This window comes from Cervus canadensis, chromosome 20, assembly GCF_019320065.1.
Source record: "Cervus canadensis isolate Bull #8, Minnesota chromosome 20, ASM1932006v1, whole genome shotgun sequence".
NCBI lineage: Eukaryota > Metazoa > Chordata > Mammalia > Artiodactyla > Cervidae > Cervus > Cervus canadensis.
The window spans coordinates 40846867-40991045 of NC_057405.1; the positions used below are offsets into that span (position 1 = coordinate 40846867).

At 39.2% G+C, this 144179-nt stretch overlaps 1 protein-coding gene and 1 pseudogene across 5 annotated transcripts; one reads left to right on the forward strand and one right to left on the reverse strand.

Annotated features, from left to right (window-relative positions):
* Positions 1 to 4710: 4710 nt before the first annotated feature.
* On the reverse strand, positions 4711 to 118744 carry PKIB (cAMP-dependent protein kinase inhibitor beta). Of its 5 annotated transcripts, XM_043439605.1 has the most exons (5): positions 118591 to 118744; positions 91834 to 91932; positions 49825 to 49894; positions 11129 to 11308; positions 4711 to 5955 (listed from the first exon to the last, which is right to left on the reverse strand). In XM_043439605.1, exons 4-5 carry the CDS (start codon positions 11298 to 11300, stop codon positions 5888 to 5890), a joined length of 240 nt encoding a protein of 79 aa, XP_043295540.1. In that variant the 5' UTR covers positions 11301 to 11308; positions 49825 to 49894; positions 91834 to 91932; positions 118591 to 118744; the 3' UTR covers positions 4711 to 5887. The 5 variants fall into 5 exon arrangements, with proteins under 5 accessions (XP_043295540.1, XP_043295544.1, XP_043295542.1 ...); XM_043439609.1 differs by lacking the exon at positions 91834 to 91932; XM_043439607.1 differs by lacking the exon at positions 49825 to 49894.
* An 8917-nt stretch (positions 118745 to 127661) lies between these two features.
* Positions 127662 to 127950, forward strand: LOC122422920 (annotated as a pseudogene).
* The last annotated feature ends 16229 nt before the right edge of the window (positions 127951 to 144179 follow it).

A 144179-nucleotide genomic window follows, 5' to 3' on the forward strand; every position in this document is an offset into this window, starting at 1 on the left:
AACTGGCCCTGCCCTGTCCTTCCCCAGCTGTGTCAAGTCCATTTTCCATGTTTGCATCTCCATTTCTTCTCTGTAAATAGGTTCATCAGTACTGTTTTTCTAGATTCCATTTATATGTGTTAATACACAGTATTTTTCTCTTTCTGACTTTACTTTGTATAACAGGCTATGTATAACAGGTTCATCCACTTCACTACCACTGACTCAAATTTATTCCTTTTATGGCTGAGTAATATTCCATTGTATATATGTACCAACATCTAGGTTGCTTCCATATCCTGGCTATTGTAAATAGTGTCTCAATGAATACTGGAGTAAAGATCATATATGACAAACCCAGAACAAACATTTTTCTCAATGGTGAAAAACTGAAAGCATTTTCCTCTAAGATCAGGAACAAGACAAGGGTGCCCACTCTTAACTACTATAATTCAATATAGTTTTGGAAGTCTTGGTCACAGCAATCAGAGAAGAAAAGGAAATAAAAGGAATCCAGATTCGAAAAGAAGTAAAACTCCCACTGTTTGCAGATGACATGATACTATACACAGATGACCCTAAAGATACCACCAGAATACTACTAGAGTTAATCAATGAAATTAGAAAAGTTGAAGGATATAAAATTAAAACACAGAAATCCCTTGCATTCCTATACACTAACAATGAACATTTATTTAACTTATATGCAGAGTAGATGATGTGAAATGCTGGGCTGGATGAAGCACAAGTTGGAATCAAGATTGCCAGGAAAAACATCAACAACCTCAGATATGCAGATGACACCACTCTATGGCAGAAAGCGAAGAGGAACTAAAGAGCCTCTTGATGAAGGTGAAAGAGCAGAGTAAAAAAGCTGGCTTAAACATTCAAAAAACTAAGATCATGGCATCTGATCCCAAACTCTGGGAGAGAGTGAAAGACAGGGAAGCCTGGCATGCTGCAGTCCATAAGGTCACAAAGAATCAGACACGACTGAGTGACTGAACAACAGTGAGAAATTAGAAAGAGAAATTAAGGAAATAATCCCATCCATCAGTGCAACAAAAAGAATAAGATACCTAGGAATAAGCCTACCTAAACCATGGGTCCACAAAGAGTTGGACACAACTTAGCAACTGAACAGAACAACAGGTACCAAGGACTTGTATGCAGAAAACTTTTAAGTCACTGATGAAAGAGATCAAAGATGACACAAACAGATGGAGAGATATCCCATGTTCTTGGATTAGAAGAATCAATACTGTGAAAATGACTCTACTACCTAAATCAACCAACAGATTCTTTGCAATCCCTATCAAACTACCAATGACATTTTTCACAAATTTAATAAAACTTGTGGATGAGATGGTTTGAGGCAAAGGGCCCTTGAGAGCAGTATAGGAAAAGCATATCCTGGTCCTGAGAGCCCTATCCAAGGCCACAGTTGTCATTTTCTTACTTGAGTGAATTCCTGAAGGACCTCTTGAATCCATTTTCTTCATCTGCAAAATGAGAAACATCATGAACCATTTTTGTATGACCATTATTATGAAGCTTCAAAAGGGTCAGCAAGGGTGCTTAGTAATCACCAGTCACTCAAAGGATGGCTATGATGATCATTTTTCCTATCACTGTGTGCTCAACTAGAAATCTGTTCTAGGCTTTTAACAGTAACAATACGTTCTCTAGCCCTTTGTTTGAGTCAATGCTTCCATTTTTAATAAGCTGCAGATTTTGATGTTCTGCGAGTTATCATTAATAAGTCTGAAAAAAAATGGAGTGCATTCTAGTTAATCAGTCTTAGGTTTAGCTAAGGAGGTACTGCTGGTGGAGAGAAAAGAGAGTGAAAGATTAGCAGAAAAATCTACTTTGGTAAACAACAAAGAAAGAACCAATAAGACCTAGGGCATTTACCTTGAAGTCTCCATCACCCTTTATGTTCATGCAATTAATAACAATTAAGAATAAGCTTTGGTATGTACCAGGCATTTTCCTTAGCAGCTTACCACTTACATCTCATAATAATTTGCCATTTTATACAGTTAAGAAGTTGAAAGACAGAGAGGAAACTAAAGTCATGAGCACACATGGCGGAGCTGTAATTTGAACTAGAGGTGTCAGATTCCACAGATGAGGCAACAACCCAGGGTGCTTCAGTAATTCTTCCTCTCCTCTCTCTCTCCATCATCTTCCCAAGCCACCAGAGCTAGTAACACTGAAAGTTAATGCTGCGTTTCCTTTCACAAACAGGATACCTCCCCCTGTAGGCACTCTCATTCTGAGAAGGTTCAAACCTTTCCAGTCCAGATGACGCACACACACGCACAAAATCTCTGGGCACGTGACACAGACTGGTTTTTGTTCTTTCTCCTCCTATGTACAGAGTCAAGTCTCCAGATAGCCTCTTTCTAGCTTTATTATCCCCTTTTGTCTTGGTTTCTCTGACAGTGTTAATTAAGACTTTATATAGTTATTGACTAGAGCAAGTGGCTTGTAAAAAGATAATAGCAAAAATGAGCATGGAGACTTTCTTGAAGGAGCCCCAACTAGGGGCTTTGTTTAAAGTGACTTTGCTATGACAAAATACTATAGGCTCCCAGAAATAGTTTGATTTCTTTTTTTTTTAGAAATTGGTTGGTAAATTCAATTTTGTCTTTAAATTACCACTGACCTCTCATTCTTCTTTTTCTGGATTTCTTCTCAGCCAAAAAATCCTTTCATTGGCAAATATTCAACAAGCTTGATACCTCATGTAAGATAAAATATTATATGCATAAAATGAGAGATATGTGTGTGTGTTGTAATGAAAAAGTGATTTAGGACATACATGATTAAGAATATGTGTCATTACTAGCAACAATGAGGAGGGACATGGCTTCATTTCCAGTCTTCTAAATGAGAAAAAAATATCTTCTAAATGAGAGATAAATATTCTCACTCAAGATCTGTTACTTTTTCTCTTCTATATTTTCGTGGAACACTTATTTAAATACTGACTGAAAACTCTGTTTTGTGTCAGTAACTGTCATAAAACACTAGGGAGGTGACTCATTGTTAAAGGGTAATACTCATCACTTGTCAATGGCTCATTAGCATGACTGAATAGGCACTAATGTGGTAATTATCATGAATTGTCAATTTCCATCAGAGTGTCTTCTCCCAGTTCTAAGATTGAGACTGCTTGGGAAATCACAGAGGAAAACAGAAGATAGCCAAGTTAACAAATCCATCTCCAATACCAGAAAATAATGGCAAAAACATTTAGAATAAAAATGATGATGGTGATAGCTAATATTTGCTGCTGCTGCTAAGTCACTTCAGTCGTGTCCAACTCTGTGTGACCCCATAGACTGCAGCCCACCAGGCTCCCCAGTCTCTTGGATTCTCCAGGCAAGATCACTGGAGTGGGTGGCCATTTCCTTCTCCAATGCATGAAAGTGAAAAGTGAAAGTGAATTTGCTCAGTCATGTCTGACTCGCGACCCCATGGACTGCAGCCTACCAGGCTTCTCCTGCTATGGGATTCTCCAGACAAGAGTACTGGAGTGGGTTGCCAGTGCCTTCTCCGAGCTAATATTTATTGAATAATTATTCTTTGCCAGGCATTAGCCAAGTGCCCCACATATTTTATTGTTTCCATTCACCCTATAAGGGGCTTCCCAGGTGGTGCTAGTGGTAAAGAACCTGGCTGCCAATGCAGGAGACATAGGAAACACGGACTCCATCCCTGGGTTGGGGTGATCCCCTGGAGAAGGAAATGGCAACCCACTCCAGTATTTTTGCCTGGAGAATCCCATGGACAGAGGAGCCTGGCAGGCTGCAGTCCACAGGGTCACAAACAGTTGAACATGACTGAAGCAACCTAGCATATATCATATATATATAGTTCACACTATAAATCATGTACCATTACTAATACCATTCCAAGAGGATAAAACTTAGAGACATGATGTAAATTGCCCAAGATCATACAGCTAGAACTCAAACCCGGATCATCTGAATCCAAAATCCAAGTACTTGACAGTTTGAACTTCAGTGCTACTGACCCACGTGGTCAGATAGTTCTTTGCTGTGAGGGTCTGCCCTATAGGGCTAAGGAGTTTAGCAGCATCCCTGGCTCTGCCCACTGGATGCCAGGAGCACATTCTCTCCCTGCCCCTTCCCCTACTAGTGGCAGCCAGAAACGGTCCAGATGTTACCAAACCTACTCAGGAGGCCGAACTGTCACTTCCCCCGACCTGAAAACTCCAGCCTAACCCGTTTGTGTGCAGGGCTTGGTCATACAGCCACGTCCGACTCTTCGAGACCCCGTGGATTCTAGTGCACCAGGCTCCTCTGTTCGTGGGCTTTCCCAGGCAAGAATATTAGGGCATTTCCTTCTCCAAATTCCTCTTTATATTGACTATATAATATCATGTCATTAAATAACTTCCAGAAACCTAATTTTTACGGCTCTAAGATATTTTATTGAATGTTAAATTAGCACTACACCTAAAATACCTCTTTTGATTATTTTTTAAAGAAAAATATATGTTTAAGAACTTAAAGCAACCAGATTCTTTGAAATCTACCCCTTTGTTGTATTCTCAGGTTTAAAGATGAACTTTGTCAATGAAATGAGAAGTGGGAGGTGTTTTATACTGCAAAGACTATTCACTTCCCTCATTAAAATGTCACCATATTCCATCTGTTACACTGTAGGAGATAAAATGAAGAAGACTTGGGTCGGTAGTAAGTTTCTTTAATAGTGAAAGAGTTTATTTGATTACTGTATACAGACGTGGCCTAAGTCAACAATCAAATAAAATACTGCATGCAGATAGATCTGAAAATAAAAATAAATCCATTAGTCAGATTTTCTTTAAAAATTCAGAATTCCATGATTCTCCTAAAATATCTAATAAATCAAAATTTACTAAAGCTTTGGTTTTGGTTTCATTCCTTTTAAAATATATAATTAAATATATATTAAAAGCAAGTATTTTGCTATTTCTGCCTGTACCATTCACTAAACACTTAAGTGCTTACTATTATGTCAGCTAGTTTAGGAAAGATATAAAAATTAAGGTCTGCATTCCTGAGGAAATTATTTAAGAAACAAATCATATACACAAAAGCCCTGAAAATAAGAAAAGACAGTACAAAGCGACTAGTCAAGTGTTCTGTGTAATTCACATTAAAGAAAAATGTACACACACACATATGCACACTGAAATTAAGGAAGATAGTGAGATTCATTTAATAGGCATATTTCATATAAACTATTCATCACAAATTTTCCATTTTAAGAGTTCACATGAAAAATCACAGTATGCATAGACTAGAAGCAAAATACATCAGACAAAAATTTTCTAGAGATGTTTGAGCTGTCAAACTTCTACTATTTTTTCCAAATCTGTTTAAAGTTTGGGGGGAAAAGCTTCATATTTGGATAAAAACATACTTTTATCTATCCTTCTTTGGCTAATCTATCACTTTTCTCACCAAAAAAACACAATTTCTTACAAATCCCATACAGTTTTAAATTACTAGTGTTTGGTTTATATTTACCAAGAAATGGTTTACCTGTTACCATAAAAATGGAATTTAAAATATATCTGGCTTAAGAAATCCAAGAGAACAGTGGATTTAGCTGGGTTTATAGACAAAAGATATGTATTTAAATGATCATGCACTCTTAACCTCTCTCCTGGGTGCAGTTTGGAAGTAATCTGCCTTTTAATAACCTACATTGGACATCATGGTTGTAATCCAAGTGAGTAGCATCACAACAAAATTATCTAATACATACATGTTGCTTAGGGCTGCAATGTTACCATAGTTACTACCAGATCAAACATCTCAGGAAAGCAGGGCCACCAAGTCTTTCACTGTGAAGAAATTCAGCACTTTTGACAGGTAATGAGCCCTCATTTTCCTTCATCTTTGGGCTTTTCCAATTGATCTTGTGCTGTTTCTTCATCTTTCTTTTTCACATCTGCAAAACAGATAAATTTTCATCACATAGAGAATATATTGAAATCTACTTTGTACTATACTGGGAAAAAAACAGTTTTTCCTTTATGCACTCTAGTCATTTTCTACTTGATTAGGACACACTTTTTTGCCATCCATGTAGACGTAGAAACTACACAAAGAAAAGATGTATGGGTCTGTCTCCTAGTTACCTTTCTCTCTTATTCTCCAGAATATTATGTGCCAGGCAACCTTCAAAGGTTTATTACAATCTCCACTTACAGACTATTGTCTTGAAGCATAAACAGGTTAAGTGACTTGCCCAAAGTCACCGAGCTAGTGAGTGACAAAGCCACAGTTTGGATGCAGACTGATGGACCTTGCCCTTCCCCATCTCCCGATGACAGATCACACTCTCAGCTTCCTCACACTTCCCACCTTCTTTGCTGCTAAGAGTTAATCTCATTTTCTACTTGATAGGAAAAAGAAACAAATCAAAACTATCAGATCAGACAAGCTCAACTTTCTGCCACCAAACCTGTAAAATTACCCCTGCAGTCTAGACATATTTCTTTTGCCCATATGACCATGGAAGACGTGGTCTTTGGAACTGGCTATGGCTGTTGGAGCCCCTGGCAAAGTGAAAACACAGCACCCGTTATTCAAAAAATATGGAAAAATTTCAAGATGACAACCATAGAACAAAACCAAGGGTAAGCCTCACCTGAGCCCAGAGAGGGCCCTGAGCAGCTGCCAGGCCAGCTCACCCTTGGAGCTGGTGCTGCTTCCACTGATCAGATCTAATTTCTTCATAATCCGGGATCCTATCCATTTCTGCCTCAACAGCACTCTCATGATCATCTCTAAGCTCCTCATTTCATCTGACTTTTGCTCTTTCTCCTGGCACCTTCATTTCCTCAAGTCACTACCATCTCCAAACTGACAACGGCCTCCACTGACTGGTTTTTCTTTTATCCTTCAAAATATATCTTTGACTGTCATCATTTTAAAATATGACTACTGCTTCTATTACTTCTCCAAAATGGGTCCTATCAAAATCATCAGGGGCATCTTTGAAAAGAAATCTGATAGACTATTCTGTTCTCCAACCTACATTCATCAAATATTTATTAAGCACGTGCTACTTCCCTGGTGGCTCAGACGGTAAAGAATCTGCCTGCAATGTAGGAGATCCAGGTTCAATCACTGGGTTGGGAATATCCCCTGGAGGAGGGAATGGTTACCCACTCCAGTACTCCAGCGTGGAGAATTCCATGGACAGAGGAGCCGAGCAGGCTACAGTCCATGGGATCCCAGTCAGACACGACTGAGCAATGAACACACGTACCAAGCAGTGAAGAAAAAACTATACATTCCAACTTTCAGGGAAATCTTCATGATAAATATGGACAATAACTAAAATGAGTAAAATGTCTGGCATGTGGAAAGTTTACAAGTGCTACAGAGGAAATTTAAAAAAGGAATTGTCAAGACGTGTTGGGGCCTGGAGATTGCAATTTTAAATTGGGTTGGCTAGGAATGTCTCACTGAGAAGGGGCCATGTGAGTCAAGACCTGAGGAGGTGAGGAAGTTAGCTTGGTAGGTAGCAGGGAGAAGAGCATTCCAAGCAGAGAAAACATCAAGGTCAAAGGCAGCAATGTGCAGGAAAGAACTGCCATGGGGACTGTGCAGAGAAAGGACAGAAAATGGGGTCACACGGATACCAAGAGACTAGATCTCTGAGGGAGAAACTGGCAGATTTCTGAACCAATTTTGAAAGTAGAGCTGACAGCACTTGGATGTCTCATAGGCATCTCAAATGGAAGAAGCAGAAATCACTCCTCTAACCCTTAAAACTGCCTTTCTTCCATGTTGGCCCTTCTCGGTATATGGCATCACCATCTACCCTGTTGCTCCAGGGATTATTCTCTATTTCTCTTCTTCATTGCTTGTAGTCATCTCTACCACATCAGTTCATCATCAAGTCCTATGAATTGTGCCTAGAAAACATATCCCAAACCCACCCAATTCCATCCATCTTCATAACCTATTCAAAGCCATCATCTCTCACTAGATTTCTGCAACTGTTCCATGGGTAAAAGCTTAACAAATCCTTTCTCCTGCTCTAATGGCAAATTTGACTTGAGATTAATTTTCTAGCTCTGTTACCCTGGAAACCAGATTATGTTGGTATGTCAGCACGGTTAGTAAGTGTATGGTAGAAATGACCCAAATGGTAAAATACACCTGCACTGAGAGAAACTATACTCTAACTGGTAGGGAACCATAGCACTGGGATTCCATAAAGGTCATGACTCTTGTAACTGAGCATGTCTCTTGTAGTGTCCATGGACTTAACTGCAAAGTATTAACTCCCTGGAAGATGAGGCTTCTAACCCACCATTGCTCCCATTGGTGCAAATCTTGTCGCCTTGCGCCTGAGTTTTCAGTGAGTGGTGGGGTGGGGATGCACAGAGACTAGCCCCCATGACTGCTTATATGGACTTCTGCGAGGATCCACACAGAAGGAGATGATGTCACGTGGCTCTTCTGGCCCGCTGTGTTTCTAAACCTGTATACTTTTGATCAGACTGGCACCAAATGTGGTCTTATGAATCTGAATGTTTAATTTGGCCCCCAAAGATTTCCTAATGGGGAGTGCACCTCCTAACTCCACTATACCTGTTATTTCTCCTACAATCCATTCCTCAAATAACAAAGTGGATATTCAAATATTCAAACATGAATATCATCTCCCTCACATTTAGAATAAAATCCTCTTTATTCACCCAGGTTTCTAAAGCCCTAAGAAAGCTATTCCTTGCTTACTCTCCAATGTCATCTCTATTCTCCCTTCTCACCTGTGGCCAAGATTTTATGCTTCTTGACATGTCCATCTCATTCCATTCTAAGAGGTTTATACAAGCTGTTCCTTCTACAAAGAATGTCCTTCCCTCTTACTTTCCTGCCTGGACCATTCAGTTGTTACTCAAAATATTCCACTGCCATCAGATTTCAGTTAGGACTTCCTGAATTTCTCAATCTAAAGGAGCCACCCAGTAACTCTCTACCACAGCATCCTATTTTAATTCTCTGATAGAATATATCTCCAGGCAAGAATACTGGAATGGGTTGCCATTTCCTCCTCCAGGGGAATCTTTCCGAGCCAGGGATCGAACCTGGGTATTCCACATTGCCTCACACTTGCCACTAAGATAAATGATGGATCAAATGTGTAGTTAAGAGATGGTGGAAGGTGAGAGAGGCCCTCTGTGACATTTAGCTTCCTAAGCTGCCACCCTCTGTCACCTCTTGCTGATATGTTATAAGGTATCCTTGTCCTCCCTACCATAGTTATCAATTTTTAAGGGATAGATTAAGACAGATTGTGAACTACGAAGATTTTAGGCAGGTTAATTTCATGTAAGATGCAGGATGTCTGACAGCCTAGATTTCTTCCCACTTAAGAATATCAAAAAGGAAAACTAAAACAGGACTGATCTGAGGGAAACTTGAAGATCTTTCCCAAAATTTCTATTTTTAAATGACTAAAAACACTGAAACCACAGTGTCTGAGACAGACCCCAGATTTTTGTTATTATTATCAATTGAAAACTGCAACTGCTTTAAAAACAATTTTAAATCCTGAATGTCTGTACTTAGCTAACAACAACAACAAAAAGCAGATCTTAAAGCTATTTATATACAACTTCGTTAGTGACACATTATCAAGGCCATCTACATATATAAATTTACTTCCTTTTGTGTTTTCTTTAACATCTGGTGTTATATGTTAATTCACTTTTAACATTTGGATTTTCTTAGTACCTTCAACTTTATTTGAAAATGATTTAAAGGAAAGTATAAAAATAGAAACAGTATTCTTTCAGATAACAGTCTCTCCCAGGGAAAAAGATAAAATGAAGACTCTACTAACTTTCGTACCATATATTTGTTCTCGTTTGTTTAACTAAATAATGTCAGTAAGCATTAAAGTTCTATGTATGTGTTTAGGGGCTATCCACTATAATTAGACCAGTTACATGAACAAATAACTTATATTCTCTACCTCACAAGTTAAGGATGGTCCTTCAAGCCCTGATAACCATAATCATATTACACTTTTGAACTTAAAAAGCCAAAAGCACTACACATATTTTATCTTCTTTCTTTAATTTCCTTCATCTTTTATCTTATGATAATTTATGGGTATGTATATATATATTTTCTGTTATTTATAGAGTCCTTAAGAGACATGAAATTACTTTTAGAAAAAAGTGAGGTAACTCAACCAAAAAGGTAAGTCCCACCAGACTCCAGGGTCTGGCCACAGTCCCTGGCCTAACAAGGATAAAAGTATTTCATAGAGATCATACCAGGAACATTTGGGAAGTCTGTAACTTTACCAGGGAGAAAGTCACCTCCTGAGGCAAAGAACTAAGAGCCCTCTTCTGGGGCTCATATGAATAGGGTAGAAGTACGGAGCTTCCAGCTCTCTCCTGCCTCACTGCCACTAGGAATAAACACAATAAACACACAAACTGGAGTCCACTTTGAAGTCTAAAATGGGGCACAGTATTATTATATTTATTTTCACAGAACTAAACACTAGAAGATTTAAGAACAGTGTATAAGCAGTGGGGTGAAAGACTCGAGATTTTCCTACAGGGGTTTGATAGCTCTTGCTTTTTCTGAATCCAACTTTTTCTACTGGTTAGAGAACGTCAACCTTTATACAAACACCCACCTTAAAGTTCTCATCTCTAATTGATAATAAATTTATTCTGAGATACGATAAATAGAAGAGCTTGTAGAATACCACGATGGAGTAGAAGCTTCCACAGTGATTTGCCAACGGATGGCAGAAGGAAAATTATTTCTGAGAGCAACTCAAAAAATTTTGTAAGCTGGTTGAAAGAAGGGATTATAACTGTCCACCTTTGTATTCCCAAACACTAGCACTGTGCATAACTATACATACCCAATGAATAAGTAAATGTTCAGTTTCCACATTTATACCAGGAGATTAAAGAGAGAAGGCCACTTTCTGAAACACTGAAGAGATCTACTTAGCTTTAAACAAAAGCTGAGAGATCTTAGTAAACAAGTTTAACTAGTTAAAGGGGAGATTGTTCCCGAGGAAAGGAGGAGGAAGAGAGAAATACCACTGATTCTAAGAGGATTTTGAGTGTTACCTTCCTTCACGGATAGGGCTTCCAGTTTGACGGGCAACTCCTCCGAGGTCCCGCCTGCAGCCGCTGAACCCTGGATGTCCGGGACGGCATTTCGGCGACCGGCCCGTGCCGACGACGCAAAATTGCTGACCACAGGCTCCACATCCGTCATTTTGGGTGAATCTGTCCTCATAGTAACATCTACAAACAGAATGTGCACATGAAGACGAAGATGAGCCTGTTCCAAGATCCACGTTCACACTAATGGTTAAAAGGCATGGCTACATCAACAACACAGAAGCCTTGAGAATCTAATCATTGGCTGCACCCTGCATCAAGGTCCTGGAGCTTTTATTTGCACATTTGTACAATCACTGGATGGAACAGGAAGGCCTCAGTGGGAGCCAGATGGCTATAAATAACTGCGGAGCCCAAAGGAGCCACTTGGATGCTTTAGGGTGCAGTAATCTATCGCCTTTTGTTCTGCTTTTCTATGGCTGGATCAGCCAAATGAGGGCTTGGAAGGAAATGCAAACGGATTTGTTTGGCCACTCCCATGGAGACTCTGCCTGCCAGTATTTGCTTATGGTGCTTGTTTTCAGGCTGAAACCAAATCACTATAATTTGTAAGGACCAAACAAAACACACTCTGTTCTTCCTCTTTAGAAATAAGAAATTCAACTCTATCTCAAAGCCTTTTTACCCCAGTGGCAGCTGTTTGTCTATCTGCTCTAGCTTCAGGCATAATTTTCAACAGTCTCATGTTTGTGTTTGGGAGGGTAGAACCTCTGTTACCTTTTCTTGCCTTCAAGTGGACAGGGCAATTACTAGTGCCTTCCTAAATATCCTTTATCTTCCTAGCAATTGCCTCTATGAAAGAATTCTCAAGAGACCATTCACTATACAGGGAGGGAGGTAGCAGACATTGCTTATTCTAAAACGAGCCCTCTCTTTCATATGATGTTTTCTAATGAAAACTCTCCTAAGAAGTCAATAATGAATGGTATCTCAAAAGCAGCAGCTGCAGCAGGAATTTTCTCTTTTTTTGAGAAACCATTAAATTCTAGGCTCTCAGCTGGGCCTTGAGAGTACAAAAAAAGGATTTAGTCTCCATTTTTAGGGGACTTGCACACTCCAATGGGAGAAGAAAGAATATACATACTAGGATAGATAACATCCTAACACAGAATGTGCTGAGTATCAACCAAAGGATGAAGAAACTCATCTGTGGCACCTAATGGCCGAAATAGATGAACCTTGACCTACACGAAGCAAATCAAACCTTTCACTGAAGTTAGAAGGGAGTCTTTCCCAATCAGTTAACTGCAATTCAGGAAATGGTAAACATGAAGTGAAAAGAGTCACAAATTATGGTGCATCTGATATCAGAAACACACTTTCTTTGGTTCACAGGACCCCAGAAATGCACACGGAGCTTCATGTGGGCCCAGATGCTCTCATCTCTAAAGGAATCATGGTAAAGCTGAGAACAATGCTAGATTTTCAGACATTATTTTGGACTTCTAACTTTTGGGTGATTGCCAATTGTCTGGCATTGACACCATCAAGTAACTGGACTGTTAGTCAGAAAGAACACTCCATGCTAGACCCGCAAGATGATATTGGTTAATTGAATTAATTTCTCTGAGTTGCAGTTCCTCACCTATATAATTAGTCTGACTGATTCACAGGATTCTAGTGAAGAACAAATGAGATAAATAACATGGAAATTCTAACTCTAAAACCATATGTCTGATTATTGGCATCATTATTCATCTTTCACTAAGTTTTATTTATACCACCACCTCTTATGTATCCCCTTTGGTACTAACAAGAAACATCATCTTATTGAAAGACCTCTTGAGTTTTAAAAAAGGGAAACCAGAATTTATTCAATATTGCACAAACATTTTCACATGTATTATCTCAGATAAATCTCCCAATAACCCAATGAGGTAATGAGGAATAACTCTCACTATATGAATGTGGAAACTGGGGCTCAGAAAGGTTAATTGACTTATTTCGAGTTGAACAACTCCTAACCTAGCACACAAGGTTGCAAATTCAGTTTCAGTTCATTCTGAAAGCAAGATGACATGGGTTACTACAAAATTATCCTTCTAAACTCTGGTGATATACATGACAGCCATACAACAGCTAATTTCGTTTCTGCCCTTCATTACTTTTTAAATAGAAAAAAATTATATACAGGTGATCCTTGAATGACACAGGTTTAAACTGCACAAGACCATTTATACGCGGATTTTTTTCCAATTAATATGTTCTACAGTGCTACACAATCCATGGTTGGTTGAATCCTGAGGTGGAGAACTGCTGATGCAGAGAGCCGACTCTAACATTATACACAGGTTTTCAGATGAATGGCGGTCGATGCCCTTAACCTCCATGTTGTTTAAAGGTCAACTCTATATACATTTGTGTTGAAAGAAAAAGAAATTCCCTGTTTTTGCATAGGTATTCCTTTCTGGCTTGAACCTCTGGTTATCCACGTGCCCCCCACCCCACACTTATGATAGACAAATTTCAATTAGAGATCACTTCTCTACAGCTTGTGAGGAACACTTGACATTAGTTAGGGAACAGACCCCATGTGCAGACCCCCATTCTGTCCTCAGCCAATTAACATCACACAAGAAGCCATGACCACAATCAACTATTTGTTTATAGGAAGCAACTTCATGCTAAGTTTGGAAGAGAAGCTCCATGAATACCTTGATTCTTACTGTCCTGACAGTCCAAAATCTTAACACTAAAGATAACAATAGATATAAGAATATTAAGACACACTCTTTAAAATACTGAAGTGTTATATATTTTATGTTTAGCAAGATGGGATATGTCAAAGGAGTCTTGAGTTAGAATTTGCATATTGAAAGAAAACTTCCAAAAGGTGGCCTGGAGGGTGGGTCATCAACATGAAAGAAAAAACTTCTGCACTCCAAGATTTTTCATTGCTGTTGACTCCTGTTTTGAAAGTTTTTGCTTTTGCCTTTATACTGTTATTTCTGCATAGGCTTTCTACATTAGTCCTTTTTTGTTGATTGGTATTAGAAAACAAGACCATCACAAAACTATCTAAAAGTCGGTCAATGTTATAATCATTAACTACCATTTTAAGATCAAAACAAAACTGGATATGCAGAAGGTCAAACAACAGGTTACTTTACTGCAGAACTTTCCTTGGTCCATTTCCAAACTCTCACTGGGCACCATCTTCCTTTCAGAGCCTGTGACTGATGCTGAGTGACCAGGATGTGAGGCTCCACCACAAGACAAGCCCAGCCCACAGGCTTTCTATAGTGAAGTCATCTGATTTCGGTGACTTAGAGAGCACTGGGAAGAGCGTCTGAATACACAAGGTGATTCTTAACTGGGCTCTTTTAATTCCCTGGTAAGTTTGTTGCAGCATTAGAAATAATCTGAAAGTACATCAAGAAAAGAAGGATTGAATAAATCATATCTATTATATTACTGGATATTATATGGCTCTTATAAAGAATGTGTAAGATCCAGTCAGATCTACTTATGGAGATATGTTCTTGATACAATGTGAAATAAAACAAGCTTAAAAGGCAGTAATGACAGCATGGAGGGAAAGGAAAAAAAGCAATGAATATAATGTCATTCAAACTTAAAAAAAGAATGAAAGTTCTAGTTAGGAATTTAAGAGAGAACAAGGAGAATATTAACCACTTTTGGTATCTCCTTACATATTTTAACCTGTAATAAAGTGTTAAAATTAAATAATATGTAAAGGAATTGAAACATTCACCTGGAAAAATTATGAAATACACAGATACTCTAACATACCAAGGCTCTAAAAGTAACACTTTGACAATTTTACCCAAAATAGTGTATCTTCAAGTGAAAGTCTCTCCCTACCCCAATTAGTCATCTTACTTATCTGTTGTTACTATCCTATGCAATATTGATTGTATATGCAATCAATATATATATACACACATGTTATATATATGTGTGTGTGTGTGTACAGGATGCAATCAATATATATACACACATATTATATACACATATATATCTATACAGGGCTTCCCAGGTGGCGCTGTGCTAAAGAATCCACCTACCAATGCAGGAGATGCAGGTTTGATCCCTGGGTCAGGAAGATCCCCTGGAGGAGGAAATGGCAACCCACTACAGTGTTCTTGCCTGGGAAATCCCATGAACAGAGAGAGGAGCCTGGCGAACTACAGTCCATAGAGTTGCAAAGAGTTGGACATGACTTAGCAGCTGAGCATACGTATATGTATATACATATATACAAAGTAGAGAAAATTGCTCTCTTCAATGCTTTGTGGTGTTTAAAAAATATAGAACCCACAGAAAGATGAGCAAACACTACTAGGAAAAACAAAAGAGATTAACTTGCAGGTTCTTTTAATTTGCTGGGCTTAAAGCTAATTGTGCTTACGGTTGCTAACCAAGGCAGCTGACTCACTAGCAGCTCTTCCGCTTTTTCTTCTACAGAATTAGCAGTGGGACCTGGATGAGTTCTGCTTTGTCAACGGTGGCCGCTCACCGGAGCTGGAACCATTTGGACGTTGGGAGGTTTCACAGAGGTCCTTGCACAGCCCACCGCAAGACAATGCTATTTATAAACTCCTGGGACACAATTTCTTCTCTATTGAAAATATACAATTTCCCAGATGCCTTAACAAAAGACCCAAGCACATATACACAGGTCAGGATCTTTGCAGTCTCCCAAACACGAAAACGCAACACCACACAGCTGAAGAAGACAAAGATAGTCAAGCTTATAAATGAAACACTGGAAAAAAATAAATTTATATATAAACCACTAGTCAGCTCCCAGTGAGCTCAAAATTGCCTGCTAAGAGTATGTATGTTAGTATGTTATAAACATAGTGTAAACAAGTAGAAATTTTTGAAATCTCTTTCCCTTTCAACTGATATGGTCCATCTTTTTAGCTCACATTCATTCTTTTCTCAAGCTTCATTATTTGAAGCCAAAGCCACAAGGAGGTGGATACCTTTTTTTCTTTTCTAATCTCTGCATCCATATCAGTCACCTCATCTCTTACAGAGAAACCTCATCCTGCATGTAGAACTTGAAATAAACTCCTCAACCACTAAATCAGTTCTCTGGAAGTATGAATCAGGCTATCTGAAAAAACATTTAAACAAACAGAGGAAGAGCATGTATTTTGGAAAGCCGGTGCTTTTCTGGCCGAAAGACAGAAAGAGGGACACACGCGCGCGAACACACACACACACACACACACACACACACAAACAAACACAGTGGTCTCAGCTAATAACCAAATTCCTCACGTCTCTTTCTCCTGCTTTCAATGTCTTAATACCTTATGCTAAATTTTTCTGGTTTGATTTTCTGTCTTGGAACATACTAACCTCTTCCAAACAAGGTAAAAGAACAATAACAATTGCCTCTTAATGCAATGAACACAGACAATTATTCATCCAGCCAACATTTATCAAGCTCTTACTATATCATAAGTGCCAGGCCCTGTGCTAGGTTCATAGGATACAAAGAGGAACCCATAGTCCAGTGATATCAAACACATTCTGATCTTTTCACAGTTTACTTCTCGACCTTAAATCTTATGCTTTGGAAATTAAGTAAAAGTATCTGCTTCTAAAAAGTCCTTTAATATGTGCTGCTGTGCTGTGCTTGGTCGTTCAGTCAGGTCCAACTCTTTGAGACCCCATGGACTGTAGCTCACCAGGCTCCTCTGTCCATGGGATTCTCCAGGCAAGAATACTGGAGTGGGTTGCCATGCCCTTCTCCAGGCGATCTTCCCAACCCAGGGTTCGAACCCAGGTCTCTCTCATTGCAGGTGGATTCTTTACCAGCTGAGCTACCAGGGAAGCCCATACTTTAACATATCTCCTATTAAGCTAAATATCAAGACCATTAAGCTAAATATCAATATCTGGGGCTGAACAGAGCTTACACGGAATGTATACATGTATAAAAATTATTGTTTTAACTTAGAGACCTTTCTTTCTTTGTAATTCCTCCACATATGGCATTTCCAATGCCTCCAGTACACGGGAAAGGGAATTCTATCTTTTGTCTACTGACACACACATTTTTCCCTTCGTGCTTAGGTTCTTCCTTGCTAATGATAAGAACAGGCTCTTCAATATATATTTGTAGGTGTGTGTTTAGCCACGCGGTTGTGTCCAACTCTTTGTGATCCTATGGACTGTAGCCCGCCAGGCTCCTCTGTCCATGCAGACTCTCCAGGCAAGAATACTGGAGTGGGTTGCCATGCCCTTCTCAACCCAGGGATCGAAGCCCAGTCTCCAGCATTGCAGGCAGATTCTGTACCATCTGAGCCATCAGGAAAGATCATATTTGTAGGTACATAGAAGCTATTCTTATCATCGAAAATTTTTGACAGCTTAAACCTATAGAATTCAAAATGCACAAGCTCATTTTCCCATAATCTTGAGAGTAAAGTAGTAAACAAAACTGAGTCTTTCCTGCACAATGACGCTTGCTATACTAAGCTAGGGATAATAATATAGACTGATGTGGATACAAGTAGAAAAGATTAACTGCAGCAAACCATGGAACTCCCTTGAGCGTGGGGGTCACAGTTAATATGGGATTTGCCACGATAAGTGAGGAGGAATTCCCCTGCCTCACCTGGAGACCTGGAAAAGTTACATGGCAGGCAGCTCCCCTATGTGAACAGAGCAGGCGTGGTTAACTCCAAAAGAGAAAAGAGGACAGACTTCCCAGGGAAAACAGTCTCTGAGAAGGGCCCCAGAGAATGAGCAAGCATGTTCCAGCAAGAGGCTGCTCTCAAACCATCCACTTCTCATCCTGAACCTTTCCAACCACACTTGGACACAAAATGTTCTTAGATTTCAAAAGGGGCACAAAGACTCTCCAAACTCACAGAAGCCCGATTTTGCACAAGTGAGAAAATCATACAATTTTGAAGATTCATATGGTTTGTCTACACCCTTCCTGTCTCAGAGTGAACACAGGGGCCTGAGAAGTCGGTTCCCCTTTTAATGAGACAGTGGTTTTTAAATGTCAAGTGACTTTTGATGACGTCAATAGGAAGGAGAGAAAGGGAAGCTGACTCTGACCAGTGTGGTCACAGGAGAGATGGCTTTCTATGCCTCTGCCTGGTACATGGACTGCAACACAGATGCCCAATGAATTTACTAAATGTTCAATTAATAGCTGACACCTATACATTATGAGCAGGCAAACACAGTCAGTGAAGGTGTTTTTAATGAATAATACTATTAATAAAAGCTGAAAGTTCAATTATGAAATATTACAATGAAATTTGTTGCATTAACATTAAAATAGCTTTGGAGGTAGGCTGTGGACTATGGCAAATACAATGCCTTGCAGGTGTAAGTAATGATGTTTGTCAAATGCAGAGTAGTAGCTAATGCATAAACTCTCACAGAAGCACCCACATCCAGGGCATCTGAGAGTTATACTCCCCAGATACCAACCTTCTAGAAAAGATCCATATACATTAAACTGTGAACAGCCTTGCAGGACCATTCAATCCTGTCTGAAACATCTGTAAGACATCTGTTCCATACCAAAAGGTCCTTGATATTTGTTCATATTTCGTCCTTTCCAAAACATCCATGGAGACAGTTACTTGGTCCATATGAAAGGACCACATTTGGTCATGTCCAAAACCAAACATGCTCACAGATGCTTCCCAGGTGGCAAAGTGGTAAAGAATCCTCCTGCTAATGCAGGAGACCTAGAGTCAATCCCTGGGTCAGGAAGATCCCCTGGAGAAGGAAATGGCAACTCACTCCAATATTCTTGCCTGGAGAATCCCATGGAGAGAGAAGCCTGGTGGGCTACAGTCTATGGAGTCACAAAGAGTTGGACATGACTGAGCATACACAGAAATTTCAAAGACCTTCAGAGGAGGACCAAATGTCTCATGGTGTTTTGGACAGGACCAAATGTCTGCTAACCATGAACAGACTTGTCAACAAAGTCAGTTACATCCAATCCATCAGCTTTTCCTTGCACAAACATGAAATCCTCTAATACCTTAAAAGATCAAATTCTATAGTTTTAACTTACCCAGCGAATTCTCCTTTATCGTTTTCATTCTTAACAAGAGGAAAAATAAAGCCCTTTTATCTTCTGCGTTTATTTTCTTTGCCTACGATTACTATCGAGAGTGAAACAGTGATGATGAAAAAGAGCCCTGTAATGACTCTTTCAATTTAAAGGTAATTTAAAGTAATAACTTAAGCACGGACACTTTCAACTGCATATTTTTATTTCAGAAAACTTCATAACATATATGTATGTGCTTATCTGTCTTCCGAAGGAAAAATGCATTGTGATACAGAAAAATAGAACTCTTTTTACAAAAATGTATACATACTAATGTGTATCTTAGCTATCAAAGTAATTACTTTCAGAAGCTACATATTTATTCCACCTCCCAAAATATTTTTGTGACTTCATACGGGCAACTCATTTTATATTCATAGAAAATGTAATGATAAAATAATATAGTATTTAAAATACATTATGTTTTATACTTTTAAATCATTAATATCAACTGCATGTCCCATTTGTTCATCCATTTCTTTCACTGCACTTCAGGTTCTTTTCAAGCCTCCTTAAGTAGTTTAGAACTGCATATATTCAGAAGAAAACTACTGCACATGAAGGTTTCAAAGCAGAGTTTGTGAGCAGTAACAGCATTACTGAAAGGCATTAGTACATCCTTGGAATGACTGCCCTTAAATTAGCTCTCATGATTGTTAAGAAGTCCATATGGTGCAATGAAATGTCTTTTCACCTGAAAATGAACAACCCTGATGCTGAATCCTGCTCTGCCTTCCAACAGACTTGCGACTTCCAGCAAGGCTTCCCAGTTAATTAAGTCTCCACATTTATCTGAAGTAGGATTAAAAGTATCTAGTCTACCACCTTGAACCAAACTAATGAATATAAATGACACATGTGCCTAGTTAACAACTACCCAAATGAAATTTGTTTAGAAATCAGTCATATTAATTTATAGGCACTATAATAGATTATCATTATAAACATCAATTACCCTGGTAAACCATGGTGTGGTTGCAGCTCTAGAGACAGTGTCTGATATTGTGAGTTATAAAGACAAAAAGGGATTGACTCTGAGACACTGCCAGAAACTTGGTGTTTAAAAAAAGAAAGAGCATTAAAAAAAAAATTTATTTACAATCTCCCTTCCTCCAACTTTATTGTCCATCTCAGCCACACACACACACACACACACACACCTCAAAGTTGGCTACCTTTCTGCCACATCTATACCACATTAAGCCACCTGTCAGGGAAAGTCATATTTCCCTTATTCTGTTCATTAAGACACTTTCTCCTAGAAGGTGAATTCTCCATACACTTGAAGCAACAAACCCTGTTTTAAGTGTTTCCTTAACAGGTAACACAGGATTGGAATTCTCAATTTCTTCATGATTTCTGAAAAATAATTCTTCACCTGAGTAATAACATAATGATATAACACGGTGAGGAAAGAAGGGTCGCAGAAGATCATATATGAGAGGGGTCTGCCTTTGCAGACAGACGTCCTGACCACACCATCCAGTGGCATCTCCTCCCTGGAGCCCCTAAGCTTCTCTGCCTTGCTCTCCATTCCCTATGTCCTTAGTGGCTTCCAGCATATATCACCATTCATTAGATTCGTGCTTGTTGTTAACCGTCTATCTCCCTCTACTCAGATGTATGCTCTACAAAGGCAGAGGTTTTTGTAGAATTTTTTCACTGATAAATACACTAAAACTATGCCTGGCAGTATCTACTACATAAAATGTGTTTATTGAGTGAAACAATTACCTTTCCACTTTTCTTTTTCAAAATGAATTATTTTCTTTTTGCATAAGAAAATAACGTATGCTCATTATTGGGGGGAAATGACAATTTTGAAAAGCATCAAAGAGAGGAAACACATTGTCTTACATCCCACTATGACAGCACTGTTAAAATTCTGGTGACTATCCTTCCAGAATTTTTTCATTGCCCACATACACAAGCATACCATATACATATCTTGTATGTATTTCAAAGTTAGATTACACTTATTTTGTATCATAGTGCCACTACAGCTTAGAACTACAATCTTTTCCAGGCCAAAATAATTCTAAATTTTTAACAAAAGTTTTGAAAAAGAAAAATTCCTAGAAAGCTAAAATTTCAGTGTATATACCAACTATATAAAATATGCATAGCCAAAAGTCAAATACAATAGCAAAAGTAAGAGTTAACAACTGAAATCATTCACAAACTTTTCCTAATTAAATTGAATAAACAATGTTAAGTTATAGGTAAGAGACTTTAAATGTATACAACTTTAAAAGTTCCAGTGTGATTTTTTTTTCTACTTCCTCAAGTCAAAGAAAAATTCTCTGGGATGTCTCTTAATGCCTATTTGAAAGAGTTTAATTTTCATCTTTCTTCTTCCTTCCAACTGAGAAAAGCAATGAAATGATTGAACCTTTTCAAGTTCTGATTTACTCTCTGAGTTCTCCTCAGTATTTTATTTTTCTTTGAAGAAGAAGAAATCACTGTAGAGTTTCATCAAGCCCAATATTCAGTCACGATCACAGTGAGAAAAATTTTTTAATTGTTTTGAGAATTTTTCTGGGTCATATAGGCAAAAGAAATTCCCAATAAAATAGCAAGTACTTCAGAAAGAAAAATCATACCATTGAAATATTTCTGTTCATCAAATTATGTATATTTGTATCAGTCGACAGTTAATAGAAGGAAAATTATTTATATGAATGCACTTAGGTTTTACAAAGAACTTTTAAAACTAAAAAATTTTGTTATTTTTATGTTATATAAGCTCAACAGAAAAAAAGTCCTCATGAAAAACTATCTAACTGACATAACAAAAATGTCCAAAACCTACATGTAAATGTGTGTGTGTGTATATATATACATACATACAAATTAATTTAAAAATATATGCACAGAAAAACATGGCAAGGGAAATACACCAAAATGTTATCAGTAGGTTCTTTCCTAGTAGTATTATTATAAATGTTTTATATTTTTTTCTTTGAACTTTATTGTGTTTTCCAAATTTTCTGTAATGAAGATTTTCATAATATGAAAAATGGCACAAGCATATCTTGAGTACACACTCTTTCCAAGCCCTTTAATGAGAATAAGCTCATGCAATTCTGTGCTGTGGGGAAGTCATTACTGCCTTCATTGTAAAAGAGAGGAAACTCAGTATCACTGAAGTAAAATGGTTTGGCTACAAGCAACCCAGCTAGCAAGTGACAGAGGCAAGACCAGAACTCATTTTATCTGACACCTCATCCCTTGCTCCTTCTGTTACCTCTCACCAAATATTTGTTGAACAAAGCCTCAGTCTTCATTCAACAAACTGTTAATATGCATCTAATATCTCCTAAACTCAGCGCAGAATTCTGGCTAAATAGTGCCAAATAAGACTACAGACTGTGATAATCACAGTGGGGATACACAAAAGAGGCATAATACAAGGTTCTCACTCTAGAAGAAAGAGTCTGTGACCTAATGTACAAATAAAATACATGCATATTAAAAGAACAGGCTTCCCTGGTAGCTCAGTGGTAAAGAAACCACATGCCAAGGCAGAAGACAGGATCGATTCCTGGGTCAGGAAGATCCCCTGGAAAAGGAAATGGCAACCCACTCCAGTACTCTTTCCTGGGAAATTCCATGGACAGAGGAACCTGGCAGGCTTCAGTCCATGAGTTCACAACAGAGTCAGGACGCAACTTAGAGCCTAAACAACAACAATATTAAAAGAAATGTAAAAATAGAAGTCAATGTGTGATATATTTAAATAAGTGGAAAATGGAAAATACTATAACAAATGTAGAAATGTTATTGGATTTGTGGGGCAATTAAGAAAGACTTCACAGAAGCCATAGAACACATATTGGGCCTTAATATTTGGGAGGACAGAAAGAAAATAAAAAGGTTTTACCAAGCCAAAGAAATATCTTTAGCTAAATCATGAAGTGGGAATGTAGAAGGCAAGTTACAAATAAAGGTAAAGGAAACACTGGCTATAATAGAGCATTATGCCACAAAGATTTGGGAAAACAAGTTGGACCATTGTCAAAACAAGAACCCAAGTTGCGATGAATTTCATTATAAAGGAGACTGCATTTACTCCTGTGAGCCCTAGGGAACCATGAAAACTCCCGAGTCACATAAAGATGTGTACAAGGTGCACTGTCTGAAAATTGAGACTGATGTGAAGGAGTTAGAAGGCTATTAAAAAGAAACATTTGTAAGAAAACCCACCATAATAGAAGGAATAAGTTTAAAAAAAAGTGTTGTAAATACAGCAAACCACAAATAGCTTCATTTCTTAAAAGGAAGGAAAAAAGATGGCATCATCGGTCCTGAAGATTCATTACAAGGTTTGAGAATTTGATACTTTCAGACATGAAAATTCATTAGAGTATGAGTTATTAAAATAGTGTAATATTCTTCAAGGACAGACAAATAGAAAAATATGCTAAAGTAGATTTCAGAAATAGACACATATACATATGGTCCCTTGATTTGTGACAAAGGATGTTACTACTAATGTGGTCTCTGTAACTATTTTAAGGATTTTAACTATCACTGATAATCTTGGAGGAGTCACAGAAAGAAACCATCAATATCTAGGTTTCTGTCAATCATGGAAAAAATGATTATTAAAATAATATTATATACAAATACAGTACAATTTTAGGATTGATAAATAAATGGCTTCAAGTTATACTGTCTTCCTGTGAATCTTGTTGAAGGAACATGGTATAACCCCCACTTGATTTCAATAATTATTAACAGTTTGCTATATTTAATCTCTCTCTCTAAGCATATACACATACACACACAAAGAATTTTCGTTCAACCACCTGAAAGTAAGCTGCTAATAACCCAACACTTTTATACCTAAACATTTTAGCACATCTCTCTTAAGAATTACATTCCTCTATATTGGTGGCTCAGACTGTAAAGAATCTGCCTGCAATGCAGGAGACCCAGGTTCTGTCCCCAGGTTGAGAAGATCCCCTGAAGAAGAGTATGGCAACCCACTCCAGTATCCTTGCCTGGAGAATTCCATGGACAGAGGAGCCTGGTGGGCTACAGTCCATGGGGTCGCAACGAGTTACTAACACTTTCACTTCACTTCACTTCATATATCCATCAGTTCAGTTCAGTCGTTCTAGTCGTATCCGACTCTTTGCAACCTCATGGACTGCAGCACGCCAGGCCTCCCTGTCCATCACCAACTCCTGGAGCTTGCTCAAACTCATGTCCATTGAGTCAGTGATGCCATCCAACCATCTCATCCTCTGTTGTCCCCTTCTCCTCCTGCTTTCAACCTTTCCCAGCCTCAGGGTCTTTACCAATCAGTCAGTTCTTCGCATTAGGTGACCGAAGTATTGGAGCTTCAGCTTCAGCATCAGTCCTTCCAATGAATATTCAGGACTGATTTCCTTTAGGATTGGCCAGCTTGATCTCCTTGCAGTCCAAGGGACTCTCAAGAGTCTTCCCCAACATCAGTTCAAAAGCATCAATTAAAACTATTGTATTTCCACAATGTTCTTTTTTGCACACTGCAATTATGACATGCGTGTGTACTAAGTCACTTCAGTTGTGTCCAACTGAATTATGACGTAGTCTCCCCTTCTTCCTGGATATAATCCAGCCTTTAGGAATTTCTGCATGGGGATCGTTACTGGTCTTTGCATGTCTGAAAAAATCTATTTTATTTTCATTCTTGCAAGGTATGCCACTCTAGGTTGAAGCTGCCTTCTATAAGCACTTCACCATCCTAGCCTACTTTATTTCATTTTTGCTGTTAAGAACTTTTCTGATTGTAATGATTAACTATGGTCAACTTGAAATAGGCTACAGGGTACTGAGATATTTGCTTAATCATTATTCTGGGTGGGTGTGCCTATGAGGTATTTCTGGATGAGATTAACATTTGAATCAGCAGAGTGAGCAAAGCAGACTGCCTGCCTAATGTAATCGCATCCACTGAAGCCCTTACTGAAACAAAAGGCTGAGTGAGTAAGACAGAATATGCCCTTTGTGCCTGTATTCTGTTAAGGTGTCCATCCATGTCCTCCTACCTTCAGATTCAGACTTGACTGGAACTTACACTATCCGCTCTCCTGCTTCTCAGGCCTCGTACTCAGAGCAGAACAACACTATCACCTCCTCAACAACATTATGCAGCCTCCCGACTGCAGGGGTTGGGATTTCTCAGTCTCCATAATAACATGAGTCTATTATAATAAATAGTCACAAATAACTTAAAGGGCTTCCCTCATAGCTCAGTCAGTAAAGAATCTGCCTGCAATGCAGGAGACCCAGATTCAATTCCTGGATTGGGAAGATCCCCTGGAGAAGGAAATGGCAACCCACTCCAGTATTTTTGCCTGGAGAATCCCATGGACAGAGGAGCCTGGCAGGCTACAGTTCATAGGGTTGCAAGAGTCAGACACGACTTTAGCAACTAAACCACCATCATTATAATAAATAGATATATATTTACTTCTAATACATACATATATTAGGTCTTCATCCGTGCCTAATCTGTTGTATAAGCTATATATCAAGTTTTAATTTCTAATTATTATATTTTTCATTTTAGACCATGTGTTTTTCAAGTCTGCTTATTGTATTATAGTATCTTATTCCTTAGTCACAAATAAATATATTCACTTCTCTTCAAATATACTAAACATTTTTTTATGCTATAAAAATAATTCCAATATCTGAATTCTTTATAGTCTGATTGTTGTTTATTGTTTATGCAGACTCTTTCTCATGGTGAATTTCCTTTCCTTGCATGTTTTACGATTTGGGACTGTGGTCTCATGTCTTTTTTTTTTTTTTTTTTTTTTTTAAAGCGTTTTCCTTGAAATTACGTGAGACCTGAGTTAAAGTATTTTTTTCTACATAGGCTGTGAATTTGCCTGCACTGGGTATCTGGGGCACTACCAAATTGGTTTGCTTTAAATTCTCAGCATTGAATTTTTCACACTATACAGACTACAGAGCTGCAAACCTGAGTGAGGTTCCACTTTCGGTCGTAAATGATGCAGATATCCCTTTTTACCTTTGCCACCCGAGGCAAGGCCAAGACTGGCAGGTAATCTTCCTGCCTTCCTTTGAAGGTTAGGGATTGCGATATTATCCTTTGAGCAGACTAAACCTTTATCTAAATCTGATTTCTCAACTTGAGTGGGTCCAAAGTTTCTTTTCTTTTCTCCAGATTACAGCTCTTTAAAACAGAAACTGTGAATCACTAGGAAACCCAGGGAAGTCTCTGGGTACAGAACTAACCTGCCTCTAGACCTGTGATTTCTCATTGTTCTGGGTTCATGAAGTATTCTCTTATTTGCCAATACAAACATTCACTTAAAAAGACTTTCGAAAATATTTTATCCTACATTTTAGGGTGCTGCGTCCTAAGATTTTTTTTTAAAGGACATTAAGCCTTCGATAGTGTCAGTAAAGCGAGTTCTAAGTTTCAATAATTTTTGATCCCAGCAATAGCAAGATATTCATTTCACTCAGCCATTAAAAAAATGTACAATAATACAAAGGCATTCTTCTTTAACAGAACTTATTTTAACTTGCAGATCCCTATTCTTCCTTCATAGCAGAAAATAGTCTTGTGTTTCAAAGCAAAATCGTTACTTCCACATTAAAATTTCTTCTCTCTGGTGTACATTTCCAACCAATTCACGATCAACCACAAGATTCATTTTCCCAGGAGATGTAAGGCCTAAAATTAAGCCTCAATATTACAAGCTGACCTGGTATCTACAAAAACTAGAAGGGCTTCAAATGGCTGAATCCTAAGTTTCCCTCCACACTCTGCTCCTGTGGATAATGTGTGCTAGCTAAATAACCCTCTTTATCAGAGGCACCACCCACAGCTCCTGCTTATCCCTGAGTGGTGGTTTGTGGTTTCCTACCAGCCTACAGAATTATTCAGACAAGTCAATCACAGCCTCTTGTGAGAACCAGAAGGCACCACACCCTCTCGTTACTATCAAGTCCGCCTCCCACAGTCCTTGGATTTTTACTCTGCTACTTAGTACAGCACCCATAAGACTCTGCATAGCACACAGCGTCCTCCCTGGGCTGTGAATATACGTGACTAATCGTGTGCTGTTACGTGTTGTGTGTTTAGCCATCCCCATACCCTCAAGACACTAATCTTTCCCTAATCAGTGACGTGAATAAGAGGCAATAAAAACCCTGCTGTCGACACAGAGAACAGACCTATGGACACAGAGGGTGGAGGAAGGAGAGGGTGGGATGTTTGGAGGAAGTAACATGGGAACATATACATTACCATATGTAAAATAGACAGCCAATGGGAATTTGCCATGTGGCTCAGAGAACTCAAATCAAGGCTGTGTAACAACCTAGAGGGGTGCGAGGGGAGGGAGGTGGGAAGGAGGTTTAAGAGGGAGGGGACGTAGGTATCCCTATGGCTGATTCATCTTGACGTTTGGCAGAAAACAACACTATTGTAAGGCAATTATCCTTCCATTAAAAAGAAATAAATTTAATTAAAAAAAAAAAAAAAAACCCTCTGCTGTCAGGAACCACACAACATACCCAATTGAGGACAGCTAGTCAGTTTTAATTAACCATTCTCGGTCAACTTATCTGCTTCCATGATACGATGCAGGTTGCCTGAGATGGAACCAGCGATTTCTGGCAGGTTTGAACTGCTCTCTCTTGGCCCCTATATGCGCCATCTCCTAGATGAGAACTCTGAATTGACTATACCCAGCACGGACAGTACTGAGCAACTGAACTGAACTGAACTGAGCACAATGGTCCTGGCAGGTTTAGTCCGTATCCGGCAGGTGGTCTCTGAGGCTCCCACCTGGAAAGGCGTGAAAACACAGCACCATAACCAGTTGGTACTTCAGGCTTGTCTACCAAGGTCAGGCTAGGTCACTGAGTCTAGCCTGGTGACTGTCCCTGGCTGCCTGGAGAACTAGACGGACACTGTAACTGTACACTTGGGGGACAGGCCCAGAGACCACCCTTTGTGAGGTTTGTGAGAAGGAAGGAGCCCGCCACCCCCCACAGAACGAAGCACGGTATCCCAGTGATGCCGTTCACCAAAGGGCAGTGGCCTTGCTGGCTTCCTGCGCTGTCACGTGCCTTGCTGGAGTTGCCTGTGCTCTCCTGACCCCCAGGGTTATCGAGGAGCACATGGTGGCCTGTGGCCCAGGGGCTGGTGAAATAAAAAAGGGTGGGAGAGGGAGGAAGGAGCCCTTGGTACTCAACGGCTGTACTGTGCTTCGTCGCCCAGTGGTGTCTGACTCTTTGCAACTCCACAGGCTGCAACCCGCCAGGCTCCTCTCTCCATGGGGATTCTCCAGGCAAGAACACTGGAGTGGGTTGCCATGCCCTCCTCCAGGGGGTCTTCCCAACCCAGAGATCAAACCCAAGTGTCCCACACTGCAGCTGGATTCTTTACAGTCTGAGCCACCAGGGAAGTCCAAGAATACTGGAGTGGGTAGCCTATCCCTTCTCCAAGGGACCTTCCCGACCCAGGATTCAAACTTGGGATTCGAGTTGCAGGCAGATTCTTTACCAGCTGAGCTACCAGGGAAGCCCCATCCACTGCTCTTCTGAAGCAAAACCCATCACCATTGCACCTAGGCTTTGCTCAGCACTGCTGCTTTCCAGAACACCAGGGGGCTGAGCTTGCAGTCGGGGGGGCCTTATGGCCTCCATGCGAGTCATGGATAAAATGACTCTACTTGATGTGGACCCTTACCCAAGGGATACGGACATTCCCTGGGGGAAGCGGTGCCCACTGATGAGGAAGGCCATTCGGCTCCTGAGCCTTTCCCCAGAACCACCCAGGTCTGCACCACCAGTGATTGTGCAGACACAAACTGAAAACTGCAACTTTACATGGCTAGAAAATCAAAATATTCCCAGGAAATTGGCACAGAGGAAAAGAGAAAAGAAGAACAAGACAGGAAGCTCATGAGCTAGGAAAGGGACCATAGCAGAGGATGGTTTTGATCCATCATGCTTGGGTTGTAGGCCCAGCACTCTTCCCCTGGACCACTCTGCTGCCTATGTCTATGGCAACAAAACTCCTGACTCTTGGGATTATAGGGGAACCCTTGTGGTATCAGGAAGAGGTTAATTCAAACCCAGTCTAAGCCCAGGGTCTTAAAACCATATAAATCAACCATTTCAACTCTGGTATTACTAATTTGAGGGTCTCTGGAGGATGTAACTTACAAATATAATCAAGGTAGAGAGGATCATCCCTCACCCCCAAGTATATCTAGTGACCAAAAACAATACAAGCAAAATAAGGAAAGAAAGAAACCTTGATACAAAAACAACCTAAAACAAAGGTCCACAATTTGACCCAACTGAAAGTTCAAAATTTACTTACTGAATTTGTGTAGCAAATGATGAGAGTTCACTCATCATTCAAAGGCTCCTGTGCCTTTCCAAATGGGCTTAAATTAACTATAATATCTGCTGAAATTTACCAAGTGACAAACCTTTATGTCTTTAACCAATATAAGGGCTAAAATTACAATTATACCTGAGAATCCCATTAATCTAAACATCATATCTCCCATAATGGGGTCTTTACTTAGGAGAGTCACTGAACATAAAAGAGAGGACAAATAGGTATGCCTCACCTTAAACTTCAGAACTTTTTGTCTTGCTTAAATTCCCCATGGTTATAGCACTCATTGCTCTAAAATATCTCATAGGCATGGACATGGACACTCTGACCCAATGAAAAATAAATGAAAATCAAATTAAGGCTTTGACACTTATAAATTGGCTTGACAAAATAAGAACCCATGACTTCCCCCACCCCTTCCCCCAGTTAAAATAGTTAACATGACTCAAGGTAATTTAAAACAAGGTCTACAGGGATTAAAATTTGCTATATAAAAGGAACTGAGTGAAGGGTTGTTATCCCCACTGCTTCTCCATTTAACAGTCCTTTTTGGCCTGTTCTTAAATGTGGAACAGAAGAATGGTACCCCAAAGTGGAGTGCTGCAGCAGTAAAACCATGGTCCCATCCCAATAAGGCATCTATACCTAACAACTTGATTATTTAAATTGCTGACTTCATCCAATCAGCAACTGGTAAACATTTTGCTCCTATATTGGCTAAGAGAATATATTCTGTACAATGCCTAGTTCAATAGCCTCTCAGCCATGGTTTGCCTTTACCACTGAAGGAACACAATCCACCATATATACCCATGCAATACTTCAGCATCCTTGCATTGCACCCAGTCTCTACAGGCAAGATCTTAGCTATTCACCTTTCTCCAGGTATGACATAGTATCAGTGACATCCTCCAAGAAGATTTGTTTGAGATACTCACTAAGGACATAGAAATGCTCACAAAAAGGGGATGAACCATTGTCCCATACACAGTGTAAGGCTCTGCCACTGCCATTAAACTCCTGAAAGTTATTAGGTACATGGAAGGTTCCCAGCCATAACCTCAAGTAGAGCCGCCTTCTCGTGGTTCCAACCTCAGGATATTTAGGGTCCGTGCCTATTTAAACCACACTGTGTCCTTCTTGAGGTTATTTCAGTCACTCCTACACCTCTCTGGGGGCCTAGGAACTCCATGAAGCAGCCCTCAGCCCCATCTGCTGAAGCTCACCATTGCTTCTCTGTCTCTCTAAGGTTATAGAAGCTAAGAAACTTCTTTAAGATGCTCAGTTTCCCTGGGAATCAAGACCTAGTTCTTTCTACACTTTGATTTCCTAACCCCATTCAAATTTCTACTGCTTAATCCTCCTCTGGCTCAACTCAGGGCGTCCTGGGCACCACCCCGAAGAATCAGACAATGCCAAGAGCCTCCTCACATCTTGAACTCTTCTCCTACCCTACAGTCAATGATTCAATTTCCTCCCAGAAACAGGAACTCTTATGTCATCAAATACCCTCTCCCATTCTAAGGTCTGTTCTCAGTTCTCTGGTCTCACACAACTCAAAAAAGATTTTTCTCCCCAAAAAGTCAAATTATTTGCAAATAACAATTTGTTTTCATTTTTAAAAGTTAATCAAAAAGTTAGTGAACTTTTAATCTAGATGATACCACTCCTCAGGGAACAGAATCTATAGAAGGCATTAAAAGAAGTATAAAGAAGTAAAAAAAATCCTAGTTGATAATTAACATAATTATCATCTATATGCATTTAAAAGAGCTACTCTTAATAGAGCCTTTACTTAGCAAGGTAGAAAACTGCCTCATATACATTATTTTATTTAATCCTTATAACAAATGTCAGAGATATAGAAGGGTGGGGATTATCTCAATGAAGTAACTGAAATTCTGTCTTCCAAATATTAGGAACATTCTTTAAATTAGGATTTAAAGCCCCGTTATGTGTGATTCCAAAACATGGGCTTTTAATTATTTCATTATATTACCTCCTTTTTAGAATCCTAGATCCTTATAAAGTGAGAAGAGATCACAACAGAACAGCAGGGCTTCCCAGGTGGTGCGAGTGGTCAAGAATTCGCCCGCCAATGCAGGAGATGCAGGAGACGTGGGTTCAATCCCTGGGTTGGCAAGATTCCCTGGAGAAGGAAATGGCAACCCACTCTAGTATTCGTGCCTGGGAAATCCCATGGACATTGACAATGACAATAGAATAAAAGTAATTAGAGTAGTGAAGCTAGGAATCTAGAAGTCACATAAAACTCACCTACCATGCCACTTACCATACACGTATTTTCTCTCCCAGAACAACATATTTTCCATGTTAAACCAAACTCAAAATACTATTCAAGCAATTCATCTGATATAAAAACTTTAATTCAATTTTGAATCTTAAAAATGAAGATCATATGATTGAAATAATATGGATAAGTGTGAATAAATATTGTTCTTCATACTTCTTTTTAACTATTATATAATATACCTATTCAGTATAATTATATAATTTGTGAACACACACATTCAGATGCCTTTAAATCTTTTTACAGATTAAAATGGAAGCAAATTCCTATGGCATGTGGTATGATTTTATCTTATTTAATTACTGTTATTTTTAGTTGTGTCGCAACAATTAGCAGAATTCACTGAAAATAGAGGTCAGTATAAATCTTTCTTTACATATTCCAAGATTTTTTGGTTTGATTTTAGACTTTATTAATTTTTTGCTGTACTTTTTCTTTGTCATTGTTTAGGTTAAAATACGAAAATAAGTTTGTACTACGCAAAGACATTTTCTGATTACTAAGTAGAGAAGATCCCAAAGGATGCAGCAAAGGAAACCCACTATTAGATTCCCTAGGAGCAACTGACAGTTGACTGCACTGTATTCACCAGATCTTTTAATCATTTTTATACAACAAGACAGATAAAAACTCATTTTACTATAGAATTCTGAACTCTCCCTTTGAAAGCTATAATTATGATTTGGTGACCTTCTCTAAGCTGTCCTAGCTATACACACGTTGGCCCAAATATCCTTTTATTCAGTAACTACTAAATGATCGAGCACTTGCCTTACCCCTCTGCTCTAACAGTGACCTCTTTTGAATTTTTTTTTTAATGAACTTTAGCTACTGCTTTTTATAGCTTTGCCAACATAATCATATTACATCCTGACACCAGGCAGTGTAAATTAATTCCTCTTCTTTGTTATAAGCCACTCCATAGAGAAAAACTAGATTTTTCACCTTAACACCTGATTAGATTGTGGGAAAAGAAGACCAAAAAAAAAAAAAAAAGAACCGAGGTCTCTGGGAAAACTGTATCTCACCTACACCAGCCTAGAGACTAACACAGTGAACTTAAAACAAATTAACTCTTAAGATTTTTTTTAAAAATCCTAATGAGGGAAAAGCAGGAGAAATATAGAGGAAAGATGGTGGGTAAAAAGTCTATTTACCTAGAATTAATCTTATGCCAGATGAACTAGAGCAGTGTTTCCCAAGTGCTCAGAAGGCTCACATGGGAAGTTTGTTAACAATACAGATCCCCCAGTGCCCTCCCTAGAGCCTCAGATCCTGGGTGTTTGACACCATATGTGTTGCAAATACCCTAGGAGATTCTTACTATTATACAAGCCTGAGAACAAACGAACTGGAGTAAAAGTTAGGTCAGAGTCTCCTCCATCTTTCTTTAATAATACACAGAAAAAAAAATCCATAAATGATGTTGCTTCAAGGTCTAACAGTATGTTTCACCCAAAAGAACAGACTGTTTACTGCTGGTTTTAGCAAAGTATACCAACACATACATACAGCCTTGGAGATCTACTTATCCAATTGCAGACCCTGTTAAAATTACCTTGTAGTAAATTAAAAATTAAATTAAAAAACTAACTTCATCCAGACCTGCTCTATCAGGTGATGGCCCTGGCTATACAGGTCATCCTCTGGACTGGTTCTTTTACCTTTTACTCTGATAACCAACCCTAAAGTTAACCACTAAATCAGTTTAATATGGTTTTCAGTAAATGTTCTATGTTGGTGAACTGTTTAACCTCCGGAAGATCATACCTCCTGGTAGGCAGGAACAATAGGGTCTAAGTATGGACAGTGGATAGTAAGTCTTCAATGAGTGCTTTTTGGGTGAACTTCTCATGGATCTGACCATGCAGTCCCCATCATATGCAGATCCTATCTGTGCAGATAGGAAGCTCATGTTATAGAATTTGGTTAATAAAAAAAACAACAACTCTGTATCGGCATTTTAAGCATTGCTGCTTTAAACCCTATGCTGGCAGTGTTCCTGAGCCAAGCAAGACCTTTCAAGTCATCCTATCACTCTGACCCATTTCACATCAGACTTTTACTGTTATCCTTTGAGATTTGATTAAAGATAATGATTAATTTTAGTATGGAAAACATTCCCCCAATTCCATTGTAATTAAAATAACTGAAGAAAGTACTAAAGAGCTGACTTTTTCATATATCTCAGTTTGCAATAAACTCAAGAGAACTGTCATTAGAGAAAATTCTCAAAGAGCCACATTAGCAGGGAAAGGAAGCATGGATAGATATACAGATACAATAAAAATAGCAGAAACAATTATTCATTAAAGCTTGTTGACCCTGGAGAGTCATTTTGAGAGGCCAGAAGATCCTAGATGTTATTGACTAAGATACCTCTAAGTCACTCAAAGAGATTGTAAAAAAAAAAAAAAAAACGGACTAAGAGAAAGGCAAGATTGAAGATCTCATTTGATTCAACTCTGTATTTGGGGAAGCATCACTTACAGACATGCATCTCTTGAATAAAAAAAATCAGAAGTAATCTTTTGAAATGTGGTCAATATAAAACAGCTGTTTATAACAAGACAAACACTGAGAAAGAACGTGTGTGCGCTCAGTGGCTCAGTCATGTCCGACTCTCTGTGACCCCATGAATTGTAGCCCACCAGGTTCCTCTGATCATGAGATTTTCCAGGCAAAATTACTGGAGTGGGTTGTCATTTCCTTCTCCAGGGGACCTTCCTGACCCAGCAACAGAACCTGGGTCTATCTCCTGGGTCTCCTGCATTGGCAGGCAGCTTCTTTACCACTGAGCCACCTGGGAAGCCCCAAGAAAGAAACTAAAAGTGAAAGTCACTCAGTCGGGTCCAACTCTTTGCGAACCCATGGACTATGTAGTCCATGGAATGCTCCAGGCCAGAATACTGGAGTGGGTAGCCTTTCCCTTCTCCAGGACATCTTCCCAACCCAGGGATGGAACCCAGGTCTCCTGCCCTGCAGGCAGATTCTTTACCAGCTGAGCCACAAGGGAAGCCCAGGAATGCTGGAGTGGGTAGCCTATCCCTTCTCCATTGGATCTTCCCGACCCAGGAATCAAACTGGGGTCTCCTGCATTGCAGACGGATTCTTTACCAACTGAGCCATCAGGGAAGCCCGAAGCCCCAAGAATGAATACTTAAAGGCAGAGAGTAAGGGAGACACGGAATGAACATATTCTGGAGAACAATTTCATTATAACAGTAAGTTCAGCCTCTGGCCAACTGCAGACTCTCCCAGACCAAATGCTTTGCATCCTTTACCATCTTCCCTCATCAATTTCCTCTTGTTCTCCTCCCCAGGCCCTGCTTCTGCCATAGACCTTCCCACGCCCTCTTCACTTTCATCCTACTCAAACTAGCTTCTGGAAAATAATTACTTAATTCATTCACAGGAATATGATCTGTGTGTGGTTCCCTACAAGGACAATACCAGACAAAGTCTCAGACCAAAGAAGCAAATTGTTAATGGTGGCACTTCCACAAATTAGCTAATGGATAAGGAGTGGCATTTGAGAATGATGCGGAAAGATTTTCCTGAGTTATCAGCATTTTATCTTCTGCTTATTTGTGAGGTTGGTGGGGGTAATGGAGTCAAACCTACGTTCTTTTTTTTTTTTTTTCTTTTTTTTTTTTTATTAGTTGGAGGCTAATTACTTCACAACATTTCACTGGGTTTTGTCATACATTGATATGAATCAGCCATAGAGTTACACGTATTCCCCATCCCGATCCCCCCTCCCACCTCCCTCTCCACCTGATTCCTCTGGGTCTTCCCAGTGCACCAGGCAGGAGCACTTGTCTCATGCATCCCACCTGGGCTGGTGATCTGTTTCACCCTAGATAATATACATGCTGCTCTTTCCAAACATCCCACCCTCACCTTCTCCCACAGAGTCCAAAAGTCTGTTCTGTACTTCTGTGTCTCTTTTTCTGTTTTGCATATAGAGTTATCGTTACCATCTTTCTAAATTCCATATATATGTGTTAGTATGCTGTAATGGTCTTTATCTTTCTGGCTTACTTCACTCTGTATAATGGGCTCCAGTTTCATCCATCTCATTAGAACTGATTCAAATGAATTCTTTTTAATGGCTGAGTAATATTCCATGGTGTATATGTACCACAGCTTCCTTATCCATTCGTCTGCTGATGGGCATCTAGGTTGCTTCCATGTCCTGGCTATTATAAACAGATCTGGGGGAGGAGCCAAGATGGCAGAGGAGTAGGACGGGGAGACCACTTTCTCTCCTACAAATTCATCAAAAGAATAACTGAACGCAGAGCAAACTTCGCAAAACAACTTCGGATCGCTAGCTGAGGTCATCAGGCGCCCAGAAAAGCAGCCCATTGTCTTCGAAAGGAGGTAGGACAAAATATAAAAGATAAAAAGTGAGACAAAAGAGCTAAGGACGGAGATCCGTCCCGGGAGCTCTTAGGCGGCATTGCTTGGGGTAGGGTCCGGGCCCGAGTGCCCTGAGGACAATCGGAGGGAACTTCTGTGAGTTGCCAACTTGAACTGTGGGAGACCAAAAGAGAGAGAGTAAATTAACCGGCCCGAACACACTGCCGGCCGTTCGCAGAACAAAGAGACCGAGAGGGTCCAGAGAGGAGCTCGCAGGCTGCGGACCGGCCCAGCCCCGCCGGAGGCAGGAGGCAGGGGGGAGGGGAAGGTCGCGGCGAGACACAGGGCGCAGGCACCCGACCAGCGCGGGCGGGGACTGGGGCTGGGGACGCGGAGGGCGGAAGGGGCGGAAGGCGCGCGTGGAAGGGAGGGGGCGCGCCACACCTGGGGAGAGTGCGCCCACCAAGCCCCTGGCTGCCTGGACCGCTCTGACGGGGAAGGCACAGAGAGCAGGCGCAGCTTTTCGCTCCGCGCTTTTGTGTAACACCCGAGGGCTGGAACCTCGCGCAGCGCGGGGCGCGCTCCATATAGAGCAGCCGGGAGCCTGAGCAGCGCAGACGGAGAAAGCGGCGTCGGCCCCTCCCGGCAGCCCCAGCCCATCCCCGCGGCGCAAGCCCGCCCTCACAGCGCCAGCCCCTCCCTGCAGCGCCAGCCCATCCCCGCAGCGCCAGCCCCTCCCCGCAGAGCGACGGAACTAGCTACCTGAATAAGAGTCCACCTCCGCCCGCCTGTGTCAGGGCGGAAATGAGGCTCTGAAGAGACCGGCAAACAGAAGCCAAATAAACAAAGGGAACCGCTTCAGAAGGGACTGGTGCAACAGATTAAAATCCCTCTAGGAAACGCTGACTACACCGGAGGGGCCTGTAGATATCGAGAAGCGTAAGCTGGAACGAGGAGCTATCTGAAACTGAGCCGAACCCACACTGACCGCAACAGCTCCAGAGAAACTCCTAGATATAATTTTACTTTTTTCTCTTTTTTTTTTTTAATTTTTTAAATTTTTTTTCTTTTTTCTTTCTTCTCTTTTATTTAACTTTAAAATCCCCTATTACTCCCCCATTACTCCTTAACTTTCATTTCCACAGACTTTTACGATTTTTTAATTAGGGGGAAAAAAAAATTTTTTTTTTTTCTTTTTCTTTCTTTTTTTTCTTTCCTTTTTCTCTTCTATTTTCTATTTTTCTTTTTCTCTTATTTCTTTTAAAGTCCTCTAGTACTCCTCTACTACTCCTTAATTTTCATTTTCATTACACTATAACCTTACAAAAAAAAAAAAAAGAAGAGAAGCCCTATTTTTAAACCGAAGATTATTCTCTCCCAATCTTGACTCTCTGTTTTCTACCTCAGAACACCTCTATTTCCTCCTTTCCCCTTCTCTTCCCAATCCAATTCTGTGAATCCTTGTAGGTGACTGGGCTACGGAGAACACTCTGGGAACAGACAGCTGCGTAGATCTGTCTCTCTCCTCTTGAGTCCCCCTTTTTCTCCTCCTGTTCATCTCTATCTCCCTCCTCCCTCTCCTCTTCTTCACATAACTCTGTGAATCTCTCTGGGTGTCCCTAACGGGGGAGAATCTTTTAGCCATTAACCTAGAAGTTTTCTTATCAGGGCTGTATAGTTGGAGAAGTCCTGAGACTACAGGAAGAATAAAACTGAAATCCAGAGGCAGGAGACTTAAGCCCAAAACCTGAGAACACCAGAAAACTCCTGACTACATGGAACTTTAAGTAATAAGTGACCGTCCAAAAGCCTCCATACCTACACTGAAACCAACCACCACCCAAGAGCCAATAAGTTTTAGAGCAAGACATACCACGCAAATTCTCCAGCAATGCAGGAACATAGCCCTGAACGTCAACATACAGGCTGCCCAAGGACACACCTAACACATAGACCCATCTCAAAACTCATTACTGGGCACTCCATTGCTCTCCAAAGAGAAGAAATCAAGTTCCACGCACCAGAACACTGACGCAAGCTCCCCTAACCAGGAACTCTTGACAAGCCAATTGTCTAACCCCACCCACTGGGTTAATCCTCCACAATAAAAAGGAACCACAGACCTCCAGAATACAGAAAGCCCACTCCAGATACAGCAATCTAAACAAGATGAAAAGGCAAAGAAATACCCAACAGGTAAAGGAACATGAAAAATGCCCACCAAGTCAAACAAAAGAGGAGGAGATAGGGAATCTACCTGAAAAAGACTTTAGAATAATGATAATAAAAATGATCCAAAATCTTGAAAACAAAATGGAGTTACAGATAAATAGCCTGGAAACAAAGATTGAAAAGATTCAAGAACTGTTTAATAAAGACCTAGAAGAAATAAAAAAGAGTCAATTAAAAATGAATAATGCAATGAATGAGATCAAAAACACTTTGGAGGGAACCAAGAGTAGAATAACGGAGGTAGAAGATAAAATGGTGGAAATAAATGAAGCAGAGAGGAAAAAAGAAAAAAGGATCAAAAGAAATGAGGACAACCTCAGGGACCTCTGGGACACTGTGAAATGCCCCAACATTCGAATCATAGGAGTTCCAGAAGAAGAAGACAAAAAGAAAGGCCATGAGAAAATACTCGAGGAGATAATAGCTGAAAACTTCCCTAAAATGGGGAAGGAAATATAAACAGATCTGAAAGAGACACGTGCACCCCCATGTTCATCGCAGCACTGTTTATAACAAACCTACATTCTTAATACCACAATTTGCATGATATTGGCCAGATTCTTTGGCCTCTTTGAAGCCTAGTTTCTCTAATGGATGCCATAAAATGTTTATTCAATGACTAAAGTATCCCCTTATTTTTTATTTGCAGTGTAAGCAGGAGAAACTAGATTCCTACAGTTTTATTTCTAGTAATTAAGTAGCTTTCAGTTGTTACCTATTTCACTCCTCTTACCTTACATGCTTAAGGCTATCTAAATGTCCCAATCATTTATTAAAAATAGCCAGGAACAAAAGGGGAAAGCAGTGATTAAAGCATATTCTAGTTCATTCATAAGCCAATTTATTTCAACTTTTAAGAACCTAGAACCTCTTATACAGAGTGCAGTAAGTCAGAAAGAGAAAAACAAATTATTGTGTATTACCGTGTGTATATGGAAACTAGAGAAATGGTACTGATGAACCTAGACCCAGGGAAGGAATGGAGACTGAGATATAGAGAATGGACTTGTGGACACGGTGGGGGAAGGAGAGCGTGGAATGAATGGATACAGTAGCATTGACATATATACACTGCTGCTGCTGCTGCTAAGTCGCTTCAGTCGTGTCCGACTCTGCGACCCCATAGATAGCAGCCCACCAGGCTCCTCTGTCCACAGGACTCTCTAGGCAAGAATACTGGAGTGGGTTGCCATTTCCTTATCCAATATATATATACTATCATGTGTAAAATAGATAGTTGGTGAGAAGCTGCTGTTATAACTCAGGGAGTCCAGCCTGGCCTCTGTAATGACCTAGAGGGGTGGGATGGGGAGGTGGAGGGAGGCTCAAGAGGGAACTGATAATATGTCTAATTATGGCTGATCTGCGTTGCTGAGAAGCAGAAACCAATACAACATTGTAGAGCAATTTTCCTCCAATTAAAAAAAAAATTAAACACCTGTGGACAAGGCATATTTGTTGCAACAACCTCAAAACTTGGAATCTTCTGAGCTAGATGGACAAATTTTACTAAAAACATTTCACTTGTACTGAAAAGTGTGAGCTTAAAGAAAAACCAAATCAGTATGTGTATGACAGCTCATTTCATTTGAATGATGAGGACTCTGGTTCACGTTACTCTTGTGTCACCAGGCAACTGTCCCCAAGTCTTGGAGATGTTGACTCAAATTCCAAGCTACCTACTCCACGTTAGAGTACTGAGGTTTCTGAAAACCTCAAAACCCTGCATGTTGGGCTCTGCAGGACAGTGACGATACATAATCACACATCGGAGGGTACAGAGAAATGTTCTGGCATTTTCAGAAGCCTCTATTGCAAGTGTGGAAACGATGAAAACAATACATGTGTTCACAGGTTTGGGGATTTTTTTTTTTGTTTGTTTGCTTGTTTGTTCTTTACCTATGTGTGTATGTCACTTTCTCCAGCAAAACTTCTCTGAAGCCTGCATAGAAAGCAGAAATACCTGTCTTCTATTAAGTTGAATAGTCTCCATATTTTAAAGCATTTTAACTGCATAGATTAAAATTCAAAACCAGTAAATTCTAAATCAGAAGGCTTTCTGTAGTATGAAAAACCATGTTTCCTTGATGTATTTTTCATTTAAGATATGCTAACCCAATCGAAGCAGAATGTTTTTGCTATTTCTTTCCCCACAGGCATTTGTTCAACTGAGGCCAAGCAGAATGGCCATTTTGGTGCTGTGTTCTATACACGAAGTAAACTGTTTTGAGCTTAAGAATGTTCTCTTTCTTTTAATCCTTTCAATAACCTGACTCCAAATTTATCTGAGAAACATATGTTGAGTCATTCTCATCTCTATTTTTCATATCCACTGTAGTAATTATAACTGTAAATAGAATTTTAAGTCTTCTCAAAACTGCATTTTTAAAATATTAGCTGCACTCTGGCAGTCTCTCCCTTTAGTTTATTCCAGTGGTAACTTCCATTTTTTAAAATTAAGGGTGGTATGGAAACATATGATTCATTTCCTAATTTTATCACCATCTATAACGGGCAAGCGACTAACTTCTCATAACACATTTTTAATGACCTGTGAAGTTCAATAGCTGGGTGAAGATTAATAAGTGTGTTTTCTGCACTTAAAAATATATAGAAATATTTCAATAGGCTAATTTTAAAAACTGAAATGTAACATTCTGCACAAGAAACTCAAATGTCTATCTGCCCTTCACCTAATCATTTCTTATTCCTATTTTACAATTTAATGGAACTGATAGAAAGTCAAATTAATCAATGCTATTAAAAACTGTCAAAAGAAACAACAAACAATGACAATCTACAAGTAACTTTGAGATATCTGAGAATTTGGGGGCTAGAACTCTGGTCATTGGCAAATTAATAAATGAAAATTAAACAAACAAACAAAAAGCAACCTTGAATTCAAAGAGAGGAAGAAACCAGATTATTGGTATGCTAGAGATCTGGTTAATTTCAGAATCAAGTCTAGATATCACATCATTGGACATCTGGGCCAGTACTTATCCCACAGTAATCATGGTTTCTAACTTTTTTCCAACAATAAAAATTACTTTTTAATATCAGACCACTAGTGGATGTGGTGGTTGTAATTTGTAAGCAGAAAAGACCCAGCTTCTGAGGTATATGAGAGAGAAAGGCACCCCTTCTGTTACCCTAGTCTATGGGGGTCAGGGCTTCATATGCTTAGAGGAAAGTTTCTGATAATAAAGGCTACTAGGGAAACACATGTCCATATCTTGACCTTCAATCTTGCTTAGAAGTGACTCCTCTTCTTCTTCAATGTTTAATGGAGTGATTCCACATCTTCTTCTTCTTAGAAGTATGTTTTTCTAAGGCTTCATGAAAAGAAAAGCATTCACTCCTTCGGGTGGAAAGTCCTCTTGCTTAGGAGTATATTGTTGGGGTGGAAGGAGGCTTATTTAAATGAGAATTCCACTTTGGAATGAAGAGATTCAGATCCTTCCAGTTACTTACTGTTGTAACTTAAAAGTTGTATTCATTGGGGTATAAATGACATATACATATAATATGACATATAACAATCATAACACACACTGATCTTTGCATGGAGAGATTCTAGCCTAGATTCCAGACAGGCAGAACAAGACAGAAGTAATCTTGCCTGCAGAATTTGGGCAGACACCTGAAACAAGGCAGTAGGCTGGACACTAAGGCAAGAGCCAACCAGTAGGGGACCCCTCTGAATGGGCACAGTTAATGGACTCGTGTAAGTAATGATGCTGAATATCTAGCTCCAGGTGTCCTTTTCTGCATGATGATTTTCTCCTCTTAACCTCAAGTCTTTGGTAAAGTTTACTTCCCAGCTGGTGAAGTTGGTAAAGATTCCACCTGCTGATGCAAGAGACACAGGTTCGATCCTTGGGTGGGGAAGATCCCCTGGAAAAGGAAATGGCAACCCACTTCAGTATTCTTGCCTGGAGACAACCATCTTAGTAATATCTCAGCATTTGGCAACAAAAGGAGTACCCTGAGAACAATCTAAGATGACACAGACTAGAAAGAGTTAAAGTAGCATCAAAAAGCTTCCAGAGACATCAGGAAACAGTGAAGAGGGAGACCAGAGCACCAGGCCAGAAAAAGTGACAACTAGCACCCAAAACAGACTCACAGAATCTAAGGATTCTCACAAAGGCTGGGTGTGGGGAAAACAAACAAAAAAGACTGTACATCCTGGAGTGTGGGAGCTACAAGAACGCTTAATGAGGCAAGATGGCTCCTCAAAGATGACTCCTCAAGAATCTATATTTTTTAGGTATCTGTGGATTGAGAAAATATTTAACAGTTGGAAAGGTACTATGAAATAAATATTTTAAGGAAATTAACTCATATTTGTAATAATAATCTATATACATTTGAAAATTGTAGTATATATGACTGGAGAAGGAAATGGCAACCCATTACAGTATTCTTGCCTGGGAAATCCCATGGACAGAGGAGCCTGAAGGACTTCAGTCCATGGGGTCCCAAAGAGTCAGACACTACTTGGCAACTGAACAACAAATATATATGCTATGGGATGACAGTGTTTGTTTAGACACAGATGTCTGGCTTTGTAGACCTCTCTACTAATTCTATAGAATTCCAAAGGACCAGAATCCCCATTACTGGCAAATACTGCCCTGTATCATAAATCATGGCTCTACAGGCCAGCACCCCTGTCTCCCGTAACAACCATAACTTTAATCACTAACATGTCAGCTTTTCTCCACCTATTTTTAGGTGGAAAAATTCCCCCCTTCTTCCATTTGGAATAATAAGGCTATTCAAGTTAAAAAAAAATTATTTAACACTTGTATAACCTAAGCCCCTCAGATAGCTCTCGAGAGATGGAAAAGCTAGATAACCATGATTGCCAATGTTCAGTAGACCTTTCCAAGGGGTCTCAGAATATGAGCAGTATAAAATGCAAGAATCTCATGATAGATTCCTTGTCACAGTCCCATAATTTTTTCGGCCCAGACTCCTGGGAGCTTCTTTTGAGTATCTACAGCCCACCACCAGTTTCTGGCTGTGGGCTTTCACATTGATGACTTCCTTCCTAGGTCTTATCCAAGCCTCATTTGTTAGACTGTGATGGTCACATGCAGAGACTCAATCTTGAGGGGAAAAACATAAGCTATCACTCCTGAAAACTCTAAATTATTTTCAGCAAGGCCGAGATGGAAAGTCTCATTTAATTAGCAAGTGCAATAAAGATGTGACATTTAAAAACGAATTATAACACATTTACATCCTTCATTGGAACACTGAATGATGACATGTTGTTCTTTTATAGTTGCCATTTCCAAGTTTTAATTGCCTTGGTTTAATTGGTTTAATCCAAAAAAATGTCAATTCAGTAATTACCCCTATGCTGTTGGAATTAGCTTCATTTATCGAGCAAAGGAAAACTGACTTCAGATAGGGGAAAGCAAATAAAATATACTATCAGGGGAAATACTGCATCACTGAGGTATTAAAAAACAATATTGTATGTGACTGAAACTCAGTTTATTTTACAGGGATCAAAAATACGTTCTTTTTCAATTCTGAACAGTAATATACCAATACATAATCAAACATAAATTAACTAATCCAGAATCACATTCATTCATTTATAAATTTATTAATTCGCTTGGAAAATATCTACTGAGTGCCAATGATATGTGTGGCAGGAACTACATAACTACCTTCATGGACTCTAATGGGTGAGAAAAAAATAATCAACACAAATCTATGTATGAACACAAAGTGTGGTAAGTCTTAGACGAAAAATTATGAGGACCTGTGTGAGTGAATCAGGACCTGATGCACTAATAATATGAGCTGAGATACGGAGAAAAGAGCAGCTGGTATAGACGGAGAAAGAGAGTATTTCAAGCAGAAGGCAAGGGCACAGCACATTTCGGGAACTGAAGTAAGGCCCATGTGGCCCAAACGCAGAGAAGAAGGTAGGAAATATCATGAGACAGAGTAAATGACTTAACCGGGGCTTCATCATCAAGGCGTGTTAAGGATTCGGTCTACTCTTCCAGAAGCACTGGGCAGCCACTGAGGTCTTTTAAGCAACCATATGACAATCAAAATTGAACTTTAAAAAAGATCATTTTGGTTACAGCAAATGGAATAGATTGGAAAAGAAGAGTGGATTCCAGAGGTGAGTTTGGAGGCAGTTTGCAGGTTTCCAAGTGAGAAATAATAAATTAGAAAGTAAAGTTTATGCCTTCGATTTAACAACCCAGAAAGTCTGAAGTTATTTGGGTTTCACGAGTGACCTATTTTCACGGAATTAAATGTGTCAGAGCTAAAAGGAAAACAGAGTGATAGAAGAGAAGGTATGTGTGCTTTAGGATGAAATACACCCAGCTGAGCATCCTGGGCTGAACTTTTGCCTCCGTTCCTTTTTAACTGAGGGATATTATGTGAGGCATTAAGCTCGCTGAGCCTTGGCTCCCACATCTTTTGAGTACACATAATAATACCTCCCACAGTTGAGAAGATTAAGTGGGACAACGTGTGTGATACTGTCAGCATGGAAGGCCAGTTAATGTTGAAGAGCCCAGGACACATTAGCGGGTCTCATCCCCTCCCGTTAGAGATATTCATCTTCCTTTTGAAGCTTGTTCCTCCTCCTGAGTTTTCTCTCTCAGTGAACAGCACCATAACCCACCCAGTTGCACAAGTCAGAAACCCAGCAGACACCCTTGTCCCTCACCTTCCATGATCATCAAGTCATGCAAAGTCATGCAGTAGCCAACAGCTCTGCTCTGCCTCGTTCACTACCCCAGTTAAGGGTGCCTGCCTCTCTAGATCAGATGGCCCTCTTCACTCATTATCCTGTCTCCATTTTGTTGCCCTCTAGTCCATTCTTTTCATACTGTTCATGGGGTTCTCAAGGCAGGAATACTGAAGTGGTTTGCCATTCCCTTCTCCAGTGACATAACTTTGCCAACAAAGGTCTGTCTAGTCAAGGCTATGGTTTTTCCAGTAGTCATGTATGGATGTGAGAGTCGGACTATAAAGAAAGCTGAGCGCCAAAGAATTGATGCTTTTGAACTGTGGTGTTGGAGAAGACTCTTGAGAGTCCCTCGGACTGCAAGGAGATCAAACCAGTCTATCCTAAAGGAAATTAGTCCTGAATCTTCACTGGAAGGACTGATGTTGAAGCTGAAACTCCAATACTTGGGCCACCTGATGCAAAGAGCTGACTCACTGGAAAAGACCCTGATGTTGGGAAAGATTGAAGGCAAGAGGAGAAGGGGATGACAGAGGATGAGATGGTTGGATGGCATCACCAACTCAATGGACATGAGTTTGAGTAAACTCCAGGAGTTGGCGATGGACAGGGAAGCCTGGCGTGCTGCAGTCCATCGGGTCACAAAGAGGCAGACACGACTGAGCGACTGAACTGAACTGAGTCCATTCTTTACCCTAGCCAAGCAAACATCACTATCTCAGTTCTCTGACTACTCCCCTTAAGCCAAGAAAATGTCGCCCAGTTCCTTAGCATGACTAGCCACACCCTCCCTGATCTACACTCTGCTTACTCCCCAGTCTTAGGTCTTGCCACTCCTCCGCTGACCTCAGGTAGTTACGTGAAAGGAACTGCTCCCCATCCAGGGCTTATAACTCCCGACACACTCCCTTCACCTTCACACTCAGGCCACCGGCTGAAGCATCTCCTTCCAAAGTTTCTCTTGACGAGGTCAACCTCTGCTCAACACTGACCTTCAGCTCAGGAAACACTTCAGGAGGCATTTTGGCTTCCCTTGACTGTACCCCAAGTACATGGTGGTGGTGGTTTAGTCGCTAAATTGTGTCCAACTCCTGCGACTCCATGGACTGTAGCCTGCCAGGCTCCTCTGTCCATGGGATTTTGCAGGCAAGAAAAACAGCCTATAACATGAATTTCATTACATGAATGAATTGAGCAAGCAGTCAAATGAAGTCTAAGGAGGCTGACTGGACTGGCCAAAGTTACATAGGTTAGGCGTGATACCATGAGGAGAAGACCCAGGTTTTTAGCTACATGTTGCAGTGTTCCCTTCTCTCCATCATACTGGCATTTGCCTTATTAATCTCATTGCATTTGCTCTCTTCATTAACCCTTCAAAACATTCTCTTCATGTGATTGCAAAATTTGTGCATTTAGACTGAGGGTTACAGTTTTTGCACTCAAAACTGACCAATGTCCCCTCTTCCCAAAAGGCCTTCCTGGGCTCCCCTAAAAAGTAGTAGCCACAGCTCCTGTGATGCTCTCAAGCACTCCGGTAGCATCTTTTATACTGTCCTCCCTCCTTGTGATCCTGTGAATTTTTCTGAAACTAGGACCATGCTGGATTCATTTGATATCTCTGATAGCCAAGACTGATCTTGGGACACAGTACTTAGTATTTGTTGAATGTAATGGCTTCCCTGGTGGCTCAGATGGTAAAGAATCTGCCTGCAATGTGGGAGACCCGGGTTCGATCCCTGGGTTGGGAAGGTCCCCTGGGGAAGGGAATGGCAACCTACACCAGTATTCTTGCCTGGAGAATCCCATGGACCCAGGAGCCTGGAGGGCTACAGTCCGTGGGGTCGCAAAGAGTGGGGCACGACTGAGCAACTAACACACACACACGCACACACACACACACACACACACAGAAAATGGCTCTTCAGAGCTGAACAGTGTCCAAATAAGAGCAACTAAAGTGATGCCAAGGAAAAAAATGATGCAAGAAGATGGACTAAAATGATGATTGCTCTGCCATCTAGAGATCTGGAGTTTGAAAAAAGGCACAGTTGGCTCTGCTAAGATGAAGAATCAAGAAGGCAATTGAGATGATGGTGTCACTGCTGGAACAGGCTGCCTCTCCTGGCGAGAACCTCAGTCCCTCCGTGACCTTCCTGCCACTTTTTATTGATGGAGAACTGGAGTCAGAAAAGAAGAAGCTCACTTTCAGACAGCTGGACAGGTAAGTAGGAAAGCTGAGTCACAGAGTGCTTTCTGCTTCTGCTGGGAAGCCTACGTACAGTCAACGCTAGAAGAACTGGTTTCATAGGTGTCACAGGTTCCCGACGTGGCAGTCAGCTGATGTGATGGAAATGGAACTGAGCTGGGGGTAGAAATCCAGGTGTTGATCCAAGACTGCCCATGGCCTTGGGCAAAGCTCTGGGCCTCATTTTCCTGCTCTGTGAGATGAGAGGTTTGAACTAGATGGCTTCCTATAGTACTCTCTCATGAAGAAATTCTTCAATATAGGGAGTAAGCACTTGGATTTACTAATGCAGCTATACAACCAAGGGTAAGAAGACTGTAAATCTGGGTAATGATTGCAAATGCAGACATCTAACCTCATCCTTTTCACTTCTGTAACTTGATCTAGACTAGCTGAAGCACATATTCATAATGATATTCCCTCATCCACATACAGTAAGCACAGCCAAAAGTTTTATGAATAAAAAATTAGAGATACAGTAAGGCTATAAAGCAGCATTTTGCAAATATCAAAATCAGTGTGGCAACTTTCGAAAAACAAGCTCTGATGCCTTGCACCAGACCTACCAAATCCGAATCTTTAAGGTGGAACCCTGGGTATGTTTTTTTACAAGGCTCTCATATGCCTTTGGTGATCAACTAATTTGGGGCTCATTTACAAAGGAAAAATAGTGTTTTTCAAAGGGTAGCCTGTAGATCATTTTCATGTAAATTATCTAAGATGCTTGACAAAAATATCTGGGAAGATGGCCCCAAATCTGCATTTTAACAATTCTTTCAGTGATTTTACAAATAGCTTATATATGCTGACAAATGAAATAATCATACAGGCAAGACCTCAAAGTCTACTGAACAATACAGTGAAGACAGGAAGTTCTGACTGCAACAGAGGTCTATTCATCATTATTATTTCTACCGTATTTTATCATCTTGTCTACTCCCATAACAAAACTGTGATCCAAGCACTTTTACCCTCATTTTACTGACAAACTGAAGCAGCAGAGAGTTCAGGTAATTTCTCCAAAACCATGAGATTCATAAATGGATACAGGAGAACTGAAAAATAATGCCACACAGCTAAAGAACAGCCTATACTGCTACAGAATGTGGAATTAAAGAGTTCAGTACAGCCTTTTAATTAAACCATCTGCTGAGATCTTATCTGAGGATAAGAAAAGATTGTAGGTTAGCAATATGCCTCAGTTCCTGGCGGTTGGCTTTATTACCGACATCACAAATGTTTACGTCATTAAAAATAATCACAGATTAGACGTAAGGACTAGTAACTAATAAACAACAATATTTAAGGGATGCCCTAGGATCCTAAAATGATCCAAGGCAGTCATCACTTCTAGTCAACAACCTTTGAAACAAGTATTAGCTGATGGGAAGCCCACAAGTATGCCGTGCAGGGTCTCGCCCACTTGGTGAGGAGCCCATTCACCTCCAGACCTTAATTATCTGACTCTGCTTCATTAATCTCTCTTTATACCATGGACCCTAGACTGTATGCCTTTCAACATGCTAGAATCGGACTACATGAGACTCGAAATATCTTTCAGGGAATACAATATAAAATGCTATTACTATGAACACATTTTTTTAGGACAAAACTCTCTGCCCCCCCTTGATTCATCTCAATTTGTTTAATAAAATATGTTTGTGAAGAGATATGTTTGTCTTGATCTCTTGCTACACTGAAGTAAAAAGGATCTCCCAGATGCCCCATTCCTGCGTTGACCAGTACTTGGTATCGCACAATAGAAGGTATTTCATAAATATGATGAAGCCAAGTGGATCATAGCTATCATGAGCTCTAACTTTGATTTTTTTAAAAACAACTCACTAAAATCATTAATGGAAAAGACAAAGTTGTCCAAAACTGTACAGTTTTTAACAGAATTCAAATTCTTCCCCTTTCCTCTGTTCATATCTTACTCTTTCCCTCTTCCTTTCACATTGATGTTACAGCCTTTCTAAAATATGTGAACACACAGATATTTTCACAAAGGGGAAAAGTAAGAAAAATGACATTAAGAAGGAGAAATGGCAAAAAAAATAACTAAACATTCAGTAGTTGTTGATAGATTTGTTGAAGGTTTTCTGACTGAGGATTTGTTTTCCTTGTTTTGTTTTTTGAAAGGTGACTTTTGTGTGTCCTTTGCTCTCATTCAAATTTTGCATGCCAATTCAGATTGTATCACTATATCTTGTCAAATGTTTTACTGAAGGAGCCATTTCTTCCACAAAATCAGTATCTAATTTCCTAAATAAAGAAGAAAAAAATACTTACAAATCTCTGATTAAAATATGCTGCTATTTCTAAGACAGGTTTAGGAAGAAACTCTGACAAACCCTTTTTCCTGTAAATCAAAAAAAAAAAAAAGACTATGAAAAACCAGATAAGGTGAAAATCCATTTTGATCATCAAATTTCAATCATTTTGTCCTTTTCTAACTTAAAACTGGTAAACACCATGACTTGTTTGACTTCCTTGAGAAAAGCAGAATCTCCAATTCTACCACAAAATTTTCTATTAAAAGTCAAAAGGGTTCATTTCACCAAGTGTTAGTACATAGAATTGCCAGTTACAAAATGCAATTATGCTACAACAATGCAATTAGGGATTAATGTCAAGTTGAGAAAGTCATCACGTAAGTTCCCCTCTCTGTGCTCTAGAACACTCTAGTCTATCTCTACTGTTGAACCTATCACCTATATTTTTAATTTCTGATTAGTGCCTGCCTTCTCACCCTCACACAAGTTTCTTAAAGCCTTTTGAGGGCACAGACTGTGATTCATTCACCTTGCACATGGTAGGAGGGATGCAATAAATATCAGTTAAATGTCAAGGTTTGTGAGGTGCTTTTCAGACTCAGAGCTGCTTGAACACATACTTATCACTGCGTAAGAATTTTAAAACCCAAAGCAGACATCTTTCTCTACTCAGCTTCCTATATGGTTTTCTCTGTTCCTCTCACTGTGTATCTGAAACTGTTTTCCTTCAAATGAGTCCCATTTGTTCAGATGAGGTAAAGGGAACTGAGAAGAGGAAGAGAAAAATAAATGATCATATGGGAAGTAGTAACAAAGTAAAACTTTTACAAGCTTCAAAATTTATGTAATATAATGCAAATATGCACCCCAAAAGACCAAGATCAAGAAAAATACTTTTGTAGTCCTAATTTTTCAAACATTTGTTTATGGCTGTCAGCAAAGATCTAGTAGAAACTGCAAATAGGAATCCAGTTTAAAATCAGCTAGGTAAAACTTAACACTGTTATTCATGTCTTTAAAATGTATATTTAATAAATCTCTATAACTTTACACCTTGTCCAGGATTAAATTCTGTTTTTATTTTATGAATTTCCACCTATCTCTTCCTATTTTACTTAAAAGAAAGCAAGCAAGTTATTTTTCCCTTTTCATTTCTTTGCAGCTTATGCTATATTCAAATATATTCATGTAATGGACTTTTAAAATAATATCCATATGAATTTTTGATTCTTCACAGACATCAAAATTCAGATTTATGGGTGATATGCTAAACACAAATACTCTAAAGATTAAGAGACTGAAAGACTCTCTACTTATCCTTTAAACTATCAATTATCAAAAGCTACCAAGAACAACAACAACAACAAAAAACTACCAACAAAAGAAAAGTAATTTCTGAAAAGGCTTTAAGAACAGTGGCATGCCTTTAACATCACCAACAAATTGTTTTGAGCACACATCTCCTATTTATAAAAACTCATGTTTATAAATTATAAGTACCACTCTTCTAATGAAAAACATAATTTGTTATATTATCATTGACATGTATGTTAAATACATTAACAGAAATTTAAATCAAATAAGAATACTGTAAATATAACTAAGTGTTCTACTATGTTCTTCCTGAACTTCCAGGTTGGGTGCAGAATTTAGAAGACCTTGCTACTATACAAGATCTAATTTTCCCTCCATTATCTCCTGTAACTGCAGTTAAATCTAGGGAAAACCTGGTGATATACATATAACAACTAAGAGATTCCCAAGGGAAAAAGGCCAGTGGTTTCAGCAAAGGTTATTACAGGCTTTGCAAGAGGAGCAGATCAAGATGTGGGTGGATCAGCAGAAATTCATCATATTAGCATACATGCACAGGGTTGTGAATTAGCGTAGATCTTGCAAATGAGCTAATTCAGTGATTTTCAAACTATTTTAAAATATTTCTTTCCGAAATGAACTCTTCAGCAGGTGGCCAATATGTAAGACAGATACAAACAGAGCGGCTCTGGCTAAAACAGCTTCAGTCTCTACCCACTCTGAGTTCTTTCACCTCAACTCTCCCTCCACGAGTGTAGTTTGAAAATTACTTGACAACACTGCCATTTTAGAGATAAGGCTACCATGCTGAAGAGGGAACAAGCGTAGCTGTTATAAGACAATGAAATAGATAAAGCAGCTGAATGATCGGTCCTGGACACTGGACTGTCTTCCTTGTAGATGCCCCTGCCTTATTTTCATGGACTGGCTTCCCTGCACATCCCCATCAGACCTCATTTGCAAACATACATTTTTAAAGTATGATCTGGTACGATTTAAGGTACTTTTAGCTTCTACGGTTTGATAAAATAATGAACACTTTTTTTTTTCTTTTAAATCTATACTGTCTAACTTGAAAGTTATCATGACTCGAGCAGTCAGGCAAGTCAATATGCAAAACTCTGCATAAAAGCAGAAGGATCCTGTTCACTTCAGACAGATCTAACACTGCACTTATACACAGTTTGGCCTCATGGACCTCACCCTAGCCCTGGACCTGATTTGACAATTTCTTCCCAAAAATGAAGTACAAATATAAAGATGATGACTGGTTAGTTATGTTAAATAAATGTCTGCCTCTATCATACCTAGGACTGTAGGACTGAAGATGAAGTTGTTTGAGAACAAATAAGCAACTAGAGAACTATGTGAGGTAATACTTAGTCAATGCTTGAACTGAGCTGTTTTACAATTTCAATGAGCTACTAAATCTAGTTATAGATGTTTCAAGGGGCGTTAGTTTCTACTTTTGTTTTGTTTTTAAAGGCAAATCATAGTTCTAAAATGTATAAAGACATGAACATTCAAAATGGCAGATGAGGGGATGGAAGGGAGGAAATATACGTATACATATAGCAATTTCACGTTATTGTACAGCAGAAACTAACACGTTATAAAGCAATTATACTTGAATTAAAATAATTTTCTTAAATGCAAAAAAAAAAAAGATGAATTTCATCTGCTTCCTAAAAAAAGCTGACCACTTCAACTGCAAGACCCAGTTCTGAAAGGCTGTTTTCTGATGATGCATTTAATCTCTCAGGCATTATAAAGATGAAAACAAACATCAAAAGATGAATCAATGTGACATGAGAGAGCATGGACATTCACGAGGATGTTTTCTATCCACAGAACTCAAATGAACCAGCTTAGAAAAACAAAAGACTCTATGTGCCTGACACAGAGTAGGCACTCAACACATGTTTACTGGATAAACAAAGAATTAATGAATGAAAGTTGAAAACAGATCAGGAGCAGGTAGAATAGGACCAGATTATCAGGAGTTTTGAAACAGACTTTATGCAGTGGGCTACTAAGCCGAGGTTTAACAACAACAACAAAAAATGGCTCTTGAATAGAAAAATAAGTGAATTGATAGTAAGCAAACAGTAAATCCAGCTCTAAGACTCTAGAAGTAATCTTGGCATTGGCAATAAAGGTCCACCAAAGGGGGAGACAATAAAACTGGATTAAGGAAGGTGTGGCAGAGATTTCTGGTTGGGCTCCCAATAGCTCTTCTGCTCTTCTTCTCTAAAAAATAGAACGTTCAGCTGGGTACATAGCTAAGGACCCCATTACCAAGCCTCCCATGCTGCTAGATGCAACCACGTAACTGGATTTTGTCACTGAAACATGAGCTATGAGCATAAGTGACGTATGCATTTCTAGGTTATATCCTAAAAGAGAGGCGAGGGTGGCCCTTCCCTTCTCTTTTTCCTTTTCTGAAAACTTAACAGTATCTGTATGGTCAGCCATCATTCACCACGTGGACAAGGACACTACCCTGGGGATGACAAAGCAACAGGTGTAAGTAAGTAGCCCGTATCCCTAACATGTCAAGCCGTTACACCATGTCTGTACCATCTACCTGGGCTGTAATAAGACAGAATTAAACCTACACTACGTTTAAAGAAAGTGAAGTTGCTCAGTCATGTCCGACTCTTTGCGACCCCAGGCTCCTCCATCCATGGGATTTTCCAGGTGAGAGTACTGGAGTGGGTTGCCATTTCCTTCTCCAGGGGATCTTCCCAACCCAGGGATAGAACCCAGGTCTCCCACATTGTAGGCAGACACTTTACCATCTGAGCCACACTATGTTTAATCCACTGTTATTTCAGGACTTTACTATAACTGTCAAACCAATATTTTAACTAATTCAGATGAATAAAAAACATTTTGAAGTGGAAAAACCCACAGAATGTGGTGACAGGCCAAAGTGAATGTAGGAGGGCAATGAGTTGAAACAATTGCAAGGTTTTATGTTTAGGGAACTGGATCACAGAATCACTAACAAAATAAAAGATGAGGAGAAGAGCTAGTAAGTTTAGATGCTGGCAATATTGCCAAGGGGAGGGCAGAGTAAGTAACTGGAACTATGGGCCTGGCACTCAGGCAAAAGGAGAAAATTAAAAACGGAAATTTCAGCAATTTTGTATCATATGTAGAGCTGAAAAGATGAAAACTAAGAGAATCCCAGGCTAAAAGAGATCAGTGTGTGTGTCAATGAATAATAGCGTGTTCTCACAAGAGGCAGGACGGAGAAGCAGTAAGCGGTAATTAATAAGAGAAGAGTAATTATTGAATAAACTACGGGAGTTGGTGATGGACAGGGAGACCTGGCGTGCTGCGATTCATGGGGTCGCAAAGAGTCAGACATGACTGAGCGACTGAACTGAACTGAACTGAACTGAATGATTGAAAATATGAAATAATAGAATTAACCTTAATCCAAGATGGCAAGCAAATTTAAAAGGTATCTGATGTGGTCTAAACTTCTTAAATCAGTTTAAAGGTATGAAAAATGAGAAAAGCATCCATCAGAGTTCTGAACAAGTCAGGTCTCAATCACGCTTTAGTTCCAACTTAAACTTCTAGAGTTACAAGACAGCAAAGAACAAACAACAGATACTTAAATCATTCTCTCCTTTCTGCATTCTCACAAGAGAGGAAGCAAGGGAGTAAAAGGAATGAAGTGAAATGAAGCAGAAGTGTTTTGCTACTGCCCTCAGTCTTTCTAGGAGGCTGATGTTTTTAAGCGTGGAAATGATAAAATGAAACAGAAGCCTCCTCCTCAACTTTTATTAACTTACATTCAAAGATATAGTGGATCTAAATTTCACATTTAAACCTTAAAGTTAAATAAGATTGGCAATATGCAAGTCAACTGCTACTTACAAGAAGCAGGAGTTTGGAAATGCAATCTGCATCACTTATCAGATGCATTTCAGTTACTGAAAGGTCACCAATTTTCCAAATATTCAGGCAGTGTTGTCACACCATGCCCTCTAAACAGTCTTTCTTCCCTACCTGGCCTCAGTCATCCAACCGAACTGTATTTTTTTAGGGAGGAGTCAAATCAATGATTTCTAGTGTTAATTCTACCATGAAGCTCCTTATAGTAGTTTTTTTCTTAAGATTATTTTCTCTCTACGTTTAGCCAGCAGAATGTACATTTCAGCTACCCAAAAGTCATCAGGGAAAACCCAGGATTCTTTACCACCACATTTTCATTGCAACCAATCATATTAATTCACTTTATATGAGAAACTTATATTCCCCTCCTCTCCTTTGAAGAGATAGATGTCTGTTAGTAATCTTTCCTTCTTCACATAGATTGTATTATCCATGGTCTTCACAATGTTTTAGGCATAGTTTTGGTCCTTGTTATTTCCAGCCTTATATTTGAGTTTCATAATCAGTCTTCTTTTTAAGTTCTTAACACTGGCTCGAATTTTAGGATTCCACCACCCACACCCCTTTTTTAGTACAGCATGACCAGACACTACTATTCATTCCTCCAAGTAAATCAGGATGGAAGAATCTGCCCACCCTTATAAGGTGACCTTTCCCTTATAAACAGCTGCAAAATATTCAAACAAAGGTTGCCATACACCATTAAATTAATTTAAATGGCTTTTTTAAAATTTTGAGTTGGTATCGGGGAAGAGTGTTTGTGTCAGGGGTGGGGGCGGCAGAGAGGATTGCATTTCATGGTATTCAGCATTCAACATGAACAACTGTCAAGCTTCACTCACATCTGTTCTGCCCAACACGTCACGTGTGGCTCATGTGGTTCTAAAATTCCTGGCACTTAACACATCTGAAAGCCACTCTGATCATTCAGGAAAGCCCCTTTTCTCCACTGTCTTACCATGTGTCATACAAAAAACAACCATAAAAGCACCAGACAGAAATTTATTATAAACTACCCGCTGCTTCACAACGCTTCTTTGTAAAGCTTAAATAAAGGAAGTACCTATTAAATTTTTCTAACAATATTAAACTTCTTAGCCTATATTACTTTCTTGCCTATATTAAAATCTTCAAACATCAGCATATCAGCTCATAAGCCTGACAAGTGTTCCATATGACTTACAGTATTTTAATAGGTTTACCTGGGGCTAATGAAAGACTGTTGGGCGTCACAGTTAATAAATAATTTTTATCTTAATAATAAAAGTTAAAATTTTAAGGACTAAACACAATGCTGTGATATTCACACCAGCAGATTTAGATCTGGTATCCAAATATTTATGCTCACAAAAGAAAGCCAATGAAAACTCTTATATATGAAAGTGAATATACGAACTCATTGGGAGGGAAGAGAGCAAACAATTGCTGAGTATCCATGATTTTCCAGTTATGTCTTAAACATTCTGTCGATGAATCCTTATAAAAGTCCCCAGAAGTAAACACTGACACCATTGGATTCCTGAGGGATCCTGAGGTTATAATAGAGCCAGTGCCAAGCAGTGTCAAGATTTGAACCCACAAAGTCAGACTGACTCAATAATGACAGTGATGCTTGACTAAGTTAACCTACAGGAGGAGCAAAGAGTAAATATGTAGGAGGAGATCATTATGGATATGCAAATCTATTTTTTTCAAAGTGGTTTTTATGAGTCATCCTCTTAGCATTATATTTTAACACCAGATGCTCCATCCCCACCTTGATACAATCAGTAACTTGCTCAAAGGAACCTGATCCGCTTTTACAAAAAGCACAGCAATGTCCTTGAAGGCAGTTCGGGACTAGTATTCAAGGTTATGTCATCTTGCAAATCTATCACAAAGTGACAGACTCCTAGACCAAGAGAGGCGAAAGATGGAGGAGTCGTACAACAAAACCACAATAGAGCCCCAACTTTAAAAAGCTGTTCTTCAAATAGATTTGGTGCCCTTTGGGGGTGAGGCAAGATGCTCTTAGGAAATGGACACAATGATCTCTTGCAACATAGTAAACCCTCTGGACTTCAGTTGCCATATCTGCACAGATAACCTGTGGGAGGATTTATGGGCTTTTGAAATGTTAACCTTCAAGTCTGGCAGTGTCAGTGGTGAGAACACCAGGCAAAGAAATTCAGATGATCATAAAAGTGTGGTCACAGCAGGCTAAGGCTGGGAGAGATTCTAACACTAACAACAATATAATGCTAAGCACATGAGCTTTGGAGCCAGCCTGGCTCTGGAACATAACCATAACTGGGCCACTTTAGTACAACACTTCTTATGTATAATGTGAAAATTCTTTCTGGGGCTATTAGTAGTTTTCCTCCATTCTTCCATGGAGGAAGATAATAAAGCTGTTAATAAAGTAAGTGGATGCGATGGAATTCCAGTAGAACTATTCAAAACCCTAAAGGATGATGCCATCAAGGTGTTGCATTAAATATGTCAGCAAATCTGCAAGACCCAGTAGTGGCCACAGGACTGGAAAACGTCAATCCTCACCCCAATTCCCAAGAAGAGTAGTGTGAAAGAATGTGCTAACCATCAGACAACTGCACTCATCTCCCACGCTAGTAACGTCAAACTTAAAATCTTGCATGCTAGGCTTCAGCATGTGAACCAAGGACTTCCAGATGTCCAAGATGGATTTAGAAAAGAAAGAGGAACCAGAGATCAAATTGCCTACATTTACTGGATCATAGAGAAAGCTAGGGAATTCCAAAAAATCATCTACCTCTGTTTCATTTACTACACCAAAGCCTTTGACTGTGTGGATCATAATAAATACTGTGGAAAGCTCTTAAAGAGATGGGAATACCACATCATCTGACCTGTCTCCTGAGAAACCTGTATGCCGGTCAAGAAGCAACAGTCAGAACACTGTCTGGAACAACCAACTGGTTCAAGATTGAGAAAGGAGAACGACAGGACTGTCTGCTGTCACCGTGTTTATTTAACCTATACACTGAGCACATCATGAGAAATGCCGGGCTGGATGAGTTACAAGCTGGAATCAAGACAGGCGGGAGAAACATCAACAACCTCAGATATGTGGATGATACCTCTCTAATGGCAGAAAGTGAACAGGAGCTAAACAGCCTCTTGATGAGGGTGAAGGAGAGTGAAAGAGCTAACTTAAAACTAAATATTAAAAAAACTAAGATCATGGTATCGAGTGCCCTTACTTCATGGCAAATAGAAGGGAAAAAGTGGAAGTAGTGACAGATTTCCTCTTCCTGGGCTCTAAAATCGCTGCAGTGGGTGACTGCAGTTATGAATCAGAAGATGTTTGCTTCTTGCCAGGAAAGCTATGACAAACCTAGACAGTGTGTTGAAAAGCAGAAACATTACTCTGCTGACAAAGGTCCATATAGTCAAGGCTAGAGTCTTCTCAGTGGTCCTGTATGGATGTGAGAGCTGGACCATAAAGAAGCCTGAGCTGAAGAATTGATATTTTTGAACTGTGGTGTTGGAGAAGACTCTTGAGAGTCCCTTGGACACCAAGGAGATCAAAACCAGTCAATCTAAAGTGAAATCAACCCTGAATATTCATTAAAAAAAGGACTGATGCTGAAGCTGAAACTCCAGTATTTTGGTCATCTGAAGCAAATAGCTGACTCACTGGAAGAGTCCATGATGCTGGGAAAGACTGAAGACAGAAGCAGAAGAGAGAGTCAGAGGATGAGATGGGTGGATGGCATCCCTGATTCAATGGACATGAACTTCAGCAAACTTTGGGAGATGGGGAGAGACGGAGAGGCCTGGCGTGCTGCCGTCTGTGAGGTCAGTCTGGGAGACTTGACAAGCAACGTATGACAACAGCAACAAATGTAAAAATAGAACTTTTGCTCACGGAGTGTTCTGAAGATTAGTGAGACGATGTCTTAGTGTAAATACCTTAATAAACAATAGTCATCATTATTAGGTTGTTCTCTGCAGCCAAGGAGAACGTGCACTTCAGAAGGTTAGTGAGCAGTACAAGACCACAAATCATTACTTTATTGGGGGCAAAGGAGTATAAACTCAGCTTCATCTGAAACCCAACTGTCAATTACCAACACAGAACCAAAAAAGAGCTGTGAAAATTTCAAACACACGTGGGTATTTTTTTCATTAATAAAATTGATTTATAGCCAACTTTTTTATCCCTTCCTCCTGACCTCCATTTCCTTCCAAAACTAACTGTATGATTTCCTGTGCGGTTTTGATCCCATTATTTCCTGGGTCAAAGGTTTCCCTCTTTAATCTACTTTGCCCTAATATTCTCAATCATGGCTATTTCTTCTTCCTACCGTCTAGGAGAAACACAGGTAGAAAAAGATGTATTAGAGAAATCTTATTCTGAGGCACATATCTTTGTTAACTATTTAATAAGCTTCAGATTTAGGTGCTTTTACCTAAATAAAACCTGATTATTAGTTTTAGATTTTAGAATAGCATGAAGAAAAAATCTGAAGTGGCATTTTGAGATAAATTCATTCTTAACAGGTCTTTGCAAGAGTTATTCTTGGAAACTATCTCTAAGAATTATCTCCGAAAAGCAAACCAGCCAAGACTTCAAACTCAGTTCATCAATAAAGAGGCTTAGGCTGAAATGCTCATTTCTGGTTTTCCCATTTACCTTTACTAAGAGAGGCAGCCTAGCCTTGTTTCTCTCTGTCATTGTTGTTGTTATCACCATTTTGAGGATTCTTTTTTAAATCCAGATATATAGGTCAACTAAAAAAAACCCATCGCTTTTCTAATTCATAATCTGTCTAGAAATGGAGAGCCATTTAGAGCAGGCCACTGCATTAAACTGTACAGACTGCACTTCATGACTGGAGCCCAACACTCACCATTGAATTTTAAAATGTTAACATCATTAAAGTCATCATTAAAGTACAAAAGTAGAATAAAGGAAAGTCTTAATCCACTTTTCTACAAAGATGTACTTTTCCCTAGAGTGTTGCTTAGTAGACATACTAAATTCTTTACATTAAATATATTTATTATTTAAAAGATGAATTAACTTATTTAAATATGCTTCACTTTAAGACATTACATTCAAGGCAAGATTATGGACAGAACAAAAAAAAAAGAGACAAAACTCAAAGAATATATATTTAACATCAAAGTTATCTCCTTCCTTCCCCTTCTCGGATTTGAGAATGACTACATGTCTCATACGGAGGCCAGTGACATTTACTACTAGCCGAATTTACACTTCCTCTCTCAGCACCTTGTTCATGTCAGGATTTATCTGGCTCAGAGGAAGAAGGCAGCTGCAATGGTGATTCACTAAAATGGTGATTCACAATTCTCAGGGAAGCAGCTGCTGCTAAAAGCTGTGCTTCACACATCAATCATTTGCTGATTGTCACAGCTAGTTCAGGCACATTATCTGCTCGGCCTACTGACTGTGTGGTTGTTGATATTTGCATCGCATTGCAGTGTTCCTGTTGTCATATCATGCTGCACTAGTTGAAATAACATCATCCTGTGAACCTTCAAAAATGAGAAAATCCATATCATCATGAAAATACAACCATCTCATGAAGGAGCTGATGAAAAGAGCAGTCATTCTAAATGCTAAGAGACTAGTTTATTTTCAGTAGTACGATTCTACCCACCTCTGCATTTCTCTGAGGGACTGACCTCAGTCAGTCACATTTCAGCAGGATCATAAGTACCAGATTTGGGGTTATGGCATGAGCGATGACCCCTCCTCCCCAAAAGAAATGTTGAAGTTCAAACTCCAGTACCTTAGACTGTGATCTTATTTGTAGATGTAACCAAGTTAAGATGAAGTCATACTGTTGTAGGGCAGACCCTTAATCCAGTACAACCGGTGACCTTAGAAAAAGAAGGAAGGAAAAGGGAGGCGGCAAGACAGGGATAAATTAGGAGGCTAGGATTAACATATACACACTTCTATGTATAAAATGGGCTTCCCTGGTGGCTCAGATGGTAAAGAATCTGCCTGCAATGCAGGAGACCTGGGTTCGATCCCTGGATCAGGAAGATCCCCTGGAAAAGGGAATGGCTACCCACTCCAGTATTCTTGCCTGGAGAATTCCATGGATAGAGGTGCCTGGCGGGCTATAGTCCATGGGATCACAAAGGGTCAGACACGACTGAGCAGCTAACATGTATAAAACAGATAACCAAAAAGGACCTATTGTATAGCACTGAGAATTCTACTCAATACTCTGTAATAACCTATATGGGAAAAGAATCTGAAACACACACACACATATATATCTGAATTGCTATGCTATACACCTGAAACTTACACAATAGTGTAAATCAACTACACTTCAGTTAAAAAAAATTTTTTAAAGGGGGGAAAATGTGAAGACACAGAGACATAGGAGGAATGTCATATGAAGATGGAGGCAGAGACTGGAGTAATATATCTACGAGCCAGGTTGTCAGGACTGTGCTCCCTCCAAAGCCTCTCGGAGAAGATCTTTCCTGGGTCTGCCCGAGGCTGGAAGAGATCAGGAAAGATCTTCCCCTAGAGGCTTTGGAGGGAGCACAGTCCTGACAACACTATGAAATAACAAATTACCAGTTTGTTGTATCGTGTTACGGCAGCCCTTTTAGGGCATCCATCTGGGGAGAGTGAAAGAGTATCAGCAGCTCCTAGAGGGCATGGTATAAAGTGTGTTGACTTAGGAAACAATAGTGACTTAAACATTTTTTTCAAGCCACATTTACTCAGACTTTTCTCAAATTATAGCATCCCTAAATTCGTAGATAGACAACATCATAAACAACATCAGGATCAGACTAACAGACTAAAAAACATAAAACTGGCTTGAGATGAACCAAATATCCCATAACAGCTTGCATGGCTAGTGCTTCCTGGTATCTCATGACCTTTTGGTACTAACAGATATAAAGCTCTCACCATCTTTACTCATGCCTAGAAGTTCCAACACATGCAAAAGAACAAACAGATGAATCAGAATCATTACAGAACCTGTTTCCATAATGTTTGCAAATCAAAAGAAGTGCATAAGAAATGTTTATAATCAAAATAAGGAAAACAAGAAATATGCTTAAGAGATTGAGCCGTTAAACTGAACCTTCATAATCTTGCTTAAGCTTTTAGCTTCTTGTTCAGTTGTGTCTGACTCTGTGACCCCATGGACTGCAGCACACCAGGCATTCCTGCCCTTCACAATCTCCCAGCGTTTGCCCAAATTCATGTCCATTGAGTGGATGATGCTATCCAACCATCTCATCCTCTGTCCTGCCCTTCTTCTCTAGCCCTCAATCCTTCCCAGCGTCAGGGTCTTTTCCAATGAATCAGCTCTTTGCCTCAGGTATTGGAGCTTCAGCTTAAGCATCAGTCCCTCCAATGAATATTCAGGACTGATTTCCTTTAGGATTGACTGGTTTGATCTCCCTGTTGTCCAAGGGACTCTCAAGAATCTTCTTCAGTACCACAATTCAAAAGCATCAATTCTTCAGCCCTGAGCTTTCCTCATGGTCCAACTCTCACATCCGTACATGACTACTGGAAAAACTACAGCTTTGACTATACAGACCTTTCTTAGCAAAGTGATGTCTCTGCTTTTTAATATGCTGTCTGGGTTTGTCACAGTTTTTCTTCCAAGAAGCAAGCGTCTTTTAATTTCATGGTGGCAGTCACCATCTGCAGTGATTTTGGAGCCCAAGAAAATAAAATCTATCACTGTTTCCACTTTTCCATCTATTTTCCATGAAGTGATGGGACCAGATTCCAAGATCTTAGTTTTTATCTTGGAAGGTAGTAAAACATAGCAAGCTAGACTCAGACAGCCTTGAGTTATGCTACTCCACTACTAACTAGTTATGTGTCTGTAGGCAAGCTATATACCATCTCTAAACTTCGATTCAATCATTAGTAAATGAGACTAATAATGTTACCAACTTTTTACAAAGAAACCATTCGGTAATTATCAGCAACTATTCTTATTACCAAGGGCTTCCCAGGTGAAGAGGTAAAGGATCCACCTGCCAATGCAGGAGGAGCAAGAGACACAGGTTCAATCCCTGGGTTGGGAAGATCCCCTAGAGGAGGAAATGGCAACCCACTTCAGTATTCTTGCCTGGAAATTTCATGGACAGAGGAGCCTGGCAGGCTATGGTCCATGGGTCGCAAACAGTTGTATACAACTGAGCACACACATTCTTATTACTAATCTCAGGCTTAGCTAAGTTGCCATTTCACTTATGGAAGAGATATTCCCTCCAGGCCTCTGCTTTCTGTTTTTATACAGGAAAGAAACAAAGCCAGCTGCAAAATGGCTCAACTCTAAACAGTACCCATAATGCCATAGCCTCTCTTTCTACAACTGGACAGAAAGAGTAAATCCTTTGTAAATATTGTTGGTAAGAATCTTTCTAAAATGTTTGGTAAATAGAAGATACTGGACATGGCAGTATCTTTATACATCTTTCAGCCTCTTGCACTTTTTGATGGTCCTTATTCAGAGTATCAAATATTATTAGGATGATTTTTTATATAGTACTTTAATATAGCAAAATAGTTTCTTGTAATTTACAAACCATGCTCATAACCCCCTTATGACATCATTCTATTTTTTTGCTTCACTATGTTTTACTTCCATATGTGGAATTTCAGGTAGCTAAAATGCCAGCCATCAAACCCTAAGTCTCTTCTTGTCAAACTAAAATAAATATCAAAAATACAGAAATTGATATTTTCAAAACCTCTTCCAAACTGTTAAAATTTTGAACCTAAGACAATTCAATGGGGGAATCAAATTTCTTTTCAACAAATAGTGCCGGGACAACGAGATACAAAAGAATGAAGTTGGATCCATACCTCATACCACACACGGATTAACTTAATGAAAGTCGCTCAGTTGTGTCGACTTTGCAACCTCATGGACCGTCCATGGAATTCTCTAGGCCAGAATACTGGAGTGGGTAGCCTTTCCCATCTCCAGGGGATCTTCTCAACCCAGGAATCAAACCCAGGTCTCCCGCATTGCAGGCAGAATCTTTACTAGCTAAGCCACAAGGGAAGCCCTGGATTAACTTAAAATGGTCATAAATCTGAATGTAAGAGCTAAAACTATAAAATATTTAGAAGAAAAATAAGAGTAAGGCTTCATGACCTTGGTTCAGGCAACAGACACCAAACGCACCAGTGACAAAATGAACACAACATTGCAAAGCAATTATCCTTCAATTAAATATATATATATATATATATATATATATATATATATATATATATATAAATTAGGGCTTCCCTGGTGGCTCAGTTGGTACAGAATTTGCCTGCAATGAAAGAGACCCAGGATCTGGAAGATCCCCTGGAGAATGGTAACCCAACTCCAGTATTCTTGCCTGGGAAATCCCATGTACAGAGGAGCCTGGTGGGCTACAGTTCATGGGTGCCAAGAGTCAGACACAACTTAGTGAATAAACCACCACTACTGTAGATAAATTAAATTTCACCAAAGTTTAAAATTTTGTGCATTAAAAGACACCATCAGAAAGTGACAAAGTTACCCACAGAAGTGGAGAAACTATTTGCCAATCATGTCTGATAAGTGACTTATATCTAAAGTATATAGGAATTATTACAACTAAATCAATAAAAGATAACCCAATTTAGAAAATGGGCAATGGATATTAAAAGACATTTCTCCAAAGAAGGTATGCAAATGACCAATAAGGACATGAAAAGATCCCTAACATCATTAGCTGCTAGAAGATGCAAATTAAAACCACCCTGAAATACCACCTCACACTCACCAAGATGGCTATAATAAAAAAGATGGACAATGACAAGTGTTGAGTAAGATGTGGAGAAACTGAAAGCCTCCTTCAGAATATAAATATAAATACAGAATATAAAACGGTGCAGCTTCATTGGAAAAAAAGGTTGGCAATCCTTCAAATTACTAAACAGAGTTACTACATGACCAGCTATTTTACTCATAGGTATATACCACTGAATAATGAAAGCACGTATCTACACAAAAACTTTCACAGAAATAACATTTTAACACTGCTTCATAGCAACGTCCTTCAGAATAGCCCCAAAGAGGAAACAAAGGGAATGTTCATCAAATGATGAGTGTATAAACATAATATAGTGTATCCTTTCAACACAGTATTATTTGGCAATAAAAAGGAATGGAGTACTGATACATGCTACAACATGATGAACTCAGTAACATTATACTGAGTGAAAGAAAACACATGTCTGGTTCTATTTATATAGAATATCCAATACACACAAATTTATAGAGACTAAGTAGATTTGTGGTTTCCGAGAGTTGGGGGGTGGTTTGAGGGGAACTGGGGAGTCACAGCTAATGGTTTAAGGGTTTCTCTTGCAGTGATGAAAATGATCTAAAGGTGACCATGGTGATGGTGAATGAATATACTAGAAACCACTGTAATATTACTCGGCCATTAAAAAGAATACATTTGAATCAGTTCTAATGAGGTGGATGAAACTGGAGCCTATTATACAGACTGAAGTAAGCCAGAAAGAAAAACACCAATACAGTATACTAACGCATATATATGGAATTTAGACAGATGGTAACGATAACCCTGTATGCGAGACAGCAAGAGACACAGATGTATGGAACAGTCTTTTGGACTCTGTGGGAGAGGGCGAGGGTGGGATGATTTGGGAGAATGGCATTGAAACATGTATATTATCATATGTAAAACGAATCACCAGTCCAGGTTTGATGCATGAGACAGGGTGCTCGGGGCTGGTGCACTGGGATGACCCTGAGGGATGGGATGGGGGGAGAGGTGCGGGGGGGGTGGTTCAGGATGGGGAACATATGTACACCCTTGGTGGATTCATGGCAATGTATGGCAAAACCAATATAATATTGTAAAGTAATTGGCCTCCAATTAAAATAAATAAATTTATATTTTAAAAAAACCATTGTGATGTATTCCTTAAATGGAAGACTTTTACGGTATGTGAATTATATGTCAATAAAGATTTTTTAAAGTAAATCTACTGCAAAATATTCTGAGAGGATGTTAATGTTCAGTGTGAATATGTGAAAGAGGACTAACAGACAATATGCCAACCATGATTATCTATAGAGCCATCTACCCATAACAGCATTTTGAAAAACACATTGATAATAGATCCCAACTTGAGCTTGTTTTCTTTTCTAAACACAGAATGTAGGATTAGGAGGCCACTTTGTTACATTTTCCATATTTTGTATATGTTCTATCTTTTGATCATTCTTCTAAAATAGTAAGAGATATCTAAGTATGAATATTCAATCTGAAAATATTAATGTTTCATATATACATGAATGGTAATAATATTGAATGCCAAAATATGTCAATCACTGAGATTTTCCCTTTTATTTATAACTCAATTCCAGATCTCTTTTCTTGAAGAAGTCACGAATTTTCACATGAAAGCATGCTCTCTTTGGTCACTTATTAACTAACACATACAATCATCCTTAGGTCTATAAAACAGCATGGGGGGTTCCCTCATCTTATTTTGATCAAGAATATCTGCCTAATGGAAGAGGAACTTTCTAGTGTAAGTAACCATGTGCTTATTTAATTTCAAGATGTTCAGGCCATTTATGCTTCCCAGTGGTTACCACTGTAAACATAAAGCAAGCTCTCTTGGCCATGAAGTCTAAGCAAGGAGGATGCAAGAAGGATGCTATGGTTTAGTTTCTAAGACTACAGCAGAATACAGAGCTACAGAAAGCTAAATTGGCAGACGCCTTAGAGAAGAATATATTTAACTCATTAACCTCAGTCCTCTAATTTCAGAACTGAGGTCCTATACACTGAGGCCCTGAATGAGTTGTCTGGATGGAGAACAGAGAAAGAATTAGGACTTCAGGTCTTCTGAATCTTCCCCAGTGTTCTTTTACGTCATATTGACTCTCAATGCATGATGCAACATGGGCTTCTTTGCCCTTGACTATGCTGTCAGCAGCAATGAAAACACATACAAGTCTGATAAACACACCGTGTTTATCATGGGCTCTCTTAGGCATGTCAGAATCCTCTAAGTTCTGCTGTGTTCAGAAAACACCTGCAAATGATTCTGACATTTCCAACTCATTTGCAAAGGCAAACTAAAGGAGATAATTAATTTTCATGCTCTTTCAGGACATTTTAACATCATGCAGCTCAGGATAAGTGTTTTCACTTTTTATTTTCTTTCGTGCAGATCTTTCTATTGTTGACTGTCATTCTTTGTGTCGCTTTACATAAAAAGTTTTCATGTTTTTTTCTTTGCGTCCTCTAAAGACAGCATGAGCACAAGTCTCTCAGCTAATAGATTTTCAAATTACTTCACTTTTGCATTTACAAATTTCCCCTTGCTACTTCATTAAATCAATGTTATTCACATAGACAACTTTACACCTAAAAAGCTTGAGACTGAGGTTTATCATTAGACTTTTAAATTCTAGTTAAGAATGTCTCCTTTCAAACAGTGAGATTTATGCCATAAGTTTTAAGGATGTCAAAATAATATATTCTCCTTTATCAAGCTAAAACTTATTCAGTGATTGTGTGACAATTAAATAAGTCCAGTATATATAAATAAATCACGTAACAGCAAAATGGTCTTGCATAATGATTTCACACTTAGTTTGACTTACCGATAGACTCATCATTCATAATGTTTTTAAAAGCATAATTAAATTTTGCATGACCTCTGAAGAAAAAGCATGGTAGGGGTTGAATATCCCTGAGGCCAACAATTTTTGAAAATATGCACTAACTCTCTAGAAAATTTTACATTCACTCAAGTACATTTTATGTATGTATATAATGCCTCATTAATTTTGTTACGTAAATTAAGAGTAAATAAAATTTCAATAAGAAGTGCTAGGCAACTAATCCAATAAGAAGCAAATAAAATTACAAACTTGATAAGCAAACAAATTATTTTTAAGTATTAAGGAACATTCATTTTCACATAAATTACATGAAAATAAAAAACATCTTTATTCACTTAAAAAGTCCATATGATTTCTACTTGGTAAAGTTAGTTTTTGTTCCTTATGAAAAAAAAATTGCTTTTATTAAAAATATTAAGTAATTCAAGCCTACTGTTTAATATTATAAAATATTCATTCTATTAGGCTATAATTCTGCTGTATTTCATACTATTTCCCCAGTGTCTAGAAGAAAGCCTTATAGTCAAATAGTAAGTCGGTGTTTAATAAAAATTTGTGAAATGAATGCTACATAAATGAACAGTTGTCACTGTTAATATAAAATCTAACATTACCAAAGGATTCAAATGTGCCAGGAACTATGCTAAACTCTCTATTTTGTTGGTTTTCATTCTCAGTCTTATTCGAGAGGAACCACTGTCATCACCATTTTAGAGATAAGACTAAGTTCAGAAAGGCTAAGTAAATACCCAAGGTTAAAGCTGCAAATTTAGAAAGTTTAAGGATTTAAAACCCAGTTCTCCCTCACTGCAGAGCCTTGTGCTTAAATCCCTATTCTATAATAAGAACAATAATACTAGCAGTGATAAAATAATAATAATGCTGAGCCATTCCTGTGTACCACACATGGTTTTAAGCCTTCACATACGGTAAAATTCATTTAATCTTTACAACAGTCTTATAAATAAGACACTACTATCCCCAGTTCACAGATAAGCACACAGAATGTGTTATTTTGGTTCCCCCTAAATTATTTCCAATTATTATGCTTGTTTTTATCATGGCCCTTTTTGAGTAATAAACCAAAGAAAAAAAGGTATAGTTATGGTCTTCCCCAAGAAGTTTGTCTCAAGTCCTACTTTTGGTGGGACCCTAACTAAGGCATAAACACATAATAAAAATATCTTCTTCTGAGAAACTGAAATGTGCTAGGCAACTAATCCATATTATTATCAGAGTCCTCCTAACATTCTCAAGACAGATATGATTATCCCCATTTCATTGATGAGGAAACTGAGGCTGCTAGAGATTGCCCAAGCCACAAGCTATCTATTGCCCAAACACACTATCCAATGACTACTGGTACTTCTCATTGTCTGGAGATAAAGATTTTCCTGGAGCTTTGGCAAACTAGAAGTAACCCATCCTTGAACGCTCTGCCAAAGCAGCCTCTTCCCTACATGCCTTACCATTGTGACTTCAACGATACATCAAAGCAATAAAGACAGAAGGGGCACATATCACTGGAAAGTGAAAGTGAAAGTCTCTCAGTTGTGCCCGACTGTTTGCAACCCCACGGACTTTACATTCCATGAAATTCTCCAGGTCAGAATACTGGAGTGGGTAGCCGTTCCCTTCTCCAGGGGATCTTCCCAACCCAGGGATCGAACCCAGGTCTCCCACACTGCAGGCAGATTCTTTACCTGCTGAGCCACAAGGGAAGCCCATATCACTGGCATTCTTCTCAACAGAGAACCCAGAATACTTCCTAAATAACAAATCCATTAATGGTTACAAGAACTTATTTTCGCTCCTCCATCTCACTGAATACAAACTCACTTGCCTTCAGTAAATTAGTGCCTACAGCTTTGCATTTTTCATGTTGTATCACACGCAAAGTTAATCAAATTCACTTAAAGGAACACCTCATTATTTCTCACAACTTTTCTGAGAAAACAATACTGTCTTTGTTTTGTGAAGCAGTATAGAGGCAAAGGCACAATGAAAACAAATGCTGAGATCTTCCCTATTGGAGAGACCATGTTTCCTCCCGACGCTTTGTCTTCAGCGACCCCTGGTTCAGATTTAAGGTAAGAAGGTGCAGCAGCCAGTGACAGTCCTGAGCAGGGTCTACCCTTGCCAAGAACACGAAGCTCTTCCCTGGCCTCAATTTACAAAGAGCTCTGCATAGAAAGAGTCCTTATAAGAACTAAGGAAAAGTCAAGCTTGAATTTCAACCCAGTTAAAATTCCATAGTGATGTGCACATTCCACCATAACAAGAGCAACAATTGCTAGCTTAAAAAAAGGGAAAATGAGTGTATAAATGAATGAAGGCAATTAGTGGCAAGCTAAAAGATAGGCAACTGGTTTTATTGCCCTTCAAGGGATAGTATTTAAGTCATAATCTTAAATCAGTCAGCCACTGAGCCAATACATTTCCTACTCCAATTCAGAGTAATGCGTAACCAAAACTTTTATATATCATTACTTCTCTGAATGTTAATTCAAATCTGACTCATCACTTAGTAAGAACTATTCAATTATCATAATTATATATAACTAATCCAGTGCCCATATGTGCAAGTGTTATCAAAGCATACTAGAAATGACTTCACCCAAACCACTTCTGCAAATATGTTATATTTAGTATTTCCTACTTGTTACTCCAGAACTAGACAAAACCAATCTATTCCAAAAATAATTTGACCTGAAAAAGATTAAAAGTACGTAATATTCCTAATTACTCCTAATAAACAAACGAAGGTTCTAGCTGGGTTTTTCCTTGAAATTCAAATGAAATCTTAGTAAGTTTAATTTTAACATATATTTTAATCAACATAAAGAATTTAATTCAGAGATTCAAGACAGTGGAAGAGATTTAGAATTTATGCATGTTTCTTTAAGGTGAGCAAACACACCACTGCATATCTGACATGTGACAAAGCTCTTGTCTTTAGTTACGTCCCTTAATTGCTCTAGCAAGAGCTGCACGGTTCATGGTAAAGCTGAATTGAATGAACTTTTAATGACTGTATGAGTAACTGAGATATGGCTGAAAGTCAATGTTTAAATTGAATTACTTTCTAATCTTTCAAAGCTAAGAAACACACAGCTGAAAAAAGAACACAATAAATATCAATATAGTTTGCTGGAAACATCAGTGTAAGGAAGGCCCCAGAAGCTCTTCATTAACAAAGATGAAAAAGGAAGCAGATGCAGATATCCCCAAACCAGAGACAGTCCAAATACCTCTATAATCGTGCTTTCATCAAATCCCCTCATTACCAGTTCTACATACATCCTCAAAACTAAACCTAAATTAACCCCTAAACATCATCTTAACATCAGTTGTTGGTATCAATAAAAAGTAATTAAGGGAACTAATATCAATTGTGACACTAAAGATGAATAGCTGCTTTCTGGATGTAAATAATCACCAATATTTACTGCAAGCCGACTGCATAACCATCCTTAGGAAAACATGGAACTTTCTGAGCATTTTGGTGATGGTCATGAGACATCCAAATAAATAGCTGAGAGCAGCAATTTTTCTTTTTTAATAGTTTGATCTGCTAAACCCAAATTCCCTATTCACTCCTCCCCTCTCCCACCTGACAACCACAAGGCTGTTCTCCAAGGTGGTGAGTCTGTTTCTGCTTCAAAGGTAAGTTCATCTGTGTCATATTTTAGATTCCACACATAAGTGATATCATATGGTATTGGTCTCTTTCTGACTCAAGTTCTGAATAAAGGGTAAAGGCAAGAGCAATTAACTGAAAGTCTTTTGATGGTCATTCATTTAATGGCTATGTACTGAGCAACTAGAAGCTAGCAGAGGATAGCGTGGTACACAGGAAAGACAGGACGCTAAAAACAAAGGAGATTATAGAACATATGAGTAATCAAACCCTTTAACTCACAGTTTTGATGAGGGTTCTGAAGGGGGAAAATAGGTTGTAAGAGAATAATTAGAACTCAAGGTTGATCTAAATTAGATGGAGAGAGAGCCTCTCTATGGAGGTGAACCAGATGGAGCTATACGTGGCAGACATACCAAGTGTGCTGTGGGGCAAACATGAGGATCACTGGTGACCTTGTCTTCATGGATACAATGATTTACTTTTACTCCCATGCCAGTTCTGCCTCTATACCTTCAGTACCACACCTACAAGTTAGGAATGTCCTTGTCTCCCATCCCCTCGACTCCCCAGAGTCGCAATTCCTCCTTCAACCTCTTTGCCCCTTCACCCCTCCCAGCTGAGTTTCTCGCTGGCTGGCTGGATGTGTAAATGCGTAACTCTGTGGTCCTGCTGCACTATGATGTCAGGGTCAGAGGAATGAGAACCAGTCAGGTGACACACACAGAAACACATCTCAGCACGGATAAATCAGTTTGGCCGAAAAAGTTTTTCTTGATGCTACAGAACTAAGTCTACAAACACTGGGCAAAATTTATTTTTCTCAAATTTAAGTATTATATTTAAAATTTATTTAAGTAAACACATTTTTAATTTAATTCCCTATAAACTGATTCTTTCCAATAATTTATGCTTAAAGTCAGCCTACCTAAAATAAAAATGAGATTTATGCTATTGTTACTACTCTTTAAGAGTGTTTAAAGTTTGATGATACCCTGGCTATTACACTAGATATTACATTAGATGATACCCTATTACAATAATATTACAACACAATATTCTCTTATGTAAAATATTTATAGTTAAAAAGGTGAACCAACCCAAGCCATATTTTTCTTATACATGATACAAATAAATCCAAACTATTAAGAAGATATCAAAATTATTCTTCCCAATAGTAATATCATGAGAGGGTTTGATATTAAAAGGAAATAAATAATGTAATGTATTCCAAAGAGTTGAGTAAGTCAATACACAGAAAAAAAATGTAACAGCTGAGGACAGAGAACAAGGCTGACATCTGACTTTAGAGTCTGAGGACAGAATATCAAAATGTGAGTTATATCCTTAAAATCTACAATCATTCAATGATGCCAGTTGGTATTCATGGTTCTCCTTAGCCTTGGTTCAAAACATTGAACACAGACTTTTAATAAATGCCTATTAATACAAAGAACATTCTAGAGGTAAATGGTAACTAGCATGGGTTTGTCTTTAGAATGTAGATTATGAAGCCACAGATGAAGTACTGGAGGAAATAGAAGGAATGACAGCTCTCATCTCCATCCTAAGCACTATTTTCGTACTTATTTTTATGTTCATGAAGTCACAGGAAGGGGAGACAGCAAGGAAAATACATCGTTAAGTGCCTACCGTGTACCACACACTTTTCATGCACATGATCTTATTTCAACATAATGCTCTGAATCATCTGCATTTTATGAGGAAACCAAGGTTTAGAAAATGTTACCAGCCTCTTGAAGTAGTAAGAATCCAAACCCTGGTCTAACTGACTCCAAGCTCAACTTCTTTCCATTACACCACACGGCTGGAGTAGAACATCAGGATGAGAGCTTGGGAAAGGCGGGGAGAGGAGACAGATGGAATTTGCTTGGCCTCAAGCACTAAGACTCTCTGATCTAAAATCAGAGGTGATGCTTGGCTTATGATCAATGAAGACAGGCAAGAGGGAGGGAGTTACTAAGCATTGTCAGGAAGACACTCCCACCCCAATTCATTTTTTCTTCCTTCAAATAATCCTTTCAAGTTGTATTAAATAGAATGCAGGGAGGGAGTTTAACACAAAGGAAAAAAGTACATGTTCTAGAATCAGATTCCTCCTCTTCCATTCTTCCCACCACTCCTGGTTTGAATTATGAAGCACCGGATAAATTCCCTTAGAGGAAAACAAGTGAGTATCTTAGTCACTCAAGTCATGTCCGATTCTTTGTGGCCCTGTGGACTGTAGCCTGCCAGGCTCCTCTAACCATGGGATTTCCCAGGCAAGAATATTGAGTGGGTTGCCATTTCCTTCTCCAGGGGATCTTCCTGACCCAGGGGTCAAACCTGGGTCTCCTGCATTGCAGGCAAGACTCCTTACTGTCTGAGTCACCGGGGAAGCCCGAACTGCCCTGGAGGTTTCTCACAAAAATCTCTCTCACAGTCACGGCCTGCACCTGAAATCTTGTCCAAGTAATTAATATCTTGCCCCTTGGCCACTAGAGCATATGTCAGAGAAGATGGCCCAATACACACCATTGTTCCAAGTAAACAAGTCACACGAGCTTTGCGGAAGGCTGTAGTCACCTGGAACAATCAATCCAGGAAGCTCTTTCACTGTTTTCTGAGTAACAACAAAATATTCACTCAGGAATTCACCCCTTTCCCTCAACAGAGATAGCATTTTAGTTACATGTCAACCTAACATTTTTTAAAAAGTATATTTTAAACAACATATTAAGAATGCTCCAGCTCTCCAGTGACTAGCTTTCTGGAATTCTCAAATTACAGAACTGTTAGCTAAACAAAACTAAATTTCAAACCTGTTAACAGAATCAGTCCCTCAATAGGCAACAATAAATGAACACAATAGAAAAGACTACTGGTTAGGTCCCAAAGATCAAGGCTTATTCACTCTATTATGGATGTTTTAACACTGTGTTAATTCAAAGACAATAAGAGCCACAGATGACAAATAAAATGACTTTTTGGTGGGTGAGAAAATCTGTTGAGAAAAAGCCACTATAGCTCTTTTTGCAAAAAAAAAAAAAAAAAGACTCACATCTTAACTACTACAGAGCATATTATAGCTACAATACTTCATTCTATTTTGGAGGATAAATAAATGAGTAAAGAACAAACTACTATCTATAACTTTTTCAAGATACAAAGCTCTAGAGCCTGTGCTTGGGTAATTAGCCATCATCTTTACCTACACATTTTTTACCTTTTGTATGTATGATGACTACAAGTCATCAAGAAGAAAACTGGACTGGGACTTTCCTGTGGTCCAGTGGTTAAGATTCTGAGCTCCCTGTGTAGGGGACTCAGGTTCCATCCCTAGCCAGGGAACTAGATTCTGCATCTGCAACTAAAGATCCTGCATGCTGCAACTAAAAACTGGTACAGCACCCCCTCCCGCCACACAAAAAAAGAATAAAACTCGACGACTGGAATGGTCAGTTTTATGGGCCAGCTTGGTTAAAGTCCCCAGTTATTCAAGCAAACACTAATCTAGGTGGTATTGTAGAGGAACATCTATAATCAACTGATTTAAGTAAAGGAGATTATCCTCAGTTAATCTGGATGGGTCTGACTCAATCAGTGGGAAGGACAGAACAGTGGTTTTCCTGGGGAAGAAGACATTCTACCTGTAGATTACAACTTCAGTTCTTGCCAGTTTTCAGCCTGCCAACCTGACTTTTGGACTTGTCTAGCCAGCTTCCAAAATCACATAAACTCTCGCTTGATTAGTTGCTCCCAACTGTGCTGTAGAAAAGGGGAAGAAAAGGATGTACTTAAGGATTAAAATTTGCATGTACGTCTGCTCAGAAGGAACCCCTTATCGCCTGTAGTTGTAAGGTGGAGATTTCAAGCCTAGAATCTCAAGCTATAAATTGCTGAATTACAGCACAAATTGAATTCCCAACCTTGCAGAACAGCTTTATTAAAGTGAGGGCACTGATTGGCAAGGAATAGGATCCTGAAAATTGAAATAGATACATCTGGGAAATCCCAATGAAGCAGAGGATTTCAGACCCTTAAATTCTACTGACTCATTCTCCAACAGAATCCACCCTCCAGTCCATGTGATAGATTAACCCCTGCTTTGATTGATGAACCTGTAATAGTCTCTCCTGAGGCATCTGCCTTGCAGATGCTAATTCTCCTCAGGACTTATCCCTGCCAGCTCTCTTTGTTTCTAGATTTACAACTAGACTCAAAGGGGGCCTCAAAGGGTGAGGGACACAGTGTGACCACTATGGAAGTATGCTACACACCAACTTATTCCCCACAGAAAAATCTGAGGAATACATGCATGAAATAATGGATATTAAGGGTGTTGGATAATTGCGGAAGGAATACAAAGTTGAGTAAGAATGAAATCATTGATATAGGCTCACTAAACAGAGATTCTGGATTCAACGTTTTAGCTCAAGGGGCTAGAAAAGGGTCTAGCATTTTGTTTGGGTGGTTGAAAAATGGGCCAACATTACATGAAGTCAAAAGACCAGAACTGAATGTCTTGGTATACTAAAGAATAAATGTCAAATAGCTTTATCATGTAAAACCTGCTTACCTACCCCTGGAGGCCAAAGGACATGCCTTTAACTATGACTGTAAGAAATATATTTGTGAGAGGAGCCCCAGTATCCTTGAAAAACTCTGAGGTCACTCTTTTCTACAGGTCAGAAATTACAGTGGGAATTGCTGTCACTCAACCGGGATCCCTAAATACAACGGGGAAAACTGGGTGCCAGGGCCAAGCGGCAACACTGAATCACCAAAGAGATGTCATTGCTATAATGACAGAGCCAAAGCTGTAATCAGAACAGTCCTGCAGAGGGACACTATAGTGTTGGCTGGTTGATCATGGTGTCCCCAGAAAATAAACAGATGGTAAGCTAATAAATTCCATTTGATCTGTGTAAGGATAAAATTTCTAGGACTAACAAACAGAGGTCTATGATGAATCATCAAAACAGTTACAACCTCTCCATCAGTTTTCAGTTCCTAGGGGCTCTTGAATCCATTGAGTGAAGGGGAGACTAACTCCCCTTGAGAACCTGCTACACTGCCAAACAGCCACATCGTTGGTCTTTTTCCCAGCCTTCTTTTACGAACACCAGCAGCAGGCAGAGATGCTGCTTGGAGATCTGGCAGGCCCTGACAAGTGACTCAAGGCAAACCCCGAGGCTTTTGGAACAAAGCCCTACCTTCCTCTGCAGGTATCTACTCTCTTTTTGAAAAACAGATTTTGGCTTGTTACTGGGCCTTTGCAGAAAATGAATGTTTAATCATGGTCCAGCAAGTTACATGAGATCAGAGCTGCCCTTCAGGAACTGCATGAACTGGTTTCTGTCTGATCCACCAAGCCATAAAGCTGGGAGTGCATAGCAGCATGTCGATACTGGAAGAGGTACATATGAGACTGGGCTCAAGAAGGCCCTGAAGACATGAGTAAATTACACAAAGAAGTGGTCCAAATGTCTATGGCCCCTACTCCTGCTACATCATCTATGCTTTACTGGTCTGTATCTATTGCCTCATGGGGAGTTCCCTAAAACCTGTTGACTGAGGAATAGAAAACCTGGGCTTGGCTTACAACTGGTTCATATGACACATGGGCACCAAAATGACCAGCTGTTGCACCACACCTCCTTCGTAATACATTTCTGAAGAACCATGGTGAAGGGAAGTCTTCCTAGAGAACAGAACTCCGGACAGTGCTGCTAGATGTTCATACTGTTTGGAAGGAGAAATGGCCAGAAGTATAAAACTAAACTGGTTCATAGGCTGCGGCCAATGGTTTGACTGAATGGTCAGCAATTTGGAAAGAAAATGATCAGAAAACCAACAGAAGGTAATCTGGGGAAGAGGTGTATCAACAGACCCCTCTGAATGGGCAAAGATGTGTCCCATGCACTCACACGGAGGTTCGCCAAAGGGTGACCTCAGCAGATGAGGATTTTAATAATTAAACAGTCAAGATGACCTATTATTCTGTGGATCTGTGTCTCTTTTCCCAGTCACTACTGTCACTGCCCAAAGGGTTCATGAACAGCAACCATCAGAGCAGAGGGAAAAATTATACACAGGCTCAGCAACATGGAATTGAACTCATCAAGACGACCCTGGCCATAGCCACTGCTGAGTGCCTAAGCTTTCGGTAGCAAATACAACACTGAGTTCCCAACAAGGCATCATTCCCTGGGATGATCAGCCAGCTATCTGGTGGCAGGTTTATTATACTGGACTTCTTCCATCATGGATGAGGGGATGAGTAGGAAGAAATGGATGAGTAGGAAGAAATCCTACTGCAACAGACACTCTGGATATAGAGCTGCTTTCCCTGCAAGCAATACTTCTGCCAAAACTACCACGTGTGGATGTACAGAATGCCTTATCCACCGTCATGGTATTCTACACGGCATTTTTGTTTCTGATCACGCTTCACAGCAAATGAAGTCTGGCGATGCTCATTCGCTGGTATTACAATTTTATCCATCATCCTGAAGCAGAGAGCATGACAGAAGAGTGGAATGGCCTTTGAAGACTCAGTTACAGTCAGTGCTAGCAAGGTGGCAGTAGGTGCCAAGGCTCCAGGAAGAGCTTATAAATACTATAAGTCAGCATCCACTGGTGTGATTCTGTCTCCCCTAGCCAGGATTCATGGGTCCAGGAATCAAGGGGTAGAAATGAGAGGGACTCCACTCAGTATTATCCCTAGTAATCTGCCAGCAAAATCTTGCTTCCCATCCCTGTAATCTGTTGTTGTGCTGGTCTTACTTTCAAAGAGAAGAGTTCTTTCACCTGGAGACACAGCAATGATTCCACTGAACTGAGTAAAAACTGCCACAGGTCACCTTGGGCTCCTCAGGTCTCTGAATCAACAGGCAAAGAAGGGAGTTTGTATACTGGCTGGAGTGATCGATCCTGATTATTAAGGGGCAGTTGGGCTGTGCTACACAATGTAGTAAGAAAGACTACGTCTATAATACAGGAGATCCCTCAGGGCATCTCTTGTTACTATCGAGTTCTGTGATTAAGGTCAAGAAAACCATAATTCAATTCACAAGCCAATGAAAAAACACATAAAAGAATAATCAGTGGCTCAGACTCTTTAGGAATGAAGGTTTGGGTCATCCCTCCGGGAAAAGAACCATAAGGGGCTAAGGTACCTGCTTGAGGACAAAGGAAATGATGGAATATATGGATTGAGTAGTGGAAGAAAGGAGTTATACATACCAACCATGACCGTGTGACCAGTTTCAGAAATAAGGACTGTTAAGTTACTCATCTTCTTCGTTTTTCTGTTATTTATGTTTGTCTAGGTGTCTCAAATATTTGTTGATTTCTTCCCTCTCAAGTGCTTGTCTTCTAATATATTAATAATAGGTAACTTTATATCACGGTATTTAAGTTATGTCTATAAGAAGAGTGAACCCCCAGGGACCTTGCCCCTCTCCTGGGGAAAGGGTGAGCACACTTTCAGTTATACACAGTATAGCTTTAATCGTGTTAGGCATAAGTATGACTTTATTGTTGTTATTTATTTTGATATTAAGTATGATTTAAGGAAATGTGTCTGGATGTCAAGTTGACGAAGAGTGGACTGTGATGATCAGTTTAGGCTGTGATCCCCAGTTACTCAATCAAACACTGAATGAGGTGTTGCTGGGAGGGAACTTTGTAGATGTGATTAACACCTACAATCAATCAATTTAAGTAAAGGAGCTCATTCTCAAGAATCTGGGTAAGTCACATCCAATCATTGGTTGATGTTGGTTGAGTCTTGTCAGACTCTTACAACCCCACAGACTATACCCTGCCAGGCTCCTCTGCCCATGGAATTCTCCAGGCAAGAATATTGGAATGGGTTGCCATTTCCTTCTCCAGGGGATCTCCCCAACCCACGAATTGAACCTGAGTCTCCTGCATTGCAGGCAGATTCTTTGACTGAGCTGTGAGGAAAGCCTGATCCAATCCCTGGAGAGGTCTTAAGAACAAAACTATTTTCCCTGAGGAAGGAGCAACACCACTTGTGGCATTAGCTTCTGCCCTAGAGTTTCCAGCCTGCCCTTCCTGCTTTAAGATTTCAGGCAGCCTCCACAAATACTTAAGCCAATCTCTTGCAATAAGTCATACTGGTTCTGTTTATCTGGAGGAACTCTAACATAATTATGTTCAGATTCTGAAGGCATATAAGTGAGACATATTAAAATGATTTCCACTTAAAAAAATTCCACTAAAAAAGGGAACCTTTGTTATCCATTGTGATTCCCAAGGGTGTACCAGAAATATAGTGTTTCTATGAATACGGTAGAAATTAAGATATGTAACTAAAACCCTGTTATAAGTAATTTCCTCCAAAGACACAGAGAAAGTCAGAATTTTAAGCTAGATTCCATAACAACCAAGTTGATCCTGACCTTAATTATATAAATTAACTCTTATTTGATAAATGAATGCTTAGTTTCTCTATACAATATCCAGTATCACAAAGAAAGTTATTAGAATCATGGATTTTTTCAATTGAAAACACTACTTGGAGAAACAGTGATGAAGCTTTGGAATTTCATAATAACCAAGTAAATGCTTTTTTAAAGTGGACATCAGCCTAAGATTTAACTGAAAACATAAGGAACAGGAATGCTTGGATCCTGTTTTATCTGAGGATTTTTTCCTTTAATCACAAATATGTCAGTAGGCGTAAAATCTAGATCAAAAGCAGAAAGCTATTAAAAGCTAAGACACAGGTCAAGAATCAAAATTAAATTTTCTCCCTGATTCCTTGGAGGTGGAGGTGTCAGTTTGATGCAGAGCATTCCCAAGTAACATAAGAAGGTCTGAAATGACTCCCAGGAAAAGGGCCAGGTAACACTCCATGTCATTATAAGGAAATTAATTTCAGCAGCTTCCGTGCCCTTTCCTCCTCCATTTCAAGCAAAGCTCAGCCAGAAACAACCACTTACTTGCTAATCCTCTCATTTTATACTCTTTTCTCTGAAAACTTCCTGCTTAGGATAAATCCAAGAAGAGTAGGAAATAACAGCCCCTCTGTATTGTATGCTGCACTTAAGCTCCCTGTGAGCAGTTTCAACTGCATGGAATTCATTCTGATTTGAAAGTTACTGCAAGCCATATAAAAGAAAGAAAGAATGGAAAAAGGTAAGGCCAATTACATCAAAGGTGACTTCTAATTTATTAGCAATAAAGTAAAGCACAGTTGAGTAATTAACACCTTTGCTTTTCATTTTTTGAATGACAGTCACATGAATCTATACTAAGGATGATCAAAGGTGGCATCTAAAAAGACTGACCCCATTCCCTACTCCGGCAACCCTCCAGGCCAAACAACCCTCAAAACTGAAGGTGGCACAAGGCCTCTTTCACCTGTGGCCCCACATAAAGGCCCCTGCTCTAATGCCCTGGCTGATACCCTCTTCCCTCCAAATGGCCCTCAGCACTAGTCTAGCCAGTTTTCCCAGGGCCTGGATTTCATTCTCCAGCCCCAGCTCCAACCCTGGGGCCATACTGTGATCAGACCTCTCTGTTTATCTGCCTGCATATCTCCTGCTTGCAGACTCTGTGTCACCACAGCCCGCCCACCTTCTGGGACACCATCTGCCGCCTCTTGCTGCTCAACTTGGACTCTGCCTGTAAGGACAGCCTCCTGTTGTTCTCACCATCCTCTCCAGAAGATAAAGCCACTTAGCATGGCTGGACTTTCTCCCATGGGCTAGAACCGAGTTCCCATTTCAGTGCCTCTTTCACCACTGAGGCATGTCCTGTCTTTAAAAAACAAGCTAGTCTGTCCTTCTACCACCACTCTTATTCTGACATTACACTGCTCTAAGAACTACAATATATTTCAATTTTAACAAGTTTCAAGCTTAATTAAAAGAAGAGACTGAGAACTGCTTAACAGAGTTATGGGTGTGTGATAAGCTTAAAAAGATAGAAATCATGTACAAACCTGTACCAAGAAAACCTGATAAACAGTGGAATTTTTTCACTGACACTACAGAGGTGAAAAGAAATAGTCCAATTCAATTTTTCAAACAGATTGCCATCCAATAGCACATTGAAAAAATGGAAATTAAATAATGAAATAAATTAACCTTTCAGAAGGTAAACAAAATGTCTACATAATACCAACACAAGTTCCAAACCCAGTTATAGAGATTGTCTCAGTCAATACAGTTATGAACTCCATAGATATTTTGGCTATATTTTAAAAAATTAGTTTTGCACATGCCCCTTAATTTAAAACAAACAACAAAAAAATCACTGCTGTTAGACCATATAGCCACTGATACTTTGCTTAGAAACAATATTTTCACCAGCATCAGGTTAATAAATTAAAGGTACACTGGAAACAAAGGCAAGAAACAGAAACTTAATATAATCTTCAAACTAGAAACACTCTTGTAGAAATCAAACCCAATGAAGTCCAATCACAGTCAAGTTTTATTAAACAATCAGTCATATAGACACTATTTTAAAGTGAAAGTTGCTCAGTTGTGTCCGACTCTTTGCAACCTCATGAACTATACCATCCATGGAATTCTCCAGACCAGAATACTGGAGTGGGTAGCCTTTCCCTTCTCCAGGGGATCTTCCCAACCCAGGGATTGAACCCAGGTCTTCCACATTGCAGGTGGATTCTTTACCAGCTGAGCCACAAGGGAAGCTCAAGAACAGAGTGGGTAGCCTACTATTTTAAGTGTTCTATAAATATCAATTGATTTAATCTTCTTAATCACTCTATAAGAGAGGAACTACTGTCAGTTCCATTTTACAGATGAGAACCTAACCTTGACACAGAGAGGTTAAGAAATTCAGCAGGTAACAAATGGCACAAGTGGGACTAAACTCTGGTCAGTGACTTGATCCACTGCACTGTTCTGTTATCTCCAAATGACTTGCTAAGACTCAGGCAGCTGGATGGTGGCAAAGTCAGGTCCAGAATGGAGATCTGACTTCCAACATTCTCTTTCCACCAATGTTTCCATGTCATTCAAATATTCCACTAGTGTCAGAAAGACTTTGAAATCTCATGTTTATCTGCCTGGATAATAATAATAAATTGTCACAAGCAAAACAGCTATAAGAAAAATTTTAAAGTACTGCTGAAATTACAACTTGATGGATTGGGAAGATCCCCTGGAGGAAGGCGTGGCAACCCACTCCAGTATTCTTGCAGAGAGAATCCCTGTGGACAGAGGAGCCTGGTGGGTTACAGTCCATGGGGTCACAAAGAGTTGGACACAACTGATTGCCTAAGCACAGCACAGCACATTCATTTAAATACCAAAAACAGACTCTATGGATTAACATCATTTTCAGGGAAGGGGCTTGTTTTAAGTTGCCCCCTAGCAGTCAGCTCACAAAGTTGAGCCATGTTCTGTATGACATATTAATAGCATCTAACCACCAACCAAACAGGGCTTCCCTGATGGCTCAGATGGCAAAGAATCTACCCACAGTGCAGACTGGGTTTGACCCCTGGGTCAGGAAGATCCCCTGGAGAAGGGAATGGCTACCCACTCCAGTTTTCTTGCCTGGAGAATTCCATGGACAGAGGAGCCTGACGAACTACAGTCCATGGGGCAGCAAAGAGTTGGATACAACTAAGCAACTAATACTTTCACTTTTACCAACCAAACTAAACCAAAGAGGAATCTTCACAGATAGGTGATGTGGATACGACCTTGAGGGACACTGTCCTTTTAGTTACCCTGAAGTGGCCATGCCCACATATGGAACACTGACAATTTTAATAGTAACTACAGCTAAACTATTCATGACGTCTTTCAATGATTTAAAGATACAATACTTGAGACAAGTAATAAAAATCAGTTCATGTGCAGCTTTTGGACAATGACTTCATCTTTTCAAGAATTATATCCTTGACCTTTTAGAGCTGTGTTTTATAATAACCATAAGCACTATGCTTCCCTACCAATGGATTTTTCTTTTATGTGACTACAATCTCTGTGCTATTTACAAAGTATGATTATATGCTAATATTAAATTAATCAAAAGTGTTTTGTGTTCTCAAGCACTTGTAAATTAGGATTTTACAGAGCCAATTTATTTGTAAAATAATCAAATTAACTTAATTTTATTAAGAACATAATTAGATGAAATTTGACAATCTACACATGATAAATTTTCACTTTCAATGTATCACTTAACTTCTATAAAGTGCTTTAGCAATTAGATATTATTGCCAGCAGGCAGTCAAGAAGACTGGTTTTATGTATCTTATAAATGTATAAAATATCTTGTAAAAACAAAAACAAATTTGAAATGAGTAAAACTTTAAAATATTTGCAAACTTTTCAATCCGTGGAGTTATATTAGTTTAAAAGTTTAAGGTAAAAATGAAATGATGAATTATTTGTCCCAACTGTACATAGGATAAATGATATAATTGCAAGACCACCTTCATATGAAGAATACCTGAGACTGGGCCTTAATTTCTGTTAAGAAAATTACAGACTTGAGTTGAAACTAAAATCCCCTATTAGTGAGTCAGTCTTTTGCCTCCTGTACGATCTTGGCACATCCAAACCTTGCTGAAACAGACATGTCATCTTCATTAACTAGCAACTGTTAACAAGACAAGTATAGGGCAAAGGTAAGCAGACAAGTAAATGGAACAGATGACTTCTGGTCACCAGTGAAAACTGATTTACCTGGCCACATTCCACTACCTCTTGGGATAAATGGGACAGGGTATCTTATCCAGTGGGAGCCTGGGCAGGGAGAGAACAATCATAACGGGGAAAAAGATGGATTAAAGCTAGCCTATAACCAGCCATTCTGAAGGCAAGATAACAGCAATTTCCTGATGAGCTAACTCTAAGAATCCATTATCTTACTTTTCTACATCTTTATTAAACATCCAGTCCATGATGAAAAGAACAATGGACTGGAAAGCATTCCATGTTTTTCTTATCCCATGCAAGTGTTTGATTTTGAGATTTAGGCTGGTATTTCAAGGACTAATCACTTAGCACCTGTGTAACCCAAAGTCATATCTCCTGCTGCTGCTGCTGCTGCTAAGTCGATTCAGTCGTGTCTGACTCTGTGCGACCCCATAGACGGGAGCCCACCAGGCTACCCCGTCCCTGGGATTCTCCAGGCAAGAACACTGGAGTGGGTTGCCATTTCCTTCTCCAATGCATGAAAGTGAAAAGTGAAAGTGAAGTCACTCAGATGTGTTCGACTCTCAGCGACCCCATGGACTGCAGCCCACCAGGCTCCTCGGTCCATGGGATTTTCCAGGCAAGAGTACTGGAGTGGGTTGCCATTGCATTGGCTTGATTCCTTTGTATGTAGGCTAATCCTCCATTGTAGTTTGTCTGGGAAAGTCCTAGTTTATTTACATTGTCTTGACTTCCCATCTGGGTTAGCTTTTGTCATTTTCAAAAAGTCCCGGTGTTGACAATACATAAAGACATAAATTAGCATGATTTTTTTCTCTTAAATCTTCCAGCAATAACATCCTCCCATCTACGGGCCAAATTTAGGAGTAAGGAAGGCCACTAAATGTGAATATTAATTGTCTTATCAAAAAACACACTGCTATATTTCATATGGATAACCAACAAGGACCTACTGTATAGCACACAGAACTCTGCACAAAGTTATGTGGCAGCCTGGATGGGAGGGGAGTTTGGGGGAGAATGGGATACATGTATATGTACCGCTGAGTCTCTTCGCTGTTCATCTGAAACTATCACAACATCCCTTGTTAATCGCCTATACCCCAATCCAAAATAAAAAGTTTAATATAAATAAATAAAATGGCAGAGTCCAAGCATTAAAAACCCCATAAATTTCACCCAGGAGAACAGCGCTAGAACTATATATAACTACATAGATCTCAATAACACAGTGTTGTGAAAAGTACTGTGGCATTATTTCTGTAAATTTTAAAAACACAAGCCAGGACTAAATATTGGAATGGTTGCATAAACATGTGGGTAAAAGTATAAAATGGATTGGAACAATATGCACTAATTCAGAGATACTTCTGAAAGGAGACTTAACTAATTGTACCATTTTATTTCTTTAAAAAGGAAGACTTCAAGCGTATGTGTCAATTCTGAGAGGTGGGAGTTGATTTTATGCTTTGTTCTTCTCAGCATTGTTTAAATGCCTCAATATGTAAGTTATACTAATAAAACACAGAACATGACCTACCAAAACAGTCTAAGGGTTAAGTGCAAAACTGGTGGGCCTCACTCCTTAGAGTCCTTCATTGCACTGTCTTTAAGGGAGCCCTTCCCATGTCAATGTTCTCAACCACAGACCCAAGAGTATTTTGTCTTCAGTGATGAGTCAATCCCAACACTCCATCCCCAGCCCCTCACCATTTCATGCATGAATCCCTGTACCACTCTCGTTCCTAGTGGTACCAAGCTTCTGGAACCATCTCAGGTACCAGAGGTAGCCCATTATAAAATTTCAGGCAGTCTTTCCTTTAATTCAATATATCTTTCTCTGATTCCCATCCACTCAGCCTAGTTTTGACTCCTCAATCACGCAAGTGATGGGCCTCATATAACTGAAGAAAGTTCGCACGTCATACCTGAGGACCTTCCCAGAGCACTAAACATCAGCCACTCCTGATATGACGCCCTTTGGGTCTCCTCATAGTCCTCTGGTCAATTTTTCTCCAGATCTTTAGATCTCTAGATCCTGCAGTTCACCTTAGCTCTGCATCCTCAGTGCTCATAAATGGCACAGAGTAAATGGGGCAAGTGCTCAATAAACGCTGAATGAAAGAACGAGAAAGTGAGTTTTGCAAACAACTAAGCAGTAAATGGCAATTATTTTGATCACTAACAATTAGTGCTAAAGTGTCATGACCACCACCTTTCTTTGTATATATTCCCCTTTCTTTCCTTTACAAGAGTGTCTGTTTGATTTGTTTGTTGGTGGTCTGATTTGTTTTGTTGCCTTCAAACAAAACTGATTTGTTTTTTCCCTTCAAAAGTCATGGCTCTGTTTTTTTAAGTCTTCAAAACTGACAGTCTGGCTAGCATGAAAATTCTTAAGATTTATCTCTTTATCTTTAGGGTGTGCTTGTTTGATAGTGTTCCTCTTATTTAACACAAAATGGCTAAGCTTCTCTTTTGCTTTTATTATTTATAACAAGAAAACACTTTACACATCTCTCTTGGTTACTCCAAACTTTTTTTCTGAGGATGATCAATAATATATAAACCAAGTATAGGGATTTCCCTGGTGGTCTAATGGTTAGGACTCTGCAGGGCGGCACAGATTTGATCCCTGGTCAGGGAATAAGATCCCACAAGCCATGTGGTATGCACAAAAGAAAAAACAAAGATAAACTAAGTGTACATCTATGAAGAAATAAAGATATATGCTTAAACCAGTATTTTGTTTAGCAGGGTTATTAGAGCTTATTTTTAGATTCGGGCATTTCCAGGTATGTCTCATAAGCCAGCAGGATGGACCCACAAAGGATATAACCTTTTGAGTACCTTAAAGTCCTTATACGGAGGACACTGATGATGGCTGTTAGCCAGCCCCCAATACCTCTAAGCTTCCTGAGAAAAAATCACCTATTAACAATCTCACCCCTTGTGTCAGAGAGGGAAGAACCTCTTTAGAGTTGGTGGACAAAGAGAGCTGAAGAAACAAATTTGATCCAGGAATAACAGTTGGGTTAGAATAGAGGAGAAGGGTAACGGAATGCAGAACAGTGGGCAATCTGAACCTAGAAATGGGAAAGCACACCGTGACGTATGGGAAGAGATGGGGTGGGGAGGGTCTTTCAGGTGAGGGACCACCAGCAGAAAAGCATGGAACAGGAGGAATGACCTCAGGAGCAAACAGCAGTGACCAGGGACACCCAGAGCGATTGAATGTGAACAGAAAGATGAGGAAGTTGATGCGCCTGCCGTTTACTCTTCTCACAAGATATTTGGGGCTTGTCTGTCTATGTGCACACTCAGTCATGTCTGACTCTTCGCGGCTGCATGGACTGTAGCCCACCAGGCTCCTCTGTCCATGGGACTTTCCAGACAAGGATACTTCAAGTGTTAGTTGCTCAGTCGCGTCCAACTCTTTGCGGCCCCATGAATTGTAGCCCATCAGGCTCCTGTGTCCATGGGATTCTCCAGGCAAGAATACTGGAGTGGGTTGCCATTTCCTTCTCCAGGGGATCTTCACCACCTAGGGATGAAACCTTGTTCTCCTGCATTTCAGGAAGATTCTTTACCATCTGAGCCACCAGGAAAGCCCAAGAATACTTAAGTGGGTTGCCATTTCCTACTCCAGGGGATCCTCCCAACCCAGGATCTTCCCACATCTCCTATGTCTCCTGCATTTGCAGATAGATTCTTTACCACTGAGCCACTGGAATAGTCTATTTGGGATTGGAGTCTAGAAACTTTTCTAATAGGGCCCAGCACAGAAAATGACTGTTTTGTTTATTTTAGTGTGAATTGACTGTCACAGTCCAGGCTGATATCACCTGGGATATTTAAAATAAATCAAAGCTTTATTTTTCTTTTTTCCCTTGTTCATTGATCATAATACATTTTGTTTTCCCACTTGTCCTAAAGCCCCAGCATAGAAGGAACAAAGCTACTTTAGAGGGAGATAAGGAAACAACTTTTCTTGCACCACTCTCTACAACAAAAACTCTCTCCATTTTATCCTTGTGTCACTCTCTGCAATTATCCACCACACAATTCAAGACAGAAAACTAGAATTATTTCACTTTTATTAGAGATAAAGTGTCTTAACACATTGTAAAACTCCAGACATTACTCAATGCTGTTGTAAATCACTTCTATTGAAATGAAATGCCCTGGCATATGTATGAATTATACAACTGTCTAGCTAAAATTCCTTATTCTCTTGTATGCTGCAATTCTAATTTACCTGACCTTTTTAGGTGGAACAATCCTAACTTCCATGTCATTATTTGATCTTCTCTAGAATTTCATCTTTGGAATTTGCTCTGTGCCTACAGCACAAAAATGAATGAGCACTATTCCAGAATGGGCTTTGCTTTATGAAGCAAAGTAGTGCTTCATATTAGTGCACTTGGGATATTAGTCAGCACTTGCTGATTTATTCATTCTATCCTGAAAAGAATTTTCAGATCCAGTGCTAGGCATGCTATTTGAGTCCCCTTTCTGTTTGTATGTAAAAGAAAGTTTTAGTATGTCCCACAATCAAGTCTATCAATCTCCACTTATGGTTTTTGCCTTTGATGTCATATTAGACCAGATTATATTTGCCGATTTTTCAGTTATATCTCATTATGTTTCTTTTTCAATTAATCTAATATTTATTTGTATTTCATATAAATAAAAGATTCAAGGTTATAATTTTTCCTAACAATAATTCACCATTGGGATTCTGTTCTTGTAATAATCAATACTTTCTCTACCAACATGAAATGTAGTCTTCATTGTATGCACCCTTGTATGCTTAAATCTGTTTGGAGAATTTTCATGATGATTTAGCTTCTCCTAAATCTTTATTTTAGGAAAAAGTAACATACTGAAATACTGTCTTAGTAACAGTAATTTTATGTTTTAATACTTTGAATTAGAAGTTCTTTTTCATTATTATTCTGTTTCAAAAATTTGCTTTTCCCAGTCTATTCATTCTTCCAGATGAATTTTAATAATCATTTTGCCAACTTTGCCCTAAAACTCTTTTTATGGTCCTATGTGGAATAGCATTAATTTTACAAATTAATTTGGGGAAGCTAACATCATTACAATATTTATTATTCTTATCCAGGAATATAATATCAATCTCCATTACTGCTAATCTTATTTTGCATTTCTCAATCAAATGATATTTTCTTCATTTAAGTCTTATACATTTCTATTATAGCTTACTCATAGATATATGATATTTCATTATTATTATAATGGCATTTTTCATCATATTTTCTATTTGTAGCTATTATAGAAAAGTCAATTGACTCGTACATATTTATCCTCTGTATGGCCACTTAACTGAAGTTTCTTATTCTAACAGCTTTTCAATTAATTTTCTTGGGATTTTTAGTAAAAAAAAAAAGTATATATACACTCTTTTAAGGGAAAAAGATGTCATCTCTTTGCTAATAACCATGAACTTTGAGAGGCAGTATATCATATGATTTAAAATTAAAGACTCGTGAGTTAAGCCACTTGAGTGCTTATTTAGCAACACAACTTATTAGCTGTGTGATCTTGGCCAAGTTACTTAGAATCTCTGGGTCTCAGCTTCCTAATTAGTAAAATGAGAATTACAGTGGTCAATATTCCCTAGTTATGAAAATTAAATGAGTTAATACTTGTAAATCATTTAGAACAGCTTCTAGCATATATAATAAGAATCTTCTAAATGTTAGCTATTTAAAAAAATCATTGCATTGACTAAAATCTATAGAACGATGCTAATCAAATATAAGTGATGAAACAGGACATGTTGTAAGCATCTAATGTTTTTGTTTTTCTTGCTTTTCACAATTTAAAAACAGCTCTCTATTCCTATGTTACTATATTTTATAAATGTGTATTCTTAAAAGAAATATAGTTGCATTTTATCAAATGTCATTTGGAATCAGGAAGTGAAAAAATCCATAGTTTTATACTTTAGTCTATGACTATGAAATTATAATAAATTTCTCAATATTTAATCACTTGCACCTTTCTAGAAGAAACTTCATTTTGCTGTATTATTCTATTTTGTTGATTTCTACACTACTATATTTAGTATTTCAGTGAATTTTTGTTATATTCTTTTTGTATCACTTTTATTATTTTTAAAATTTTTTGTTTTTTAGTTAAATGCTCCTCACTAAATGAATCAGAAAAATGTTTCATCTCTTTTTTAGAGTTCATAGAATAAGGGATAATGTGTTCCTTAAAAATGTATGTTTTCAACCATCAACTATAGATACCTGATGAAAACAAGATACTTTTTAGCTCATGCCAAATCTCCCTATCCAAGGTGGTCAAGGACACAGGCGTAAGCATCAGACAAAATCAGGCTCAAATCCTAACTTCACCACCCACTAGCCAAATGTGTGCACTTGGCAAAGTGCACTTTTTCACAAGGAATGACTATGCTTCCTTACTTTCTCCACAGTCATTGTGAGGATTACAAGAGATTATGTTTAAAAGCCTCTACCCACTCCACCCACAATGAAGACTCAATTATTTTACGTTAGTTTCAATTTTTCTCAAATACAAAATTAATGTTTATAAATGTACTTGCTGTTTTATCTTAGTATGGAGATTCCAGTCGTTTATGTAGAAATATAAATGCTTTCTGATAAAAATTTTTGTCATATTAGTTCGACCTTTTATTAAAGGTAGATTTCAATTTCCACTGACACAAACTTAAAAAGTTGACATAAAAGTACTAAAAATGCTCAGATGACACAAGAAAATGAACCCACTGCCACTGTTTAAATGAAATCACAGCGGGTTAATAGGAAATCTGTATTGCTTTTTAGAAACCCAGGCAATGAGCCCAAAGCAAATGTAATGTCTTCCATTTTCCTGTTCCCTTGGAGCTCTGTTCTCACCAAGAGTGGGAGGAGGCTTCCTGCAGTCTGAGACTTACTCCATGGTCTCTGGTCTGCCATTTAACTGTAGCAGGGGACCAAATTTCTAACTCCCAGTGGGAAAACACAGCACTGAGATGAGAGAGGCCATCAGCAGCACACAGAAAACTGTTTCTCAAAAAGTATTTGAGATTTATGTCTACCAGTTAGTGTCATCAAAACTATTTCCTTCTATGTACTGATTATGAAGCTATCGCTATGGTCTCTAGGGAGATCAGTATTAGAAGAGTGGTAAATTTACAGGCTTCCCAGGTGGCGCAGTGGTAAAGAATCTGCCTGCTAACGCAGGAGACGCAAGAGATGGGGGTTTGATCTCTGGGTCCAGACCCTCTGGAGTAGAAAATGGCAACCCACTTCAGTATTCTTGCCTGGAAAATTCCGTGGAAAGAGGAGCCTGGAGGGTTACAGTCGATGGGGTTGCAAAGAGTTGGATATGACTGAGCACACACACAAGTTTATAGGTAATATTATACATTTTTCTTCTGTTCTAAGAATATAAATTTAAAACTTTATCTTGGTGGGCTAGCTGCCTCTGTTAGGTACAATTTAAATAAACACAGCTAAGAATGTAAATATCACACCAAGCTTAGTCTGTGTACTAATCACTGGTCCCTGGCAGACACTGGATGGAAATGTGTAGCTCAAGTTCTCCGCATGCATGCTATTAATTTGACATTAACAATAGATTCTATCAAGCTTCCATTTAACCATATTGATTTGTTTTCTAAAATAAAGACTTCCCACTTTACTTTTCCTTTGCTTTCCTCTGGCTCTATAGCAACAAAGACATTTTCAGGGACACCCTCAATAGCAGGATTGATGGATCAAAAGTATACCCACCTCTATCTCTTCTGCCCCCTGTGTGGCCTCAATAACTTGATGGTTTCCAACTACCCCCAGATTTCTCTTGATTGAGTGCCTTTTCAGTATACCATGACCCTTGAAAGAAACAAAGGGGGAAAAAAGATGTATTAAGATAAACATCCTTTGTTCCTTGTCTGTTTTGGAAAAGAACAAATGGTTCCTTGGGCAATAACATCTAATTTAATGACAAAATGACACACAATTTAAAAAATAACATTCATTGCTATTTTTTCATTCCTCATCCTGACTTCTTTTATTTGTTTCTGACTTACAATAAGAGCAGGATAAATTTCCTTGAGTAAGCAGCTCAGCACTCTCTTATTATTTTGTTCCCTATTTAAAAAAAATTTTTTTTTTGCCATTATTATTTTGTCACCTATTCAAACCCACCAATTGTACTTGGATCAACTTTTCTTGTGTTTTGCCCCAAGACCGTGTAATGTGAACAGTCGGAGACATAGCTACTAAATAGTAAAATCAACAATAGAGCAAAATACATTGCTTTCTTCAGCTTTTCAACTTTCCACTGAAAATAGTTTCAGTAGCTGAGTGACAGCCTTCCTCAGATGTGTGACTTTAAAAGCCATACATCCCTGCAGTTCATCTTCGAATTTCAAGGACAAGGAGCAAAGACATTGTTTTTCTCAATTATATAACACAGTGATTGGAATTCTGGGAGAGAAAATCCACCCAATAAAACCTGGCCCACACACAATGCCTCAACATCGAAGGGTAACTTGAAATTTTGCTATGAACAGGTATCTGATACACTTGCATGGTTTCCTTGTTCCTATCCTTTTAGGTATTTCTATATCGAAAGCCCCATTTTAAAACTAATAACATGGAAAACAACTGAGTGACTTTCATTTCCATAGCCACTTCTGATAGAGATGGCTACTACCAGTGGCTGGGTAAACCAGGCTCCCTTTCACTCAGGCAGTCTACATATCTGAACAGACACATGGCAAGTGATTAGTTGTCCTAGATGAGAGAGCCATGTTTCATCTTATGGAGATCATCTGTTCCTCCTATAAAGCATGGAACCAGAAACATCAATATTCCTATGCTTGTATGTGTTAACTTTACTAGGGTCATTCAGAGTAGGAGAGTCCAGTACTGTTTGCTGTTTTCTTCTTTCCTTTCTAACAAGCCACCAAATTCTATCTATACCAGGTTCATGCTGCTGCTGCTGCTAAGTCACATCAGTCGTGTCCAACTCTGTGCAACCCCATAGACAATAGCCCGCCAAGCTCCTCTGTCCCTGGGATTCTCCAGGCAAGAACACTGGAGTGGGCTGCCATTGCCTTCTCCAATGCATGAAAGTGAAAAGTGAAAGTTAAGTTGCTCAGTCATGTCCGACTCTTAGCGACCCCATGGACTGTAGCCTACCAGGCTCCTCCGTCCATGGTATTCTCCAGGCAAGAGTACTGGAGTGGGTTGCCATTGCCTTCTCCGATACCAGGTTCATAATTGTCCTCACATTCATTCTTCAATTCCATTCCCACAGACACCATCTAATTCCACTCTCCTCATCCACACCTGCCTCCACCCCAACAATTCTTACAGACATTATATCTCTCACCAGTCTTCCCAGTTTAAGAAATGCTCCTTCTAGTCCATATTTTACAGACCACTCACATTGGGACAGTAACTGAATTTGTAATTTGTGTAAAACCTAGGAATTCTACGTGGTAGTAATATTTTACCATGATGCTCAAATAAAGTCTTTTCCTCCAAACGCCAAGAGCATCATGCTAACCATCTTTCAAGCTCATTTGCAAATAATTTCATTACTTTTCTCTTTCCTTTGCTTCCCACATTTCCTTACAGCTTACAAGTATGTCAGTAAAAGAAAATCCTCAGGGCTTGTAACATCGAGGCAGAAATACTCAAGTCAGTTCTAGCTCCAGCTCACCCCTGTAGCGGATGCTGACTTTGAAGACATCTTTTTTCACAGGTAAATGACAGAGCCTTGTTTATCGAATGGGGATGAAAATACTTACCCTGCTTATCTCTCCAGGCTGTTCTGGGAATCAAGAAAGATCACAGATGATAAAACACAAATACACAATGTTATTGTATTACCCTCCCTGAAGTCCTGCGTAAGTAAAAAATGTGCTTCTTGTGTTTAACACCGGATTTGGTTTGGGATCCTAAAAAGGTAGCTGTGATCACACTCCCAAGTCTTACAGCTTCCTTTTGGGACTATGATGTTCTGAAGAGTTTTGTTTTGGCTTCCAAAGGAAAAACAAAACACCAAAGGAATCATACTCTAATATATTTGCCTTCCAAAGACATACTGAAATTGAAAAGAGAACGAAAAGGAACTCAAAACTATGAGAAATCTTAATTGGCTGAAACTGCCATTTAATAAACCCAACTGTCATTTGTGCCACAAATGTTAATACAATCTCTAAAATCCAGCTAAATCCTCCAGATATTACTGGACACTTTGCAACAGGAAATACCAACCCATTCCCCATTATTGCATTGTAGGCTTTTACTTGGAGAATGGAGAATGTGTACAATAGGATGTTTGTTCCGCTTCTAAAGAGGAAATAAAAAATATCAACCCAAATATCACTTCATGTATAAGCAGTACTGTGGCCTCCGTTTAGGGAGGTTTTACTTTAGACTTAAAAAAAAAAAGGAATATACTTGAACTCATGCATCTAAACAAACCAACGAGAGTGTAGATATTAAGTGCAGAAAGAAAAGAACAGAATGATAGGAATAAAGTCCACAGCTGTGTTTTCTTAAAAACCAATGAGATGAATGTTAATCAGAGTTCACAAAGTTTACATTTTTCTTTAAATTGCACAGGTATAATCAAGTAAAGAAACACAACCTTCAATGATTATTTTATTATATAATCATTTTATTTGAAGACTATTGTCCCATATTAAGAAGGTAAGTTTGTTCACTCATTCACCCAGATATTCAAAAACCAATATTTACTGATTAGACTTTCTAAGTGCATGCACGCTAAGTCACTTCAGTAAAGTCCAACTTTTTGCAACCCTATGGACTGTAGCCCACCAGGCTCCTCTGTCCATGGGATTGGAGTGGGTTGCTATTTCCTTCTCCAGGGGATTCTTCCTGAACCAGGGATCGAACCCATGTCTCTGGGGTGTCCGGCATGGGCAGGCAGGTTCTTTACCATTAGAGCTACCTGGAAAGCCCAGACTTTGTACAAGCTGTGATAAAATGTGCTGGTTTCAGTGTCTTGGCCACATAGAGCTAGCAACAAATACCAAAAAAAAATGCACAAATGGAAGACCCAGAGGGATAGGATGGAGAAGGAGGCAGGAGGGGGGATCGGGATGGGGAACATATGTAAATCCATGGCTGATTCATGTCAATGTATGGCAAAAACCACTACAATATTGTAAAGTAATTAGCCTCCAACAAATAAAAATAAATGAAAAAACAAAACAAAACAAAACAACTTCCTTCTGCCCAGAATGCAGGTCATACCTCTGTGCTCTCACGAGTAGGCTCTGAGCTTCCTTAAAAGCCAACTCAAAGGTTTCTGCTTTGGTAAAGCTCTTTGGAACTGCTCGAGTTTCTCATGAGTCATAACCCCTGCCCCTAAATCACTTTGTTCATAACTCTCTGATGCACTTATCATGGTTGACTTCTCATGACAGCTCTGTGCATGTCTATCTCTCTTAGCAGCCTGTGAACATCTTGAATGGCAATGTTTTATTCATCCATCTACAGCACTTGGTATTTTGTCTCTAGCATTTTCAGATATTCCATATCATGGTCCTTTCACCTTTTGTAAGAGCTGAAATACACTTATATTTGCTAAGTCACTTCAGTCGTGTTTGGCTTTTTACAACCCTATGGACTGTAGCCCATCAGGCTCCTCTGTCCATGAGATTCTCCAGGCAAGAAAACTGCAGTGGGTTGTCATGCCCTTCTCCAGGGGATGTTTCCAGCCCAGGGACCAAAACTGCACCTCTTATGTCTCTTACATTGGCAGGCAGGTTCTTAACCACTAGCACCACCTGGTAAGCCCATTTATAAAAGTGATCACAACTAAATTAGCACTACAGTATTCTCTTCAAATTTCTTTACTTATTCCTAAGTTACCCTCTTTTTTTTTTTTCATTTATTTTTATTAGTTGGAGGCTAATTACTTTACAATATTGTAGTGGGTTTTGTCATACATTGACATGAATCAGCCACGGAGTTACATGTATTCCCCATCCCGATCCCCCCTCCCACCTCCCTCTCCACCAGATTCCTCTGGGTCTTCCCAGTGCACCAGGCCCGAGCACTTGTCTCATGCATCCAGCCTGGGCTGGTGATCTGTTTCACTGTTTATAATAGCCAGGACATGGAAGCAACCTAGATGCCCATCAGCAGACGAATGGATAAGGAAGCTGTGGTACATATACACCATGGAATATTACTCAACCGTTAAAAAGAATTCATTTGAATCAGTTCTAATGAGATGGATGAAACTAAGTTACCCTCTTTTAACCCTTAGACTAGTATCTTCTATTTTTCTCTACTGTATATGCTTGATTTCTACAACTGCAATAGTTTTTAAACTACCCTACTAACCAGATCCTTGGCAACTGCTACATTTTCAAAAGTTTTAATAGCTATTGTATGTACATAAAATTGATAATAACCTGTTTTATCTACTCTGTCATTCATCACTGTTATCTACCATGTGGTAAATCTTTCCTCGTAGCTCAGTCAATAAAGAATCTGCCTGCAATGCAGGAGACCTGGGTTCAATCCCTGGGTCGGGAGGATCCGCTGGAGAAGGAAATGGCAACCCACTCCAGTATTCTTGCCTGGAGAATCCCAGGGACAGAGAAGCCTGCCAGGCTATAGTCCATGGGGTTGCAAGAGTTGGACATTACTTAGCAACTAAACCACCACTCCTATGTGGCAGGTGCCACAGAGAAAACAAAGGCCCTGTTTCAGGGGACACAGGGTTACAGTTAGAGCAATTGATAAGAAATATACACAAATGACCAAAATCAAAAATTTACCTGTGTCACATCTCTAATCTATCTAAAATTTTTAATTCAAAAATTTTTGAATGAAGCCTCAGTAGCTAAAGAATAAACTAAGAGGAACTGATGAAAATGACTAAGAATCAGAAATACATTCATGTTTCAGATTCAATTAGTACAGTTACACATCCTGTTTCCTAAGGTTCAAATAAATATCATAACCATAGGCAAAGTAAAATCAGGTCTTCTAATTAAAAATAAAATGCCTATATTGTAACATTGTTTTTACATAACAATTTGGCAACGTTGAACAAGAATCTTTAAAATGCTGAGCAACTTTGACCCCACAAACCCACTATGAAACTGCCTTGACCCTTCAGGTCCCTAGGATAACCTCGTTTTGTTTGTGTTGCTGCTAGGAGAGGAGAAAAGAAGATTTCAACATTTAATAAATACCTGTTCTGCGTCATGAGTCTTGCTAGACACTTTGCATTTATTCCACTTTATCATCACAATTAACCTTTTTTTCCAAAAAAAGAAAAACAGACTTTTTTCAAAGCTTAGAGATATCTGGTGATACCTCTCTAATGTCACCCAGGTAATAAATCACAGAGACACATTCAGCCCTGTCTGACTAGAAAGCCTGTAATTGATCCGCTATGCATCATTGCTGAAAATATTCCTGGACTGTTGACCTAGCTTTTACATACAACTTTCCCCCTGCATTATTTTTCTCATGACTAAAAGGCAGTTCCTTAATGCTTCTTATCACAAATGTCTAAGAAATATGACTTTTTTGGAGAACGGACCCCAAAACAGTCACTTATTCATTTCCTCTATTTTTTAACCATTTCCTCTTCCTTTACATCTCACATACCAACTAAAATATATCTCAAATTTCATCCTGAAGAGAAACAACCTCAGTGCAAAATGCCTACTAAATTTATTTTGTATATCCACTGAATTTAGATGAATATAAAAAAGTTTGGTTTAAAAGGCTTCTGACTATGGACTATATAGGCCCAAACAATAAATTAAAACAAATTTAATTATGTAAAAGATTCCATAGTTTTCAGTATTTTGCATTCTCTCATTATATCATTATAACCTAAAAACAGTTTGTTGTGAATATCGGTTCATGCTGCCCTCATGAAATAATACAGAGCTCAAAATATAGCATTATGATTGAGAAGCGTTACGATTCTGAAGACAGACTTTCTGATTATAAATCTTTTGTGTGCACATTTGTCCTGGTTATTTGACCTTTCTGGGCAGGCCTAGACGTCTCCGCGTGTAAAATATCCTTAATAATACTACCTCTCACTTACAGTTGTTGGGAAAGTTCAATGACATGCTTAATTTATATATAGGGGCTTTCCAGGTGGTGCTAGTGGCAAAGAACCCACCTGACAATGCAGGAAATGTAAGGGACACAGGTTCAATCCCTGGGTCCGGAAGATCCCCTGGAGAAGATTACCAAGACTACCCACTCCATTATTCTTGCCTGGAGAATCCCATGGACAGAGGAGCCTGGCGGGCTACAGTCCATGGGGTCGCAGAGTCGGACATGACTGAAGCGACTTAGCACTCATAGCACACCATCTGTATGGAACAGTACCGGGCATATACTGGGCTTAATATGCTTTAGATTCATTAATACTCTTATATAACAAAGATAAATAGAATGCTTCTGTGAATGATACACATGATAAAAAGTAAAAAGTTCACTTTTACATGTGAAGTAGAAATGCCTTTAAAGTAAGATGCCTTTAAAAAGAAGGCATCTTAGAAAATATTTTAAACTTTCTATCACTATTTATATACTATCTCAGTTGTACTCTAATTGAATGGCTTAGACACATTAGAGTGTGGACATGTGTGCAAAACAAAAATATGTGCACTTCTTGAGTGGAATTTTTAAGTACTTTTTTCAGAAAGAATATAGGTCCCTTAAAGACTGCAGACCCCAATGCCAACAAACAAACCTCTGTACCCAAAGGTCTGCTTCCTAAAACCTTTACAGGCAAACAGTTACAGCACAAGGCCAGGAATACAGAATGAAAAAACAGGAAGAGAGAGGGAGATGAGAAAGGTTTGCATCACTTCTCTCTACAGCTAGAGAGAAGTGTTAATTATTTCTCAGTGATGGATGCTCATTCCTCTACTTCACACTTTAGCCTTCCATGTTCCAAAACACTGAAAGAGCTCAATATTTGGCCTTTAATATATGTTTCTGGATCTTCAGGGGAAAAGGTTTACTCAATACAGGCAATTTTAAGTCCTAAAGTCAGAACTTACCCTTCTTACAAGAATTAGTTTCAGCTATCAACTCTCCTGAAGAGTCATTTATGGACAACGTTAAATACTAAAAAATAAAGTCATAAGTGGTCCTGGTGAAGTATCTTCTGACTTTTCTATACAAAGAGAAAATTCAAAGCAATATCACAAGTAACAGTGGCAAGTCCTTGCATTGATATTGAACCAAATACTTCGCCATGCAGGCCCACTTGACTACACAGGAGTTAGCTTGCTGGTTTTTCTCAAATGTAAATATTTGCTTTGGCTAAATAATGTTAATACAGCAAGTTACATATTCCATGAGGCATTAAAAAAAAAAAAACAACTTGCCATTGACCCAGAAAATGGACATTGCAACGAAGTCTGAAGGAGAAATAAACTGGAATGAATGTATCTGAAAAGAGAACTCTGGCTGGCACAGCTACCTGCCTTGCTCCAAGTTCATGTTTAATTAAACTTACATCAATAATTCCACAAACTGTTTGCATGTTCATCCAACATGAGTTATCATCTTTGATTCTAAGGTCAAATACTTACTGCTAACAAGCCTTGCGCCTCTGAGGGAGGCTTGGCCCCCTGCCAGACTGTACTGCTTCTCCCATGGGGACGGGCGGCCACACTGTACTACTCCGTGGGGGATGACACAACAGCAGCAGCCCCCCGGTTGCTCAGCAACAAGCCCTTATGACGGCTCCTCTTGGACTGCTAGGCAACAGGGCTGAGTCTGACCCAGCTACTCCCAGCAGCATGCTGCCTCTCCAGAGGGCTGGGTTAGCAGGAGGCTAGGGGCCCTAAGTGACCAGTTACATAATCTAAACGCATTTCTCAGGATGCTCCCCAACTAAATAAAAATCAGAGCAGAGTTAGCTCCTATCCTGAAGGGTACCCTTGAACACATCCTTAATTTAAACTCTATCCTTGAATCTTTAGAGAAGCTGACAGAAAACTAATGCATTAAAGCCAAAATCTGTGGCCAAAAAAAGTCTGTGAAAAAAAAGAAAAAAAACCACACACACACAAAAAGGAGGCCGTTCCTCTTAAAACCACATTTAAAAATATGACTTTCAAGCCTTTTACAAATTTTAAAAGATTTTACTATTTGCATGTTTTCTGTTAACAGACCCTCCAAAAATGGAGAAAACATACTTTTACAGTAAATTTATTCCTTAAGTAGCTTAACACATAGATCTAAGGACAGCAATTTCTAGGAAAGATCTTCATTCGTATCTACATTTTAACCCACATTTATGTCTTCTTAGTTCCACGCTTTTAACAAATCTAAACTAGACATTTTCCCATCTGTATCTGACCTACCTCTTAAGACAAAGGCAATGACTCAGTCAACCAACCGAAAATCCTGCCCACACATGGAAACATGAGTCTAGCCTCGCTCCGATCTCCTCTACAGTCACTTAGCTCTCTGTTGTGGAAAAAGAGGCGTGTGCTCCAAGAGACATGGACTCACAGCCAGTCTTTGCTGTTGTTCAGTCGCTAAGTCGTGTGTGACCGACTCTTTGTGATCCCATGAACTGCAGCACGTTAGGCTTCCCTGTTCTTCACTATCTCCCAGAGTTTGCTCAAATTCATGTCCATTGAGTCCGTGATGCCATCTAACCATCTCATCCTCTGTCGTCCCCGTCTCCTTTTGCCTTCAACCTTTCCCAGCATCAGGGTCTTTTCCAATGAGTTGGCTCTTCACATCAGGTGGCCAAAGTATTGGAGTTCAGCTTCAACATAAGTCTTTCCAATAAATATTCAAGGTTGATTTCCTTTAGGACTGATTAGTTTGATCTTCTTGCAGTCCAAGGGACTCTTAAGAATCTTCTCCAGCACCACAATTTGAAAGCATCAGTTCTTTGGTGTTCAGCCTTCTTTATGATCCAGCTCTCACATCTGTACATGACTACTGGAAAAACCATAGCTCTGACTAGCAGACCTTTGTTGGCAAAGTGGTGTCTCTGCTTTTTATATGCTGTCTAGTATGCCAGTAGTAAAGATCTCACCTGCCAATGCAGGAGATGGAAGAGACACAGGTTCAATCCCTGGGTCGGGAAGATCCCCTGGAGAAGGGCATGGCAAACCACTTCAGTATCCTTGCATGGAGAATCCCGTGGACAGAGGAGGCTGGGAGGCTACGAGTCCATAGCGTCACAAAGAGTCAGACACTACTGAAGTGACTTAGCATGCACGCAACTTTGTCACAGCTTTCCTTTCAAGGAACAAGTGTCTTTCAATTTCATGGCTACAGTTACCATCCGCAGTGATTTTGGATCCCAAGAAAAGAAAATCTGTCACTGCTTCCACTTTTTCTCCTTCTATTTGCCATGAAGTGATGGGTCCAGATGCCATGATCTTAGTTTTTTTAATGTTGAGCTTTAGCCAGCTTTTTCACTCTCCTGTTTCACTTTCATCAAGAGGTTCTTTAGCTCCTCTTCACTTTATGCCACTGAAGTGGTATCATCTGCATATCAGAGGTTGTTGATATTTCTCCTAGTAATCTTGATTCCAGCTTGTGATTCATCCAGCCCAGCGTTTCACAAGATGTACTCTGCATATAAGTTAAATAAGCAGTGTGACAGTATACAGCCTTGACATTCTCCTTTCCTAATTTGGAACCATTCATTGTTCCATGTCCAGTTCTAGCTGTTGGTTCTTGACCTGTACACAGGTTTCTCAGGAGGCATGTAAAGTGGTCCGGTATCCCCATCTCTTTAAGAATTGTCCAGTTTGTTGTGATCCACAGAGCCAAAGCGTTTAAAATTAAGTTAATGAAGCAGAAATAGGTGTTTTCTGGAATTCCCTTGCTTTCTCTATGATCCAACAAATGTTGGCAATTTGATCTCTAGTTCCTCTGCCTTTTCTAAACCTAGCTTGTACATCTGAAAGTTCTCATTTCATATACTGCTAAACCCTAGCTTGAAGGATTTTATTATAACCTTGCTAGCATGTGAAATGAGTGCAACTGTATGGTAGTTTGAACATTCTTTGGCATTGACCTTCTTTGGGACTGGAATGAAAACTGACCTTTTCCAGTCCTGTGGCCACTGCTGAGTTTTCCAAATTTGCTGGCATATTGAGTGCAGCACTTTAACAGCATCACCTTTTAGGATTTTAAATAGCTCAGCTGGAATTCTATCACCTCCACTAGCTTTGTTCGTAGTGATGCTTCCTAAGGCCCACTTGACCTCACACTCCAGGATGTCTGGTTTTAGGTGAAAGACCACACTATTGTGGTTATCTGGGTCATTAAGACCATTTTTGTATAGTTCTTCTGTGTATTCTTGGCACCTCTTCTTAATCTCTTCTGCTTCTGTTAAGTCATTACCATTTCTGTCCTTTATCATGCCCATCCTTGCATGAAATGTTCCCTTGATAGCTCCAACTCTCTTGAAGAGATCTCTAGTCTTTCCCATTCTCTTGTTTTCCTCTATTTCTTTACATTGTTCACTTTAGAAGGCTTTCTATATCTCCTTGCTATTCTCTGGAACTCTGCATTCAGCTGGTTATGTCTTTCCCTTTCTTCCTCGACTTTTACTTCTCTTCTTTTCTCAGCTATTTGTAAAGCCTCCTCAGACACTCACTTTGCCTTGCTGCATTTCTTTTTCTTTGGGAAAATACGATTATACTGCTCCACTTATTCAAAACCTTCAGTCAAGTCCAGGCAATTTATCGTGAAACGCAATGCACTTGTGAATATACTTCCTTTTGAATTTCCAGCCATATCTGCAACTGTCCAGTATATTGATTTAATTATAGTTCCCTAAATACATCACACATTTAAAGCCTCCTTCTTCCTAGGACACATTCCTCTTTGCTTGACAAACTAGTGTTTATCTTCCAAGATCTCGAAATACCATCACCTCCTCTGAGAAACTGTCCCTGGCTTTAGAATTTCTTAGTTGTCTCTGAGCATCTTCTCCTTGATTCACACTGCTGCAATGGCATTAGGCACACTGTTTCACAGTAATTTACTTACTTAACATCAATCCCGAGTTCTTCAATAGTGAGGACCTTGTTCTGTTCAACTTGGTCTCCTTGGTGCCTGGGATATACTTTAGCATCAAGGAGCTATTTATGCTATAGCTTTATTAATAATTAGATGATAAAACTCCTAGGTAAAATTATAAAATACATGCGGATTGGGCATTTTTAACCTCTTAATTAACCAGGGATGAGTAATAAAAAAAATCTGCCACAAAACAAAACAAAAACTTAGTCTCCTGACTTCAGAGTTGGTCCTCTAAATTATGATGAGTCATTAAGGGCAAATAAGCAGATACTTCTGAAATGATCCAATCCATCCAGTAACACAGCTAAAATAATCAGATATCCTGTGCCCCTTTTATTAAAATCATAACAACATGAAATTTAAGAGAGATATGTGGTCAGGTAACCAAAATCACTAAAAGGTGGTCTAGAGCTGGTCTCAGGGAGATAATTTCCCATTCAGATCAGCAACTCTTAAAGCAGTTTCTGCAGAAATCTTGGTGCAGGTAAAGTAGGAAAGAGAGTAGAGTAGTATCAGCTGCTCAGTCCTATCCAACTCTTTGCGACCCCATGGACTGTAGACCACCAGTTTCCTCTGTTCATGGGGATTCTCCAGGCAAGAATACTGGAGTGGACTGCCACTTCCTTCTCCAAAAGAGAGTAGAAAAGAAGCAAAATTAAAGCTAAGTAAAAAGGCAAGAAAAAGCTATCCTAATTTTAAAACCTCCTAAATAATACTTCACAAAACAGCATTTAGTCAACATCTGTCTCCTGCAAAGCACTAATTTAAAAGAAAAAAAAAGGAACATGAGCAAACAACAAAAGCAAGCCCACAAATGCAGCAGCCAAATGCAATATTATGAAGCCACTAAACCTCTTACCTCACCACTCCAGAAGATAAAGATATAATTCTCCATTTTCAAATATAACAATTCTTTTCCTACATTTTAAAGTTCACATATATGTTTATACAAGATACTACTAAATTTTGGATATTAGCAGTAATGTGATTGCCTAAATGAACTCATGCAACACAAATTCTAATTAATGGAAATCCGAATTTTTAGTTTATCTGTGTTAAGCTGAGAGGGAATTCTTAGTCTGTTACAAGCTTGTGGGTTCTAAAGACCTCTAAGTCTGTGTACCCTCAAAACTACAGAAACTGCACTCCTGGAAATGCCAGAAGGTACTCATAACCATATGATAAATTCTGTTAATCAAAGTATTACTTGACAGTATATATTTAAATCACATTCAGATACTACAACAAAATAGATACATTATAAAGTAGAGTGCATGATGTATATTTAAGATGAATATGAAATGTCAAACTCTGTACTTTTCTACAGAGCACTTTGAGTTATGCCTAAAGATTTTGGGCAATTCTTTGGTGGAAAAGAGTAAGAAACCTTACTCTTAGGGATTCCCTCCTAGATGCTTAGGAAAAGATTACTTTCATGTAAAAATATATATTATCGCCTTGGCTCTAGCCTACCACGACCACTGAACTCAAAAAGTGCTGCCCTACTTAGACATACCATTACTTTGTTTATTGCAACTTAACCTTTATAACAATTTTTTTTTTAAGAAAAACTATTTCTCTCTCCAATAGTCCTGAATCTATCTGTGGGGTAGCTCAAAGAACCAATCTAAACTCCTATATATGTAAGACAGTCCTTCAACAAACATAATGGTCACAAGAAATAGAGATGTACTGGATGCCAGGAAATGTGCTGGGTATTTGACAATCATTAATCAAAAAATAAAACTACAGGAAAATAGTACCATTTCTATGTTACAAAAATGAAGTAGAAGAAAAGGAGGAGAGGTGTGGAGGGGAAAGTGAGGAGGATGAGAAAAGAAATAGGCTACAAAGAGGCTAGCGACACTCCCAGAATAAAATGGCTAGTTAGGAGCTGAGCTAAGATCTAACTCCAAAGCTTGTGCTTGTTTTTCTTTCTTGACACATCATGTTATACTATATTTTCACGCCCACCTTCCCAGGCATTCATTTCTCCTAAAGAAATATCTCCACTTTATGACTATTCTTTCTATCACTTCTCCAATAACAGACCATCCTGATCAATGTATGTGCGTGTATATTTATTTGTAAGAGTAATCTCCCCAGAAAAATTTGACCATGGTAGAAGAGAGTTAGACCATCACTTCCTTGCTCTGCTAATGCTGCTATTAATACAACTTAAAAACATGCTACCTTTATTGGACAATCACTTGACATTATATCAAACTGGCCATAAGCAAAAATTATTTCATATTGTTTTAACAGATTCTGCTATTAAGCATTTCTTCTCTATCTCCCCTATCTTTTTTATAGCAACTTAACCTTTATAACATCTTTTTTTTTTTTTTAATTTTGAAGCAAAAATATTTCTCTCTCCAATAGCCCTAAATCTACCTGGAGGTAGCTCACAGGATCAGTCTAAACTCCTATATATACAAGACAGTCCTTCAAACAAACATAATGGTCACAAGTAATAGAGACATACTGGATGCCAGGAAATGTGCTAGGTATTTAACAATCGTTCTTTTTAAAAATTTATACAACTCTTATATTTACCTAGATACAAACAACCCATCAAACTAATTTTTTACTCATGAAGAACAGCACTGATTATATGACTCTCTAGTAAGTAAGTAAGTGTTAGTCACTCAGTCATGCCCGACTCTTTGTGAACCCGTGGGCTGCAGCCCACCAGGCTCCTCTGTCCATGGGATTTTCTAGGCAAGAATACTGGAGTGGGTTGCCATTTCCTTCTCCAGGGGATCTTCCTAACCCAGGGATAGAACCTGGGTCTACTGCACTGCAGGCAGATTCTTTACCAACTGAGCTACAAGGGAAGCCAAAATTAATTAAATAGTTAAAGTTCAAAGTTTTCATCCCAGCATTTTAAAGATTCTTCACTATATTCCCAATGTACCTCCCCACCCTCATCTTCTTCCAGCCCTCCAAAGTCTACATAGCTCTGTCTTGTTCTTTTCCATATTTGTGCCTTTGTTCATGCTGGTCTCTCAATCAGGAAAGTTTTGCCCAATCATTGCAATCCTATCACTCCTTCAAGGACCATCCCAATTACTCCATTGTCTATAAAGTCTTCCTGAGTAATTTCAAAGTTTATCTTTTTCTTCCTGGAAACACCACAGCACTTTTTGGTTCTTTCATAGCACCTATTACAATCTGCTTCACAGGAAAGGTCTATATATTATTTTCTCTTACTTCACCCCACCAAACAGATAGAAACCTAAGCTTCTTAAAAAAGGACAGAGTCTCATTCTGTTTTGCAATATACCATTAAACATAGTAGCTGGATCCAGGAGAGTGCTTTTAAATAGATATTCATTTATTTGAGTTTAGTTAACTACTCATCTCAGAGATGCATGTACTGAGTTCCAAAATTCATTAAATAAAGAATACCTATAACCATCCACAGAAAAGAACCTGAATATTGTTGGGGACATATAGCACTAAAATATGGAACCATAGACTCTATGGAATAATACAGATACTTTTTTCACTGTATTGATCTCATTACGGAGAACTGAAATCATATCATTCATATTGGTGTAATCATGTTGATAAAAACTGAAATCTCAAGAGCCTTCTTCAGGGTCATATGAATAATTAAAAGCTGAGTTGGCCTTCCAGCAAAGCTTTTTAATTTCTAGCTGAGTTATTTTTCTCTACTATTATCATCCAAATCATGTATCAATACATTTTCATAAATGCCTGCTGCAAAAAATTTATGTAAGGGAGAAAGATTCTCTTCTTTCTTATAGCATATGATTTATCTTCAAATTATTATTTGTATGGGAAGAATTTAAAATAAAACTCATTAATGATAATTAAAGATGATCATATTACACAAAATTTCTTTGCACAAATCTTACTTACTTTGCAACTTAACTATGAAGACTATAGTCTACAATTAGGATATTTAAAAATATCATTATTATTACTGCTATTACTATTACAAAATAAATGTCATAGAGCCTACACACTAATAATGTTCATGATCTTTACTCACAAGCCAGTCCTACAGATTTAATCAGAGACTGTTTACGACTCTGTTTTGTTTTAACCATCTTGTTACCAATTTAGAGAATAGTAAACATTTTGCTAAATATCCATTTCCCGTTTGAGCCTTTCCTCCTGTAGTCATTGCATGTAATTTGTTGTTTCCAAGGATGAAGTTGAGACCCAGACCTAACAAATCAGAGTTCCTAATGCCCTGAGCCACAGGGACTGGCCCAGAAGTGGCGTGGGACATAAAGGAGGCAGACGTAAGCCTGCCTCAACAGGCTTATGACATTTTTCCAACTCAGCAAAGGCATAAAGAGTGGGTTCATGATTCAAGTTAGTCCATCTTAGGACTGGTGCCAAAGCTACTACATAAAGACACCTTTTTCTCTTTGAATTTAAACTTGAGAAGTTAGGCCTGAAGCTGTTGATAGCAATTTTTCCACCAAGCAGAGCCTGAGAATGAAGCCAAGTTGAAGAAAACTAGAGCCAAGAAGTAGAAGGAAACTGGGTCCTTCCAAAATAATCTGAGCTCTAGATCAAGTTGAGACTGAAACCTGGGTTGCATAAATCTGATAAAATTCTCCCATTCTCCTTAAGCCAACTTGAAATGGATTTGCTATCATGAACAACTATAACATTTCTAGCTAATGCACTCTGGTGTCTTGACTTTCTCAACCCACTTTCTCAACCATTGACCTAGATTGAAAAGGTCATACAGAATGCTAGTGAAGAGTAAGAGCTATTACATACCTCAGATGAAGTAACAGCCTGTAGTTTAAAAGTGAAGATGAAGATTGCTAATACGTAAAAAAAGAATACAAGGAATTTCAAAAATGTGGAGTCTTTAAGTCAAGGACTTAAGCATAGCATCCTGGAAAACCACTCAATCCCAGGAAAACCAGGGTAATGGCCATGCAATTTGGGAGTATAGAGATTCCTGCAGTGATCTGCATAAACCAGAAGACAAGTGGTCATTAGGTCACAGAGCATTCGAGGCAGGTGGTGGCTTTGAGGCTGCTGGAACTGTAGAGGAAAGTGTGGTAAGCACACAGAATTCTTAGGCTCTCCATTGATTTGTGTTCATTGGAAACATGGAATTCACTGAGAAATATCTTACTCTAAGCCAGCATAGCATGGAGAATAAACAGATGGATAAAAATCGGCCATCCCGATGAAGCCAAAAGACAATTGTAGATGTGACTCTGGTCGCTCAGTCATATCCGACTCTCTGTGGCCCCATGGACCGAAGTCTTCCAGGCTTCTCTGTCCATAGGATTCTCCAGGCAAGAATACTGGAGCGGGTTTGCCATTTCCTACTCCAGGGGATCTTCCCAACCCAGGGATCAAACCCACCTCTCTTATTTCTCCTGCACTGGCAGAAGGATTCTTTACCACTGTGCCACCTAGGAAGCCCCAGGTGTGACTCTTTGGATTTGTATAAAAAAAAAAAAATAGAGAGAGAGATAGGATGCTTTGACAAGAGAGTTTCTGAATTTGAGATTTTAGGAAGAAAAAATTCATATGATAAGTCCAGGGTGTAACTATAGAAGGGGTTGGGTAAAGACAAGATTATTGCTTGAGTTGTGAAGGTCAAAAACCGAAAAGTTGTGGTGTTGGGTACAGACATGAAGTCAACCAGATTGGGGACAGGAAATGGATGGGAGAAGATGACTGTTCACTAGTTGCCGGAGTGTTCAGTGAAAAAGCAGTTGGAAGTGGTAAACAGTTCACAGGAAGGAGCAATGGTAGTTGACAGTATAGCCAGTTGGCTCAAAGGAACAGGAATGAGTAAAAGAGGGTAGAGAAATAATGGTCTAGAGGTGGGAAGGTGTATGGAGGGCATGTGACTCCCCCTTCCTACTCTAGAATTCATGAACTATGGAGTAATCAGCCATCTCCAATAGGAAGGACTCAGGGGGAAGTGGGAGAGCCCAGATTCGGGGCTAGAGAAAAAAGAAGAGGTTAAGAGGAGTTTATTGTGATTGAACAGGTGTTCCAGAGGGCATGATAGAATGGTTTTGAAGGAAGAATAAAAAGCAGAGATTAAGTCAGGGAGAGGCAGTACAAAGCATAATAAAGTTTCAAGGCAGAAGGGAGAAATGAATAGACAAATGATAAAAACAGAGATCTGAAGCATTGGAAAATTATGTTTTGTAAGGCTAACAAAATTACATGTTTCAAAACTGGTAACACAGAATATAGGAACCAGAGAACTTAGGAAGAGCTAGCAGCTATGATGTGAGACATGAAATTCCTTTTCTTCCTGGGGTGAGGTGCTGAGTGACAGATGTGGATCACGGCAGGTTAGGGAGGCAATGAAAGAGCCTGCAGTCATGTGTAGGAATGGTGGCCAGGAAGGCATGTGGGAAGAAATTCTGTGGGACTTCAGGGTGAAGGGACAGTTACGACAAAGGCAGACTCCAAGCAGGTGCAGGGGCATAGGATGTTATTTCAAATCACTTACAGAACAAATAAGTTTGAGGCAAGATTAGCGATTAAATGTAATAACAATAAAATTACATTACTATATTTATGCCTTACTAAAACAACTTCTAAAGGATTAAAACTTTTTTAAAAAGACATCAAAGGTACTATTAAAAATGTAGATGAATATGTTTAAAGTGGGAAAGTCCTCCTTATAAACTATGAGAGAAGAAATTGATAGCTTTCACATCCATAAAATTTAAGTATTTTGCAAAGCAAAGCTCCCTACATAGTTAATGGCAAACAAAAGAAATTGATCTTAAAAACTGTTACTTAAAATATAATAGACATACAAAGAGTTAATATCTTTATGAATTAAAAGTTCTTGAAACAAACAAAAGAGAATTAAAATAAGCGAAGAATACAAAAAGCAATTCATACAAATAAACACAAAATATCCAATAAACATACTGACTACCTAAAAATGTTTAGCCACATTAGCAAAGAAATACAAATATGAACTATCTTTTCCTACTAAATTTCTAAATTAAAAATTTTTGAAACAGTACTAGTACATTGGTAAAAATTTTCAGTATAAATGGCAACAGGCTTCCTAGAAAGATATTTTGCAAAATGTTTTAAAAAATGGTTAAAAAGTGACTATCCATTGATTTATCAACTCCATGTCTAGAAATTTATTCAGAGAAATTAATAAGATAGCTGTGTACAGTGTATAAAGATCACAAATACAGTTATATACTATGGTATTGTTTACAAAAACAAATCTGGAAACATTCTGCATATTTACCAATAGGTATTAATTAAAAATGTAATAGATTAGTATGTAGCCATTAAAAAAGAAGATTTATTGCCTTGAAAAAATATAGTAAGATGATATATTAAGGGCATATGATATACTACTTTTGTTTTTTAAAAGATATATATAGGCCAAGAATTTTATAATTAACGGTGGAAATTCAGGTGGACGTTATTTTCCTCTTAATTTCGAAAGTTTCTGATTTTCACTGCAGTGTATATTATCTCAAAAACACAACTACAAAGTTTTAAAGTTTAAAACTTAGTGGTATTTTAAGTGGCAAACATTACCGGCCTAGAAAATAACACATGGAATAACCCTTTATAAGATAACAATGGAGAGTTGATAAAAATGAGATTGAAAGGAAAAAAAATCACTTGATTATACTTTAACATCTGCGATTCTTGGTGAAGGATTTACAACAGTAAGCACAGACTGTCCTTGGGAAAACAGAATTCTACATTTTAACACTGCTAATATTTAAAGCTACCCATTTTAATGATTTGTTTTTCTTTTTGTCTTATTTGTTTTGCTGTATAGGGTGCAGCAAAATTAAAATGTGGCCTAACTGGGAAATTCTGTTTCATACCTTGAAGAGCCAAAATTTTATCTAGCCAAAAACTATGTCATGGGTCATTCTGCATAATCAGAAGAAATGTTATTTTTTAAAATTATTCTTTCTATTCATTTTTTATTCTGATAATAGTAATTTTAAGAAGAAAAAATAGGATAAAAACTGTATACCATTATTACATTAATAAAAAAACATATCCTTACAAAGGCACAAAGACTGGAAGACACTCAATACTAAAGCAATTATGCTTGAATATTAGAATCGAAATTGTAAAATCTTTCAGTGTCTTAATAGTGTGTTGGTTTTATGACAAAAATACCTGGAAGAAAAGAGTTAATAAATAAAGTGAATCTTAAACAATCCTCTTGCAAGATAATTTGAAATGTCCTTATAACTTAAAGTGCTGTCCTTAGACACAATCATATTTCATTAATCCATATTTTAAGTGGATTACATTGAGACAAAACTCACAAAGTGAAGAACTTAACCAATTCAGTATTAAGACCAATAATAATTACTGACAGGTGATATGAAAAGTTTTCTGAAAATTAGGTAAATTAAGATCCTTTTTTAAAAGAGTTGGTAAACATGAACATCTATGAGTTTAAAAAATGCTGTTTCCTCCCATTTTACAGTCACACCTGAAAAGTTTGTTTCCTCTCAAAGCATTCAAACCTAGAACCCAAACATGGACTTCTCAGAGTTGACACAACTCTGGGCAGGGTTTTACTTGCTGGGTTTTACTTGAAGTTCAATATTCTTTGGCAAAAATCCACAAACACCTCAGGGGGCTGACCCAGATCTACCACGTGAGGAAATTATTCCTCACTTTCCCCGAAAACATTCTTCTACCGTCCCTGAGGCAAACAGATAAAAACTATGACCTCCCCCCATGTTGTAGACTGGTCCCATTTTCACACTGTCAAACCCACATGGCACGAATGAATGGAAAACCTGAATGACCTTGTTTAGTCCTATACTTGGGTTGATAGCAGAGGACTCTGACCACGTCGGGACACAGCAGATGCCCTGCCCAAGTTATCATATTGCTTATTTTGTAACCATCTTTACAACTGATACTGAAGATGGGCACAGCTCAAGCGGCCAGCAATACAAAATCCAGTTATCAGCAAGGCTGGTTTCTTCCCGGGAACTCAGGAGAATCTGTTCCATGCCTCTCTCCCAGCTTTTGGTGGTGGCTGGCAACTCTAGGAATCTCTTGAAGTCACATAACTCATTTCTGCTTCCATTGTCACACGTTTGCCTCTATGAGTCTCTGCCTCTGTGTCTCGTCTCTTCTTATCAGGATACCAGTCATATTGGGTTAAGGGCACATCCTACTCCCGTATGACATCATATTAGGGAATTACAACTGCAATGGCCCTATTTCTAAATAAGGTCTCATTCCAGGAAGTACATGAATTATCAGGAGACCTCATCCAACCCAGGAAACCCACCAACTGTGTCCTCATTCTTCTATTGCCATTTTTGTAAATAGTCCTAGCCCTCCCTCAACCTCAAGCCAGGGTGTTGAAAAGCACCCTTCATTTCCACCTCCCCTTAACTTCATATCCCAATTATCATCAAGCCTAATCACTTTGCACTCCTAATATTTCTAGACTATGATACTCTTGTGTATTCCTAAATTCTTCATCACTAATCCATGATTCACTCTCTAGCATCTCTTGCTTGGGCTGTAATAGTCTGTCCAATACTCCTCAAATCCAATCTTCTCCAAGCTGCGGAGTATAAATAGATAAATACATAGAAATTCATGGCATGTTAGAAAGATGCAGAGTTGCTTTTTGTGTTTTTCTAAGTTTTCACTCCTGTGAACAGTTCTGCTTCTTTATTGCAATGAACACAATTACGACAGACATCCTTCTTCAGGGACACAGAAACAGAGGCAGAGTGGTTTCTGTGCTAGACTTTGGCCTTTGTAACATCTTCTGACTTGATAGATTCTTTACAAACTTTCAGAATGCAACAAAATCCATTATATCTGTAGTCTGGATTTTTATTAGACTCTATTAGATTTGGGAAAGATAGACAAGAGGGTCTTATTTCAGTGTTTTGAGATTTAATATTATATCTGGCTCCAGAAGCTCCATGATACAAGTACTTATTCTCATTTTTTAATAAACGAAAATAATAAATGAATGTAACTGCATGAGTTAAAGGTTATCCTTAATTACACACACACACACACACACACACACACACACACTATACATAGTGATTTCAATAACAGTGTTTTCTTATGGGACATATTAACCCAGCCCATAAAGATTAGTCTAGAAGTAAATCACTTCAGAGTCATTTAATATAAGCATGTTTGGGAAGACTGCTTAACTCTTTCTTATCTTCCATGAATTTATTCCCGAAACTATCATACTGAACCTCAGTTTCTTCCTTTCCTTCACCCAACAAGTGAAAACTTATTACCCATGCTGATTTCTGGGTTTCCCTGGTAGCTCAGATGGTAAAGAACCTGCCTGCGATTCAGAAGACCAGGGTTCAGTCCCTGAGTGGGGAAGATTCCCTGGAGAAGAGAATGACCACCCACTCTAGTATTCTTGCCTGGAGAATTCCATGGACAGAGGAGCCTGGCAAGCTACAGTCCATGGGGTGGCAAACAGTCGGACACAACTGAGCAACTAACACACACACATGCTGATGCCATTCATGCCTTTTCACCAGCACAGCAGATTTTAGGGCTAAGCTGGAAATAGTGACTCTATGTAGGGAGAATCCAAGATGTAGAGGAAGGCATTTAGCTCCATTTACACTGTCTATAAAAGCTGCTGCTGCTGCTCCCCAAACAAGTGTTCAAGCCATCTTGGCTCCAGACTACTACTCCTCCATAATCTTCAAGGGTATCTGTTCCGCTGGCCCGCTTTTCAGTCTGAGAAATCTTATCCTAACTAATTCAAGATTCTAGTTAAGATTATTTTCTTCTATTCAGAAACATATACAAATCTGAACCATTTTATTCTTAAATAGACAGTTCTGAACTTCTTTTCCAATAAGCACCCAACTCTTGGACACCATCATTTTTTAAGAATTGGAGTTATTAGGAAACATAAATACACTTTGATTTAAAGTCGCTTCAGTTGTGTCCAACTCTGTGTGACCCTATGGACTGTAGCCCATACGGCTCCTCTGTTCATGGGATTCTTTAGGCAAGAATACTGGAGTGGACTGCCATGCCCTCCTCCAGGGGATCTTCCCAACCCAGGGATCAAACCCATGTCGCTTAAGGTCTCCAGCATTGGCAGGTGGGTTCTTTACCACTAGCGCCACCTGGGAAGCCCGTATAAGTCCATAGCGTGCTTTATACCTGGACAGATGCATAAAACCATTATTTGCCATTGAGCACAAGAATGAAAAATATATCCCACTTGAGTATGAAGCAGATTACCTATTTGGTTTCTCAAAGTCAACTATACTTCCAATAAAAAGATAAATAATAATAATAATCACTTTTGGTTTTCTGCCTATGTTCAAGTGTCCTTTTTATGTAAGATCACTAACTGATAACGACTTATAAAAGGTATATCAAGGATCTGTGCTCAGTCATGTCCAACTCTGTGAGACCCCATCGGCTATAGCCCCCCATGCTCTTCTGTCCATAGAATTTTCCAGACAAGAATACTGGAGTGGGTTGCCATTTCCTACTCCAAGGGATCTTCCTGACCCAGGGATCAAACCTGCATCTCTTGCTTCTCCTGCATTGGTAGGCAGATTCTTTATCACTGCACCACCTGGGAATAAAAATTACTGAGACCAACAAAACTCAAAAGAACATGCAGTTTTCCTTCTTTTTTGAAAACTTATTTATTTTTAGTTGAAGGATAATTACTTTACATTATTGTGTATTAAAGTAATGAAAGATAAACTGGAATTTACCCATAAAAAGTTTAAAAAGTATAAGTCAATGAATAATACTGTGGAATGTCTGATCAAAGAGAGAAAAGCTAAGGGAGTGTATATTCGGTGATGCGAATAAAAAAGGCAAGAGGAGAAGGGGACGACAGAGGACGAGATGGTTGAACTGACTCAATGGAGATGAGTCTGAGCAAACTCCAGGAGATGGTGAAGGACAGAGAAGCCTGGCGTACTTGCAGTCCATGGGGTCACATAGAGTCAGACACAACTGAGCAACTGAACAACAAAATAAAAAACCCCTGTGAACATTTAAAACCTGAAAAGAATAAAACGAGCATGCACTAACCACAGGAATTTTAAAACAGGAAAACAGGAGCCCTGGATTTGTCCCTAATACATGATTTTTGCACATCAATCACTTAAACTTGGGCCTTAGATCTCTATATATAATAAAAAAAATATGTTTAATTAGTATGTAAAAGAACTATGTGGCATCATAGTTATGGAAGCTTATTTTATCATATGATTTATAGGGTGCTTTTTTCTATTCAAAAAGGAATTATTTTTTTTTTTGTAACTCAATTAAAAATCTTGTGTTGAAGGAAGGGAAAACCACTGACTTTACTACCAAGCAATTCCGGTTTGGATTTCATCAACATCTTAAAATACGATTTTCAAATTCTCAATTTCTCATCTTCACTGGAGACTGCAGGAAATTTAGTCTTAATTAGGCCTGATTTACCCTCATTTAGCATTAAAAGATACTGGGGGTGGGGGAGGAATAGGCAGAGAACAGAGGACTTTTAGGGCAGTGAAAATACTCCCTATGATATTACATTGATGGATGCCTGCATCTGCGTGCATGTTCAGTCAGCTTTAACTCCTGGCAACCCCATGGACTACAGCCCACCAGGCTATATATGTCATTATATATTTGTCCAAAGCCACAGAATGTACAAGAGTGAACCCTAAGGTAAACAAGGGAATCTGGGTGAGTACGATGTGTCAATGTAGGTTCATCCACTGTAGGAAGGTACCACTGTAGTGCGTGATGCCCACAATGGAGTCGGTCATACACGTATAGGGCCAGAGGTTACTTAAGAAATCTCTGTACCTTCCATTCAATTTTGCTGTGAATATAAAACAGCTCCAATAAACCTCGTCTTCAGAAATACTTTATTTCTCAGAAAGGTTACACCTTTTTACAAATTTGCTTGCTGTATTTGAGCTCAAAATTTTTAAAGGAAGCAAAATGTTTCCTGTCCAACCTTCTCTCGTTGTATATATGGAATCATACAAAATCTAGTCAGAAACATTTATTTCTCCAGAACTTTCTACATTTTGTAAATACATAATTTTTACATAAAATTCATTCCATAATACTCTTAAAAAGTTGGGCTTCCCTGATTGCTCAGTTGGTAAAGAGTCCGTCTGCAATGCAGGAGACCCCCAGGCTTCCCTGCGGCTCAGCTGGTAAAGAATCCACCTGCAATGACGGAGACCTGGGTTGGATCCCTGGGTTGGGAAGATCCCCTGGAGAAGGGAAAGGGTACCCACTCCAGTATTCTGGCCTGGATAATCCCATGGACTGTATAGTCCATGGGGTCACAAAGAGTCAGACACGACTGAGTGACTTTCACTTCGCTTCACTTAAAAAGCTAGATATACATTTATCATACAACCCAGCAACTGCACTGCTGAATAACTATCCAAGAGAAATGAAAACATACATACTCACAAAGACTTGCATATGAATGTCCTTAGCATCATGACTCATAATATCCTCAAACTGAAAACAACCCAAATGTCCAACCACTGGTGAATAGACAAGACAAAATGTGGTGGATTCATACAATGGAAAACTTCAGCAATAAGATGAGTGAAATGCTGGTCCACATTACGACACAGATCTCAAAAACTGTATGTTAAGTGAAAAAAAGCCATAAACAAAAGAGCACATATTTTATGATTCCATTTATATAAAATATTTAGAGAAGGCAAATCTATAGAGACTAAAGAAAGATTAGTAGTTGCCTGAACAGAGATTAATTCTAAGTGGGCATGAGGGATCTTATTGGGGTGATGAAAATGTTCTAAAACTGATTTATGGTCATGGATTTACAACTTCGTAAAATTTCTTTAAAAATCATTGAAAGGGGTAAATTTCTAAAAATCTAAACTTCTAGTTTAAAATTGCCTAAAGAGGAGAGAAAATTCTGTAACAAAATTGAAATCTGACACAATTTAAAATATCCTGTATAAGGTATTCCATTAGTCTTTGATATTTTGTTGAAGAAAGTTGTGGTAAATATAAAACTAAGAAGCTTATTACTAAAAACTTTTTGAAAACTCTTTTGCAACACATACTTTACTTCAAAATTAAAACATTTGAGCTTCCAAAACACTGTTTTAGAAAATGAACTTCCTTATCATAGTGTCAATAGAGGGCTACTGATCAGCACCTGACAAGTAGGGGAAAAAAGGTTTTCAAAATGCTAATCTAACAAACCATGACCAAAACCTATATCACTTACAGAACTTCCTGTGAGCTTCATGACCATCAGATCTCGTTTTAATAATCCAAATTCTGACCTTTCTGAACATTAAATCACAGAACGAATTTTTTTGTGTGTGTAGCAACGTCAATAAGGAGAAAGGCATCTTATGAAGAGATAAAGTGGACAGATGGATCTTGAATCTATGTCTCCACAGAGAAATGCAATACTCGGCGCAGTTCTAATTCATACTTTTTCAGTATTCAAACCATTAGTATGAGTGTTTTAGTTTTTAGTTTTTCCAGTTGAATCGTTAAGTGGTTATCAGCATTGAATCTCCATTTTAGAGTCCTGCACAGACTCGGACTAAAAATTCCACCTGCAGGATTTTTCTGTTTTGTTTGGGGTTTGTTCTTTTTTTCCAGTGCTTCCTACGCGCCCTACTTGTACCAAGCGCTCTTCCAAAGCAACCGTGTTCGTATGCGTTCCCTGGGATGAGCTCTACGAAGATGAAACTGACCCGTTCATCTGAGCTTCGCTCGGCAGGGACTTGCCAGTCTGGAGAGCAGGTAAACTGGGGTCATCTCTCCCAGAGGGAACTACCAGGACCTTCCCCAACGAGCTGCCGCACATCTGCGATTAGGACCCATGCGCTCGTCTCCCGAACCCCGGCGACCACACTACAACAGTTGCAGGGAACCCACGAGTTCACTCGATCGAATTATTCCCAGGTTTTATCAAAGGAAATGGATGGAGGCTGATGAGGTGAGGTGACGGGGCTAAAGACAGCTCGACGCGAGCCGAGCGGGCTAGAACACTGCTGACCCCGTGGCCGCGAGGGGCTGCCTGGGGCTGGAAACGCGGAGCCCAGGACAAACGACGTGGCAGTACTCGTGCGAGAGACGAACGCTCAGCAACTCACGAGACATCACCAATGTCCACCTTCAGGGCAGAATGGGCAAAAAGAGGTGATCAGACCTCCCTGGCTACCCCTGTTGACCTGAGCGCCCCCTTCCACTCTGCAAGGACCTCTGCGTGTTACACGATGTGGTCACTCTGGCCAAAGAGGCATCTGCTTGAATTCCCCCCAGCTCGCGCGGAGTGGCTGGAAAATAGGAAAGTTGCTCTTACCGCATCGTCGCTCGCTCAGTCTCCCCTACCTCCCCAAGTCCTTTTCCCTCCATCTTCGCTCCAGCAACCCCCACTCCACCTCCCCTTCACCACGTACGTACCAGCCGCGCACTGAGGTGTCCGCCGAGCCTGGGCCAGGTCCCGGCGCTCGGACTCGCCCGGCCTCTCGGTGGCCGCGAGCTGCGACGCTGACTCTAGCTCGCTGCCGCCTCTACCGTCCACGAAGATGCGACCGCGTCTGAGCCGCTGCGCTGGAGCGCAGCCTGAAGGTGGCGGCGACCGCGGGGGCGGAGAGAGCGGCCGCCGGGACCCGCCCCCGGGCGTGGAGCGCGCCTCCCTCCCTTAAACCGCCGCCCCCGACGCCCCGGCCCCGGGTCGGGCTCGGGGCGCAACCCGCCGCCAGCCGGCTCCCCGGCCGGCGACACGGTGGGTCTTACCTTTCGGCGTCCCGGGCGGTGTTGTTTGTTTGTTTTTTTCCCTTCGTGCGCCTTAACAGACAATTAATCATCGATGGTCATCACAGAACCCTCGCCTACCACTCTGAGTTCCCCTGGGTGAGTGTTAAGGGTCTATTAAGAATTTCCTTGATGTGACTGGGGGAATTCGCTTTCCTCCCTTCTCCCCGTAGACCCTCCGAAGCATTTGTGGCCCGAAGTGTCTGTCCCAAGGTTGCACTTTCATCGTGGCTGTTTGGAGAAAGTAGCAATGTGCATGGTTTTCTTACCTGCACCCGAAATGTGGGTCTTCGTGTTTATTACCGCATTATTTTAGCAAATTGAGAAGTCATGTGCAATGTAGACAACTCTAGGGGAAAGAAAAGCAGAAATCAGTGTCTATCACGCTCCACTTTGAGGTTCTCAAGGAAAATGAAGTCCTTCTAATAAGGTCTCATTATGAACTTTAGGAAGCGTTATAGATGAATGATGATACTGCTATTAAAATTAAGGTGCTTTTCTCTGCTTTTTGAAAAGTTGGTTTCTCCTCACAGAAGTCCTGAGATCGCCTCTGGTTTCCTGAAAGGCATTATTAGTGTCCAAAGTCATCTTAACACCGATATGTTCACCGATACTGTGAACCCGATCTTCCAACCCAAGCGGGTGGTACCTACCACTTCACTACTGACTAGTTCCAATATTTTCATAGGCAAAGGCTATGAGATAGAAAGATGTTTTCGTTAATGTCCCCGCCAATAGTGCTGCCCTCGGGCTCTTTAAAGTATTTAATATTCCTACCCCAACACTGAGGCAATAATCATCTCTGTTTTCAAATAAATAAACTGAGGCTCAGCAAGGTTAAATAGTTTGAATAAAATGAAATAGCTAGGAAGACTCCAATTTTGAGCTCAAGCCTTTCTTTCTTTAAGGTTGATTGACGTTCTTTAAATTATACCCTGTTACTAAAACTTACAATTTTTCTAAATGCTGACATTGGTACATTTTGTTTTCTAAAAACATGGTTGTTTGTATGGTCGTACAAATAGTAATTAAAGAGATTGAGAGTTATTCATATCTTTAGTGTAATTTCAATTGTATAATAAAATACAATATTGTTATTTAAGGCAAATTATTTAAGGCCCATTTATTTTAGAGAGCCTATGATAGAGATGCTAAAATGTTTGAATTTATGAGTTACACTGCAATAGTTAGATTTTTATGGTTTTGCAACTGTACTCCTTATACTCACACAATTTGTCTTGTAAAACCTGTTTTGGGGGGAAGTTTGATAAAATCATTAGCCCTCTCTGATACACCTTAAAGTCACATATTTGAAATCATCAGAAGTACTTGAATTTTCCTCCATGAAAGCTGTATCTTCAGTAGCTAGAGTAGTACCTGTACAAAATAGCTGCTTAATAAGCAGTTTTTATATAAATAAATAGAACCTCATTTTCTTCGATTAAAACAGAATAATGACTTAAGAAAACACTACCTGTAGGTTGCTTTTGTCTTTTTATAGTATATTGAAGATTTTTGATAGCTTCTCATTTCTACTAGAAAAGTAAGGGAGATAATGGAATCAGGTAAAGAGCCTGAAGGTTTCGAGTAGCTGCAGTTGGGAATGATGGAACCTGACTATAAGTTAAAAAAAAAAAAAAAACAACTTTCAAATTCAGGAATTCGTGATAGCAGTAGTTCCACACAATTGTGTGAATTTGTGTAAAATATGTGACTGTAAATGCAGAGAGTTTAATTAATCCCACTTTGGGGTTTTACCAGATGATTTGATGGAAAGGCAAGAAGAAAACTTAGATGCCATTTTTAAAAGAATGGTTGAAGGACAGAGCTATGAGGTTCACTTAATAGTACATGGGAAGATAAAAAAAGACATTAAAGGGGAGAGAAAAAGAAGCCAAAGAAGAACAAATCTCAATCAAATAAGATAGAGAAAAAGAAGAAGTTGTAATCAGGAGGTGGGATAGATTTTTTGAACGTTTTAGTAGCAGAATAATGGCAGGGTTGTGGAAGAGCTATGACTAGGGTTAGCTGTTCTCCATAGAATGAAGATCAAGCAGCTGGAGATTAAGTTATTGAAGAGACTAGCCATATGGACATTGAAGCTACCAACGGTGAAGCCATGGAGTAGAGAAGGAATGAGTCAGATAGCAAAGTCTTCCATGACTGTGGTGAAACAGTCAGGAACTGAGTGAATGACTGTGCAGAATTGGGACAGAAGGTACATATCCAGGGAACAAGAGCCTAAATGGATCAAGGGCTGGTGTAAGAGGTGGGGCATGGTTCCAAAGCAATACTGGGTATCTGTAGGGATGCCAGCGCTGCTTCTCATGGTCCCAGGGAGTGACATAATGAGAGGTGTCTATGCAAGGAAGATCCAGGGGAAACTCTTCTCAGAAGAAAGCTGATTTTTACCTAAAGCAAGAAAATGGATAAAGCATTGTGTGAATAGGTTATGAAGGTGGAGAGAATTTTCAGTAGTGAACAGGATTCCACATCCTAAGGGAAGCTGGGCTTAGGAGACAGGACCAACTTCATGGCGCTACGATCTGTGCAGTGGGACAGGGATCTACTTCTAAGAAAGCCCTGCACTTGTCTGAATATTCTGATGTCCTGCCTTGAAATTCTTAATAATTTTTAAACAAGTGATCCCACATTTGCGTTTTGTGTTGTTCCCCACAAATTATGCAGCCAGTTCTATTTGGAAGAAGTGGAGAAATGGCAATGTGGGTGAAGCAAGTAGTGCCAGCCTTCCAGGGGGCAAAGTATGAGAGAGATTTAAAAGCAGGAGGTTGTGTTTTGAGGGGAGTCCCGGGATGGTGGGAGAAGGGGGTGTGGCTTCAAGGTTTCGATAACATCTAGGTTCCCTCTCTTTAGGGCAGGCTAGCTGAGACCTGGGCGGGAGAGGCGGACAGCAGTCTCATCAGCCTCCTCTAGGTCTGTGTCATCTATTAGTTTGCTAGAGTTTTTGTTAACGAATTACCACATTTTGTGACTTGAGCCAGCATAATTTTACTCTCTCACAATTCTAGAAACCATAAGTTCAGAATCCAATGGCTTTTGGTGGCTATAGGGAATCATGGGCGTTCCTTGCTTTGTGACTGCATAACTCCAGTCTTCGCCTCCGACTTCACAGATCCTCTGTGTTTCTTCCCTACTGTCTGTATTCTCCTCTCCTTACAAGGACAATTTTTGGATCAAGCTCCACTGGGTTAATCCAGGATGAGCTCCTCTGGAGCTCCTTACCTTAATAACATCTTCAAAGAGCCATTTTCCAAGTAAGGTTACGTTCACAGATACCGAGGTTAGTACTTTGGCATTCCCTTCCGGAGACCAGTCCACTACAGCGAGCTTGGCCGGGGCCATGGGAATAGCCAGGATGGATGACACAGGCAGCTGATAGCTTTTCAGGTCTGTTTGGCGAACCAGGACATTTATAATACAGTGCAGCTTACTAGTGTTTCTAAAGCTTTCCAGCCGTGAAATTGAATACATACAAAATCCAGAGATTAGCCCTGTCCAGAGAGACTTTACATCCCTAGCCAGAGCTGTCTGTCCTTGGGGACAAATTGAGATCGGAATGAGGCGTTGTGTACCTGGGATTGTGCCAAGCCTGCTTACAGGGAACTGATGAAATGAGATTCCCCACTCTTCTTCACAATCTCCATTCCAGAGGACATACGTGCTTCCCTGATACGAAAGGATAGCTTACCGGTTAACCATGTTTCATGCCTCCCCATAAATATGAGCTTTGGTGCCTCCATGGTGGAGACCCAGCTGGCCTGTCAAGCCGTGCCTTGTAGAGGACGATCTTGACCCTCAGAGGAGAGAAAGAGCGGTTGAGACTGTGTTACCGTGCTAATGATGCTGTTATTTATTCTCCTCCTCCCACTGGCAGGAGCACTTGAGCAGCCAGAGCCAAATGGAACGTGCTTTGAAAAGCATCACACTCACTGGGCCTTTCTCCCTTCTGCTCATGACAGAAGAGAAACCATAAATTCCCTCCAGTGTTTTCTAAGTGTTGACCTTAAGAGGATCCCAGGTTGTGGCCGTGGGGCAGCAGCATAACTGCACTAGGGTTCGGATCCCGTTAGAGGAATATCCCGCCACCTGGGAAGCCCAGAGGCACGTCCCGCTTTGGGCGGCCTCTAAGGAAGTTGCCCTGAGATCAAGCACGAGTAATGCGCTGACCGGAGGCAGAAGGGGATTGAGCCTGAGCGGCTCGCTGGTGTCCTGATCCAGTCGTGTGACAGAAATGATCCCACAGCCCCACATCCACCACGGGAGAGGTCGGGCAATGTAAAGAATGGGGCACAGTTGACTTCTGGGAGATCAGAGGCTGAGCCTGAGAGGCCGAGGAAAAAAGTTAGAAATTCCTCGGCGAGTATTCCAAGTTATCATTGTACTCAGGCGTCTCTCCTGTTCCTGGTCAGTGGGCTAGCGTTTCGTGGAGTAGCAGTGAATGTGAAGAAAACACTGAGATTAGAAGCCTTTGGTCTAATCCCCAAGTGGAAATGCCACTGATGGTGTGAAATAGCAGTAAAGGTAGTTTTCTCTGAAAGGGAGGTATCGGTCTAAAGGATGGCCTTGCTCTTAAATTCTTTGTCTCTGAATTTGCTTCCTTATTGAATTCAAAGTTCTCAGCCCCAAGTTTAAAATACCCACCCTCCTCTATCTCACTTCAGTTCTTATTTTCAAGTCAATACAAATCCTGTTTTCCAGAAAAGCTAATCAACTTGCCACTCTGTGTGATTTCCATGTTGCAACATTCATAATTGGTACAAGAGGAGATGGTTTCTTCTTGTCTCTCTCTTTTTTTTTTTTTTTACTATCTTCCACTCTTAAGCAATATCACTTAATTTCTTCAAACTCCTGTTCACAAATAATCTATTTATGGAGATCTATTGATAAATTTTTTTCCACCCCGATCAATTCATTCAGACATGTGCCAAATTGCTGTCTAAATTTTATAACCTTTCTATCATGTGTTTGAGGAGTATAGCAATTTTAAATTGAAATAAAATATTCTCTTTAGTTTTTGTCAGGTCCTTAAAAAACCTTTTCATATGTATTAATCATCCTAGTTATACCGTAAGTTTCTTAGCATGAAGCTTTTGTATTCTCTAATAGTACTTTCTAATTTATTCCAATAAATAATATAATTCTGATTGCTTTAGGATCAGTTTTAAAAATTGCTGGCTATCTGGCAGTGGTACAGTGTTGGCAAGGTGCTTGGCCCAGGGTTCACATTCAGTAACTATTTTTGCAAGAACATATAGGTAAGTTCTCATCTTTCTTCTCAATCACAGTTACGTAATTGTACACAAAACACCAGCCAGTTTCCCTCCTTTGTTCAATAAAACACTTGGCAAAAGAATAAAAAGAAGCTAAAGAAATATAAAATTAACAAAGATATCTTTATGATTCAACAGTATTTGGTAATTTATTTGCCCAAATAAATTAATTTTTAACAACATATATAAGAAATAGATATGAAATATATATAAGAAGTATATAGTAAAGACATTTTAATATGAATTGCTTCCATGTAGATTCATAAGGGCTTCCTGGATGGGGCTAGTGATAAAGAAGTGAAGTTGCTCACTCGTGTGCAACTCTTTGCGATCCCATGGACTATAGCCTAGCAGGCTTCTGCATCTGTGGCATTTTGCAGGCAAGAGTACTGGAGTGGGTTGCCATTTCCTTCTCCAGGGGATCTTCCCGACCTGGGGATCAAACCCAGGTCTCCTGCATTGTAGGCAGACAGATGCTTAACCCTCTAAGCCACCAGGGAAGTCCCTGTGATAAAGAACCTGTTTGCTAATGCATGAGACATAAGAGACGTGGGAAGATTCCCCTGGAGAAGGGCATGGCAATCCACTCCAGTATTCTTGCCTGGAGAATCCCATGGACAGAGGAGTCTGGTGGGCTACAGTTCATAGGGTTGCAAGGAGTTGGACGCATGCATTCACAGATTCATAAAATCAGAGATGTGCGCTGTAAGATTAGATGACCATCACAATTTAAAAATTAACTCATAACTTCTAACATAAGGAATCTCAATGTCTCTAAAATTTTCTCTTAGTATATTAGAAAATATACATTTTATCAGAACTCCAGTAATATTTTCATAACATCTATTGTATTATTTTTTTATTGTATTATTCATAGTAGATATTTCTTGTGATCCTGGATTTCTCAGTAACTATGAATAAATATAATTCATGCTAAGTTGTCTTATAAAATAAGTTGGTTCTTCTTTGATTTGGGGCAAACTCTAATTTAACATCACTGAAAGAATTTAGGATGGGTGGAATCTTCTATAAAGGGAAGCTTCTGAGATGTTCCTGGGGTATTTGAACTTGAAAGCTAGCCTCTTAGAAGTTTCTGTGAGAACTGAGAATTTAAACTTAACCCAACTGGGACACTTTTGGGGGGTAATTTTCCTTATACTGTACAGGAGTTAGAAAAGCTGTAAAAATTAACATTAGCCCATAAATCTAAGGCCAATCTCAACAAAAATATATATTTCTTAATTTAAAGTATCTTAAGAGTTGAAATATAATCTTTAGCATTAACAGTTCACTGGGTTTCTTGAACCAGATGCATTTTAGCCCTGATTCTGCTTATTAGATACAGTGCCAGATAAAATGTTAAAATAAGTAAAGCCTATCCCCTTTATGCATCTTTTTCTTCTTTCCCAGCCATTTGGTTCTCTTATGAGCCGTGAGTAGATTTTCTAACACACTGACCCTCTCCATAACTTCTTGTGCTGAACTCTTTGAGGTCAGCATTTGGGGAGTAGGGTAGAGTAACTGACATTGTGGAAGAGATTTTTAGGAAGATGATAATGTCTGAAGGTTCGATTTTAAGCACCATTCTGATATCTAGGAGGGGACATCTTTCTCTAAAAATCAGGCTTTACCATTATCAACTAATAGATAGGCATAAGATGAATCCTTTTTTGCAATTTTTATTAATAAAAAAGGAAGGGAGAGGTTTGGAAAGAAAGAAGGAATGACTGCAATCAATCACCTTAAAGATTTATCAGACAAGACCCCTGCTTTTCTGTTTCCAGTCTACTTAATAAAGATTCCTTTCCTTAAGTAAAAAGGAAGACTTTGATATATAATTCTGGGTTGACAGATTTTTTTCCCCCAATAGTTTAAAGGAGTTGCTGTACTTTGTCCTATGTATAAAATAAGCCTCTTACTCTATGTTTTTAAGATTTTCTCTTTACCAGTGATTTTAAGTAATTTTATTATGATGTCTGCGCTATAGTTTCATGTTTTGTGCACTTAAGCCCCATTGCACTTCTTGGGTTGGAAGCAATACATCCATTTCTTCAAATACCCCTTCTTGAGGATTCCAAGAAGGAATCCTCAGAAGCAGATTAACTCACATGCTCCGTCTGCTTAAAGTTGTCCCACAGATCATTGGTGTTCATTTGGTTTGGGTCTTTTTCTTGTCTGTGTGTGTTTGTTTTACTAATTCTATTATTGTGTCTTCAAGCTCACTGATTTGTTTTGTTCTATAGTGTTTGACTTGTTAATTCTATGCAATGTTTGTTTCATCTCAGATATTGGATTTTTCATCTCTGTGTGATCTCAGTCTTTTTCGTGTCTTCCATGTCTCTACATAATATGCTCAATCTTTCCTGTACTTTCATAAGCCTGTGGGGTATAGCTACAATGAGTTGTGTAACATCATCACCTATTAATTCCCCTGTCAGTTTTTGATTGTTTCTATTGATTGCTTTTTCTCTTCACCATCAGTGATATGTCCATGCTTCTGTGCATACCTTGTAGTTTTTAATTGGATGCCAGATATTATGATTTTGCCTTATTGCATGGTGATGGATATTTTTGTGTTCCTATTCGTATTCTTGAACTTTGTTCTTGGCCATAGTTAGGTTACTTGGAGAGTTTATCCTTTTGAGGCTTCCCATTAAGTTTTATGAGGTAGGATTAAAAAGAAACCATTAGACTAGGACTTTACTATGCTCCCCTACTGAAGTAATAACTTTTTGCAGTCTACCTAATGTCTGTTGAATTATGACGAAAACCCCATGCTTAGGAACATGAGCTACTCTCAGCTCTGCGTGAGCTTTGGCGATTGGTCTTTGTGCTCTGCAGGTGGTTCTTGTTCCCCTACATGCGTAAACTGATCTGTACCCAGCTGAAGACTTGAGGGGACCTTCTGGAGATTTCAGGAGCTTTCTCTGTGATGTTCTGTCTGCACACCGGACTTTGCCTACAACATTTAGGTGCCCTGGCTCCCTAGATGGTCAGTTCCATTTCCTCGACTCCCAAGAGATGGCCAGACTCAGCATGAGTGCCCCTCCCTGCACCATCACCTGGAGTCTCTCTTCAGACTCTGAGCTGAGGGAATCATAGAGCTTACCTTATTTGTTTCCTCTTTCTCAGGGATCACCATCCATTGGTGCCTGATGTTCATTATCTGAAAAACCTTGTCCCACGTATCTCGTCTGCTTTTATAGTTGTTTCAAGAAGGAGAGTAAATGCGGTCCCTACTACTCCGTCCTAACTAGACACAGAAGTCCATTTAGTAATTTGTTTTTGCTTTTTAGCTTCAGTTGTTTTGTTTTTCACATAAATCCTTTTCCACAAAGCATGTAGTAATAGTTCACTGCACACAATGCACCTTTAATAAATGTTCTGGATTGAATGAAATAAATCGTAAAGAGGGGCAGAAGGAAGATGACGAAGGGAACCTCCTCGCTTGGGATGTGTTGGAATAAAACCATTGTGCTGCTACTGTAGCTATAACACCTACCAACTTTGGAAGTCGACTTGTGGCAAATGTGGCTACCCTGCCAAGTGTAAGAGAAAGCGTAACTGGAGTGCTGAAGCTAAAAGACAAAATACCAGTGGGACTGATTGAATGAGGCACCGAAAAATTGTAGACTGCAGATTTAGGCATGGATTCCATGAAGGACCAACACCTAAACCCAAGAGGGCAGCTGTTGCAGCATCAAGTTCGTCTTAAGAATTTCGATGAGTAAATGTGCAATAAATATTCTGGATTTTTAAAATATTTTTAAAAAAAAAGAAAAAGGGGAAATACTGTTCATCTACATTTTGCTCAGAGAAGGCTTTTCTGGAGAATTTAGTGGAGGAGGACACAATTCTGAGATAACCAGTTCTATTCTCTACTCTGTTCCTGATGACTTCTGTGGCCTTAATTTTTTATGCCTAAATTTTCATATAAAAAAGTAATGAATGTTGGCCTTCCTGTCTAAAATTATGAAAAGTGTTATTTTTTTTAATGTTAGAGTCAAACAAGGATAGTCTTAACTAGGATTATATTGAAATTCTTTCTCTATAGCCTTTGAAATACTTGAACAATTGTGAATGTTGTCTGTCTGTAAATTATTCATTATTATAAAGGAACTGCTTCCAAGTCATGCTCCAGATATCACCTGATAGTCACCATTAATAGCAACACTGAGGCTATGTCTAAGGGGGGACAAATAAAAAATTATTTCTCAGGTTAATGGTGATATTATTCTCAGCTTTTACGTTAACTTAGTGATTTAATGGGTCCTTACTAACCTAACTAAACTAAATGTTTCCACAAACATTTTGGCAATTATTTATAAACAGCTTATACAAATATCTGCTGCATTTCAAAAGAAAATTAAAAGCATATAAACTTGCACTCTTTTCCCACCCTTTCCCTGGTTCATGTCATGCCATCTGGGGCATCCAAATAAGGAAAATTAAGTAGCACAGATACAGGAAAGAATTCTGTATATACCCAAAAATCCATGTGCACAAATCTGTAAGCACGGTTGGCTTGATATATTAAAAGATTTAGATTCATTTCAGCAAACAAATTCGGGAAAGGGATGATTTATAGCTAAAAATATTAGCCTGGCACCCCATACCTTTGCCATCAATACTTTTTGCCTGTGAAAGTTCATGAGAGAAAATGACCTCCAAACATTCTTATATTTCAAATCCAAACATTCTTAGGTTTCAGATAAAAAGTATTAACCTTGCATGACCTTAAATATCAGAGTTATGTACCTCATTGTTGTGGTAGATTCCCAGAAGTCATACCATCAGGGAACTTGTTAGACATGTAAGATCTCAGACCCCACCTTGACCTACTAAGTTACAATGTGCATTTAACAAAGAGCCCCAAGCCATTCCTAAACACGGTACATTTTAAGAAACACTTCTGTTCATCCCCTTACATCTTTAAGCTCAATCCTTCAACCGAGGTTTTACTGTAGATATACTGCACTTCTCTCGCTCTGAGACATCATATCTTTTGTCATTGTACAACAGTCTGAATCCTAGTGCTGAAGTGAATCTGACTTCTGTGATAACAAATGCAACATTGGTTAAGTTTCCGGTGAAAACTTTGTGCTGTGGTGCTGTGGAAAGCCATTCTTTCCTGAGAATGTGTTTCAGATCTCTTAATTTTGAAATATTAGACACTGTGTATGACTATACAATATTAAAATTGTGACTCCTTCGTGATTCTTTCAATGATTAGAATTTTCCAAAATTTACTTAAGCCCCTAACTTAAAATAAGTTTTTATTTTTCTGGTGGAAAGGTTGGAGATAGTTGTTCAAAGCTCCAGTCATAATAGTAGAAATTTAGATTCAGCAAGGATGCCAGAAATTAGTTTTCCTGTTTTAGACCACCCCCTCTTGCATTTAAAGGGAAATAATTTGCAATAAAAATTTGTGTTATTTATCCTTGGTTTAACTGATATCCTCAGCTTCCAGAAGGAATTTATTATTTGAGAAGACCTCTCTGTAAAATAAAGCCAGATTTGTGTAAAAATGTGTGTGCTCAGTTGCTCAGTCGTGTCGGACTCTTTGCAGTCCCATAGATTGTAGCCCACTAGGCTCCCTGTCTGTGGGATTCTCCAGGCAAGAATACTGGAGTGGGTAGCCATTGCCTTCTCCAGGAGATGTCCCCAACCCAGAGATCAAACGCAGGTCCCCTGCATTGCAGGTGGATTCTTTACCATCTGAGCCACCAGGGAAGCCCAAAAAATGTGTAAAGGGAATGAAATAAACATATCAACCACTGTACCTGTGTTTACTGAGATTAAACATTAAATTTGGTTCTTCACCTCTTGGAAATTAAAGCAAAAAAGATAAATGAAACAAACTTTAAAGCAGATTAGCTTTTTCAACCCCATGTATAGAATCCTGGTTGGGGATGTATAATAACAATATAGTTCATTTTGCTTTTTAAAACCTTTATATAGATTATCAATTTTGAGCCAAACTTTTACCTGAAAGGTTACATTCCTTCAGTTAAATGAAAGATGCTTAAATTTAGGTTCAGTGCCATTCTACTGGATAAAGTCTAATAGGATCCACACCTCACTGGCTAAATCCTGAATAAATGAAACTGGTAGAAACAAAGGTATGATTTAATTTTTTACAACATAAGATTTTAAAACTTTGACTTCCTAATGTTTGATAAAGTTAGATTTACCTGGTCAAGACCTTCTGGTTATCACGAAACAACTGGTATTATGAGAGTAAAGTGCTTTTTGCTCAATAAAAATATTTAGTTCTTCCCTAGATGAAGACATTTTGAGAACCAATAGTTTTCTTGTACACTTACTTGTGTTGACCTATTTTATGACAGTGTTGGTATTAAGACCAGAAAAAGAATACTGAATTCTTGACTTGGATTTAAACTACCATCTTGACAATTATTTTCAATACATTTTAATTTACAGACAGTTACTTTACAAAGAAGGTTGAAGAGACATTTTTTGTTTCTAGTAAAAGAAGCAGGGGAAATCAGTCTATCAATGCAAAAAAGTAGTGTATATATGTCAGTCCTAATCTCCCAAGTTGTCCCATCCGCATGCCTGGCTGTGTCCACATGCTCCTTCTCTACATCTGCATCTCTATTCCTGCCCTGGAACTAGGTTCATCTGTACCGTTTTTCTAGATTCCACATACATGCCGTAATATATGAGACTTGTTTTACTCTTTCTGACTTATTTCAGTCTGTATGACAAATTTTAGGTCCATCCTCATCTCTACAAATGACACAGTTTTGTTCCTTTTTATGGCTGAGTAATATTCCATTGTATATATGTACCACATTTTCTTTATCCATTTATCCAATCCATTTTTTTTATTAAAGTAAAGCTCATGATAGGTATACCCATGAGGGCAAAGGGAAATTCTAAAGGAACCACATAGCTATGGAATGATTTACCACCAGCAGATCCTCTTCACAATTTTACGTACTTCAGTCTATTTTCTCCCCCAGCCGTGGTCCACAGACAGTTGTCATCTGTGAGCAGACAGCCCCGATGACAGAACAGTGAGTGTTCATCATGTCCCCGCTGTCACCTCAGTGATACCTTCTGTCCCTCCCTTCATTACTCCTTGGTCCAGCTAAACCAAGAAAAATGTCTGATTGTTCTACTCTTACCTAAAACCTTAAAGGCTAACCTTGAGGATTAAACTATCATATCTTTTGTGCCTGTCTTCATCCAACTAACTAAAGTGCTAGATGATCTACACTTTGTTCTGTAGAACACTGATAAAAGGCTGTCATTTTACTGTCTGCTTACATTTGTAAACTTCCATTGAAAGAGGAAAATATGACTCTTCTCTAACTTACTGAGCCCTGCTAAGCTAAGTGCTTTTATTCGTCACTCCGCTAAAGCAATCTGTGAGGTATGCAGTGTTACTGGCTTTAACAAAAGGGTAAACTGAGGTATAGATAGGTTAAATAAAACTTACCCAAGATCGTACAGTGATCTTGGGAGTGGAAGCAGCAGAATCAGGTTTCAAAACGTAAGTATGACTAAGCACTAAGCCTGTGATCTTAACCTCTACACTACATAAACTTCCCACAAACAAAGCTCACAAAGCATCAGTGTGAATCATTTTGATGTAAGATATCTATTCATGAAGCTCTTTCTGAATAAGGCTTCCTTTTTTTAATTATTATTTTTTTTCATGATTAAGACAGTATGTTTTCTTCTCTTTATTTTACCACAATTACAAAAAAATTTTTTTTCACTTTCTCATTCCCCTTGCCTTTATTTTATTTTATTGTCATTTCTTTTTTTTTTCTTTTTATTAGTTGGAGGCTAATTATTCACAACATTTCAGTGGGTTTTGTCATACATTGACATGAATCAGCCATGAAGTTACATGTATTCCCCATCCCGATCCCCCCTCCCACCTCCCTCTCCACCTGATTCCTCTGGGTCTTCCCAGTGCACCAGGCCCGAGCACTTGTCTCATGCATCCCACCTGGGCTGGTGATCTGTTTCACTATAGATAATATACATGCTGTTCTTTCGAAACATCCCACCCTCGGCTTCTCCCACAGACTTCAAAAGTCTGTTCTGTACTTCTGTGTCTCTTTTTCTGTTTTGCATATAGGGTTATCATTACCATCTTTCTAAATTCCATATATATGTGTTAGTATGCTGTAATGGTCTTTAACTTTCTGGCTTACCTCACTCTGTATAATGGGCTCCAGTTTCATCCATCTCATTAGAACTGATTTAAATGAATTCCTTTTAACGGCTGAGTAATATTCCATGGTATATATGTACCACAGCTTCCTTATCCATTCATCTGCTGATGGGCATCTAGGTTGCTTCCATGTCCTGGCTATTATAAACAGTGCTGCGATGAACATTGGGGTGCACGTGTCTCTTTCAGATCTGGTTTCCTCAGTGTGTATGCCCAGAAGTGGGATTGCTGGGTCATATGGCAGGTTCTATGTTCCAGTTTTTTAAGGAATATCCACACTGTTCTCCATAGTGGTTGTACTAGTTTGCATTCCCACCAACAGTGTAAAAGGGTTCCCTTTTCTCCACACCCTCTCCAGCATTTATTGCTTGTAGACTTTTGGATAGCAGCCATCCTGACTGGTGAGTAATGGTACCTCATTGTGGTTTTGATTTGCATTTCTCTGATAATGAGTGATGTTGAGCATCTTTTCATGTATTTGTTAGCCACCTGTATGTCTTCTTTGGAGAAATATCTGTTTAGTTCTTTGCCCATTTTTTGATTGGGTCATTTATTTTTCTGGAATTGAGCTGCAGGAGTTGCTTGTATATTTTTGAGATTAATCCTTTGTCTGTTTCTTCATTTGCTATTATTTTCTCCCAATCTGAGGGCTGTCTTTTCACCTTGCTTATAGTTTCCTTTGTTGTGCCAAAGCTTTTAAGTTTCATTAGGTCCCATTTGTTTAGTTTTGCTTTTATTTCCAATATTCTGGGAGGTGGGTCATAGAGGATCCTGCTATGATTTATGTCGGAGAGTGTTTTGCCTATGTTCTCCTCTAGGAGTTTTATAGTTTCTGGTATTACATTTAGATCTTTAATCCATTTTGAGTTTATTTTTGTGTATGGTGTTAGAAAGTGTTCTAGTTTCATTCTTTTACAAGTGGTTGACCAGTTTTCCCAGCACCACTTTTAAAGAGGTTGTCTTTTTTCCATTGTATATCCTTGCCTCCTTTGTCAAAGATAAGGTGTCCATAGGTTCGTGGATTTATCTCTGGGCTTTCTATTCTGTTCCATTGATCTATACTTCTGTCTTTGTGCCAGTACCATACTGTCTTGATGACTGTGGCTTTGTAGTAGAGTCTGAAGTCAGGCAGTTTGATTCTCCCGTTCCATTTTCTTTCTCAAGGATTAACTTGGCTATTGAGGTTTTTTGTATTTCCATAAAATTGTGAATTATTTTTTTTCTAGTTCTGTGAAAAAATACCGTTGGTAGCTTGATAGGGATTGCATGTAACTATACATTGCTTTGGTAGAACAGCCATTTTTATAATATTTTCTTCCAATCCAATGAACACGGTTATTTTCTCCATCTGTTTGGTGTCCTCTTTGAATTTCTTTCATCAAGTTGTTTTATATTTCGTTATGTATAGGTTCTTTTGTTTCTTTAGGTAGATATGCTCCTAAGATATTTATTATTTTTGTTGCAATGGTGAATGGTATTGTTTCCATAATTTCTCTTTCTGTTTTCTCATTGTTAGTATATAGGAATGCAAGGGATTTCTGTGTGTTAATTTTATATCCTGCAACTTTACTATATTCGTTGATTAGCTCTAGTAATTTTCTGGTAGAGTCTTTAGGGTTTTCTATATAGGGGATCATGTCATCTGCAAACAGTGAGAGTTTTACTTCTTCTTTTCCTATCTGGATTCCTTTTACTTCTTTTTCTGCTCTGATTGCTGTGGCCAGAACTTCCAACACTATGTTGAACAGTAGTGGTGAGAGTGGGCACCCTTGTCTTTTTCCTGATTTCAGGGGAAATGCTTTCAATTTTTCACCATTGAGGGTGATGCTTGCTGTGGGTTTGTCATATATAGCTTTTATTATGTTGAGGTATGTTCCTTCTATTCCTGCTTTTTGGAGAGTTTTAATCATAAATGAGTGTTGAATTTTGTCAAAGGCTTTCTCTGCATCTATTGAGATAATCATATGATTTTTATCTTTCAATTTGTTAATGTGGTGTATTACATTGATTGATTTTGCGGATATTGAAGAATCCTTGCATTCCTGGGATAAAGCCCACTTGATCGTGGTGTATGATTTTTTTAATATGTTGTTGGATTCTGTTTGCTAGAATTTTGTTAAGGATTTTGCATTTATGTTCATCAGGATATTGGCCTGTCGTTTCTTTTTTTGTGGCATCTTTTGTCTGGTTTTTGGAATTAGGGTGATGGTGGCCTCATAGAATGAAGTTTGGAAGTTTACCTTCTTCTGCAATTTTCTGGAAGAGTTTGAGTAAGATAGGTGTTAGCTCTTCTCTAAATTTTTGGTAGAATTCAGCTGTGAAGCCATCTGGTCCTGGGCTTTTGTTTGCTGGAAGATTTTCTGATTACAGTTTGATTTCCTTGCTTGTGATGGGTCTGTTAAGATCTTCTATTTCTTCTGGTTCAGTTTTGGAAAGTTATACTTTTCTAAGAATTTGTCCATTTCATCCAAGTTGTCCATTTTATTGGCATAGAGCTGCTGGTAGTAGTCTCTTATGATCCTTTGTATTTCAGTGTTGTCTGTTGTGATCTCTCCATTTTCATTTCTAATTTTGTTAATTTGGTTCTTCTCCCTTTGTTTCTTAATGAGTCTTGCTAATGGTTTGTCAATTTTGTTTTTTTTTTTTCAAAAAACCAGCTTTTAGCTTTGTTGATTTTTGCTATGGTCTCTTTAGTTTCTTTCACATTTATTTCTGCCCTAATTTTTAAGAGTTCTTTCCTTCTACTAACCCTGGGGTTCTTCATTTCTTCCTTCTCTAGTTGCTTTAGGTGTAGAGTTAGGTTATTTATTTGACTTTTTTCTTGTTTCTTGATGTAAGCCTGTAATGCTATGAACCTTCCCCTTAGCACTGCTTTTACAGTGTCCCATAGGTTTTGGGTTGTTGTGTCTTCATTTTCATTCATTTCTATGCATATTTTGATTTCTTTTTTGATTTCTTCTATGATTTGTTGGTTATGCAGAAGCGTGTTATTTAGCCTCCATATGTTTGGATTTTTAATAATTGTTTTTCCTGTAATTGAGATCTCATCTTACTGCACTGTGGTCAGAAAAGATGACTGGAATGATTTCAATTTTTTTGAATTTACCAAGGCTAGATTTATGGCCCAGGATATGATCTATTCTGGAGAAGGTTCCGTGTACACTTGAGAAAAAGGTGAAGTTGATTGTTTTGGGGTGAAATGTCCTATAGATATCAGTTAGGTGTAGCTGGTCCATTGTGTCATTTAAGGTTTGTGTTTCCTTGTTAATTTTCTGTTTAGTTGATACATCCATAGCTGTGAGTGGGGTATTAAAGTCTCCCACTATTGTTGTGTTACTATTAATTTCCTCTTTCATACTCATTAGCATTTGCCATACATATTGTGGTGCTCCTATGTTGGATGCATATATATTTATAATTGTTATATCTTCCTCTTGGATTGATCCTTTGATCATTATGTAGTGTCCTTCTTTGTGTCTTTTCACATCCTTTATTTGAAAGTCTATTTTATCTGATATGAGTATTGTGACTCCTGTTTTCTTTTGGTCTCCGTTTGCATGAAATATTTTTTTCCAGCCCTTCACCTTTAGTCTGTATGTGTCTCTTGTTTTGAGGTGGGTCTCTTGTAGACAGCATATATAGGGGTCTTGTTTTTGTATCCATTCAGCCAGTCTTGTCTTTTGGTTGGGGCATTCAACCCATTTACATTTAAGGTAATTATTGATAGGTATGGTCCCGTTGCCATTTACTTGGTTGTTTTGGGTTCATGTTTATACAACCTTTCTGCATTTCCTGTCTAGAGAAGATCCTTTAGCATTTGTTGAAGAGCTGGTTTGGTGGTGCTGAATTCTCTCAGCTTTTGCTTGTCTGTAAAGCTTTTGAATTCTCCTTCATATCTGAATGAGATCCTTGCTGGGTACAGTAATCTAGGTTGTAAGTTATTCTCTTTCATTACTTTAAGTATGTCCTGCCATTCCTTTCTGGCCTGGAGGGTTTCTATTGATAGATCAGCTATTATCCTTATGGGAATCCCTTTGTGTGTTATTCGTTGTTTCTCCCTTGCTGCTTTCAATATTTGTTCTTTGTGTTTGATCTTTGTTAATTTGATTAATATGTGTCTTGGGGTGTTTCGCCTTGGGTTTATCCTGTTTGGGACTCTCTGGGTTTCTTGGACTTGGGTGGCTATTTCCTTCCCCATTTTAGGGAAGTTTTCAGCTATTATCTCCTCAAGTATTTTCTCATGGCCTTTCTTTTCGTCTTCTTCTGGGACGCCTATGATTCGAATCTTGGGGTGTTTCACATTGTCCCAGAGGTCCCTGAGGTTGTCCTCATTTCTTTTGATTCTTTTTTCTTTTTTCCTCTCTGCTTCATTTATTTCCACCATTTTATCTTCTAACTCACTTATCCTATCTTCTGTCTCCATTATTCTACTCTTGGTTCCCTCCAGAGTGTTTTTGATCTCATTTATTGCATTATTCATTTTTAATTGACTCTTTTTTATTTCTTCTAGGTACTTATCAAACATTTCTTGCATCTTCTCAATCTTTGTCTCCAGGCTATTTATCTGTAACTCCATTTTGTTTTCAAGATTTTAGATCATTTTTATTATCATTATTCTAAATTCTTTTTCAGGTAGATTCCCTGTCTCCTCCTCTTTTGTTTGACTTGGTGGGCATTTTTCATGTTCCTTTACCTGTTGGGTATTTCTCTGCCTTTTCATCTTGTTTAGGTTGCTGTGTCTGGAGTGGGCTTTCTGTATTCTGGAGGTCTGTGGTTCCTTTTTATTGTGGAGGTTTTACCCAGTGTGGGGGTTGGATGATTGGCTTGTCAAGGTTTCCTGGTTAGGGAAGCCTGCATCGGTGTTCTGGTGCGTGGAACTTGATTTCTTCTCTCTGGAGAGCAATGGAGTGCCCAGTAATGAGTTTTGAGAGGGGTCTATATGTTAGGTGTGACCTTGGGCAGCCTGTATGTTGACGTTCAGGGCTATGTTCCTGCAGTGCTGGAGAATTTGCGTGGTATGTCTCGGTCTGGAACTTATTGTCTCTTGGGTGGTGGTTGGTTTCAGTGTAGGTATGGAGGCTTTTGGACGGACTCTTATTAGTAAAGTTCGATGTAGTCAGGAGTTTTCTGGTGTTCTTAGGTTTTGGGCTTAAGTCCCTGCCTCTGGATTTCAGTTTTATTCTTCCAGTAGTCTCAAGACTTCTCCAACTATACAGCACTGATAATAAAACTTCTAGGTTCATGGTGAAAATATTCTCCACCGTGAGGGACACCCAGAGAGGTTCACAGAGTTACATGAAGAAGAGGAGAGGGAGGAGGGAGATAGAGATGAGCAGGAGGAGAAAAAGGGGGACTCAAGAGGAGAGAGACAGATCTATGCAGTTCTCTGTTCCCTAAGTGTTCTCCATAGCCCAGACACCCGCAGAGATTCACAGAATTGGATTGGGAAGAGAAGGGGAAGGGAGGAAATAGAGGTGTTCTGAGGTAGAAAACGGAGAGTCAAGATTGGGAGAGAATAATCAACACACTCCTGTGTAAAAATGGGAACTGAATATTGGATTCTTAAATGTCCAAAATTGATATCAAACACTGAAAATCAAAGATTAAAAATCTAGAGTAGAGGTTAGACTTTTTAAAATACAATATTAAAAACAAAAGCAAAAAATTTTAGAAATATATATGAAGTTCGGTTTAAAAATAGGGCTTCTTTTTTTTTTTTGCAAGGTTATAGTGAAATGAAAATGAAAATTAAGGAGTAATAGAGGACTTTAAAAGAAAATAAGAGAAAAAAATAAAACAAGAAAAAAAATTTTTTTCCTAATTTAAAAAAATCACAAAAATATATGAAAATGAAAATGAAAGTTAAGGAGTAATGGAGGAGTAATAGGGAATTTTAAAAGAAAATAGAAGAGAAAAAAATAAAAAAGAAAAGAAAAAAAATTTTTTTAATTAAAAAAAATATATATCTAGGAATTTCTCTGGAGCTGTTGTGGTCAGTGTGGGTTCGGTTCAGTTTCAGATAGTTCCTCGTTCCAGCTTACACTTCTCGATATCTATAGGCCCCTTCTGGTGTAGTCGGTGTTACCTACAGGGATTTTAATCTTTTGCACTGGTCACTCCTGAAGCGGTTTCCTTTGTTTATTTGGCTTCTGTTTGCCGGTCTCTTCAGTGTCTAATTTCCGCCCTGACACAGGCGGGCGGAGGTGGTCTCTTGTTAAGGTTCACTGGTTCAGTCACGCTGCGGGGAGGGAGGGGCGCTGCAGACAAATGTTGCTGGCGTGTGTGGGGAGCACTCACAGTGTTCCGACCACACTGGGTTTGCCCCGCTCACGGGTGTGTGCTTTCCCCGTCTACACTGCTCAGGCTCCCGGCTGCTGTATATGGATTGGGCCCTGCATTGCGTGCGGTTCCAGTTTTCGGGTATTCCACAAAAGCGCGGACTCGGTTGGGCCTGCGTTTTGTGCCTTCCCTGCCCGAGCAGCTCAGGCCGCCAGGAGCTTGACGGCACACTCCCCCCGGTGCGGTGCACCTTCTCCCCTCTGGGGTCCCAGCCTCAGTTTCCCAGCGCGCCAGTCGGGCGCGTGCGCCTTGTGTCTGTTCTCGGGAGCTGGCCTCTAGCCGCGACCCTCCCTGCGGATGTCGACCATCCAGACTCTCAGGAAGTCTTTGGTTAGAAACTGGGAGCCTGTTTGCAGTTTGGTAGGGGTGCCGTCTCTAGGGCCGAGTTTGCTCCTTTCCCCTCCCCACTGCCTCCTGCCTGCGGCGGGGAATGGGCCGGTCAGCCGCCGGCTAGCTCTTCTCTGGAATTGCTCAGTCCCTTTGTTCTGCGAACGACCAGCAGTGGGTTCGGGCCGGTTAATTTTCTCTCTCTCTTGCTATCCCACAGTTTAAGTTGCTATCTCACCTTAGCTCCCTCCGATTGCCCTCAGGGCATTCGGACCCGGTCCTTGCCCTAAGCAATGCCGCCCGCTCCTCTCCTTTCCGCCCCCACTTGCTGGTGGTGGATGCGGGCGTCTGGGGTACTTTTCTGCTGGGAGTTGCTTTTAGGCATGTAATCTGTGGGTTTTATTTATTGTTCCTCCCAGTTAGGTTGCCCTCCGAGATTCGAAAACTTCCCCCAGACCCGCCAGTGAGAGGGTTTCCTGGTGTTTGGAAACTTCCTCTATTATGACTCCCTTTCCGGGACGGGTCTCCATCCCTAGCTCTTTTGTCTCTCTTTTTATCTTTTATATTTTGTCCTACCTCCTTTCGAAGATGATGGGCTGCTTTTCTGGGCACCTGATGTTTTCTGCTAGTGGTCAGAAGTTGTTTTGTGAAGTTTGCTCAGCGTTCAAATGTTGTTTTGATGAATTTGTAGGAGAGAAAGTGGTCTCCCCGTCCTATTCCTCCACCATCTTGGCTCCTCCTCCTCTTTACAACTTTTGACCCCAGGATTGAGGAGGTTCTTACTTCTATACCTGAACCTAGATTGACCATAATATAACATCCTACTATGGAAATATCTCTTACAGTAAGACATATGCCATAACCCAGAAATTCTACTTCTCAGTATGTAAGATACATATGTATATATATGCATATATATACTCAGTACTTATATAAGATACATGTATATAAGATATGAAAAGCAAATGTTTATTTCAGTTATCTTAATAATAACAAAATCCTGAACTCAAATTTTTTTATATGGTAAGTGGTTAAATGACTCTTGATATTTTTATTTTATGAAATATTATGAAACAGTTAAAAAGAACAAGCCATCCCTATGTCTGGGGCTTCCCAGGTGTCTTATGGGTAAAGAATCTACCTACCAATGCAGTAGATGTGAGATCCCTGATCTGAGAAGATCCCCTAGAGAAGGAAATGCTAACACACTCCAGTATTCTTGCCTGAAAACCCTATGGACAGAGGAGCTTGGCAGAGTACAGTCAGTGGGGTCTTAAAGAGTTGGATAAGACTTAGAGACTGAACAACAACATATTGTATCTATGTTTGTTTATAGCAACAGAATTCTAAGACATTGTACAACCGAAGATGAAAGCTGAAGAATACCTACAGTATATAAAACACACAGACATATGAAAAATAATATGTATAGCTATTCTGGATCCATTTGACATATAGCATTAACAAAGGGTGGGAAATAAATGCCAAATTTTTGATAGACACAGTTACCTCTGGAGAAGATGAGACTAAAAGTAGAAGGCAGCTTAATAGTTATCTTGATTTCATCTCCAAGTTTAAAATTTGTGCGCTAGGTCGCTGCAGTCCTGTCTGACCCTTTGCGACCCTATGGACTATAGCCCACTAGGCTCCTCTGTCCATACGATTCTCTAGGCAAGAATACTGGAGTAGGTTGCCATGCCCTCCTCCAGGGATTGAACCCTCGTCTCTTAATTCTCCTGCACTGGCAGACAGGTTCTATACCACTAGTGCCACCTTGGAAATCCTTAAAATTTGTAAAACACAGGATATATTCATGAGTTTTTTTCATGTAATGTGAAAAAAGATTTTTAAAAACAGTATTATCCAATAAAAACTTAATGTGCCTCTAGTCTGACATTCCTTTACACTAGGGGCTAGGAAAGAATACAGAAAGTGCAGAAGCAGTTGTCATTCCAGGCCAGCTCAAGATTTATGAAAGAGATAACATAAATAAGATATTGATATTTAATTATTATAGGAAACAAAATTATAAACAGTAAAGGAGCAGTAATGAAAGAAGATGGCTACACTGAGCATGCTTTTGTCAACAAATAGTTAATAATAAGAAACCAATTTTTTCAACTCTGGATAAGCGATCCTCAAATATTCACTATTCTCTGAAACAAAGATCAGAATTTCCAAGCTTTGACTATTCTGAAATATCTTTTGTTGTTTCTACTCTTAATCATTATGTATGTTTTGACATCAATGAAAATCAGAAGAATTGTGTAAAAATCAATAGCAGGAGAAAAGAGGGGATATTTAGACATATATTAATAGTTAAGAAGAAACAGTGTAGTATGTAAAAATGTTAAGTTATTGGTAAAGACAAGTGGTGTCCAATTAAAATATTTAGCTTTCTGAGCTGTGAGCCTACTACTAGCAAATATGTCTTAAAAGGAAGCCTTATGATCCGGTGAGCCGGCACCGATGGGAAGCGCTGAGGGCCCAGAAGGGGCTGGTGTTTGGTGGGTTGAAGACTGGAAGACAAGGGCCAAAAAGAGCCTGAGGAGCCAAGATGGCGGAGGAATAGGACGGGGAGACCACTTTCTCTCCTACAAATTCATCAAAAGAATAACTGAACGCAGAGCAATCTTCACAAAACAACTTCTGATCGCTAGCTGAGGTCATCAGGCGCCCAGAAAAGCAACCCATTGTCTTCGAAAGGAGGTAGGACAAAATATAAAAGATAAAAAGAGAGACAAAAGAGCTAAGGACAGAGATCTGTCCCGGGAAGGGAGTCTTAATAGAGGAAGTTTCCAAATACCAGGAAACCCTCTCACTGGCGGGTCTGGGGGAAGTGTTTGAATCTCGGAGGGCAACCTGACTGGGAGGGGAACAATAAATAAAGCCCACAGATTACGTGCCTAAAAGCAACTCCCAGCAGAAAAGTACCCCAGACGCCCGCATCCACCACCAGCAAGTGGGGGCGGAACGGAGAGGAGCCGGCGGCATTGCTTAGGGTAAGGACCGGGCCTGAGTGCCCTGAGGACAATCGGAGGGAGCTTTTGTGAGTTACCAACTTAAACTGTGGGACAGCAAAAGAGAGAGAGAGAAAATTAACCGGCCCGAACACGCTGCCGGCGGTTCACAGAACAAAGGGACTGAGCAAGTCCAGAGAAGAGCTCACAGGCTTCGGACCGGCCCAGTCCTGCCGGAGGGGAGGCTGCTGGAGGGAGGGAGGAGGGGAAAGGGGCAGGCTCGGCCCCAAGGACCACATCCCCTACAGCACTGCAAACAGGCCTCCAGTTTCTAATTAAAGACCTCCTGAGAGTCTGGATGGTCGACATCCGCCAGGAGGGTCGCAGCGAGACAGGGCGCAGGCACCCGACTGGTGTGGGCAGGGACTGGGGCTGGGGACGCGGAGGGGAGAAGGCACACGTACCCTACTGGCGCGGGCGGAAACTGAGACTGGGACCGCGGAGGGGAGAAGGCGCGCCGCACCCGGGGAGAGTGTGCCTGTCAAGCTCCTGGCTGCCTGAGCTGCTCTGATGGGGAAGGCACAAAAAGCAGGGGAAGCTTTTTGTTCCACGCTTTTGTGGAACACCCGAGGTCTGGAACCACGCGCAGCGCAGGGCATGCTCCATATAGAGCAGCCGGGAGCCTGAGCAGCGTAGAGGGGAAAGCAGCGCCAGCCCCTCCCCGCAGCGCGACGGAACTAGCAACCTGAATAACAGTTCACCTCCGCCCGCCTGTGTCAGGCGGAAATTGGGCACTGAAGAGACCAGCAAACAGAAGTCAAGTAAACAAAGGGAACCGCTTCAGAAGGGACCGGTGCAACAGATTAAAATCCCTGTAGATAACACCGACTACACCGGAAGGGGCCTGTAGATATCGAGAAGTGTAAGCTGGAACGAGGAGCTATCTGAAACTGAACCAAACCCAGATGACCTTGACAGCTCCAGAGAAATTCCTAGATATATTCTTACTTTTTTTTTTTTAAGTAAGAAAAAAATTTTTTTTTCCTTTTTCTTTTTTATTTTTTCTCTTTTATTTTCTTTTAAAATTCCCTATTACTCCCCCATTACTCCTTAACTTTCATTTTCATAGATTTTTATGATTTTTTTTAATTAGGAAAAATTTTTTTTCTTTTTTTCTTTTTTTTCCCTTTTTCTCTTCTATTTTCTATTTTTCTTTTTCTCTTATTTCCTTTTAAAGTCCTCTATTACTCCTCTACTACTCCTTAATTTTCATTTTCATTACACTATAACCTTACAAAAAAAAAAAAGAGAAGCCCTATTTTTAAACTGAATTTCATATATATTTCTAAAATTTTTTTGTGTGTTTTGGTTTTTGTTTTTAATATAGTATTTTAAGAGCCTAACCTCTAGATTTTTAATCTTTGTTTTTCAGTATATGATATAAATTGTGGACATTTAAGAATCCAATATTCAGTTCCCATTTTTATTCAGGAGTGTGTTGATTATTCTCTCCTAATCTTGACTCTCCGTTTTCTACCTCAGAACACCTCTATTTCCTCCTTTCCCCTTCTCTTCCCAATCCAATTCTGTGAATCTTTCTGGGTGTCTGGGCTACGGAGAACACTCTGGGAACAGACAACTCCGTAGATCAGTCTCTCTCCTCTTGAGTCCCCCTTTTTCTCCTCCTGTTCATCTCTATCTCCCTCCTCCCTCCCCTCTTCTTCATGTAACTCTGTGAAACTCTCTGGGTGTCCCTAATGGGGGAGAATCTTTTCGCCATGAACCTAGAAGTTTTATTATCAGTGCTGTATAGTTGGAGAAGTCTTGAGACTACTGGAAGAATAAAACTGAAATCCAGAGGCAGGGACTTAAGCCCAAAACCTAAGAACACCAGAAAACTCCTGACTACATCGAACTTTACTAATAAGAGACCGTCCAAAAGCCTCCATACCTACACTGAAACCAACCACCACCCAAGAGACAATAAGTTCCAGACCGAGACATACCACGCAAATTCTCCAGCACCGCAGGAACATAGCCCTGAACGTCAACATACAGGCTGCCCAAGGTCACACCTAACATATAGACCCCTCTCAAAACTCA

Coding starts and splice junctions, on each gene's coding strand:
- PKIB (XM_043439609.1), bottom strand. CDS start 11,300: ATGAGGACAGATTCACCCAAAATGACGGATGTGGAGCCTGTGGTCAGC. Junction 5,956..11,128: donor AGCCCTATCCGTGAAGGAAG/GTAACACTCAAA, acceptor TCTGTTTTGCAG/ATGTGAAAAAGAAAGATGAA.